This window comes from Ambystoma mexicanum, chromosome 9 (assembly GCF_040938575.1).
Source record: "Ambystoma mexicanum isolate Mex_15411 chromosome 9, UKY_AmexF1_1, whole genome shotgun sequence".
Taxonomy (NCBI): Eukaryota; Metazoa; Chordata; class Amphibia; order Caudata; family Ambystomatidae; genus Ambystoma; species Ambystoma mexicanum.
The window spans coordinates 151,008,914-151,153,092 of record NC_090931.1 but is presented as its reverse complement, the minus strand read 5'-3'; the positions used below and the strand labels follow the sequence as shown (position 1 = coordinate 151,153,092).

The following is a 144,179-nucleotide window of genomic DNA, read 5'->3' as shown; positions in this document are numbered from 1 at the left end:
TGACACAAACAATTTGTTTGCAGCTCAGTGAAACTCATGAGAGGATGAATTTAGACATGACACATGTACCATCTTTGGATTTGCATCCTGGGTGACATGCAAAAGGTGACTTATTTGGTGCCTGTTTCGGGTGTGTGGCAATTCACTAGGTGTTGTCACTTCTCAAGAGAGGGGAGCCTCTTCTCATAAGGCTAGGCGCGGAGTCTGGCACTGAGTCCCAGTCTGCTCCAGTCTTGCTCTGGTTTTTTGTGTGTGAGGAGCTGCAGCGAAGTTTGGCGAATTAAAACACTGTTTCTTTAATAGAACTCTTTTGCTATTTAAAGCATATCTCAGCACGGAGCGCAGCGCGGAGTCCGGCACTGAGTCCCAATCTTCTCCAGTCTTGCCCTGGTTTTTCGTGTGGGAGGAGCTGCTGCGACGTTTGGCAAACTAAAACACTGTTTCTTTAATAGAACTCTTTTGCTATTTAAACCGGCACAGAGTCCGACACTGAGTCCCAGTCTGCTCCAGTCCGCTGTGGTCGGCGCGCGGTCAAGCCGGATGTCAAAGCTGGCCCTGTGACCCGCCATAAGACTTTACTGCCACTAGAAGGGTTAACCCCTGGACGCTCGCACAATCGGCAGCTTCCGTGCAAGGCAAGATAAGCTCACAACTGGTTCCATTGACTGTTCTCGATACCGAAAACACTGAATCAACGGAGTCAAATGAGTCAACAGTCGTACCAGATGTACCAGAGCTGTTATTTTCTGTTCCTGAAAGCACTGAAAGCACCTTGTTGCCCAATGACTCTCTGATCAAGCCGATACATCTGCTCACACGAAACACTCTCGAACCTCCCCCTGATTCATTCCCTACCTTGATTTCCGGAGATTCTGAAATGCCACTTAGCACGGACGCTGTGGATGTTTTCTTTTCTCCTTTTGATGTGACAGACGCCGAGCTAATAGGTGCGGCATGTGCGGATGGGATCCTTGCGAACCCTGAAAGTCAAGTCCACTTAGCCTGCCAGACAAATGGAACCACCTCTTTGCAGTTTGAAGGCAAGTGGCCACAACATTTTCTGGTCATTAGCAGTGTGGATGCTGGCATTTTAATTGGGAGTAATCCTCTAAGAGACTCTCGTACAATCCTCACTGAAACATCAAACATCTCTGGATCACCTGCATAGTCGATTATCTTGCCGACCCTGTCCTGAATGTTAAAAATGAACCTGACCTACAACGAGAATCTCCAATCTCTCCTGAGTACGAGAAACATGGGCTGGAAATAACAAAGAACACCCCAAACTCCAACATCAATCGACAAATTGCTGAAGCCAATTCTGACCCAGAGAGGTGTCATGGGCTTCTCATTAGCGACACACCCATCTATGCTGTAGATGCCAAAAGAAATTACATCAAGTGCGTAGATCTTGCATCAACAAGTCTATGTACAGATGCATCAGTGGCTGCTCACAATGTCTCAAATACCTCTCCATTCACTCGACTTGAAGTATTGAAAGGAAACGCTAGTACTCCGCGTCCTACCAATTTCAGAGCAGCATCTCACAGAACTGCGCCTAAACAAGTGTTTGACCTTACTTCATCGGCTCGTGGCCAAAGTCAACTGTTATCAAACACATCTACTGTTCGGCCTACTGCCCCTAATGAGTCTGGCTCACGGTCCAGTTTATCAGCTGCAGCCTCAGCCCAGATTCATAATAACATTTTGGTGGCATCCTCACTTGCAATGATTCCCTTTGTGAAACTTTACGAAGCTCTAAATGAGACCATACGAAATCAAGGAGCAATGCTCCTAAACTTGACAAAGAAAATCAACCAATTTGAATCACTCAATGTCATTCTCCAAAATCAAATGAAAAATGAAGTTGACTTAACGGCTCATTGGCAGCAGAGGCTGATGAATCTCGCTGCTCGCCACCACTGTCAAAACGATCATTTAACTGAAGGGCTTCTCGAGGCAGTGAAGTGGATGAGACATAATGTTAGTGTCCCAAATAATAGACCTCATTGCAATTGTTTGGACAAACCTCTGATGCAGACCTCTGAGAGGGGTGAGAGGACATCATCGTCAAGACCAAATTCTAAAACCTCTACAGAAGCCGCGCAAAGAAAACTCCCGACAGCCACCAAGATGTCCATGGCATCCAATAATGAATCAAACTATTCTGCTACTCATTCAGCATTGCCTAATCAAATTTCTGTGCCCATCTTAAGCGACACTCAAGGTCCTTTAGGTCATCTGAACTCAGGCGTGTCGACTGTGATGTGCTGTTCTGTCCAACCAATAACGACACATACATCAACATTAAAGATGTAAATTTAGTACCTGTGGAACCTTTTACTTCTTTTGGAATCTTCTCAGGACCCGCGAAGACTGTTGAAACGGTTGTGAAAAAAACCTCAAAGGTTTCTGCTAAGGAAACGGCTGCCAAAGAGAGTAATATTAAAAAATCAACGCACAAAGTAACAAGAGGTCTACCGGCCAGAATGCAAAGTCCTTTATCCAGAAACCTGTCGACCCCTTCTCAGACTAGCCTATTCAATCGGCCTTCTCAACAGAATGCGACAAATGCTCCTCTACTTGAAAAAATAAACTTGTCTGGGATCGTGTGAATTCACACGAAAAACCTTCTAACAAACAAAGAAGGATACTCTCTGATGAGTCCTCAATCCCTTCATCGGCCATGCCTCAGAGATCAACTTGTGTAATTTATCAACTTACTCTCATCATGAAGACTCACAAAACGACTCTTTACCTCCTGGCAATGAACTTTCATCTGCTTCTGCCGCACCCATTTTACCAACACTATCACGTGACGTTCGATCAATGTGCCCTCAAAGAAAACTGAGTACAATTAAGGAACAAAGAAGTAATGGACGTGAGGCGGCTGTTCTAGTTCAGCGCCCAACTGAATCCAAGCTCAATCTGAAATTTACTGCAACTCAACATAACAAGCGGACACATTACACTTCACATGTGCACCTGACGAGGAGCTCTGACCAACGACCTCAGATCTGGAAATTAAGGCTTCAAAACATACACACTGATGATACTGAAGTCAATCTAAATCAAACAAATGTTATGAAGTTATTTAAATGTGTCCCGTCCGTGCGGACTATTCAATCTGACGACATAAAAATCGTTGAGTATGCAACAGAAAAATCTTCTGATCAAGTCCTTTTACATATTCAATCTGCAGTGGTACGTAATACCATTCTGAAGACAACTGACAAATTGCTATCTTTCGGGTTCGACATTCTTTTAGAACCTGATTTTGGAACTCAAGCCGCGAACAAATCTAACTCTAATTGGGTGCCTTATACTATCAATGTAGACAGTGTATCTACCTTGAGGAAAGTGTTGCGGACGGACCCACCGAAACAGCAAAATGGTCTCCACCATGCAAATAAGTCCTATAACTTATATTGCAAGAACGATCTTGTGAAATTCTTTCCTGGAATACCCGTGGATTCATGCACTTATTCAATGATTTCAACATTCCATTGGAGAAAGTGTTTGTTATTTGCCTTCAAGAAACATGGTTGCGTAATGCACCCAGGAGGGATGGTTTTACAATTTTTCTGAATCCAGCAAAAAAAAATGCTACTGGGCGTCCTTTTTCAGGCTTAATAACTATGATAAAACAATCTCAAGTGTGGGCTATCATGGAATCAGTCAACCCAAACCCGTTCTTACAAGGCACAATCATTTACACAAAAGACTTAGCCAAGATACCACGTAAACATCTACTCATCATAAATGGATACTGGAACCCTGTAATTATTAACACAAAGATCTTTATGACAACGGCAACACAATTAATAGATCATGCAATGTTGACCTACAGAAATCTCTCACTTATATGCTGTAGAGATTTGAATACGTCCTGGTTCGAACATGATATCTCCTCCAGTATCTATAAATGTATCCCAGAAGACACCCTCACGTTTAGAGCCAAGACCTGGCTCTCTGCAATGACAACCAGAAATTGCTCAATGTTGAACGGGCATGTGAATGGGGATTTGCCCCCTAAAACAACTTGGCACTGTACTGAAAGCCATTGAATACTCGATTATATCTGGGTCTGGGAACTTCATTGAAAAAGTTGTTGAACTACAAGTTGTCCCCAAGACGTACAGTTATCATAATCTTCTGCGAATGACTTGCCTACTTGACATGGTCCGATTTACACATAAATACCAGGGGATCATTTCAACCAATGCTCGTGGAAATTGTCTACGTCTAAATGGTCCACAAATCCATCAGTTGAATAAGCTGTTCTCAAAGCCTGCCTATACACAAGGTACGGACTATGAACCTTTACTAATTGGCTTTACTATCTCTGCACCTGGAACACGCAGTTCAATACAGCCACATAAGCATCTATATAGTAAAGTTATCCACAATGCAAAAAAAACCTTAAGGAAAGACTTGAGAATGATGAAAAAGAATCTGACTAACAAAGCTGTGACAGAGGCAGTCAAATGCAGAAGAAGACAGTATTGGCACTGGGCAAAATCAAATGCAATCATAATCGACCAAAACAGAGCCGAACTAATGATGGAATTATTGATCACCAAAAATGCAAGAGATATTTGGCAAATTCTGAACGTTGGCCATATTAATGGTTCATCTAACATCTCAAATGAACTTGAAAGTAAAATCTGGGAAAGACATTTTGGCACAATCTACAAGAAACCAGAAAATGAACCTGTAATCTTGGTTCCACCTACCGCCATGACATGGGCGGTGAAAACGGACCTTTGTGACATTGAAGGGGCAATTCGAGGGCTAACCAACTCACGTGCAGCTGGTCCTGATACAATCACGAACCTAATGTTGAAAAAACATTCTGCTCTCTGGGCTATCTTCATTAAAAAAGCTGTTCATTCGAATAGTAGAGACTAGAAGGATCCCTGACCCGATTGCCCTTGTTGATACTATTGGTAAGATCTGTGGCTCGTTTCTCAGACGTGAGTTAGCCATCTGGGCAGAGTCGGCTGAGATTCACGTCAAACAGGTTTTACCAAAGGAGTAGGTGTAGAGGTAAAACTGTTGATTTTGTCCATCTTAAAATTGGAAGCAATGAAAGCTAAAAGAAAACTGTTTCTTGCTTTCATTGATATGAAACAGGCTTTTGATAGTCTTAATAGAGGCAAGCTATGGACAAAATTACTTGCCTGGAAGTGGCTTGGCAACATCCTTAAACCAGGTATTGCGCATCTCTCGAATACCTCTATATGGGTTCGACTAAACAACAATGGCGACCTTTCTGATCAAATAAATACAGATAAAGGGGTCAAACAGGGTTGTCCCCTCGCCGCCGAGTTGTTCAAATTATTCCTGGTGGACTTGCTGCATCATCTCGAACAAGTTCATTGTTTTCCGCCTAATATCAACAAAGTTCCTATTAGGGTTATAACTTACGTCGACAATCTAGTCTTGATGGACTGTTCTCAGATTGGCCTGCAGCGGTTACTTACTAAACTGCCAATGGTCTCGAAATAAATACAACAAAAACAAAAATCGTGACTATTGGAGGCCCAGGTAACAAAAAAGATAAGGCATTCAGCTGGTCGATTGCTAGCCAACCTCTTAGCGTTGCTACATCAAAAAGGTATTTGGGTATCCAATTTAACAACTCAATTTGTGAACAACCGTGGATTTTCGACTTTCAGCAATGGATGACGCAGTTTGCTTTACAAGGGGCTAAGATTCTTAAAGAGCATGGAAAATGTACCATTGCTCCTGTTTTGACATTTTATTCGCAAAAGGTTGTGCCTTCGATCATTTTTGGTGCCGAAGCAGGCTGGAACATCGAAGCTTGTATTTGGCAACAACTTGAAGGGCGCTTCTGGTGCAGAGTACTAAATCTGCCACGATCCATCTCAATGATTGCAATAAGGCATGAACTCGCATTTAATTCCCTGTATTCTAAGGTCTTATGGAAATCACTTGCAGTCTTGCGCAAAATGCTATTGTGTCCACCAAACCGAGCCTACATGATCTTTAGTGGCGGAGGTGACCGGCTGCAACATGGTCTTCTACAAGAATGGAACAGCCGGTTATCTAACATCATGTCCGCTGCAGACATCAAGTTATCAGACTTGTTGAAGAGCCCACAAATTCAAAGAGAAAACTGGAAACATGGTCCTGGATAGTTAATCTAGAACAACGTAAGAACCTTCAGTCTGCGATCTATTGGGGTGTCGTCAGCAACAAATTGAATAGTCCATCAAAATGCCTTTTACACTGCCCGTCACGCCATCATCATAACTAATTTCTAAGATTCAAACTAAACTCCCTGAAAAAGAAAATAAACTCAATGGCAATGACAAGACAAAGACGTGGCGGATAATCTTTGTTGATTTTGCAGACAACAAAAACTCAATCTTCTGAACATCTACTAATTGTCTGTACAGGCACTCGCGACCAATGAACTAAATATCTTGGGAACTTTGTGCCTCTAAATGATGACCTTGATGCCTGGTGGTCTCGAGTAGTTTCAGGAAACAACATAAAACTTATCTGTACAGTGGTCAATTATATGGACTCTATTCTATCGATCGAACTTAAGTGAAATATCTCTGGGCCGCAAGACAATTAAATCAAAGTCTCATATTTGTTATGATCATAATTGACTTGATGGCGAAGTAGAATTTCCATTGTCCCTGTTCATTTACTGGGAGATGGTTTTCAAACTAAAGTGTTGAAATGTGTGAGAAAGTAGAGAATTCGATGTATGAAAAAAAAGTTTAATTCTTATGTCTTAAACTGGTCTTTTTAAAAAAAAAAAATAATAATAATAATAAATAAGGCTAGGGAGGTGAGGCCACTACCCAATATTCCCCATAGGGGTGGTTTAATGCAGGAGGACGTCATGGGCAGGGACTCCTCTGATGGGGATAAGGATGGCCACATGGGTGAATGGCAGCAAAACATCCCAACCAAAACCTGCCCAAAACCTATATTTCCCTTTTACACCTCCCCTCTGACTAATTCCTGCATGTGCTATTGTAACATCATGTTAGTTTCACCACCTGAGACAAAGAAGGTCATCCGACACATAAAGATTAACACCAATACAATGCTGACAAGAGGTGCCCCCAAGGAGCCATGAAGAGTCGCCCATGGAATGGGAGGAAACATTCTAGTGTTCCGAAGGGGAGTGCTCACCTAAGCAACATCAAAATAGATGAGAGACTCAATGAAAGGGAGAACAGTCCTGCAGTCAGGCCAGCCGAGAAGGAGAGCAGCACGGGTGACAGTCCAGACTGGGAAAAGCAAGGAAGCCATCATCCACTGCTGTAGACAGGAAGAAGGCAGTGACAATCCTTTGTCCGGTGGTGTGAAACAGGTTGTGAACATATCTGGAAGTTGCCGGCCTGGAGGATGGGAACGAAATACATGGAGCAAGAGTCGAGGAGACATGGAGCGCCTGCACAACGCTCCCAAATGAAGCTAGGCCCTAGGAAGAACCGGCAGTGCATCCCGAACCCAGTGAAGTTTAGTGGGTGTAACACAGGAACCGGTAGGGGTGTAAAGTTGGAAAAGGAATGCAATTTCATTGAAAATAACGACACACGTAATGTTCCTCATGGCAGTACTTGGCAGGAGAGTGAATCAAGTGGGGCTAGCATAAGAAGGATAAAGGAATGGGTTCGAAACACAAGCAAGATTAGGGTCTGGGACCCGAACCAGATTCAAGCAAGTATTAGAGGGAGTCACACTCCAGACAGTGGCAGAGATAAGCCACCTGGCCACCAGGGAAGGGTCTGGGATGGTGTCTACAACCACAGTGGGGAGAGAAGCCCACTGGCTACAAGGGAATGGTCTGGGATCCTTTCCACAACTTCAGTGGGGGGGAGAGAAGCCCACTGGCCACCGGGGAAGGGTCTGGGACCCTGCCCACAACCGCAGTGGGGAAGAAGAACCCACTGATCGTATTAGAAGGGTCTGGGACCCCAACAGAAAGACACTAAAGCTCAGAGGAAATGTTCCTGACTATGGTGGCGGAGATAAGTACACTAGTCATAAGAGAAAGATCTGGCATCCTAACAAGATTAGGGACAATGTTGAAAGCAAGTCACGAAGGCAAAGTGTACACCAAACTGGAAGCATTTAGGAAAGATGCTATTGAGTAATACCAGGAGAAAGGAGTGATTATCCTTGAAGCCAAGCGGAAGTTGTGATAGAGACATCAGGGGAAGGGAGTCATTCCCCCTGGCTTTGTGAAAGAGCAGGGAAGCATTTTCTTGGTCCTGAAATAGGAGTTGAGTCAGAGACGCCAGGGGTTTGAAGTCATTACCCTTGGCCTGGTGTTGAACTCTGCCAAAATCTACCAAGAGAAGGGAGGCATTCTCTTGACCCTGAACTAAGAGTTAATGTGAAGCAGCCAGGGAGAGGTAGTCATTCCCCCTGGCCATGTTGTGTATTGTATCAACGCCGCAGTCAAGGACAGACTGGACCATCAGCCTAACAAATCCCCAGAACTCAGAAGAACGTGGGGAACGAGGACCATTGATCGAAATCAGATACATCTCCGGGCTACAAAAACTTCTCTAAGAAAAACAGGCTGACATTACAGTCTTTAACAGCCACTGAATCAATTACCATCAAGCCCACTGACAAAGGGGGAGCGACCGTCATCATGGACACCCCGGCATACAACAAAATGGTCATGGACCTTCTTCGTGACCGCTCCAGCTACAGACAACTAGGCACAGACCCGACGGAATCCATCAGACAGTTGATAGTGCCTATTTTAGAAGAAGCTACCGCTGATGAGCTGATCAGTAACAAGGAATATGATTTCCTCAACTCCAAAACTCCGAGGAAACCTGCGTTCTACGCACTACCAAAAGTGCACAAAGGAAAAGACCCCCCTCCCGGTAGACCCATCATGTCCGGAATAGGATCAATCCTGGAACCTCTCTCCCAGTTCGTGGATTTCTTCTTGAAACCAGAAGTCACCAAGATGAGGTCATATCTCAAAGACACGACGGCAGTCCTAGAACTTACCCAGGACCGCCCTTTCGATCCAACTCAGAATCTCCTAGTGAGTTTAGACATCGAATCGCTGGATACCACAATCCCCCAGATGGCTACCCTAAGAGTTGTCGAAAGAGATCCTGCGAGAGAGAGATCCACCTATGCAAACTCCAGTCACTCTGGTGATGCAACTAGCAGAAATTGCCCTGACAAAAAACATCTTCATCTATGAGAACACTTTTTACGACAAAAGTGTCTGGGACAGCTATGGGAGCTACTTTCGCCCCTAACCTTGCCAACCTCTATGTTGCCAATTTTGAAGAAGAGAAGATCTACAATCCACATAACCCCTGGCTACTCAAAATGGAACTTTGGTCGAGGTATATCGACGATGTTCTCTTGATATTCACAGGCGACAAACCAGATCTCGTCCTTTTCATGGAATGGCTTAACAATCAAAACCCATTCTTAAGGTTTTCGAAAACACACAGCAAGAACTCAGTTCACTTTCTAGATCTCACCCTTGAGATAAGAAACAAAACTATTGTCAGTACAGTTTTCAACAAACCCACGGACAAAAACTCACTACTCACCTATGAGAGCTATCACCCGGCAAGCCTAAGAAAATACTTACCCTTTGGCCAGTTTCTCAGGTATCGCAGAAACTGCACTACACTTCCAGACTACAACCGTTAGTCATCCTACCTGGCCACAAAATTGATAAGCAGGGGTTACCCGAAACGCATAGTCAAACAGGCACGCAAAAGAGCGATGAACATCCCACGAGAAGTCACGCTGGAACACCATATCAAGCAGGATGAACCCAACGACAAGATCACAGCGGTCCTGTGCTTCTCACCATTGACGAACAGAATAAAGAAAGAGGTCCTCAAACTATGGCCTATCCTGAATGTTGGCACCCTCTGCCTAGATGCCCCTAGGTTCGCCATAAAAAGAAGGAAGAACCTAAGAGACTCCCTTGTGCACTCATACAAAGACACAGAGCCCAAGCCCAACACACTTTGGGGACAAAACCAAGCAGCAGGCCATACTCCCTGCGGGACATGCAGCGCATGTTCCAGCACAAAGAGATCCACCATCATTGATATAGGCTGGCATTTCCCCTGGACCCAAAAAAACCTTACCAACTGTAACAGCTGTAATGTGATCTACATCATCACATGCCCGTGCAATAAACGCTATGTGGGCATGACAACACGCCCTATCAAAACACGGCTTGTAGAGCACAGATCGTGCATACACACAAAGAAAACCGCAGCATCCATGGTGGAACAATTGTATCACTGAAACATAGCCCTCCAGACTTCATGTGGACAATTATCGAAAGAATGGCAATACCCAAAAGAGGAGGCAACATCCGCAACCTCCTGTTCAGACGAGAACAGCTATGGATCTTTTGCCTCAAGACAGACCAGACGGTGCTCAACGAACCAACCAGCTGGCAAACCCTGGCCACCCTTTGACAACACCAGTATCGGGCTCCTGGAGAACATACCAGCCTATACTTGTGACCTGTGAAAACCCACATGTCTACAACCGGACCTGACCTAGCCCCCAGGGGGCGGGGGCCTGGAACGATGTACAGAGATTTTTAGCTGGCTGCAGGCTATGCCAGTTGCACCCCTGCGCCCTCAGACCTTCAGCACCCATGTCACAATTACATCAGACTGGAGGGTGGTGGCCCATTTGGTTCCCCATCCCATGTTTCACGGCTTCGGGTATCAATATAAACTTTTTCCAGACTTTTCAAGAGCAAACCACTGTGTGGCAACATGTCTTGATGTAACAACTCTCAGCAACTGCTGATTAGACCTTTCTGGGACAGTACAAAATAATCCCTGCAAGATCCCAGACCTTCCGCTGCATCCCCATACAGGACCGCCATCTTTGAGACACGACCACGTGACACGTTGCACCATGGCAACTACATACACAGTGTGGTCTGGCGAGCCGCAGCATAGAGAATCCTAGAGCGCGGACTGCCAGACCACACTGACTATCGCAGAAGGTAAGCCCATGAACTGGACCCGGCGCGCGCCTTGTCACTCCCCCGCTAGCGGGGTTGAGAGACACGCACTCAGGCACAGTAAAGAGAGCGAATGTGCAGACGGGAACGCCTCGATCCCGCCCGGAAGTATACTTGCAATTTTAGCTGACACACATGGCGCGTTCAGCCTACAGTGTTTAATGGCACAATCTGGTTACAAGAAATCTGATATACACGGAATGATTTGTTTTCCTGACTCGTTGTATCTGTGCACACAACACTGCAGTAAAAACAGTTTTTGGCTCCTAGGTCCCAGGCTGCCATACACCCCGTGTTAAGAGCTACCACACCACTCGGAGAGGGTAAACCTTTCCCTCCCTACTGGAATTGTGATTTGACAATGCAGTGTTTTTATAACATGCCTACATAAAAGGTTGCAATTTGGAAAGTGATCCACTATCCCATCTCTCGCCCCCCTCCCTCCAGTCATCCCTATAGGTAGAGGAGCAGAACCAGCGCAGACTACGCTGCCCATTCAATCAAGAAGGTGCACACGTTGGTGCCCTTATTCTAGCGCTGAGGAATGTGGCCTACCAACATAGTACCACAGAAACCGGTCGGCTATAGAAAAATCTGACCTAGTGCCCAATACTATACGCACAGTCTAAGCTTGTTCCTGTAGAGGATCCCCATATTTACACACCAGGGGTCCCATACCATAAGGAAAACCTTATGAGAGGAACCTATTGAAGAACGCTGTCTTCCTTGTTTTTAGAAAAACATGCACCTGCCAATACAGAAAAAACCTATTAAAAAATACTATGTCATTCATCTGCAAGGCAGCAGACGCATGTTGAGACCAAGGTTGTCCAACATGTGCCTTTTAGCACGTCACAGTGCATCCTAGACGAGTTTGCAAACCCATCCAGAGACACTGGCTTCTCTTAACCTGGTCTCACTCGATAAACTGTGCGTTTTTGTGTGACTACGACATTGGGCAACTCACAGTTGGCAATCCCAAAACAGTCCCTTGTTTTTTGTTAAGTTTATTGTATCAATACACACCAGGGGAAGGGAGTCATTCCCCCTGGTTTTATTGGAAGTTTTGCAGGACCACACCAGGAGAAGGGAGCCATTGTCCTGGAAAGAAAATTGTGTAAAGAATGTTTTTAAAGTTGCAAACCAGGGCAATGGAATTATTCCTCCTGGGTATCTTTTGTCTTGGGGAACATTTTGTTAAACAGCATTCAAGGAGCAGGAGAAAGGAGCCACTCCGCATAAAGATGGAACGTTCTGTTAGTTTACTCTTTAGTTGCATAGTGTGAGGGATAGAAGTAAGTTTTGACACAGGACGGTGGAATTTACTTTGGCAGACATTCTGACAGACCCTTTTAGTATTAGTTTTGCGGCCGGGATAGTGAGGATCTCTTTTCCATTTCCAAAATAAAAGTGTATAATCAAAATGCTGCCACCTTTGTGCCAGTCTCCTTCTTCGACACTGTTACAGATGGTGTGTGTTGTATATGGTTTTATTCTCCATGCCCGTATGGTGAATGACAGTGTGGGTGCGTGTGTGATGTCAGAGGGTGTGCAAGGTTAGCTGTAGAATGTAAGTGGGTTTAGAATGTCCATACCCCTGGGGTTCCAGCAGAGGCAGTTGTTGGATGTAGCCTGGATCGTGGACAGCAGTGGGTCTTTTTCTGACCGGGCAGAACAGCACCCGCCTGCAGAGTTTTTACGGAGGCACTGGCACCATTATTAACAGTGTCGGTCCTTCCATGGTCACCACTCCCATAGAGTCCTACTGGACTCTATGGGAATGGGGATTTACAATTTATTGGCGCCTGACTTTCCGGGGGTTGTAATCCCCTGGTGTTACCGGGAAGCCGGTGCCGGTAAATCATTATGTGTCCAGCGGCAACATGCCGGTATCACAGGCACGGTTACCGCTGGACCCGTAATGAGGCCTATTGTGTTTTGAATAGACAATAAGAGATTGTATGATAGCCCAGCAGATGACAGCCGAATGTTAGTGTGAAATGTAGTTCAGGCCATGGATCAAGGTGTGGATGATAACATGTCAAGGGTTATGTGCATATTTATGCTATGAGAATGCTATGTTATGAGAATATGCCCTTCCGCGAGGTCAATTTTTTTATGAGTTTAGTATTGTTAAGACTATGGGGGTCATTACGGGTGTGCCGGTCTGGTAAAAATGCTGGTGATACCGGCTCTGATTTGCTGGTAGGGTAGTGAACGCCAGGCAGGCATGACCCCTACCAGCAAATAATCGCTGCAATCACTGCAGCAAACCCATTCCATGGAGTCCTTTTAGACTCCATGTAATGGGAACTTACTGACGTTGCTGGCAACCGTAATATCCCGGTAGCACCGGGATATCGGGTGCCAGTAACGTTAAGGTGGGTGTGCCAGTAACATTAAGGTGGGTTTGCCAGTAACCTGCCAGTAGTACAGGCGGGTTACCGGAAAACCTGTAATGACCCCATATGTTTTACTATTCAAAGGGGTGCTCTCTCTCATGTAGTGTGTGAGTTGGTGCCCCACCAAAGTGTAATGAATGATTCACTTGTGTAGTGTGGGCATCAGAGGTAGTTTAAGGCAAGTTAGAGTGTATGAGAAATGGGTGGTGAAATATTACCTCTGGTCGTTCCGGAATCACATTGTGGTGTATGGCAATTAAAGGCATGGTCTAGTAAAAATTTTTATTGTCCCTACGGGTCGGCCATGTTTTTTTAAACCTAAGTGGCTCGATTTTAGAAAACGTTCCTATGGACCTTACCCGAGTTTTCGTCCATTGAACGCACGCGAAAACAAGCACCAGGGAGCCGCCATTTTCTGATAATCCTATCTTTTCCCCGATCGCCCTGGCGGACCTGCTTTTGCGGCACTAAATCAATTCCCCCGCCCCTGAGCCTGTCATCAGCAGACTCGTACCGCCCATTTCCCAACGCCAAAGCATGTCTCGTGTCAACATTCGATGCGCTTCAGCTAATGACGTGTCGCCATGGAAATGGCAGGACGCCTCTCTCCTCAATAAGTATAAACAGACCGTTGCACAACACACAGCAGCCGATTTTCGATTCCATTCCTCTCTCTGTGTTACTTTGAGTATTCTGTGACTCGTTTCAGTGCTCTGGTCAGCTACCTTCGCCGCTTGTAGCCCGTGTGAACAGATACCAGTACCACCGCTATAAATTATTTTAGTTTGTTTAACACACAATGGCTACAATAATGCCCTACATGTACGAGCCCGAGTATACCGAGGAGGAACTACTGGAAAGGGAAGCACGCGAAAACGATGGGGATTCGGACGGCAGTTGGCAGGACGAATCAACAGATGAAGAGCCTGGGCCTAGTCGAATGGACGGCGTCTCCACCTGGTGCACATGCAATCGGCGCGAGCTAATGCCAACTGAGGACGAGAACTGCTGCTGCCGAGAAAACTCGGGATGCCTGGCCTACATTTCGGAAGGCGAGCCACGACCGCAATGCATCACCGAGCTGCCAGACTTCAGGGCAGCCTGCCTCACACGGGCCGTGTTGAGAATAATGATGGTGCTTATGCACGAACTTCGAGCAACTGTTCATCCTCGTAATCCGAGTAACGAGTAAGTATACTCTGCTTGTCATCCCACTCCTATTTCATGGTCTTCTACTATATCCAAAATTACATCTACACATCATTCTAACGCATGTAAGTCGTTGAATAGTGTGCATTGTCTAGATAGCATTTGTCCGTGTAAAATGCCATTAGTTACAAGAATTGTCATTGACAACAAACGTTTATTAAACTTATCTTGGTAATTTAAAAACAGTTTGTTTCATTCCTTTTCACAGGTGGTACAGGCTGGTGGCCTATCGTTCCTTTACATGGTGGCTTCACGGGAGGCTTGGACACCGCGTTCGAAGAGTGATACCCGCCTGTGCCGTTCGTGCCATTAGAGAAACGTTCCCGAGTGACAGCAGTCAGTACAGGGGATTTTCTCTCGCTGTGCTGCAACCTGACCTGTATAATCTTTAAAGTCTTGTATTTTTGTGTCATGAAAATAAGATACAAAATAAAACACCACATATATTTTAACAACGGTTGTCTCGATGTTTTAAATGGATCAAGTGTGTCTCCATTCAAGGATGGACGTCAGACATCTGTGCTCCGAATGGGTAAATGTCTGGTTGCTGTGAAGCAGGGTGGTCACTATCTATCTAAGCTAACATAACATTCTCGATAATGCATGCACTAAAACACACTTGTTCAAAGTCTTTCAGTAGGTTATGTCTCTATAAAAGTCACACATATATCTATACTAACATTTACCATTGGATTATACAGTCTTGACCACTATAATACACCGGTTGAAGTGTGGGTCTGTGCTCACAAGAATCTCCGGTATGTGGCATTTGTTAATGATAAGCAACGATATACTGATGCGCGCTGGCATGGGGGGCTGTGACGGGCGCGAACGGCCAAGGTGCCAAACTAAATGTACACTTCAAAAGGTGTCCCACGCCAAGGGGCCATCGGTCACATGGCCTCCTCAGACCCCGTGTCTCCAGGCAGGCCTCCCCTGAGGCAGGCCGCCCCCCCCTGCAATCCACATAAGTGTGTCTCCATTCAGCAGTCTTCCTGTGCCTTATCTGCACGCCCCAGGCCCATCCATCCCACTCCCCCCTATCAAAGGCTGTTTACACCCGGGGATGAGCGCTGGCATGGGGGGCTGTCAGGGGCGCGAACGGCCAAGGTGCCAAACTGCATGTACACTTCAAAAGGTGTCCCACGCCAAGGGGCCATCGGTCACATGGCCTCCTCAGACCCCGTGTCTCCAGGCAGGCCTCCCCTGAGGCAGGCCGCCCCCCTGCAATCCACATCAGTGTGTCTCCATTCAGCAGTCTTCCTGTGCCTTATCTGCACGCCCCAGGCCCATCCATCCCACCCCCCTCTATCAAAGGCTGTTCACACCCGGGGATGAGCGCTGGCATGGGGGGCTGTCAGGGGCGCAAACGGCTAAGGTGCCATACTGCATGTACACTTCAAAAGGTGTCCCACGCCAAGGGGCCATCGGTCACATGGCCTCCTCAGACCCCGTGTCTCCAGGCAGGCCTCCCCTGAGGCAGGCCGCCCCCCTGCAATCCACATAAGTGTATCTCCATTCAGCAGCCTTCCTGTGCCTTATCTGCATGCCCCAGGCCCATCCATCCCACCCCCCTCTATCAAAGGCGGTTCACACCCGGGGATGAGTGCTGGCATGGGGGGCTGTCAGGGGCGCGAACGGCCAAGGTGCCAAACTGCATGTACACTTCAAAAGGTGTCCCACGCCAAGGGGCCATCGGTCACATGGCCTCCTCAGACCCTGTGTCTCCAGGCAGGCCTCCCCTGAGGCAGGCCGCCCCCCTGCAATCCACATAAGTGTGTCTCCATTCAGCAGTCTTCCTGTGCCTTATCTGCACGCCCCAGGCCCATCCATCCCACCCCCCTCTATCAAAGGTGGTTCACACCCGGGGATGAGCGCTGGCATGGGGGGCTGTCAGGGGCGCGAACGGCCAAGGTGCCAAACTGCATGTACACTTCAAAAGGTGTCCCACGCCAAGGGGACATCGGTCACATGGCCTCCTCAGACCCCGTGTCTCCAGGCAGGCCTCCCCTGAGGCAGGCCGCGGCCCTGCGATCCACATAAGTGTGTCTCCATTCAGCAGTCTTCCTGAGCCTTATCTGCACGCCCCAGGCCCATCCATCCCACCCCCCTCTATCAAAGGCGGTTCACACCCGGGGATGAGCGCTGGCATGGGGGGCTTCAAGCAGGCCGCCCCCCTAATACCACGACATACATACGTCAGTCATTCACAAACACACCCCAGTTTCTAATACTTTAAAAACCACTCGATATGTCTCATGAGAACATCTTTGTGCTTTGCAAGTCAACTCTTGAACGTGCTACCTGGGAACCACTGAGATCTATGCTAATCTGCTCATCGTCGTGCTATCTGTGAACTTCTGTGACCGCTTCGAGCATACCCATCAGTGCGCTACCTGTGGCCATCCACCTATTCTCCCGCAACATACTGCTCTGCTTGCTGAATCCAACTGTTTGTTGGTCAAGGTAAGGCCATGTATCCTGGTCATATTTCGCAGATTTTTAAATTTCTATCTATTTTCGAGTAGAGTACACAATAGTTCTATGTTCATTGGTATTGACTTGAGTTTCCATTGCTATGCTATCAATAGATCTATTTATTTTCATCTGTGACTATTGTGATTGAATTGCATCCTTCGGGGGTCCAGTCAATAATGTTAGCATGTTTCCTTCTCGTGCAAGACAGAACATCCAAGGGACGAGTCACATGTTCAGATTTCAGTCACATCAATTATACATTTCTGCAACTTATGCAAATACTAAGCAGCACATAATGAACTGGTATAGTTCCTGCGACCAAAACAAACCTTGCATTGATCATTGTATGATTCATTTACTTTTGTATCAAATCTTTACTCCTGAAGATTGTATAATAATGTCGATATTTACTTTTCAGATTTATCAACAATGCCTGCCTGTTCGATTAGCGGTTGCCTTTCGAAGACCCATGCGAAATCTGAAGGAACTACAATGCATGTACTCCCGAAAACTGTTGATCGAATAAGAGAATGGGTCAGACATTGCGGATATCCACTGGATGAGCTGGAAAGTAGAGTCCAACAAGTCTTAGAGGACAAGAGGGGTGATCGATACCGCATCTGCAGCCGACACTTTTCCTTGGACATGTACCCAATTTCTTGGGTAACAAAGAAGAATAAACGGCGAACGACACGGAAATTGCGCGAAAACGCTATTCCCACTCTATTCGTCCACATTCCACCACCGGTGAGTCAAGTGTCCGGATTTAGCTTTCGGCCTTGCGGTAGTGTGTAGCCGAATGGATTAATAGATATTGTAGGTGTTCTATCCCTTGTAATAATTTCGATATTGATATGAGTGTATAGTTTTTTGAATATTGACATCAATATATTCTTTTTTGATTTCATAACCCACAAATGCAATTTATATATATATGGGGACAGGGAACTGTGCATTTTTCAAGTATTCTGTCGGCTTACATGGCTATTTTTAATATTGGCATTTCATTATCAATCATTAATTGACCTATACAACTTCTTGACTATCCCTTGAATCTGAAGCAAGAACATTCTACATCCTTGACGTGGTCGCAGTTATCAACCACTTTTAGCGCGTATCAGGTAATCTTACTAGGCTAATCCGCTACATACTTGTTTTAAGCATGTCAAGTAATAGTTGTATTCTATCGTGTAATTATTTTAGCGAATGGTTGGTTACTGCTTTCCAATTGATATACACCTTAGTTATCGTCCACTGGTGTTTGTTTTCAGTTATAATTAGTGTTATCCATATTAATGCAAGTACTGTCTTTCAGGGAGATGCTGAAGCGTCCGCCACATCTACAACATTTCTAGATGTTTTTCAACATCAGGAGGTATGGATACTGACAGCTCCATCGAGCGTCATCATCAGAGCTGGAATTCTTGTCGTTTGATTGTTCTACACAATGTTTCATTCGTGGTTAGCCGTTGATATGTACCTGTGCTGTCGACCCCAGGTGTGTGTTATGTTTTCACAATTGTAATCCTCACTAATGCAAGTACTATGTTTCAGGCAGTTGATGGAGCGTCAACCCCTGCACTTGATGCAGAGCCTGACATTCAAGTATACGAATCGGCGCAACAGCTTTCGGAAGTGCGCACTACATTTGCAACATCCATAGATATTCTTCAGCAGCACGAGGTATGGATAATGACAGCTCCATCATGCGTGATCATATAACGTGATTCCATTTGCTATACTTTCTTCCCTATTAACGCAAGTGCTGTGTTTCAGGGAGACGACGAAGCTTCCACCACAATCACAACATCTCATTTACATGATGATACAGATGTAAAGGAATCGTTGAAATAAGTCGATGAAATGTGATCATATTTGGATTTTCCTTGATTCTTTTGGACAATGCATCTTTCGCGGTTATTTCTTTATATGTACCTGTGCGTTCGACCCCAAGTGTGTGTTATGTTTCCAATATTGAAAACCATACTAATCCAAGTACTGTGTTTCAGGGAGACGACAGAGCTTCCACCACAATCAGAACATCTCATTTAGACGATGCAGATGTAAAGGAATCGTTGAAATAAGTCGATGAAATGTGATCATATTTGGATTTTCCTTGATTCTTTTGGACAATGCATCATTTGCGGTTATCTCTTTATATGTACCTGTGCCGTCGACCCCAAGTGTGTGTTGTGTTTCCAATATTGAAAAGCATACTAATGCAAGTACTGTGTTTCAGGGAGAAGCGGATGCCTCCTCTCCAATACAACCATTCATGGCAGTCCATGCAGAGCCAGAGGTATGGATACTGACAGTTCCATCGAAATAGATCATCACTGGTCGAATACTTGTCGTTTGATTGTTGCACACAATGTTTAAATCGTATTTGGCTATTGAGATGTACCTGTGTGTTCGTCCTCATGTGTGTTTTATGCTAACAATATTTTCATACATAGTAATGAAAGTACTTTGTTTCAGGGAGACGATGGAGCCTCATTCCGTGCTGTCTATGCGGATACAGAAAATATAGTCGTTGCAGCGCAAGAGGAAGGGAGGACATGCGGAAACGAATCGGAGCTACAGCGTGCAGATGTTGAAAGTCCAGTCAAAAAAGTTGCAAAGAAAAAAAAACAAAAAAAGGTTAGTTACAAACAGTTCATAACTGTAAAAAAATGTTTGTGCTGGGGACTATTTTATGTTTTTTTCCAGTCAATTCTACTACACTCCATCTTGTGTTTAAACTGAACATCCCTTTTCCAATCTCTCCTCCAGTTACCCGTGGGTGTTAGAACTATACACACACAGACAGTGAAGCGAATGAGAGATGTGGCTTGCCAGACCGTGTACACTATGGAGGAACTATTAATTGAGGCGAGGCGTGTTCATGCTCGAGATGATCATGTCCAATGGCCAGAACATGAATTAATTGTGTTTGGAGACTACAGCAAAGTTGCATTGGACCATAGCTACAGTGCGACCGCACCACCACAAGAAGATGTTATTGAATGTATTGAAGATAGCTCTGAAGTAGTTGCAGATCAATTTACACAATCTACACCCGCCAAAAATTTGCCACCAAAAAACCTGTCGACATTGTTGTGTTCTCCCATCAATGTCGAAGTAATAGATGTTGAAATGACAGAGAATGAACCAGCCGCAGCATCCATAGATGCATCAGAACTTGATATCAGCGATATTACTTACCAATGTGTTGAAATCTCCACAACGTCAAAGGCCGAAACAACGTTGACGCAGGATGACAGTCTAATGAAAGAGAGCAAATACATTGTATTCGACAGTTGTTTGATGGAAATTATAAGTATGCTGAAATGTGTGCATTCCATTAGAGGGAAAGTATGTGGGAAGCCATTGATTAATGTGACTCGTCAAATAAAAGGCAGTAACGTCAAAATAAATGCCGCCTGTAGATTAAATCATAGGTTCTCATGGTCTGCACAACTGATGCTGGGGAAACTGCCAGCAGGCATTCTAATGTGTGCAGCTGCATCACTTTTTAGTGGCTCCAGTTTTAGAAAGTTAGAGGCTTTCTTTCAGTTTGTGGGACTCCATTTCATTTCTAAAGCGCTGTACTACACATACCAACGTGATTATCTGTTTCCGGCCATTAGTGATGCTTGGAAAATTGAACAATTGTCTCTAGCAATTACATTCGAAGGGAAACGTTTCAGGCTAGCCGGCGATGGACAGTGCGACAGCCCTGGATTTTCTGCCAAGTACTGCACCTACCACTTTCAGGACATGGATAGTAAGAAAATTGTGAGTTCGGTGGTCATGCAGGTAACACAATGTACATCCTCAGTGGCCATGGAGAAACTAGGTTTTATAAAATCAGTGGAATATCTACAATCGAGGGGAATGCACATCGACCTCATAGCCACGGATAGACACGTTTCAATTGCCAAGACAATGAGAGAGCAGTTCCCACATATTAAACATCAATTTGACGTATGGCATCTTGCTAAATCAATCAATAAGAAAATCTCGGCTGCAGGGAAAAAAAAAGGTTTTGAAAGTATTTTGCAGTGGTCACATTCTATCACCAACCATCTTTGGTGGAGCTCAAAAACTTGTGAGGGGTCAGTGGAAATACTACTTGAAAAATGGCGGTCACTGATGCACCACTGTACCAACATTCACCGCTGGACAGCAAATGAACATTTCCACCAATGTGAACATGGCCCTTTGTCCCCAGAGGAGGCACAGAAGAAGAAGTGGTTGATTCCATCTTCACCGACACACAAAGCCATTGAGAAGATTGTTTTCGACAAAACTCTATCAAGAGATTTGAGAGGACTGACAGAATTCTGTCACACAGGAGATTTGGAGGTGTTCCACAATATGTGCCTAAAGTACAGGCCAAAGCGCTTGCCTTTTAGCTTTCGGGGCATGAAACATCGCACTCTACTAGCGGTCTTGGCCCATAACAGCAATGTCGGACGTGAACAATCTAGGACTAGGGGTAAAGTAAGGATGCCTCGCTAGACTAAGGTGTTTTCAAAACGAAGTAAGCAATGGGTGATCAAACCAGTCTATGATGAAATGCAGTTCGACTTTGTGAAAGGCCTTATTGTTGCTGTGTTAGAGAAGCACAGATATGGAATTTTGGACGTTTCTGTGCAGAGCAGTGATCCATTGCCACCGAACATTGCGACTGTGCCATGCCCACCCGAAGCACAGCTGATTGTGAAGTACAAATCCCGGTTTAAATAATTGCAATACGATTGTCTTTTTGTAAATAAATGTTATTGTACAGTGTACCTGTAAACCTAACCCCTACCTTCACCATCCTGGGTGGCGAACAAGCTGGGTGTCATCTTTGAATTCTCTCTATTCACCTCACATATGTGTATGTATATATTTTTCTCATGTCTCATCTCATGTAAATGTAAATGCTGCGCACTGTTAACGGAGGGGAGGCTTGCGTATTGCAAATAATAAAACAAACAAACAAACAATAAATCTCACTTTTAACTCAACTCCTGTGGTACTTTATACTTTCCCTGACCTTCTGCCAAAAATTAAATGTCTCAATTTGGGCTGCAAAGCTCGCAGACAAAGGGGACAAAATTGGGGCACTTAGAACGTGCCAGCCAAGCGGGCCGTGGCATTTGGGAGAGAAGCCAGTTTGCATTTGCACATTGAGGCGCACTACATAGACGGATTCTAAACTTCAAGTTCTCACAGATGCCTATACTACGTGATGTTGCAAATAAAGAATGCGAAGGACAGCGCCCAGATGAGGCCCACAAGTCGCACTGGAAGTATAAGGGTCTATTGTTTTTTGACCTTGAGACAGGGACCATGCCGAAAGAACTACATTTGAAGGGAGTGCTCAATAACGTAAGAGACGATAAGGCAGAAAATTCAGAAACTCGACCGAGTTTCAGTTTTAGGTCAGTATACGAAAAATCATTGTCAAGAGCACGGTCAGTTTTACAGACTGCATTACGAAGAGACACAATGGAAATTTCAAATATAATGTAAGTAAATCTTTACACGCTTTTATACCGGAATGAAGATTTAATGAATGGATGCATGAATAAATGAATGAATGAAGAGCTAGGAAAAGCAAGTAAAACTGTTCGTAGTGGGCACATGGGCATGCAGGTCCACTGGTCTCACCGATCTCGGTCCTTGGCCCAGCCACTTTTCCCTGCACTACGGGACTGTCTCTGTATCCTTCAGCCCCTTCTCCCGGCATTTACCTTGCACTTGCCACCAGCTGGCCCTATTATTTAATTTGTATTCAACTAACCATGTACAGCCCTTCCCCATGCGCGATCAGAAAGACACCTGGCCTAGTAGGATCGTTGTCTGTCTGCCCTTGTTCCCCACCTGCCTCGCCACGCCTAGAAACACTTGAGTATAGGCGCGTTACAAATGCCATATCATATATCATATCATTCCTCACGCAGGTAGACTAACTGTCGTTTATCATTGTGTGTTGGCCTCGATTTATCTCGTTACTTTTCGCATTGATTTTAGAGCCGAACATACTCCATTGAACTATCCTTGCAAGCAAATAGTTTCTGATCGGCCGTAATAAATAAAATGAGTAATATTAATGAAGTTCGGCTAGCGAGACTAATTATCATTTTTTTGTTTTCATAAGAGGTATTTGATCCCTTTCTGCCACTGCCACCTGTTTGAGACACCGGCGGATGGATTCTTCAGCAGACACCTGCAGCTTCGTGTCAACAACTGGAGCACGATCACCATATTATGGGACGATCGCCAAGGGCCCACATGCCCTTACACTGTACTAGTGGCTAGAAGCAACATATCAACCTTTAGGCTGGACTAGTGCCTAGTTGATGGAACAGCCTTGCGGTTCACCGGGCTTCCAAAGTGATTCTTTTCACGAAAATTAACACCCTGTGTACCATAAAGGAACAGCGCGTGACTCAAGATGAAACGTAACAGTTATTGCGGATACAGATAAAAGAAAATAAATGGCTTCCGGAGTTCATATGTCAATTGCTGAATATTCTCTAAACAATTAATGTCAAATAAATGTACTTTACCAAAAGTACCGTGTTGCTGTTTCATTTTAAAGTACAGTTTCATATTCCGAATTGTGGCACGCTGTGTTGTGAGTTGATCTGTGTTGGTTTCCGGGTTCTGTGTGGAGTCGCGCAGAAGACGACTGGGCTCGTTTGCCTACGCAGCACAGTAACGTCACGGGGAGAGGCGGGGAATATGAATGTTTTGATAATGTCAGGCTCAGGGGCGGGGGAATTGATTTAGTGTCGCAAAAGCAGGTCAGCCAGGGCGATCGGGGAAAAGATAGGATTATCAGAAAATGGCGGCTCCCTGGTGCTTGTTTTCGCGTGCGTTCAATGGACGAAAACTCGGGTAAGGTCCATAGGAAAGTTTTCTAAAATTGAGCCACTTAGGTTTAAAAAAACGTGGCCGACCCGTAGGGACAATACAATTTTTTACTAGACCATGCCTTTAACTGTGTGTTTCAAGTGTACTATTAAGTGCTATGAGGTAAAGTTTTGGATTGGTAGGTTATGCCAAGTATGAGTGTTATGAGTGTTACAAGTGTAATGGGGTGTTGCACAACACGTATTTTAAATACAGCATCACAAGGTAGTGTATCGAGGTAATATGTTGCATGAGAGGGGTCAGATGTGATATTTGTGGTTAATACAGCATCACGAGGAAGTGTATGCCAATAATATGCACGAGATGGGTACGATGTGATATTGGTGGTTAATATGGCATCACAAGGTAGTGTATGCTAATATGTGTATCACATGAGATGGGTCTCATATGTTAGGTGTGGCTATTACAGCATCAAAGGACTGGTATATGACAATAATGATGGTATTGCAAGTGGTAGGTTAAGTGTTTTAAGGTATGTCTAGTACTTTCGGTATCACCTAGGGGTGTATGCCAAGTGAGAGTGTGTGAGTAGTGATAGAGTTGTTTATGGTTACGTCAGCATCACTTGCTGGTGTTTCCAAGTAAGAGTAATTAAGAAAGCAACGTGTGAAAAGTTCATAGGAGAGAGAAAGAAGGAGGTGTAAATGTATTATCCCTTTTGTTTCATGTGAAGGAGATGGTTGTTCGAGGTCCAGTCGTGTGGTAGGATGCAAAGGATGGGTCTGGAGGTCTTGGGGCACGCTCCATTCCAGTAATTGGCTGGGAGCATTTGACTACTTGCTCTTGGTCACCTAGGCGGGTGGTGTTGCTCGCTATGCTCCGATTCCCAGGCTTTGCCGACCTTCCTGAGGGGACGACTCCGGCATGATCTGGATGCATGGTTGAGTGTATGTGTGTATGATGGTGTTTACTTGGTAAAGGGAGGAGGCATATTTGCCGAACTTTCAAAGTCTGCAAGGAACTGGCCAATCCTGCAGCAGCCTCCTCCTCTGTCACTCCCACCCAGGACCTCTGCTCATCCTCGGCAGCACACTTCACCACAAAAACCCAAGACATCCTCTCCTCCCTTCCCCCCGCACCACAGCACACACCAACACCTGTGGCTCCCCAGGACCCACCTCCACTTCCACTCTCCTCTCTCTGTCCCGTCACACCTCATGAGGTCACCAGACAAGTCTGGTCTATAAAGGCCTCATCCAAGCAAGTTAACACTTGCCCCTCCAAAACCATCAAGGACAAAATTGACTCCCTCGCACCAGCCTTGGCCAACCTTTGCAACCTCTCCTTCTCCACCAGAGTTTTCCCAACTGCTCTCAAGCACAGCCTTGTGCACCCTCTTCTCAAGAAACCCTCTGCTGACCCTTACATTTTGTCAAACTACCGCCCGATCTCTATCACTCCTTTCCTGGGCAAACTCCTGAAGAAGCTGGCTATCTCTCAGCTAAACCTCCAAACAGAATCAATCAGTTGTTTCCACGACCATCAATGTGCCTTTAGAGCATCCAGAGGCATGGAAACTGCTCTTCTGGACACCCGTGAAGACCTGCTCTCAGATCTTGACACCAACACTCCCTCTGTCCTCATTCTCCTTGATCTCTCCTCTGCGTTTGACACAGTGAATCAAAACATCCTGATCTCACGGCTTCGTGACACCTTGGGAATCACAGGTCAGGCTCTGGCTTAGTTAACCTCTTTTCTCTCCGACCACCCATCCCAGGTCGACATTGGTGCCATCCTCAACTATCACCCTCTCAACCTGTGGCGTTCCCCAGGGTTCTAACCTATCCCCCTGGTTCTTCAACGTCTACATGGGTGCCCTGGCACATGTGATTGCCACTTTTACTGCTAATTTCCAGTGTTATGCGGATGACACACAGCTATCCTTCAGGCTACCCTCAGCTGCCTTCTCCTCCTCACTCATACCTGACTGTCTGTCCGCTATTCAGTCATGGTGTGCTTCAAATGACCTTTGTCTCAATGCCAGTAAAACTGAGATTGTTTGCATTGGGACACCTGATCCTGTTTTCCCACTCTCACTCTGGCCGCCCTCTGTTGGCCCTGCACCTATCCCCACCTGTGAGGCCAAAAACCTTGGGATCATCTTTGACTCCACTCTCTCCTTCTCCTCTCACATTTCTGACATTTCAAAAAAGTTTAACTATCAACTACACCTCCTTAGAGGCACTCTAAATGTTCTCACTTTCCCTCAACAGCTCACTGTCTCCAGACCCCTAGTTCTCTCCAGGTTGGACTACTGCAACAGCCTCTTCATCAAGCTCCCTGCTTCCGCCCTGCGCCCTCTGCAACTCATCTAGAACAGAACCGCAAGACTTATCCTTGACCTCAAAACCAGGGACCGCATCTCTCCAGCGCTGAAATCCCTTCACTGGCACCCTGTGGCTGCAAGGATTAAATTCAAGACCCTCTGCAATGTCCACAAGGCTTTCTGGGGCCTGGGACCTTCTTACCTTCAACATTGCCTTCCTAAATACTATCTCTCTCGAGCCCTCCACTCTTCTACCTCCAACTTTCTGCAAGTGAGCCGGTTCTCCAAGCAGAGATTTGGAGGGTGATCCCTTTCCTCATTAGGTGCCTCCCTCTGGAACAGCCTCCCTGCCACCCTCTGTCTTGAGTCTGAAATTCTCAAGTTCCGGAAACTCCTTAAGACCTTCCTCTTCTCCTCTTCCTTCTCTCTCACCCTACCCTGCTAATCTAGCTCTCTGCTATTCCTTCTCTCCCTCCTTCCATACAGCTTATTGACTGGCCGCCTGGTGTACCTCAGAGTCTCACATGTCCCAGGCACCCCAGCCAGTCCTTCTACACTTGCCGCAAGGCCCTACACCCCACTGCAATTGTATAAACCTTGAGCTTCTCTCTCCGCACTTCACCAGTCTCTACTGACTGGGCACATTTGGACCCCCACCACTCCCTTTCCCTCCCGCACTTGCACAATCTGTATATAGCCCTGCCTGATGATCGTTCTGTCTGTTCGCCCTGGTCTTCACCCCTTATTGTGCACTTGAAAAAACGGCAGAATCGCTGTCAGGCCTATTTGCTGTATCTAAACTGTTAAATGTATAATATTCACTTAATCTGCCTGTATTATCGTATCAGAAATTCAAGGGCTCTGAGCGACTGTCATTTTCCCCCATGTTCCTTCCCTCGTTGAGCGCTTTGAAACACCTGTTTATAGGCGCTATATAAATAAACATTACCATACCATACATTACCTATCTGGTTTTCCTTCTCTCTGCCTATATGGTGAATGACAGTGTGTATGTGATTCCAGAGGGCGTGATTTCAGAGGGTGTAGAATATGAAAGTGTTTAGAATGGCCCTACCTCTGGTCTTTCACTAGAGCAGGGTTCGAAATTGAGGGGATCTGGGAGCTATTTAGCGCCTGCTTATAGCATAGGAGAGCTTGGTTAGCTCTAAACCAACAGCTGCCAGGAGCTACTTTTGGCTTTGCAGGCCGGATGGTGCCTTACAAACATGCATATGTGACATTAACCTTTGAGAGTGCTTATAAAGAAGATTTAGGGCACATCTAATACATATTTCAACATAATGAATTCTACAAAATGGTCAAAAAGTTAGTGTGCATCTCATGTGGAAGTTAGAGTTGTGGTGCGCTGGGTACTTACTCATGGTACCTCTGTGGTAGCTCCTGCCTACTGGATGATGCCTGACACCCAGGAGCTGGTTTTAGCTCCTGCTCATTGAATCTTAATTTCAAACCCTGCAGAGACAGTTGGTGAATATAGCCTGGGTGGTGGACACTGGTGGGTCCTTCTCTCTATGTACTTGGCTGCAGTATGAAGTAACGTTTTTGTGCACTTACCTGAGTCTTTCCAACAATGTGCCTTGTTAATTGTTTTATTTGCTGTCAAGTGGTTTCATGGTAATTTCAGCTCTGGTGTGCTCACAGAAGACACAATGTACAAGGCCACCTAGCATGCCATCAGTGATGTGAGGTGAAGTTCTCACTAGTCACCTGTTCTCCTCCAACCTCTCCAGATGTATTAAACTACCCTCTTCCAGATGCCTAAACCAACATGGGACTCTGAAATGAGTAAAGTAGAAAAGGTCAGGTGTGCCTCTGGTGTACGTGTGGCCTCACTATGCAAATGCCGTAAGCACATGTAATGTGCCTTTACTGTCTGACCAGGTGTTCACTACCATTGCCGAGGAAATTGAATTCCTTTGCTACATAGTTTCATTTACTGACAGAATTATTTTTTCTTCGAGCAACAGTGCTTACCAACTCCTTGGGAATGGGGAGAGCACTGAATTACTGATGTGATATTGTTAGAGCGCTTCAAAGTATAGGACCTGTCTCCCTTAAAGGGACAATATCCTTCAATGGCCTCACGTGACTGTCCCCTTTCATGAGACAAGGACTAAGCAAGGGTGACCAGGGGATCATCTACTCCCTTACCATTGGTTCTGATACGTAGTCACAAGGTGAAGATTCCATGATGCAGTACATCTAAATACAGTTCCAAATGCAGCGCTGTGTGGGCATTTACGAATGTTAATGTCACTACAGTGGGCCCAACTACATTAGCTTCTGGCCAAACTTGTAAGACAATCCTGGCTACGTCTCTGCTTCCCCAACCAATGGCAGCAGGGTGGGCCTCTGGGTGAAATGAGAAGGGATTGTTCGCCCTGCCCAGACCAATGCCTTACAAATGCCTTGCCCTGCCGTCAACTGGCAAAGGCCCAAGGAGGCCACAGAGTATAGCACCTGAGCATGTTAGAGTTAGGTATCTCTCAACCCGATGAAAAGCCATATAATTTGTATGTGGCCTGACATGTTTTGGGATGGAGCTACTCTTTGCTTTTCCCTGTCAGTTCTTGTACATATTTTATTTTTTGCATTTGTTTTACGCCCAAACCCTGAGGTATCACGGCGTAGTTACAGACATCTCAAATATACTTTGCAATCAAATACATTCATAACAGGAGAACCACAGTTTACATATTATAGAGACATCAAATACATGTTAAGCTTGGCTACATAGTTGGGAAAACGGTACTCATTTAATTAGCATCAGACTAAGGTGTGAGGTATCTCCTTCATAATAGTCTTTCATCATCTGGTTAGAATTGGTTAAACAGCCATGTTTTTAGTAGTTTTTTGAAACATTGGAAGGAGTATTCATTTTTTAGGTTTATCGGGTGGGTATTCCAATGTTTAGGAGCCATGATTGGGAAGCTGCTACCTCCAGCTCTGGAACTTTTGTAGTGGGGGACCACGAGCAGCAAGTTTTTGTTGGATCTGAGCGTTCTATTAGATTCTTTTTTGTAATTTAATTATTGATGTAAATGGGTGCTTTCTTCGCAAGACATTTATGGGTAAGGCACAGTGATTAAAATCAGATTCTGGCCTTGATCGGTAGCCAATGGTTCTCTCTTATGATGTTGGAGATGTAGTCTGACTTTTTTAGTCCTAGGGCTGCACGTAATGCTTTGTTTTGGATGAGTTGTAATTTGGCTAGATTAGCGTTGGAGTTGTCTAATAGGAGTACATTACAGTAGTCCAGCTTGGATAGTATTAAAGCCCTGGCCAATGTGGTACAATTCGTGGGTGTGAGGAATTGGCAATTTAAGGCTATTAGTTTAGCAGTGTAGGAGGTAGATGATGCTGGTTTTTACCTGTTTCAATACTGGTATGGGAGTGCCGTCAATGTTAATTGAACTGTAGTCAGAGTGGAGGGTGTTGATTTTGGTTGGGGAGCCCACAATGAGCATCTCAGTTTTCTCATCGTTGAGGCATAGCCTGTTAAGAGCCATCCAGTTTTGTATTATTGCATATATTTTGTTGATCAGTAGGGTGTCACGGTCATGATTCCCCGTGATTGGTACGAGAATCTGGGTGTCATCAGCAAAGTTGGTGTATATGACACCCATGGCATCCAGTGCTGCAAATAGGAGCTTGGTATAAGCATTGTAGAGGGTGGGTGATAGACACGATCCTTGGGGTACCCCTATGGAGACTTGTATGGGATCAGCAGCATCTTTGCCAATGGAGACTCTGGAGGTGCGTTCAGCTAGAAAGGGTTTTACCCAGAGGGTTGCTTTTTTTGTGGATGTGTTCAAGGGATCTTTTGGTGCGTCTGGCCAAAACTAGCTCTTCATTGAACCAGAAGCTTGTACGTTTCTCAGCACGTTGTGTTTTAGTTATCATAGGAGCTATGGTGGTAGTGAGACAGTTCTGGTAGATGTCAGCGAGATGACATGACTTGTTGGTTGTTACAGTATTGGTTAAGAGGTTTTCGCTTAGGATGGGGGAGAGAATATCTACTGTAAATTTCCGGATATTTCTTATTTCATAAGTGTCCATTGTTTTCCTTTTGGGATGGTAGTTCTCAGTACAGCTTAAAGTAAAGTTGACACTATAGTGGTCTGTCCAATCTAGGGGTAGAATTGGATCAGTGGATACCTGGGAGTTAAGTGTAAGTATCCAAATGAGGATTCTGCCTTTATTATGAGTGGGGGCTTTCACTATTTGAGTGAAGTTCATATCTTTGAGTGCAGCATGTAAAGTGTCTGCTTTGTGGTCGTGCTTATCATTAAATTCTAGGTTAATGTCCCCAAAGATGATATATCTGGTATTAGGTTTCAGATGGGGAGTAAGTAAAAGCGGGATATCTAAGTGTGGGTGGGTGTTATTAGGTGATCTGTAAATGACCAAAATATTGGTTGTTGTTTTTGGGTTGGATGCTATTTTGGCTAGGAGGAGTTTGTATCCTTCTATGTTTTCAAGAGGGCAGGCCCTAATTTGAATGTTAGCTTTAGCTATTATGGCCACACTGCCTCCCTGTGCATTAGATCTATCAGACCTGAGGACGTTGAAGCCTGTGGGATGGCAAGAGCAAGGAGGGGGCCAGAAGCTTGGTGCAACCATGTTTCTGTAACAACTAAAATGTCAAGTTGTTGGTCAATGATGAAGTCATGGATCTCTATGGCATGAGCTCCAAGTGAGCGAGCCTTAATGAGCGTGCCTTTGAGGTTGAGTGGGTATTCTAGGGGGGTTCAGGGGGTTGTGGTTAGTGCCATGGTATCTTTGGTACTAGGAGGTCGTTTGGTTGTGACCTATGGAGGTGGCTTGTATTGTTGGATATTCGAGCGAGGGTTGTGTTTATGGGGATTTTGTCTGGTCAAGGTCAGGTTAGGATTGGGGGAGAGTGGGTGATCCGTACCTGAGCATAAGTGGCATGAATATAAATATCTGGTATGTGCACTTAGTCCATTTAGCCTGGTCTTTCCCTGAATGGGCTTGGTGACAATGGAGTCAATGTTGGTAGGTACGTGATTTATAGTCATCATGGGGGTAATGGCAGTAGGCTCAGATTTGTTGATAATCCTTATAAAGCTTTGAGTATTAATATACTCTGGGATGGGCTGGAAGGCTGGGGTGGCGGGCAGGCGATTGGATGATGCCGGTAGCATCCAATTCTGGAGAGGCCATTTCCCTGGGTGGTAAAAGCATTTGCTTTGCAGGGTATACAATCATTAATGATACAGAATGGAAACATGGTGGCGAATAGAAATCCTAACATATTTGTATGCTTGCAAGTATTGGCAGAATATCGGCTAAGGTTAGCAGTACAACCGAGGATGCTTAATTACTTGATACAAAACACATTGATAGTAACGTCAGACTGACAGTGTGAGCTTCAATTTGCTACTAAACTAAGCATTGGCACTATACATGTGACATTGGAGGAGTAATACGGCTAGCATCATTACTGTCTAAGTTAGAGAATAGTGCCAAATAGTTTCTGGATGGGTCATGGTTAGCAGTAGGTCATAATGCTGCAGTGGTATGAAAAGTAGTGTGCGGATCAGATTTTACCATCCGGTGTATTTACATCTGGATAAGAATCAATACGGTTCAAATGATGCGGTATTGTAATCACGTGTTATAGCGCAAATAGAGAATCGATATTTGCCTCTAAGCGAGTTGTCCATAATCTGCTACAAACAGGTAGGTGGAGGGCATGAATCAATCTATTCTTAATATCGTCTTGTGCTGGGGGCATACTATTTCAGTCAATGTAGCATTTAGCTAGCTGAGTGCAAAGACATTGCCAAATAAGTGTGCACAGAGTGGTACAACTTACGTGATCAACTCAGCTAGAACAGGCTGGTCACAATGGATACTAGGTGTTGTGTATTCAATTACGCGAGAGTTGTGCATTCAATTATGCGACAGTGAGCAAATTATACATGGCTAGTAATAGACACAGTATGGCTGGAATGCCTGTAAACATATTAAAGCAAAATAGTCTCTATTAACGCTGTTATCGAGAACCAAGATTTGATGCTGTTTTTGACACTATATACAAGCCTCAAAAAGTGCACCCGCCACTAGTCATTGGTGAGTGATAATTGACACTTGGTGAGTAAGAAATTGTGTGCTACATGCATTTGGGGAGCTGAGGGGGATGTGTGCATTTTTTTCTGGATGGTAGCTTTCAACGTGAAAGGTTAATCCCCGTTATATATTTTAGCGCTGCAAAAAATGCACACAACCCTAAACATTTATTGTTAAGTACTATTTGTTACAAATGTCCTCAAGAATACACCAAATCCCAGACGATGTTGAAGAGTTTTATTTAGTTTCCAACAAGTCTAGTGGCCGTCCCTCTCTTTCTTTCCTAGGAATGGACAATGACACCCTAACCTAGGCGTCTCTCGACCCCAAACTAATACTATTGATCTTTTAACAGATGATGGCCTATAATCAAATGCCTTATCTATCTGGACATCCTGAGGGAACTATCCATCCCCGTCTCCTCCTCAGTCAAAACATTAGGGGTTTACCTAGACTCCACTCTATCAATGACAAGGCAAGTTAGCGCCATAGCCTCAGCATCCGTCCACACAACCAAACTCATAATCACAGTCTCACCTTTCCTATCCAAGCAAAACTGCCTATCCATAGCTAGAGCTACAATAGGGGCCAGACTAGATTACTGCAACGTCCTCCTAGAAGGCGCAAACAATGCTCTTAGAGCAGTGCTCAGAATCCCCAAAAGAGACCGCATCTCACAGACCAAAAGAGATGCCCATTTGCTTCCCATTAGGGAAGGGATCACATTCAAGACACTCACCCTTACGCATAAGTGCCTTAACCTCTCAGCCCCAACATATCTCTCAGAAGCCATCATTAGAGATATTTCATCTCGCCCCAAAAGAACCAACCAAACCAACAAACTGCGCATCCCTCACATCCACAGAGCAAAAGCAGGAGGTATTGGCTTCCCACACATTGCCCCAAACTATGAAACTCACTCCCAAACACACTCAGAGCAGAGACCTCACTCACAGCATTCCGCAAATCTCTCAAAACCACCCTATTCATCTAACACTGCCCCCTCAACCCAGAAACCTTATCTGTACCATGTAAAACTGTAACATAACATGTAAATATGTATGTATATTGCAACTAAGCTGAAATGTGTATAACAGCGCCACGATGCCCCCGGGCTGTTGTGAGCTCTATAAATGCTAAATAAATATCTATGTGACACATATGCATGACTCTTGTTTGATAGTGCCTTCCAATCAACTGATCTTCCATGCTCGTCTTCTCCTTTCCCCTACTGTTCTAGTGTCTCTCTCTCACTGCTTCAGGACTCTCCTCCCTTCTGTTCCTTCCTCTCTTCCCTACACTCTCCCAGTCTTACTATTTTCTCTCCCTCTCATCTAACTACTACTACTCTATCACTCTGGTGTTCTTATCACTATGATCTACCTCCACTGGCCGATCTTATTCCCTATTAATCTCTTTTCCTATGCAACTAGCACTCTCCCCTCTTCACCCTGGTCTTATTCCTCCCTCCAAATTACTACTATTCACCTTCACACTACTGCTACTCTCATCTCCACAACACTTCTACTCTGGCTCCCACCACTGCTAGTCTGCTTTCACCCCTCTCACCTTAACTCTACCAGCCACCTACACACCAGCATTACTCCTCCCGACCTTCTTCTCCCTCACCCTGCTTTCACTCCCAGGTCACTATGATATGATATGGCATTTATAACACGCCTATACACGATTGTTTCAAGGCATGGCGAGGCAAGGGAGGTGGAACAGAGGGAAGATAGAGACAATGATCTTACTAGGCCAGGTGACATTGAGATTGTGCAAGTGCAGGGGAGGGGAGGGGGGAAGGGGAAAAGTGCGAGGAGAAAGGGGGAGGGGCAGTGAAGAACATAGGATAAACAGTAAAATAAATTAAAAACAATAAAAAAGAAGTGCGGCCAGCTGGTGGCAAGTGCAAGGGTAAGTGCAGACATCAGGTGTGAAGTGCTGGTAGGGGGCTGTAGGGATACAGAAACAACCCGAGTGCAAGGGTTGCAAGGGGGGCAGTGCAGGTGTGAAACTGGTGGGGAGGGGACCTGGGCCCGAGAACAGAGGGTAGCCAGGTGACCAGTGCAGTTTCAGTTCGGCCAGGAGTTCAGCAGGGGAGAGGAGGAGAGAAAGCAGAAGCAAAGAGGAAGGTCTTGAGGTGCTTCCGGAACCGCAGATGGTTCGCCTCAAGTTTCAGAGAGGCAGCGAGGCTGTTCCAGAGGGAGGCCCCCGACGAAGAAAGAGATCTACCACCAACTCGTTGCTTGGAGAAGCGATTGACCCTGAGGGAGTTGGAGGCAGATGAGAGAAGGGCTCGAGAAGGAAGCTATTTAGGAAGAGAGAGTTGAAGGTATTGAGTCCCCAGGCCCCAGTAGGCCTTGTGGACAATGCAGAGCGTTTTGAACTTAATCCTCACAGCCACTGGAAGCCAGTGCAGAGATTTCAGTTCTGGAGAGATACGATCCCTGGGCTTGAGGCCAAGGACAAGTCTCACAGTCCTGTTTTGGATGAGTTGCAGAGGTCAGAGACTAGAGGCAGGCAGATTTAGAAAGCGGCTGTTGAAGTAGTCCGGCCTAGAGAACACCAGAGCTATGGAGACAGTGAGCTTCTGGGGGAAGGAGAGAAAAGGAAGAATACCTCTGAGGAGGTGCACCTAGTAGTGTGACTTCTTAGAGACATCAGAGATGTGAGGAGTGAAGGACAGTGTGGAGTCAAAGATGACCCATGGTTTTTAGCCTCACAGGTGGGAGCAAGAAGAGGTTCAAGAGAGGCCGGCCAGAGAGTGACAGGAAAGGAGGGAGCAGGTGTGCCGATGAGAGGAATCTCAGTATTACTGGCATTAAGGCAGAGATCATTGGCAGCACACCACTCCTGGATAGCAGACAGACCGTCAGAGATGACAGAAGGAGAAGAGGTGACTGAAGGGAACCTAAAAATGAGCTGAGTGTAATCAGCATAGCACTGACAGTTGGGGCAGAGAGTGGCAATGCGGTGGGCAAAAAGTGGCAGGTATTGGTTGAACAGTCAAGGAGAGAGGTTAAACTCATGGGGAACAACAGAGGTAGAGATAGAGATAGAGGAGAGGAAGGACCCAAGTTGAACCTGGGAGGGTCGATCAGAGAGGAAAGAAGTCAGCCAAGCCAGGGCCTGATTGGTGATACCAGGTTATCACAGAAACGGTTGAGCAGGATGGCATGGTTGACAGTGTCAAAGGCAGAAGAGAGATCAAGTAAGATGACACAGGAGGTGTTGAAATCTAGGTTAGAGAGCAGGTCTTCACGGATGTTCAGGAGAGCAGTTTACATGCTTCTGCCAGCTCTGAAGCCAGACTACTGGTCATGGAGACAACCAACAGGTTCAATGTGAAAGTTAAGCTGGGAGATGGCCAGCTTTTCCTGGAGTTTGCCCAGGAAAGGAGTGATGGAGATTGGGCGATAGTTAGCTGGGCAGGACGGGTCGGCAGAGGGTTTTTTAATAATAGGGTGCACAAGGGAGTGCTTCAGGGGGAAAGGTAAGACTACAGTGGCAAAGGAGTGGTTGCAGAAGTCAGCCAGAGTAGGAGCCAGGGTGTCAATGTCCTTGATGATTTTGGAGGAACAGGGGTGAACCTGTTTTGACGAGACTTTCATAGATCAGACTTGTCTAGAAACCTCGTCTGGGGGGAACAGTAGAAAGGCAGAGAAGGAGGAAGGAGAGGTGGCCCAAGAAGTATTAGAGGAAGAACAGGGAGTATAGGGAGGAGGGTGAGAGGAAGAGAGAGAGGACAGGACGTGCTGAGTTTTAGAGATGAAATGAGAAGCCAGAGCCGCGCAGAGGGCATGGGCGGGGACAGGAGAGGTAGAGACTGCAGCAGGATTGGCCAGCTCCTTGCAGATTTTAAAGAGTTCAGCCGAGTTGTTAGATGCTGCAGCGACACAGGCTTGGGTGTGGGCTCTCTTCTTGGTGCGAACAGAGAGACGGTATTGCTTTTGGAGCAGGCGGCAGGCCAGTTTGTCAGAGGATGTACCAGAAGCACGCCATTTCCTCTCAGCCACTCTGCACTTGCGTTTAAGGGTGACGAGTTCTGAGACGTACCAGGAGTTTCACTTGGCTTTGGGCTTCAAGCGGATCCTCATGACATGGGTAAGAACATCAAGAGTATCAGATATAGCAGAGTTGAGCATGGAAAGAGCTGTGGCAGGGTGTGAGTCAGCCAAAGGGGGAAGGGTGTGAGAAAGTGGCAGCGAAAGCCTCAACTGACACAAGCTTCATGGGTCGGATAACCGAAAAGGTAGGTGGCAGTGCTGGAGGTGGCTTGGCCTTAGGGGTAGAGGGGGTGAGCTGGGATGAAAGGAGAAAGTGATCACTCCAAGAGAGAGGAGTGGTGAGCGGGATAGAAAGGGGAAGGTCTGAAGGGATCAGAACATCCAGAGTGTGCCCTGCAGAGTGAGTCGGGCCAGAGGGGAGAATAAAGAGTGAGAGTCGCAGAGGTTGCGAAAGAGTCCAGAGGAAGGACAGGAAGCATGCAGGTGGATGTTAAAGTATCCAAGAAGGAGGAGTTGAGTGGTTGAGACCAGGAGTGAAGAGGAGAGGTCTGCCCACTCAGAGAGGAAGGAGGAGATCTGACCAGGTGGCCGATAGATGGTAGCCGCAGTAAGTTGTTCCATGTGTAAAAATCACGGCAAAAAGGCTGTGGTTTTGCCGCTGCAATCCATGTAAAGGATGCGTGGGACACCCCGCAACCCCCAGACACATTATACCATTTAAGGGGAGCTGGGACACCCCCGCAACCCCCACTCCCCTTATATGGTATAATGGGGTACACCTTTACCGGGTCAAACCACAACATTCTTGCTGCAATTTTTTGTAAAGGCGATATTTTTGCTGCAATTTTATTACTGCATACCCAGTAAGTGAATTGCCAGGAGAGAGATCCTGCAGACGAGGCATTCAAAAGAGGCATAGGCCTGTGTAGGAATGACAGAGGCAGAAATCCACTCTGGGAAGATAACGGCTACACCCCTACTGGAACGGTTGGATTTGGGCACTGAGAGGATCTTGTAGCCATCAGGGAGGAGAGCTCCAAAGCTTGTGACACAGCTCGCCGTGAACCATGTCTCGGTGAGACCGAGGACATTGAGGTCAAGTTCTTCCAGGAGGCGGGAGGAGTGTTTGACAGCAGAGCGAGTTGATAGTGGCAATATGGAGAAGGTTGCCATCCTTGAAAGACTACCAGGAAGGGGTACAAATCAGAGGTTGGAACAGGGCGCAGAGAGGATCTTGTAGCCATCAGGGAGGAGAGTGTCAAAGCTCATGACAGAGCTGGCAGTGACCCATGTCTCAGTGAGACCGAGGACATCGAGGTCAAGTTCTTCTAGGAGGCGGCAGATGTCAGGGGAGTGTTTGACAGCAGAGCGAGAGTTGATAGTGGTAATATGGAGAAGGTTGCCAACCTTGAAAGACTTCCGGGGAGGGGTACAAATCAGAGGTACGCCCTGCAGAGGTGTAGAAGAAGCCTGAGGGGGGTAGAAGAGGAAGGAGGAGAGGGCAAGGTGGCTCTCTGCTCTCTACTCTCCTTAATACAACTTCCACTCACAGACCTTACACACAAACTCACAACACAGTACTACTTTCTTTCACACGCCAATGCCTTACTTTTGCAATAAAATGCCTCCTTGCTCCTTTCCACTGTCATTTCTCCTTCTGGTCTCTTGGACTGCTGCCTCCTCCCCCCCTGGCTTCCCCTGAACCACCCACACATTCCTGCTGTCCCTTACGTCCTCCCCCTTTTGGCTCTCCCTTTTTGGCTCCCCGGTCAATCTTTTCTTGTGTTCCCCACCCGGGAGGTGTTACGGACAGTTAAGCACATATAAGGAGATCTAGGCCCTGCTGCTTTCTTTCAGGGGGTCCACCGCAGATCGTTAATGGCAGCCGCTACCATCAAATTTCCAGTTTGTGTGAATCTTCAAGTTCCTGGTAAGGTAGTCTTTGTTAACGAGCTCCTCGTGGCTCTCTCACAGATGTGTATTTTCTCTGGTGGAAGTGGCTGAAAGTCTGTTCCGAACATTCGCTCTGTGACTTCGGTGAGGTGAGTGCAGCTGTTGGAAGGCGTGGATGAAAGAATTTCACACAGGTGCCGACACTCGGTTTGGTCACTGTGTCACGCAGTAGTTCTCTGGTGTTAAAATGACAATTGGGGTTCACTGATATTAGGCATTTCTCGATTGGCCCTTGTGGGTTGTTTACTCTTCAGTCCATGGCTGGGACTACCGGTACTGGTATTTCTCCAGGTAAAACAGAGAAAGGCTGCTAGCATTTGGAAACAGAGGTATGGGGTGATCAGAAATGGTACCGTATTCAATTACATGGGCACATAGGTAAAGGTCAGGCACTGGGTGCCACCCAACTACCACCTCCCCAAACTCCAGTAGGACTGGCTATGGCTTTCATCCTGCAAGGCCTCCTGCCACTGGCTGAGATGTTTCCCCATCCCTTCTTGGCAGGGTCAGGCTACTGATCCATCACATATTATAAACATAGCCATGGTCTCTTTTCCCAACCACACATACTTCCAAGAAGCAGGGTTGTTGATACAAATACACGGACATCAATATTTCACAGATTGTGTGTATGCTAACTGCAAAACAACTGGCCAACACCATTTCAGTATGACAATGGAAATGTAACAAACATTATGAAAGCCAATAGGTCTGGAATTACCTAAATTCACTTGCAGTCTCAAATGTCCAGCTACACCATGAAATGCTTAAAGGCATAGTCCAGTAAAAAATGTTATTGTCCCTACGGGTCGGCCATGTTTTTTTAAGCCTAAGTGGCTCGATTTTAGAAAACTTTCCTATGGACCTTACCCGAGTTTTCGTCCATTAAACGCACGCGAAAACAGGCACCAAGGAGCCGCCATTTTGTGATAATCCTATCACTTGCCGCATCGCCCTGGCTGACCTGCTTCTGCGGCACTAAATCAATTCCCCCGCCCCTGAGCCTGTCATCAGCAGACTCGTACTGCCCATTTCTCAACGCCAAAGCACGTCTTGTGTCAACATTCGCTGCGCTTCAGCTAATGACGTGTCGCCATGGAAATGGCAGGACGCCTCTTTCCTCAATAAGTATAAACAGACCGTTTCACAACACACAGCAGCAGATTTTCGATTCCATTCCTCTCTCTGTGTTACTTAGAGTATTTTGTGACTCGTTTCTGTGCTCTGGTCAGCTACCTTCGCCGCTTGTAGCCCGTGTGAACACCTGTACCATCTCGGTAAATTATTTTACTTTGTTTACCACACAATGGCTACAATAATGCCCTACATGTACAAACCCGAGTATACCGAGGAGGAACTACTGGAAAGGGAAGCACGCGAAATCGATGGGGATTCGGACGGCAGTTGGCAGGACGAATCAACAGATGAAGAGCCTGGGCCTAGTCCCATGGACGGCGTCTCCACCTGGTGCACATGCAATCGGTGCGAGCTAATGCCAACCGAGGAGGAGAACTGCTGCTGCCGAGAAAACTCGGGATGCCTGGCCTACATTTCGGAAGGCGAGCCACGACCGCAATGCATCACCGAGCTGCCAGACTTCAGGGCAGCCTGCCTCACACGGGGCGTGTTGAGAATAATGATGGCGCTTATGCACGAACTTCGCGCAACTGTTCGTCCTCGTAATCCGAGTAACGAGTAAGTATACTCTGCTTGTCATGCCACTCCTATTTCAGGTTCTTCTACTATATCCAAAATTACATCTACATATCATTGTAACGCATGTAAGTCGTTCAATAGTGTGCATTGTCTAGATAGCATTTGTCCGTGCAGAATGCCATTAGTTACAAGAATTGTCATTGACAACAAACGTTTATTAAACTTATCTTGGTCATTTAAAAACAGTTTGTTTAATTCCTTTTCACAGGTGGTACAGGCTGGTGGCCTATCGTTCCTTTACATGGTGGCTCCACGGGAGGCTTGGACACCGCGTTCGAAGAGTGATACCCGCCTGTGCCGTTCGTGCCATAAGAGAAACGTTCCCGAGTGACAGCGGTCAGTACAGGGGATTTTCTCTCGCTGTGCTGCAACCTGACCTGTATAATCTTTAAAGTCTTGTATTTTTGTGTCATGAAAATAAGATACAAATTAAAACACCACATATATTTTAACAACGGTTGTTTCGATTTTTTAAATGACTCAAGTGTGTCTCCATTCAAGGATGGACGTCAGACATCTGTGCTCCGAATGGGTGAAGGTCTGGTCGCTGTGAAGCAGGGTGGTCACTATCTATCTAAGCTAACATAACATATTCTCGATAATGCATGCACTAAATAGCACTTGTTCAAAGTATTTCAGTATGTTATGTCTCTATAAAAGTCACACATATATCTATACTAACAATTACCATTGGATTATACAGGCCTTAGGTTAAGGGTCTTGACCACTATAATACACCGGTTGAAGTGTGGGTGTGTGCTCACAAGAATCTCCGGTATGTGGCATTTGTTATTGATAAGCAACGATATACTATCAAAGGCAGTTCGCACCCGTGGATGAGCGCTGGCATGTGGGGCTGTCTGGGGCGCGAACGGCCAAGGTGCCAAACAACATGTACACTTCAAAAGGTATCCCATGCCAAGGGGCCATTGCTCACATGTCCTCCTCAGACCCCGTGTCTCCAGCCAGGCCTCCCCTTGAAGCAGGCCGCCCCCCCTGCAATCCACATAAGTGTGCCTCCATTCAGCAGTCTTCCTGTGCCTTATCTGCACGCCCCAGGCCCATCCATCCCACCCCCTCTATCAAAGGTGGTTCGCACCCGGGGATGAGTGCTGGCATGGGGGCTGTCACGGGCGCAAACGGCCAAGGTGCCAAACAGCATGTACACTTCAAAAGGTATCCCACGCCAAAGGGCCATCGGTCACATGGCCTCCTCAGACCCCGTGTCTCCAGCCAGGCCTCCCCTTGAAGCAGGCCGCCCCCCTGCAATCCACATAAGTGTGTCTCCATTCAGCAGTCTTGCTGTGCCTTATCTGCACGCCCCAGGCCCATCCATCCCACCCCCTCTATCAAAGGCAGTTTGCACCCGGGGATGAGCGCTGGCATGGGGGGCTGTCACGGGCGCAAACAGCCAAGGTGCCAAACAGCATGTACACTTCAAAAGGTATCCCACGCCAAGGGGCCATCGGTCACATGGCCTCCTCAGACCCCGTGTCTCCAGCCAGGCCTCCCCTTGAAGCAGGCCGCCCCCCTGCAATCCACATAAGTGTGTCTCCATTCAGCAGTCTTCCTGTGCCTTATCTGCACGCCTCAGGCCCCTCCATCCCACCCACCCTCTATCAAAGGCGGTTTGCGCCAGTGGAAGCGCGCTGTCAGGGGCACGAAAGGCCAAGGTGCCAAACTACATGTACACTTCAAAAGGTATCCCACACCAAGGGGCCATCGGTCACATGTCCTCCTCAGACCCTGTGTCTCCAGCCAGGCCTCCCCATGAAACAGGCCGCCCCCCTGCAATACGCATAAGTGTGTCTCCATTCAGCAGTCTTCCTGTGCCTTATGTGCACGCCCCAGGCCCATCCATCCCACCCCCTCTATCAAAGGCGGTTCGCACCCGGGGATGAGCGCTGGCCTCTCACAAATATGCCCTCAGTCTGGAGAGACCCATCCGGTGGCCTTCTTCTCTCGTAAATTGACTCCTTATGAAAGGAACTACACCAAAACCGAAAGAAAACTGCTGGCCATCAGAGACGCGTTTGCGGAATGGTGACACCATTTGTTGGGTTCTTGTCACCCGTTACGGTATATTCTGACCACCACAGCCTGTTGGCTTTTCAGTCAATGAAGTGTCTCACTGCCAGGTTAGCGCATTGGCATCTTTTCTTCACTCAGTACCGTTTCTCCATCAGCTACCGCGCTGCCAAGGCCCTGGTTTCCGCTGATGTACTTTCACGACTCCATTTAAGTGATGAGAACGTCCAGTCTGAACCACTCCGTCTATTGCCTTCTAACGTGGTATATGGCTGTTCAGTCCAACCCCACATGAGGACTTGTATAGAAAAAAAGGGTTCTTCCCATCCTGAGGAGGTGGCGGATCTGATCCTCGATGTGGTGGACGGCCTTCCTTTTATTCAAGGCCGAGTCTTTATACCACCGGGACAACCTCGTACCTGGGCTCTGCAGTGGGCTCATGACTCGATAGTGGCGGCCCATCCAGGTCAGCAAAAAACACTGGAAGCATTACGCTGTTGGTCATGGTGGCCCGCTATGACTCGCAACGTCATGGAACACATTGCTACTTGTGCTATCTGTGCACAATGCAAGTCTTCACGGTCCAAACCCATGGGACTATTGCAGCCATTACCTGTTCCATATAAACCATGGCAGATGGTCTCTATGGACTTTATTGTGGAGCTTCCAAACATCAAGGGACTTAACACGATCTGGGTGGTCGTGCATTACTTCATGAAGAACACTTTCTTTGTACCTTGTGCAGGTCTACCGTCTGCTCCCAGGTTGGCTGAACCTTTTCTCACCAACCTCTTTTGACATTTCGGTTTACCAGCTATCATCGTTACAGACCGTGGTTCCCAATTTACTTCCCGTTTCTGGAGAGTACTCACACAATCCCTGGCTATCCACAACCTGTTTTCCTCTTCTTACCATCCACAGACGGATGGTCAAACCGAGAGGATCAATGCCATGCTAGAACAGTATTTGCGCTGTTTATGTCTACAGTTTCAGCAGACCTAGTTGTCTGTGTTGTTCCAGGCAGAGTTTGCATATAACAACTCCTTGCATACCTCTACCGGTGTATCACCATTTTTTGCCATATTTGGCTTTCACCCAAGGACTCTACCGTTGGATCCCGCATTGCCTTTGGACAATCCGGCAGCCACCGCTTGTGTGCGGGATATGGAACAAGTGCACCAGGACGCTCGGTTCCATTTGCTACGGGCACAGGTCAGTGCTAAGAAGAATGCTGACGCTCATAGGTCTCCTGCCCCACAATATCATGTTGGCTCGAAAGTCTGGCTGTCGTTTGGCCATCTGAACATCCCTGGCAGGTGTGCCTTTGTCATGACTATCAGGTCTGGCACTTGGAAAATGGTCCACACAGAAATCAGGATCGTCACTGAGACCTTCTTCCCCCTCCTCACCTGTTACTGTAGTGAAGTCTTGGATTCTCTTCCCACCTTTCTTCTTTTTCTTGTGTCTTCTCTCATAGAGGTAGGGCCTCCCTCATTTCAAAGCCACTCTGCTGTCTTTCAGATGATGGCATGCAAGAGGGGCCCCTTTCCGCTGGAGTCCAAACAGAGGAAAAAGCCTAAAGGCAGAAAAAACCTCTTGGATGCTAGTCAGGGCGGTGGCAGCAGTAAGGTGGATGGCAATAGAAGTACGATCTTCCAGCAGGCAACGGATGCAGAAGTCTTCGGAGACAGCGCGAGCCTCGGTTGAGTATAAGCTTCAATTGCGATGGGGAGAGTACAAAATACCAAGGGAAGCACTAGAAGGGCGCAGCTAGACAAGGGCTGCCCCTTCCCCCTTGGGGTGGGACAAGGCAAGTAACCCAAAGAGCTCTGGTAAGTGGATAGAAGAAAGAGACAGACCGGAACACAGGACACACAAGAAGCAGACGGGTAAGGTTCCCAGAGAAGAGAGATCGGAGCCCAGAACGGGTAGAGAGCCAGAGCGAAGAGGTCCGCTAAAGACAGAGGGAAGCAGAGAGGAAAATACAGAGAGGAAAATACAGAGCGAAAGGCAGAGAGAACGGTAAGCGAACTGCGAAGAGGAAGAGAGCTAGATGGAAGGGAGGCAAGGAGTACGGAAAGGTAGCGAAAATACGTGGAAGGACAGAACAAGTGTTAACCTCACAGAAAGGGGTAAACAGTGAGTTGCAACGCAATGCTATAGCGGAGGGGTTGGAGCTAAAAGGCGGAAGGAAGAGCGTAGCTTGAAAGATTAGACCTGTACACCCGGAAGGGAGCGTGATGGAAAACCATACCGGTGATACAATCGCCTAGTAGGCCAAATGTGTGACAGTATGCTCCCCTCCTAAGGAGAGACCACCCGACTTGCCGGGATGGGATTGATGGAATCTCTGGACCAGAACAGGTGCATGAACGTGGGATGCAGGTTCCCAAGAGTCCTCTGTATGAGGAGAACCCTTCCAATGTATGAGGTATTCTAATCTGCCCCTTCTGTATCTGGAGTCCTGCAAAGAAGCCACCTTGTACACCTCGGTCTGGACTCTAATCGGAGACCTTGCTGTTGGGCAATGTCGGGTATAGGGATCCGCCAAGCATTCCTTAAGTAATGATGAATGAAACACTGGGTGAATGTGTTTCATATGGGTAGGTAAGTCCAATCGATATGCAACAGAAGTGATCCGCTCCGAAATGGGATACGGGCCCAAAAAATGAGGTGACAGCTTGGAACTCTGCAACCATCAAGGCAGGTACTTCGTCGAAAGCCAAACCTTAGTGCCCTTCTGCCACAAGGGGGAAGGGAGGCAATGCGGATTGGCCTGAGTGCAGTAACAACGGCGGGCATCTTCAAGACTCTTGTAGGCTGTCTTGTGTGCTTCAGTGATGTCAGTAAGTAGGGCGTCCACTGAAGGGATGGAGGTGGCTTGTAGATCACCTGGTAAAAGGGCCTGAGGATGGATTCCATAGGAGCAAAAAAAAGGGCTAAGAGAAGTGGAACTGTGTTTGCTATTGTAATAGGAAAATTCAGCCAAGGGCAACAACGCCACCCAGTTGTCTTGCTGATGATTACAAAACATCAGAGGTATTGTTCTAAGGAGGCGTTCAGTCTCTCGGTTTGGCCATTCATCTGAGAGCGAAACCCCGACGACAAAGCCCTCTGAATACCCAGTTTGGTGCAGAGTGTCTTCCAGAAGTGTGAGGTGTACTGACTCCCTCTGTCTGATATAATCTTAGTAGGGAGACCATAAAGATGAAAGACATCTCGGATAAATATTGTGGCCATTTCGGCCGCGGTGGGTATTCCAGGCAGGGGGGAAAAGTGAGCCATGTTAGTGAAAGTGTCTATGCTTACCATGATGCATGTGCACCCCTCCGAAGGTGGCAGTTCCACAATAAAATCTGTCGAGATGGTCTCCTATGGTCTGGTTGGAAGAGGGTCATGTTGTAACAGAACTATGGGTTTCAGGGTGTTGTACTTGGGTCTACAACAAACCGGGCAAGAACAAACATAACTCTTGACTTCTTTCAGCATACCAGGCCACCAAACCTGGCTTTTGAGTAAATCCATGGTGTTGGAGACCCCACGGTGACCTGCCACTGGGCTGTCATGGCACCATTGAAGAGCTTTCAGTCTGGTAGAGGAGTTCGGAAGAAACAGTCGTTGGTTAACAAAAAGCAATCCATCTTTCATGGTGATGGCGTCCTGAGCAGTAAGGGAGTGCAAGAAAGGATTGGGGATCGTGGCCTCTTTGACTTTTTGAAGAAACGACGTGACCAGACTGATTACCTGGTTGGGGGCAAACATGTGTTTGGGTGAGTGGTCCATAATGGCACCCAGGACCGGAACTCGAGAGAGCGCATCCGCCAGAATGTTCTTGGTTCCAGGTAAGTAGGTTATGGCAAAGTCGTATTGGGCAAAAAAATGTGCCCACCTGGCCTGCCGGGAATTGACACATTCTATCTGCTGTAACACCCTTAAGTTCTTGTGGTCGGTTCTTATGATGAAAGGATGAATGGCCCCTTGGAGTAGATGACGCCACTCTTCACATGCCATCTTTATGGCCAGCAGTTCTTTTTCAAGAACAGAATAGTTCTTCTGACTGGGCGCCAGAGTCTTTGACAGATAGGCCACTGGATGTTCAAATCCATTGTGTTCTTGCAAAAGCACAGCTCCCAAAGCTGCTGCCAAGCATCGGTCTCTACCACGAAGGGTAGGTTCTGATCTGGCTGTCGCAAAACGGGTGCAGAGCAAAAGGAGTGTTTAAGCCTTTCAAAGGCTTGATTGGCTTTCTCTGTCCAACCGAAAGGAACTGCAGCCTTAATGGGCAACACAATCTTGGAGAACCTGGCAATGAACTTCCGGTAGAAATTGCTTAACCCCAAGAACCTCTGAATGTCTTTTACAAATGTAGGAACAGTCCACTCAAGGATTGCAGTGACCTTGCAAGGATGCATCTGTATGCCAGCGCTGGACAGTATGAAACCCAAGTATGGGACTGTGCGTGCCTGAAAAACGCTCTTGTTGGGATTGACTAGAAGATGGTGTTCTTTAAGGCGTTGAACTACCTGACGAAGATGTTCTCGGTGCTCCACCTCGGAGGCTGAATAGACCAGAATATCGTCAAGGTAGATGATTGTGTTGTGATATAGGAGATCAGAAAATATACGATTCATGAATCTCTGAGAAACAGCCGGGGTGTTAACAAAGCCGAATGACTTGACTTGGTATTCAAAATGCCCGTACGGGGTTCGGAAAACTGTCTTCCATTCATCCCCCGCACGGACACGTAAGAGATGGTAAGCTCTCCGGAGATCCAACTTGGAAAATATCACCGCTCCTTGCACTGCTTCCAGAATATCCTTTATGAGGGGCATGGGGTATCTGTCTCACACCGTGACATGGTTAAGGCCACGGTAGTCAATACAAGGGCGAAGCTCATGGGTGTCCTTCTTGGGAACAAAAAAACAATGAAGCCCCTGCTGGGGAACGAGAAGGTTGGATGAGGCCATTATGAAGATTTTCATCTAAATATTTCCTCAGGACCTCCTTCTCTTTGAGGGAAAGAGAAAACATCAGACCAAACGGAACTAACGCCTCTGGTACTAGATCGATGGCGCAATTCTCTGGCCGGTGTGGTGGTAGAGCTTGTGGTCCTTCATCACAGAATACCTCGTTGAATTTGTGCAGGAAGGTGGGAATAGTATGTATTCCCAGAGTTGTCCGGGCTTTGGGTGAGGCCAATGAAGCGTCAACTGTAGTGTAGTTCATAGTCTGAAGGCATGTCTGATTACAGTAGTCTGAGGTGAAGGCCATCTGATTCTTCATCCAATCTATAGAGGGGTTATGTCTTCTGAGCCAAGAACTACCCAAGATGACTGAGAAGTGGGCAGCCTTTATGAGGTCGAACTGGATGGTTTCTGTATGATGCATCACCGTCATTACCAAAGGCGCAGTGGAATGAGTAATTAGGCCTGAACACAAAGACTTGCCATCACTCCCTCTACCTTTTGGTTTTCTTCTTTTTCCAGGGTTTCTATTCCCATCTTTTTAGCCCAGGAGATGTCCATAAAACAACCGGCTGCACCACAGACGACAAGGGCTAATACCTCAATCTTCCCTTCCATGGACTGAAGTTGGATTCCCACCACCATGAGGTGATTGTCATCCGAAGGCACCGCAGTGGTAACTGACAGAGAAACATAGGGGCTTGAAGGTCTTCCTCTGAGACTTGCCCCTTCTAGCTCCGAGGAAGGTTGTTTCCCGATCGGCGAGGAGGCACTTGAGAACAGTCCCGAAGCAGATGTTTATCCGATCCGCAGTACATGCAGAGGCTGCTGTCCTTTCTCCTCTTCCTCTATTCGGCAGTCAAGGGTCTTCTCATGGTCCCTATTTGCATTGGTTCATCCTTGATAGAAGAAGGTTAGGAGGGGCTTGGACCAGGGGTTTCTATTCAGAAGGAGATGCCCCGATTCTTTCTTCGTTCGGACCATCTGTCACTGAGACGAAAGTCAATCTGTAGAACCGTGGACAATAAGTCAGCAAAGGTGGCAGGTCTTGGGGATCGAGCCAGCTCATCTTTTAATTCTTCTCTAAGTCCTCTTCAAAAGATGGCATATTGAGCAGAGTCCGGCCAACCGGTCTCTGCAGCGACTCGTTTGAAATAGGCAGTGTAGGTAAGCAGATCAGAGGTGCCCTGTCGTATGTCCAGTAGTTCTTCACTGGCTACTTGAGCTGATTCCTGTCTTTCAAAAGCAGACTTAAATTGTGCTGTGAAGGCGCCATAGTCCTGTAGTAAAGGGCTAGTGCTGGTGACCAAAGGAGTGGCCCAAGGCAGCAAATATTATCAAATTATGAGAGGGTATTGCTATTAAATGAGGATTGTGAAGATCTACATCTTTCATTATGGAATCCTTTCAATAATTTATTTGAGTGATTTTCTTTTTGTCCTGTCAGTATTGTGTGTGTCAATTGGTTCCTTTTTTTCTTTTATGAATATAATATGCAACTGCCACTGTTATGCTAACAATAGACTGCTTAAGATTGTTATGATAGTTTATGGTAGTCCATTCTTAATTTATTTATGAGTTATAATAGTATGTTTTAAGTCTTACATCTATATAAAATTACTGATATACATATGTATTGGAAGTATGTGTTTGTTATGAGAAATAAAACATTTGTCTCCAAATGTGCTGGCAAAAGAAATACATTTTTTACATAATAAACATTGTAATTGGTCAAGGACACATAGATTTGAGAGGATGAATCTGGATGGATATGTTAAAAGCTGTTATTAATACGAACTCTTGTAATTTTTGGAGTTTAATAAATGCTCCAACAAATTCAATTCCACAATCTAATTGTATTAGTGACTCTACATGGACAAATTGTTTTCTGGGTATCTTTGAGGAACTGAATCTATGTAGTTGTGGAATTGATCAAAAAACTAAATGGGTGTAGGCAGATGGTAAAAACATTCAAGATCTAATTCACTCCTCTACTTCGAAAGCAGCTGGACCAAAGGGCCTTACCAAAGAAACTTTACGTAATTCTATGACCATGTTGATCGCTATTCTTCTGAGTTTGTTCAATAACATCATAAAAACTCAAAGATGTCTTTTAAGAAAGGAGATTGATCCAATCCTTCAAACTAACGCCCCATAGCCTTAATGGATGTTGAAAGTAAAATCTTCACAAAGCTAGTCTTGAAGGATCTCGAAGACTGGGCAGAGCGATCAACTATTATATCTAAGTTCCAAACAGGCTTTCGAAAGGGTCTATCGACATCCATAAACGGTATGGTGCTCAATATCTTCAATATCAAACAAACAAAACAGCAAGGTTTCTACAGGGTTTAGATAGATCTATCTCAGGCATTTGATATGATAAATAGGGGTACGTTATGGTGTAAACTGAGAGATTGGGGGATACTTCATGGTTTGTTGGCAATTCTTATCCATATGCATGAGTCAACATCCATACAAGTTCGTCTGGATCTGGAGAGAAATTTAACATCGAAAATTGCGACATACAAAGCTTTAAGGCAGGGTTGCATAGTAGCACTGTAGCTCTTTAACCTTTTCCTGGCAGATCTTTGGATCAATTTGCTTATTCCCTAGTTGCCCCGTTAATTGGTTAGATGATGTAGTCCTGATAGACCGAACCCCGATAGGTTTGCAGCGATTGATCACAGCCTTTGCAAATTATGTGAAGGATAATGATCTTGTGATCAACCCCGATAAAACAGCTGTCATGGATTATAAGCGGGTACCAAAGCCTGGATCTGGAAAATTCAAGTGGACAATAGAAGGCTCCATACTACCAGTTGTAAGGGAAATAAAATATCTCAGGTTCATGATCTAATCCATCCATGCACGGGACGGGAGGATAGTTCTGTGGCAACACGCAGGTCTTGGAAGCAAGACCACGCTGAGCAAACACAGGTTTGAATCCAGTACCCACGCTTGGAAAAACAAAGAAAAAACAAGCACGTTATAAATAACCTACCTTTCCAAAATGAAACTAGTGCCTACATACCTACAGGTTATGGGCACTGTAAATAAATACATTTTTAAAAAAATGCACGCCTTAATTAAGTGGCAAAGTAAGTCAATTGACTAGCCAAATGAAAAAGTTTTACCCAAGTACTGTAAATTTTGTCTTAGCACTCTAATAAAATTCTATAGAGGCAAAGTAATACTAGTTGTAATGTACGGTATCGAAATTGAAACTTTGGCTTTGAAGATCAACTAGACACGTTAAGAGGGTGGATTGTGAAGAAAAGTTCCTAACCTGCCGCCTTCTTTGCCAATGTCCAGAGATTGAGATACGAATTGGGCCTCCAGTCACTGTGCTCTCACGCAGCATGCAAAAGGATTTCATGGTTTAGATCGATTCTGGACCCGCAAAAAATGTCTCATTATGGAGGTTATTAAAACTTTCACGGGCAATAACACCAATGCCTTTCTGAATGAATTAAGCCATGCAGTAGCAATACAGTTTTATCTAACAGCTGTATGTCTGAGAAGGACTTGATCGAAAATCCAATGAAGGTAAAGAAATATGTAGCTGTGAATGATTGGATTGCAATCAGGGCCTCGTTCGTAAATATGACAAGCTTGCAGACTCTCAGGCCTTCGGATAAACCGATGGGTTATCTGCCTCTTTACCTGAGAAGGTTTCCAAATCAATTTTGGTATTCAAATTTTCTGAGATTTCGTATGAACCTCATAGTTACTAGGGAGCTACTCAGAAATAAAGGGTCAAAAACTGAAGGTGTCTGTAACCTGTGTGATCTAAAGAAGGAGCAAAATGTGAAACATGTGTTGATGGCATGCTCGGGCACAAGTAAATATAGGAGGGAGCGTTTTTCACGATTTGTGCACAACACAGATTTGTTATCAACAGAGGAATTTTGGGATTGCCTCTGGGAAGGGGAAAAAGTCATTTTTTACATTGGAAGTTTTGAGGTTCCTAAAGGACATTGAACCTCTTATAACACCAAGAGAGGGTATGGTCTTTCTAGTTGAAAATTCTTGTGACTGTGGTATGGGTTCTATATGTCAATTGAATTGAGATGCATCCTATGAACTGTTATGCTTTAGTTGGATCAATTAGTGATTTGTTATATTAATTGGAGAATATGTTTCCTGATGATAAGTATGTTATATGCTTAATTGTTTTAAAAGTTTTGTCTTGCATGTGGATTTTAGTGAGATGTATGAAATTGTTCTTTTTCTTGTTTGTGAAAAGTCAAATTTTGACTGATAAAGAATCAAATTATATATATATACATATATATATATATATATATGTATATATATATATAAAAATATATAAAAATCCCCAAATACCTACTCTGTGCATGACAAAAAAAACATTCTCACAATCTCTGCACAGAACAAATACCCAAATCTGCTATTCTGCAAAGAAAAACGTCTCTCCCTTTGCTGCACATGACAAATGCCCAAATACCTCCGCACGTGACATGGGTGGAATAAAGTTTTCGCCCGGAAGCTATTCATTCCAGCGCTAGCCACGGACGAAGCGAGTCAAGCGTATCCTTTCCTCCATGTGTGAGTGAGGACGAGCAAGACTGATGAATGACACCCGACCTCCTAGAACACACTGGAGGTCGGGAAAATAATGATCACACTGGCGACGAGGATTCCAACACCATGCGCATGTCAGATAAGAAAAAAAGCACAAACAACGATGACTACGTGCCGCTCTGCTGCCTGCCCAACATTCTACACCAGGGATACCAGAGGGTCCCAGTGAGGCTCAAAGACTGCCTACACTCCAACTCCCAAGCAACCATAAGGGAGACATAGTGGTGCGCCCAGGCACAGAGGACATACCCCTATCCTAACCACGGCAACCACGTGGGGACACGTGCTGCCACTGACATCGCAGAAGGGAAAAGATGCACACAATGAAAGGGCACGCATCAGGGACCAGCAGGCCCATGCCAACACAGCAAAGTGAGCCAACATGACCAGCCCCCGCACCAGCCCGTCCAGAGCAAGCAGCAGCAGCGCTGTGAGAAGAGACAGCAGCCCTCAGGTGGGGGATTTGGCTCCAACAATGTGAACCACTTCCAAGCCAGAGAGATCACCGAAGGGAGGAGAAAACGCACGCTCCTGCTACTGAACAACAGTGCAGCGGCACTACGTCTGTTCAACCCACTTCCTAACAGAGGGACGGCAGACAACTACAACTCAGCAAAGGCGGCGTTGACCAACAAATTCAAGCTGCAACTGAACCCAGACTATGAAAGATTCCATTTTTGCATGACCCGCCAGAGAGAGACGGAAACCATGGACGACTTCCATGCACCTAAGAGAACTAGCAATTGGTTGCGAGTTCCCAGGCAAGGACTTTGCGGTCCGTCTGCAGATCATCAATGGGCTGTCATCCGAGAAACTACGATTGGCAGTACTGTTGGAGAAGAACATCCCGCTGGACCGCATAATGGCAATGGGGAGACTCTGAGAGTGCACATATGACCAGGTAGCAGTCATGGAGGCAGCAATGCAGCGCATGCCACTGGACAATATGCAAAAGGAGGAAGAGGCAGCAGCAGTCTGTGGTCAACAAGAAGAATGGCGGCACAACAGCACGAGGCTAGGATGCCCGCCAGGACGAAACGACACCTGCAAGTGATGTGGTGGCCCCTGGCACAGAGGCAAACCATGCCCGGTGTTAGGAGTAACATGTCGGTAGTGCAAACGGATGAATCACTTTGCTGTCGTATGCTTGATCCCCAATACTCCGAACGACACAGACCGACGACATACCTCCAACCGGCAACTGAAGGGGAGAGGTAAAGCCAGAGCAGTCGACACTTGTTAGGACAGTTTTTCTAAAGTTCAACTAACGGCTTACTAAAACCATTCAACTGAGGCAGTACAAGGCTACACTCTTAGTATAAGGTTGTACCACCTGAGTTCATGGTAGCGTATACAGAGCAGCCAGGCTTATCTTAGGAGGGAGAGATTGCTGTAGAAGCAGTACAAGTGAAATTGTAATGCAAATGGTCCAAAGAAACACTGAAACATTTTGTTTGATAAAAATAAAAGGATTTATTTAAATACAGGTTGGCGGTCAGGGTCGCTGTCAGGCTTTGGGCTCAAACAAAGATCCTCACCTGAGCTCTTGGACTCTTCGGCAACCAGCTTCTTTCTTCCTTTGATCTTCAAGACAGATTTCTTTTTGTGGAGGTACGGTCTTCCGCGCGACGATGCCACAGTGTCCTGGTTGAGAACCAGAAGACCAGCGGCCCCGGTCCCGCGGTAACCAATAAGGGGAAAAAGTCTTTGGAGCAGCAAAAAACCCCTATTAATGTTCTTGTGGAGTGGTGACACAGTCTGCTGCTTGGGTGAGCCACGGGAAGGCAGAGCCCACGAGGAGAATCCGGTCCCACATTGGGGGAGCAGGTAAGGATGAAAAGAGAGAGTCTGAGGGACCAAAAAGGCTCTGCAGTAGGATGAGAAGCAGCAGAAAGCTCCAGGCGGCAGCTTGGTAGAAGGCAGCAGGGCAGAGCACATCCGAGCAGGAGCGGGAAGAATGAACAGCGACGGACGGGAGAAATCCAGGAAGAGAGGGAAAGGTGGGAGCGCGGGATAGCAGAGAAGCACGTTCGCACAGGGTAAAAGAGAATAACAAGGAGGGCTAATGCAGCCCCGTAGAGGGCCGATGCAAAGGAAAGAGGGCTTACCAAAGCTAAGAGGAGGCACTAGCGTCTGCAACTAAGGATGGATCCAAAGCAGTTGCAACGTCGCGAGCGCCGGAAGCAAAGTAGCTAAAGGCTCTCGGCGGCGGCCATAGTGGCAGACCACTAGAGCACTGCAAATACAGAGGAGAACATAGTGGGGAATTCAAAAGGCGTAATAGTTTCCATCAATCTCACAGTCGCCGAAACAGTGGGCGCATGACAGTATGCCCCCTCCTATCTCAGGGGAGGCCCGGGATGGGATCTATAAAATCTGCGTATCAAAACCGGAGCATGAACATAGGAGCTGGCTTGCCATGAATCTTCGGATGAAGGATACCCCTTCCAGGAAACCAAGTATTCCACCAGACCTCTTCTGAAACGGGAGTCCAGGATCTTTGATACCTTGTATTCCTTCTCCTGCTAATCCGCCAGGGGCTGTTTAGATCCTTTTATGGGCATGGTGGTGGCGGAAGTGTCTGCAGGCCTCAGGAGTGAGGAATGAAAAACGGGGTGAACTCTGCTGAGACTCTTGGGGAGTTTCAGGCGAAAGGCCGCTGGATTGATTTGCAATATGATTTCATAAGGCCAAAGGTAACATGGAGACAGTTTAGATGGCCGCACCCAGCGTGGAAGGTATCGAGTTGACAACCACACCTTCGATCCTACCACCAATGAAGGATCAGCAGAACGCCTGCCATCGGCCTGTCTCTTGTAGGTCTTTTGTGCCTCAGTGAGAGCCGTCTTGGCTATCCTCTGTGTCTCTGAGATCTCCCGTAGCTTGCCTTCTACAGAAGGGATGTTGGAAATGGGAGCCACCACGGGAAGGATGCCTCTGGGGTGTGCACTGTAAGCACAATAAAACAGGCTGAGTCCCAAGGCTGAGTGTTCTATGTTATTGTACGCAAATTCCGCCATAAGTAGCAGCGATACCCAATTGTCTTGATGGTGGTTTACATAGCATCTCAGGTACTGCTCCAGAGTGCCATTCAGTCATTCCATTTGGCCGTTCGTCTGTGGGTGGAATCCGGAGAGCCCTTTCTATGCCAAGCTTGCAACACAAGGCAGTCGAGAATTTGGACGTATATTGGCTGCTGCGGTCGGAGATGACCTTGTAGGGTAATCCGTGCAAACGGAAGATGTCCCGGAGAAACACCTCTGCCATTTCGGAAGCCATGGGGAGACCCGGGAACGGAGAGAAGTGGGCGAGCTTGATGAAGGTATCCACTGTCACTATGATGCAGGTGCACACTTGAGAGCGGGGTAGATCTACAATAAAATCTGTGGATATCTGACACCACAGGGCATCTGGAAGAGGCATCTGTTCGAGTAGACCGATGGGCTTCTGTGTGCAATGTTTTCTTCTAACGCATTTGGTGCAGGTCTTGATGTATTCTGCAAAGTTGGTTTTCATGCCCGGCCAAAAGAATGACCGCATGATGAGTTCCTCTGTCCCCTTTCTCCCTCTATGACCGGCCGTCAGATGGTCTTGACACCAACCCAACACCCATTGGCGAAGCCCCTCGTGGGGGAGGTACAGTTTATTATTGACAAACAAAAGACCATCCTTTAGTACTACCTCATCCTGGGGTTTAAACGGTCAGGATGCGGGTTCCTGGTTAGTGGCTGCCTTAACTTGTTGAATAAAGCAGGTCACTGTTAGAACAAACTTCTTCCATTGTAGTAGTCTTTCTACCACCCCTATCACTGAGTGCTCAGCGGAACACCTGTGGGAAAGGGCGCCCACAATGATGTTCTGACTTCCCGGAATGTAGGTGAGAACAAAATCGTATTGCGCGAAGAAACACACCCAAGGGGCTTGTCGTGCGTTGGCGCATTCCATGTTTTGTATGGCCTTGAAGTACTTATGATCAGTCTGGATGATGAAAGGATGAGTCCCACCCTGAAGGAGATGCCTCCACACTTCACAGGCCACCTTCATATTGCTAGCAGTTCCCGCTCTATGACAGAATAGGTGCTCTGGCTAGTGGTGAGGATCTTAGAGAGGTAGGCTACAGGATGCTCGACTCCTCCATGGTCCTGTAACAGTACTGCATTGGCTGAAGCGTCCACTTCCACAATAAAGCCCTTGGTCTGGTCTGACTGGCATAGGATGGGTGCCGAACTGAACTTTTCCTTGAGCTGCCGCAAGGCGGATCCAGCCTCCTCTGTCCACTGGAAAGGTCTGTTCGTCTTTTTTAGCAAACGAGTGATGGGGAGAACTATGCGAGAGAAGTTGGGAATAAACTTTGATAGAAGTTGGAGAGACCTAAGAATCTCTGCACGTCTTTAATGGAAGTAGGGACTGGCCAGCTGAGAATAGCAGAAACCTTTCTCTGGTCCATTCTGATTCCTTCTTCAGATAGAATGAAACCCAGGTAAGGAACAGATGACACTTGAAACTGCCACTTTCCAGGCTTGACAAGAAGGTGATTATCCCATAACCTCTGGAGGACCATGCATAGATGTTGGGTGTGTTTTTGAAGGGTCGATGAATATACCAAGATGTCGTCCAAATATACAATCACTGAATGGAACAAGAGGTCAGAGAATATGCGCTCCTTGAACCGTTGGAACACCGCCAGGGCATTAACCAAGCCGAAGGCCATGACTCAGTACTCATAGTGCCCATACAGTGTTCAAAAGGCAGTTTTCCATTTGTCTCCCCTCGGAATGCATAGCAGGTAGTATGTGTTTCGGAGATCCAATTTGGAATAAACCATAGCCCCTTGCGCTGCCTCGATGATATCAGCAATAATGGTCATTGGGTATCTCTCCCTGATCGTGACCTGGTTGAGACCTGTGTAGCCTATACAGGACCTGAGTTCGGTAGAGTCACGCATGGCGACAAAAAACAGAAGCACCGGCTGGGGACTTGGAGGGTCGGATGAGTCTGTCCTTGAGATTCGCATTAGGATACTGGCGTAACACCTCCTTCTCCTGAAGAGAAAGGGAGAACATGTGTCTAAAAGGCACTAAGACCTCCGGCATGAGGTCAATTGAACAGTCTTCGGGCCGGTGAGGTGGAAGTTCGTGGATCTCCCGATCGACAAACACATCGCCAAACTCTTGAAGCATCACCGGAATACTATGGATGGTGCATAAGTCAGAAACCACAGGAGAAAGAACAGTGGTGTCATAATGTTGAGATAGAAGGCAATTCTTCTTGCAGTAGGAGGAATGAAAACTCAAATGGTTCCTAGCCCAGTCAATGGTAGGGTTGTGTTTCCTTAACCAAGCAATCCCCAGTATGACAGGGAAATGGGCAGCTCTGATTATGGCGAATGTCATGTCTTCCGTATGATGTTGAATCTTGACCTGGATTCTTTCTGTAGAATGTGTGTTGGGACCCGAGCTGAGTGGGGTGCCATCTACCCCCTCTACCTTTTGATCCTCCTTGTTGGGTAACCGGAGGATTCCCGTCTTGGTGGCCCACAAGGTATCCACGAAGTTACCTGCTGCTCCACAGTCTATAAGGGCAAGAGTATCTGTGGTCTTGTCTCTCCAGGCCAGGCAAAGGGAAACCACTATGAGTCTAGAATCCTTGGTGCTTTGAGAGAGGGCGATGGTCATGGAAACATAAGGACTACCGGCAACATCTCGTAGCCTGGTCCCACTTAAGTCCGAGGTCGCCCGTTTCCCGGACGTCTGGGAGGCACTTCTGGGCAGTCCCGTAATAAGTGAGTGTTGGACACGCAATACATACTAATCCTAAGTCCCTCTGGCGTAAGTGGGGCTCGGGTGGTCCCTATCTGCATTGGTTCTTCCTTAGGCAAAGATGAGGAAACGGACAGGGCTGGGGAAGGATCTGCTGCTGGCCAATTGGTACCTCAGCGCTTATTCACGTTCCGTCGTTTTCCTATGCAGTATTCAATTTGCAGGACTGTAGATAATAATTCCAAAAAGGAAGAAGGGCAAGGGATTCTGGACAGCTCGTCTTTGAGTGCCTCTTTAAGCCCCCTTCGGAAGATTTTAAATTGTGCTTTCTCTGGCCACCCTGCTTCAGTGGCCAACCTTTTGAACAGGGTGATGTATGAGATTAGATCAATCTGTACTTGCTGAGCGGTGTACGAGACTTCGGGTCGCTCGAAAGCACGTTTTAGCGCCGCCAGGAAGGCACCAAAGTCCCTCAGGACTGGGTCGTTGGGGGTGAAAAGAGGGGTGGCCCAGGGCAGCGCGTTCCCCACAACAATTTAGACCATAAAGCCGACTCAGCTAAGATCAGAGGCATAAGTATTGGGGCGGCAGGCGTAATGCACCATGCAAGCATCTATGAATTCCTTCAGGCATTTTGCAGAGCCATCAAACTTCCCAGATGAAAGCGTCATGGGGTGGTCCCTGGTAGACACCAGTTATCGGAGTACTGTGTTCTCGGTCTTCAGATTCTGGACCTCGAGGGTTAATGACTGGACAGCCGCTACTAATTCTTGCACTTGCTCAGCCGTTGCCGTGGTGGATGTATCATGGCGTTGCAAACTGTCAGGCTCTGAGCTCAAAGATCCTCACCTGAGCTCTTGGACTCTTCGGCAACTGACTTCTTTCTTCCCTTGATCTTCAAGCCCGATCTCTTTTTATGGAGGTACGGTCTTCCGCGGGACGACGCCACGGTGTCCTGGTTGAGAACCAGAAGACCAGCTTTCCGGTCATGCAGTAACCAATAAGGGGAAAAAGCGTTTGGATCGGCAAAACACCGCTATGAATGTTCTTATGGAGTGGTGACACAGTCTGCTGCTTGGGTGAGCCACGGGAAGGTGGAGCCCAGGAGGAGAATCCGGTCCCACAGCAGAGGTGCAGGTAAGGATGAAAAGAGAGAGTGTGAGGGACCAAAAAGCCTCTGCAGGAGGATGAGAAGCAGCAGAAAGCTCCAGGCAGCAGCTCGGCAGAAGGCAGCATGGCAGAGCACAGCCGAGTAGGAGCGGGGGAGAATGAAGGGTGCGAGACAAGAGAAATCCAGGAAAAGAGGGAAAGGGGGGGCGCCGGAAGCAGAGTGGCTAAATGCTCCCGGTGGTGGCCATAGCGGCAGACAAATGAAGCGCTGCAAATAAAACGGAAGGGAACGTAGCGGGGAATTCAATGGCGTAATAGTTTCCATCGATCCCACAGTCATCGGAACAGTGGGCGCATGACATAGGCCCAGATAAATCTAGGGGTAAGTAAGTACTAACACATTATATGAAATCACAGTATAAAAACACAACACTATACTTGAAAGTTCACAGACCCAAGTATAAACCTTATTTGAAGTACCAAACAGTAGTTCTAGGAAGCCAAAACCTTGTCATACACATTCAGTATAGGTCAAGCCTATTCTTGGGGAGTAAAAACCAGAGGTTACTTTTTACAATTACATTCAGTAATGCAAGGGCAGTAGACCCTTCAAGTTATATAATGATTCTCAGTACAAATCACCTAATCAGTCAACTGGACAATATATTTTGGTGAATAGGGGCACTTATTCTAGGTGCAGTAAAAACCTATAGCTAATTTTGTCACAACACACAGTTATACTAGGTGAGTAAAACCTAAGGATGTAATATACAATTACAGGTGCTTTTAAAATCAGGGAACCCCAGATTGGGGTAAGCAGTAACTCTTGTAACTTATTTTGGATGGCACACAGCAAACACAAGGTAAGTAAAACCCACATACTTTTTTAACCTCACAATGAAGAGGAAAGTTAAACCCAATGTCACACTTTACTGAATGACTAAGTTATTCTAGGTAGGCAACAACTTAATACAGACTTATTAAAGACAGGCTAGCAGCAAGTTAGGGGAAGCAATACCCAGTTGGGGGACACTCCTACAATTATCCTCAAAGGACTAATCTGGTGATACCAACAGTCGGAGGACACTCATACAATTACTCTGCAGGAATAATCGGGTGAAACACTTTACTTTTGGGAAAAGGCAGGGTAAAATACCTTCACGTCTACTTTCTATTAGACTGGCAAAACAGTTGCTAAGGAAGAAAATATGTTAACCATCCTTAGAATAGGTTCTTTAGTAGCAAAAGATGTACCAGTTCCTTAGGAAAACTGGGCAAACAGGTGAGTACTTCACTTTAGAGTTAGAAGAGGGTCCAGGGGCTTTGCAGAAGACACCATGCAGAATTCTATCAGTAGGACTGGGTGCACTGGATGAGAGGCCTCCCCGTCACAGAAAACAACCCACAGCTACACAGAAATCCTAACAGGTTTAAGGTAAGTACAAACCCCAGCCAACACAGTACATCAGCATTGAAGAATATTTAGCAGCAGGAGTCTGCAGCCAAATACCCGGTCAGTAGATTCCTTGTTGTGGAGTCTGAAAACAAGACCTCAGAAGGGACCTTGCAGCAGGGATCAATGAAGAAGGATCTAGGCAAGGTTTCCCTCATGGCTGAATGCGGTTCTGAGGATTTGGCGCACAGAAGAAAACAGAAAATCGCGGTTGAATTCTCATTGTTACAAAGCTCCAGCACTCTGTTGAGGGGACTTTTCGGACTTGATCCATGTCTCTGGAGATCCACCAGGATGCCCACAAAGTTTCAGCGAGATTCAGAATTCGTAAGACCATGCACCGCACAGTGGCTCCTCAAGGTCCCAGGTTATTGACACAACGCAAGGTCGCAGCAATGCGTGGGATGGCTCAAAATGCAGGTCTTCTTGAGTCTTGTGGGTCTCACCAGGCTCTGGGTTGTCGTTTTCAGATTCCCCAGGTCAATTGGAAGGAAGGGCTACAGAAGGCTCTAGTTACACAGCAGGCTCTCCGGTCGCTGGAAACCATTTCAGGCCTGTTTCCTTCATTTTCCTCTTTGGTTGCAGTGGTCGACTTTTCTATAGCTTCCAGGCTTGCAGTATTTATCAGGACTAAAACACAACCTCTGCATTCTCTCCCCGCATTTTACAAGAAGGGGCGGTCTGGTTGTCCAATCAGGACAGCCAGCTCCCCACTGGGATTTGTCCCCATTCAAGCAAGGCGTAAGACAAAGGGCTGGGGAGTTTTGGACTCCTTTCTCACTTCCTGCTCTCACAGACAGGCTGGAGCCTGGGCGGGGAGTCCAGGGGACTCCTGCCAAAGACATAATTCACACTAGGAATTTCCCGCCCTGGATGTCAGGGGAAGGTACAAGAAACAACAAGAAACACTAAAATGGCGAAAAAAGAAGACAGGGGCCATTTTGGTAAAAATGGACACCCGTAGGTCCCTTTACTGCAGCTGTGAACACAGCCCACGGTAAAGGTACACCAAATTAACACAAGGTATCACTGCCACCAGCCATTGAATGCAAGCTTGTGACTATAACAGAATTGTTACAGTTTTAGTGTGAAAGGGCATGTATCTCCCCAGCACTCCACCTAAGGAGGGGTGTGCTACTTTCACTTAAAATGTAAAAGGGATCCAAAGATCCTTTCTACCCTTGGGAACTGTAGTTCACTCAAGGTTAGCACAAGAAAGTTAAAAGGGTAGGCCCTAGGGCAACCCTGCAATAACAGGCACTTATTGGGAATAAGTTGTTAAAGAGGATAACTTTAAAAAGACACCATGGAGAGTCTTAAAAATGACACCCATAAAAGGTATTATGGAAAACTATCCCACTAATAAAGCAACAAAGTAATTGCGTTGACCCAGGTCAGGAAGATTTACCTTTTCTGTGCAAATCTTACCTAACAACACTACCCAGAGATCACCCTGCTGTAGCAGAACATAAGAGTCCTCTGACGAAAGTGCGTACCCCGAGAGACGCGGGAAGGAAAGACGGAAGAAAACAAGAGGAAAGAACACTGGGTGCACATGATCTCTGACATAAAGCCAAACAGAACGAAACCCAGTCGGAAGAGAAGGCAACACAAACGGCCATCGTGCACCATCCTGACAGACGGGAACCCCACCAGAGTGGTCATCGACATAGGTGCAACGGTGAACGCCATGCCCATTCACACCTACAACAATTTGGACCTGAAACCTACGCTACAGAACAGGCGAGTGAGACTGTATGCATACGGGTGCAAAAGGCCCCTACCAGTGAGCAGGTCATTCCGATCACACCTAGCATACAACGGAGCCAAGTGCAGAGCCTGGATATGCGTAGTGGACGCGAATGTGGAAACACTAGTAAGCTGTCGCACCGCATAGAAGTTGCAACTAGAACACTTTGCATTCAGCATCAACCAACCCGAAATAGACAATCTTCTGGCAAAACACTATAAATTATTTCAAGGGATAGGGTGCCTTCACGGGAGAACAATCAAGCTACACATCGACCCGACAATAGAACCCAAGGTCGTACGACACCGCCAAGTCCCCTTCAATATGAGAGAAGCAGTCGAAAAGAAGCTGGAGAAGTGAGAAAAACAGGGGATAATTGAATAAACATCTGGCCCTACCCCATGGGTGTCATCGATGGTCGTTGCACAGAAACCACGGCAACCCAATGCGGTCAAATATGCATTGATATGAGGCTGCCCAATGTAGCCATCGGCCAGTAACGCCACGTCATCCCCACCATTGATGAACTGATTGTGAACCTAATGAGAGCCAAACTAGTCTTCAGCTAGCTCGACCTAAGATCAGGCTATCACCAACTGCCTCACCAGAGAGTCCAGACATAACTTTTTCATCTCACCTGGGCCTCCGAAGAGACAAACGGCTGAACTTTGGTGTCTCATCGGCGGTGGAAGTTTTTCAGAATGAAATCAGGAGAGTACTCAATGGCCTTCCCAGAACCACCAACATTAGTGATGACATCTTAGTATATGGCACCACAACAAGCGAACACTACGAGCGGCTAGCTGCAGTCCTCCAGTGATTAGAAGAATCAGGCCTCACCCTACACGCAGAAAAATGTGAATTCAACAAAAGCAAACTGAACTTCTTCGGCTACGTGTTGAATGCTGACGGAGTTTCACCAGATCCGGCCAAGGTCAGTGACATCAAGGGAACGAAAAGCCCCCACGTCAGTGTCTGAGGTGAGGGGTTTCATGGGTATGGCCACATACTATGCAAGGTTCATACCTGATCTGGCCACCCTTGCAGCACCACTGAGGGACCTCACGAAAAAGGAAAAGCAATGGAAATTAACAGAACAGCATCAGCAAGCGTTCCAACGCATAAAAGACTCGCTATCCAGGACCACTAAAATGGCATTCTTCAACACCGACCGGGCCACAGCACTCCCGATAGATGCCAGCCCAGTAGGACTAGGGGCAGTACTCAAGCAAGTGGACAAAGATGGCAGCATGTACCCAATTGCTTTTGCCAGTCGAGCACTAAGGAAGACAGAACAAAACTATGCCCAAATTGAGAAGGAGGCACTGGCGATTCTATGGAGCTGCGTCACTTCAGAGTGTATCTACTAGGGCAACCGGCCAAAGTGTTCACAGATCACAAACCACTGATACCGATCTTCAGGGGATCTGCACCGCACTGCACCCCCCAGTACAGTTAGAAAAATGGATTATCCAACTGCAGTGGTTTAACATGGACATTGCGTACAGGGCCAAAGCAGACAATCCGACTGATTACCTGTGTCGCCACCCACGACCCGCCACTAGACATGAAGAACATGTGGCCGAGACGGAGGAGCATGTGTGCCACGTGATCGCCTGTGCACACCCACGAGCTCTAACACTGCAGGAGACAGTGGATGAAATAAAAGCAGGCACCTGTTTGAAACAAACCATACAATCAGGCGACTCGAGGAACTACCTGGCAGCAGTAGTACAACCAACGCACCACAGCAGCCCAGGAAAAGCAACAGGCGCTATTTGGCATTCGTCATGAGCTCACGATATCGGAAGAAGGTATTGTGCTGAAGGGACACAGAATCATTTTACCTGAGACGCTGGAAAAGAGGGCCCTAAAACTAGCGCATGGAGTCCATCAAGGCATAGTGAAAACCCAAGCGCATTTGAAATCAAGGATGTAGATGCCGCGGATGCAGCATCGCGTGACGGAACTGGTGGAAACCTGTGCGTCATGCCAGTCCTCGAGGAGACTTACAACGCCCAAACCCACTGAAAGTGCACCCAGGTGCCACACGAGGTGGGAGTCGGTAAGCATGGACTTTTGTACCATCGCAGGAGAGGGGTACCTCCTCATCCTAGTTGACAAGTTCAGCAGATACCCAGAGGTGGAGCATGTCAAATCCATGAATGCAGAGTCAAGTCATCACTGCCCTCGAGAAGGTATTCGCCGTACACGGGCTACCCAGGAAACTAAAGAGTGACAATGGGCCACCATTCAAAAGTCAAGAACTCAAACAATTTCTCACCAACCCGAGTGTAAAATATAGGGATAGCACTGCATGCTGGTCGCAAGCAAACAATGATGCTGAACGTTTTATGGGTTCCCTAAACAAAACTATAAGAATCGCAAAAGACCACAACCAACCATGGCTGCCGGCAGTATACAGGTTCCTGCGAGCACACCGACAAATCCTTCACACATCCACTGGAGTAAGCCCAGCAGCGTTGATCTTCGGAAGGCCAATACAAGCCGAACTACCACTACACCCAAGCTGGGTGAACCCCGACCCGGCCATACCGCTCATGGAAGAGAGGCGAGCCAGGCAGAATGAGAAAGAGTCAAACTCGTCATGCGCAACACAGGGAACTGCAACAGGGGATACCGTGTTTCTGAAGACCAGAGCGCCCCAAAAGACACGACATGCAAATCACGATCCTGGACGGTACAAGATGCCAACCACAGCATGGTGACAGCCGACAGAGGGGAAGAAGTGGTGAAGCGAAACATGTCCCACATCTGAAAAGTTCCAGCAACACTGTAGAAGGAACAACCAGATACAGGGACAGCGAGTGGAGAATGCCTCAGTAGATCCTGAGACAACAGCGAGAGCTAATGGGAGTGCATCCCCGCAAGATGACTCAAAACTAGTCCCTACCCAAGGACGAGACCCCCCAGCTGAAAACCCCCAAAAGGCAGATCCACCTGAGAGAACACACTCAAGGTACCAACGTCGAGGGAGGCCAAGGCCATCGTCCCGAGTACACAGATATGTGCTTAAAGGGATCTACCATTGAAAGGCCGGGGTAGATGAGAACCAGTAAGAAACATTATTACAAAATGTTATGTTGATCTAGCATTCTACGTTTGGGAGGAATGTGGTATGGCCAAGCTGGGCCCGGTCACGTGGGCGAGGGGAAACCGTGACACGGGCAAAATAAAGTTTTCACCCTGAACCTATTCATTCCGGCGAGAGCCACGGACGAAGCGAGTCAAGCGTATCCTTTCCTCCTTGTGCGAGTGAGAACGAGCAAGACAGATGTATGACACCCGACCTCTAGAACACACCGGAAGTCGGGAAAGCAAATATCACAATCTCTGCACATGCTAAATCGCTACTCTGAATACTACCATAAGTATTTTGTCCCGTGCACAGGTCCAGAAGGCCAAAATCATGAAAGCTGCTCCACTGCACAGGAATAACCCCAAAATCTGTCCATCTGGACAAGATGGAGCGCCCTCCCCCAATCCACTGCAAATCTCCAGATATCCTCCTCAGCAAGACACATCTTCCCTAGCCACAAGAAAACATGTTTCCCACCCTTCTGCACAGGACAAAATCCTAAAATGTAAATTATTTTACTGTGATTGTGCCTGGGAACTGTCTGCATCGCCCAACGTTACCAGCCTTGTTCTCAATCTCGGGAGATACCCGTCTATATCAGCCCTCAGCCAGGAGGCTGTCTCCAGTTCCTGCATTACCGCACCCACCATCACCACGTGGTACTAAAGCGCGTAGTAGGTTGAGGCTCACGAGCGGGCGTATACCAAAGACGTATGTGTCCTGAACATAATGCTAATTTACGTGATGAGAAAGTGGAGGAGCATTGCTATGGTCTGTTTCTCTGATAGGAAGAGAACACTAGCCTTCGGGACAGGCAAGTATTGCACAGCCGGTGTTCGTTTAATCTGTCCGCTAACTGCTGTTTACGGTAATAAAACATAAATCTAGGTGCTTTACTTTCATCGAAATTGACGTGTCCAATTGTTTGTGCAAGTCTGTTTTCTACGGACAGCAAAAGCGAGCGGTAGCGTGGTCACTGTCTATGAAGATGTACCGGATTTAATCACAATTCCTCTGTTACACAACCATGCCATCGGACGGCCGCGGGGCATAACATTCCGAGAGACTGAAACAATGTTTGTTTTTCATCGCAGAATTATGCATAGTTGTGAAAAGACAATTTGAGGATGACCCTTGTTCTACCTTCCCGGCTCTTGAGTTTGCCATTCAAAACCTTGATAGGTACCAGTGCATTTTGATTACAAATATAAGTTTGATCTCCTTTAAATATAAAACTACCCTCCATACTACAGCTTTGGCAAGCATGCACCCAAGTCAAAAAGGAATATCTTCCTGGAATCATTCTGGAGTCATCCGGGCACTACATCCTAGAACCATCCATGGCTATTTTAGGGAGATCATCCTTACCTTACAAGTATGTGTATAGGCTAAAATATTTAAATTAGATGACTCTAGAGCATGGGTGCACAACATACGGCCGTGGGCCAGTTGCGGCCCGCCATGCTCTTTTGTCCGGCCCGCGAGGCACAAAGACTTTCCTAATGGAGGGCGGCCCACGGCCGCCCTCCATTAGGAAAGTCTTTGTTGTCTTCCGGGCCGGACAAAACACTGGCCTTCATTGGCTCAGCACACACACGCACCACGTTGCTCCTATGAGCCACGTAATGCGTGTGTGCTGCACCAATGGAGGGCCAGCACTACGGCTGGCGTGGTCCATAAGGCTTGATGCCGGAAGGCATTTCAGCCTTGGACCACGCCAGCCGTAGTACGATTCCAGCGTTCCAGCTTACCTGCCTTCCAGCACGTCTCCGGTAAGTGCTCTGTTTGTGTGTCGGGTTTGTTTTGCTTTATGTTTGTGTGTGTATGTTGAGATGCGGGGGTGGGGGGTGTGTCGGATGTGTTTGAATGTTTGTATTTGAATGTATTTTGTTTGTGTATGTTGAGATGCGGGGATGGGGGGGTGTGTCGGATGTGTATGAATGTTTGTATTTGAATGTATTTTGTGTGTATGTTGAGATGCAGTGTTGTGGGGGGGTGTCGGATGTGTATGAATGTTTGTATTTGAATGTATTTTGTGTGTATGTTGAGATGCGGGGGTGGCAGGGTGTGTCGGATGTGTATGAATGTTTGTATTTGAATGTATTTTGTGTGTATGTTGAGATGCGGGGGTGGGGGGTTGTGTCGGATGTGTATGAATGTTTGTATTTGAATGTATTTTGTGTGTATGTTGAGATGCGGGGGTGGGGGGGTGTCGGATGTGTATGAATGTTTGTATTTGAATGTATTTTGTGTCTATGTTGAGATGCGGGGGTGGGGGGTTGTCGGATGTTTATGAATGTTTTGATTTGAATGTTTTTGTGTGCTGAGTTGGGGGTGAGGGGTTCGGGTCTGTATGGGTGCATGCTTGAGAGTGTGTGCTGAGTTGGGGTGTGGGGGCTTTGGAGTTGGGGGGGTTCGGGTCTTTATGCTTTATGGGTGCATGTTTGTGTGTGTGCTGAGTTGGGGGGTGGGGGTTTGGGTCTGTATGGGTGCTTGTTTGAGAGTGTGCTGATTTGGGGGGGTGGGGGGTTCGGGTCTGTATGGGTGCATGTTTGTGTGTGTGCTGAGTTGGGGGGTGGGGTTTGGGTCTTTATGGGTGCATGTTTGTGTGTGTGCTGAGTTGGGGGGTGGGGGTTCAGGTCTGTATTGGTGCTGGTTTGTGTGTGCTGATTTGGGGGTGGGGGTTTGGTTGGGGGTGAGGGGTTTGGTTGGGGGTGAGGGGGCCATGGGGCATAGTGTTTGGTTGGGGGTGAGGGGGCCATGGGGCATTGTGTTTGGTTGGGTGTAAGGGGGGCATGGGGCATAGTGTTTGGTTGGGGGTGAGGGACATGGGGCATAGTGTTTGGTTGGGGGTTAGGGGGACATGGGGCATAGTGTTTGGTTGGGGGTGAGGGGGGACATGGGGCATAGTGTTTGGTTGGGGGTGAGTGACATGGGGCATAGTGTTTGGTTGGGGGTGAGGGGGCCATGGGGCATAGTGTTGCACTCCAAGAGTGAACCCAATAATAAAGCTAAAACAGGCACAGTTAGGAGATGTTCATCTTTGGCTTTTTGAGGAAACCTGACTCAACGAAGGCCATACTCCTCTTGGGCAACCCAAATAGCAAACTGTAGCAGTCCAAAATAACGGCATGTCCAATCTAGGGTCAATAAAATATATATAAGTTAATTAAACAGGCGAGATACAATAACTAAATAGAAATAAATTATAACAATGGAAAATGTGTAGTACAAAAAGTAAGTTTGAAATGCAAATAAAAATCGTTACCCCTCAAAAAAATTCTTTTTCCATGTGTTTAGTACAACTTGGGGGTTTAAAAAGCCTCCTGCCACGTCCCGCCTACCGCTCCGCCCACATTTACTTTTCGGCCCACCATAGCCCTCATGTAAGGTACTTTCGCCCCTCTGTCAAAATCAGTTGTGCACCCCTGCTCTAGAGTTATCACAGAAACTACTCCAAGATGAGTTCTGATTACTTCCAGTGATGATTTTGCATTACGAGGATGACAACTTCAGAATTGATATTGATATTGTATTTATATCACGCTTGTACACAGGTGTTTCAGAGCGTGACAAGGCAAAGGAGGGGAACATGGGAGAACAAAACAACGATCTTACTAGGCCCAGTGACATTGAGAACGCGTAAGTGCATGGGAGAGGGGGATGGGAAAAGTGCATGGAAGGGGGGAGAAACAGATGAATAATAATAAATAAATAATAAAGGCAACAAACAGTGGTAGTGCAGCCAGCAATTGGCAAGTGCTAGGATAAGGCAGCAGACAGGGTAGGTCTGATAAGTGCAGGAAGAAAAAGGAGGGGGCTCTATGGGTACAGATACAGACCCCAGTGCAAGGGGTGGCCCGGAGGTAGTGTGGGAGGGTGGCAGGGTGAGCAGGTACATGGGCCCGGAGGATTGGGTAGGGATTACTCCAGGATGACTCCATGACAACTTCAGGGTGGGGAGTAGTGGTGGTGAGAATGACTCCAGGATGACCCCATGACAACTCCAGGATGGGGAGGTTACTCCAGGATGACCCCATGACTTCAGAGTGGGGGGATTACTCCAGGATGACCCCATGAAAACTTCAGGATGGGTTTGAACAATTATTGCAGACAATTTCAGGAGGAGTTATTTCATGTTGCTTCCAAACCATTTAGGAAAAGGGTTCTGATTCCTTGTGTGTAAGAGAGGTGGTATTACTATAGGGTGAGTCTAGTTGGACTTATGGATAGTGTGCTGGAAAACCTCAAGGGAATTTGCAGCCGTTACTTTCCATCTTTGCTAGAGCACTGGTATTTAACTAAGGTTAGCTAATTTACTATACAAAACTACAATTCCAGCCCACAATTTCACGAACCAACCTGTTACCTCCCTCATTTCAGTTCTCACATCTAGCTAACATGGCATCACACCCAATAAACCCCCACAATTACAAATCAGTGCACTAAAATACACATTTTCAGTGGCTTAAACCGAATCCATTAAAGGTCTACCTGCATGACAGACTGCCAATATCGCTATTAGCAGCTAGCAATTAGTTCAACCATTTACAACACCCAAGAACACACTAGCTGACCCCCAACAGAAATCAATAGCACAAAACATGTACCATTTACAAGTTTGGCACCAACCTACAAATTCACCAGATCAACTATACAGATCTACACACAAGAGCACTTGCATCTTCAGTTACACAGAGCTAAAATGACATTGTCGATTAGCAGCAGGGGCTGGCGTAGCAACCAAACTCGGTTTTGGGGATGTTCCAATGCCATTGTAAGACTGTAATCTGAATGATTGTGCAAGTGTGTGGGAACTTGTAGGTGGCACTTCACTGTCTAAACAGGTATGATTGTCATACTGTAAGGACACACTGTTGAGAAGACATGGTGATAGTTGAGCTTGTCAAATTAGATCTGTCCGACAAAACATTTGTAGCAGACAATTGACTGTTATTCTACAGTCCAATATTTTGTAGTTGTTGCGCAGCTACATCTTTTGGAACTGCAACATTACACCGAGACATCTGCCGATTTATTCTTTCAGTTGTCCAAGCGAAGAGACAGGTTCTGAGGAAGGAATTAAGAACATTAGCCCTCTCTGCCAAAAGACTTAGGTTTTCCAGCTTTTGTGAACAGCCATTAATAAGTTTTGGAATAGTCAGTTTCCACCTATCAGCTTTTACAATACAATTCTCTTTCAATACATCTTCTTGTAGTTCACTCCGGATTACGCCAGTAGCTGCTTTTTCTCCTTTACCTTTCTTTTTAAAGCCTCAATTAGTCCCTCTGCATCACAATAGGTTTTCAATATTTCGTCAAATGTTTTCTGTCTCTTAATACGGTTTCTTGGCTGCGGGTATGAAAAAGGCAAGTTGAAACATCATAATGTGACTGCCAATACAACAAACATTTTGCTTGAGCTGTACACTGGGGTAAGGGACTCCCCTTATGCGTGATCCTATCCGTCCCCTTGGATTTTTGCTCATTCTTGCTCTCTGTGGCACTTTCCCCTCCCTCTCCATGCAGCTACCCACAACACGGTCTAGTTGCACACATACTGTGACCTGGACTACAGTCCCTGAGGGTCTTCAATCCATAGCGCTTTGCCAATAACATAAGAGAAATCAGTAGGCCATCTATACTTTAGAAAGTTACTCTAGAGGAAAGAGATGCTGTAAAAGAGTGGTGGGCATTGTGTATCATTCATCTGTATGTATGAAAAAAGGGAATGCCTGCGCGTAGGGACGTCAGTTGTACCTTCCTCCCCCCAAACATCAAATAGATAAACAAAAAAATACATTGCGCACCTGACTAGAAAAGCACAACTGCCTTGAAATACTTTTCTTCACGTATTTCTCTTCTACTTTCATCAAGACCCTCTATCAGCCATTTACAATTATAGGCTCAAATTCCCCATCCTTTCAAATGCATAGAAAATTGTCGGAATCAAAGAAAAGCACATTAAAGAGTGCCAAGATTTGTGTTGATGGCTAAAAGAAGAAATAAAAAAAAGTAAATTTAGGATGCTCCCTGTATTTGTGAACCAGGTCTGTACCCAAAACCATCAATTTATAGTGGGCTTGCTATTGATGTTCCTGCTTGATGTGTCCTGATTTGTGAGTGAAGCGTCTCTTGGTGCTTGGTAACTTCCTCCAAATCTTCACCCATTGTGGCTTTAACTAGTTGCATCTGCTCGCTAATAAAATTAGAGGTGGGTGTTCTGGAGAGGCAATACGTTCCTAACTGCAGAGCTTGTGTACCCAAACTGCTGCAGTTATTGTGTGTGTGTCCTTTAAAAGACAAGCACCTGTTTCAGTTTCTTAAATGTAACTATCAACCATAGAGTCCAGCAACATGTACAGGAAATGACAGGGATCAGAAATAGAAGGGTATTCCAGCAACTGCGAATCATGTGTACCCAAAGTCTAAATAAGAGACATATTTCCATGTTTTTGCATTTCTTTTGTCTGTTTCCACCTCTCCTTCTGCTTTTCATTTGAGATTCCTACCATCTTTGGGTCCTAGGAAATGAGCCAGTTGTAGGTGATATTTCTGGTTGGATTAAGAAAAAAAAAAAAACACATTGATACAAGTCTCAGAAGACACCCTGTTCAGATCGTGAAGTTCTAGTCCTGGAGTAGGCCAAAGATGGTGGCGAAAACCACACCTGGATTCACATTGCACAGGACCGATATAAACCTTCAACACTTCTACTCAAACAATGAAACATAGGGAAAAGAAATCCTTACCTGCCTGTGTGAATGGGTCAAGTGCTTCACTGGATTTTTCTTGCTGGGACAGAGGTGGTTAGGTTGACACACCGACGCTTGGAGCGATGCTGCTGCAATGAAAACAAACAGTTAGCCAAGGATACATGGGTCTACCTGAGACTTCAAAATTAAGATTAGATGAGCAGGAGTTAAAACCAGCTCTTGGGTGTTAGGCATCAGCAGAACACTGGGAAACCAGGAGAGAGTACACAGTGCACTGTAAATGCAACTCCCACATGAGACGTGAACTTTCAGTACCGCCCCAAACTGGACATGACAAAGGAACAGCCTCAAAAATTGTTGTGAAATCCCTGACTGTGACTCCTAACTATACCTTTAGAATTGCCCCACCATCCCCCACAGCAAAATGCAGTAGCTTTTTAAAAAAAGGCATTCTTACCATCGGCAAATCCTACTACAGATGTTAGGTTTTTTGATGGTGCCATTGCTGCTGGGGACTTTGCTGTCGAAGATGGGATGATAGAGCCAATTTGTGTTCCTGCAATTGAAACAGTACAATAAATAAATATTATAGACGTACCAGATTGACCGTACCAATATTTGCGCACTACACTCTGCCAGTCGGCACACATCCTTCCCCGCACATAAAAGAGACCTAGGGTGCAGGGTCCTACTGAGAAATTTTCAAACTTCCCTATAGGCCAGTCCACCCCAGCTGGCAAATAGATCAGAGCAGTAAGAGCACATACCTGAAAACGTGACTCTTACTCAGTCACAGAAACAAAAAATAATAGAGCGAGAGAAACAGCATCAGCTCGTTATATTTTTCCCTTTCAATTCCCTGCCTAGAATAGTTGAGAAGTCCAGCCTGCTGACATTCCAATCATTCATCCACATATCTTACAGAGAATCTGACACGGTAGTTCTTAACTCACGGAGCTAACTTTCGGAAACATCTAGTAATAGCCATGTAGCTTTTGCTGCAGTTCAGTGACAGAGCTGATGTAGCAGCAGACTGCTGCGACTGCCATGCCAGCCACGAGGACCCCTGGCTTCTCTGCAGCATATGGTGCCCCATGCAGGCGAAGGCCTGGCACCCACAGCAGGACGATATACATGAATTCCACTTTAAATCACTTCTATGGCAGCGGTGCACACAGATTACTGTTGGTAATGCAGTGATTTTAGTACATCAAGGGATGCATAGACTCGCTGTATAGTAGTAGATGGCTCCCGGGGAAGCTCAGCAGGTTGACAGACCATTGCAGAGAAGTTATATATGGAAAATATATATTTTCTTTTAATGTGTTTAAGGTTGAATTTAATCAAAACAATAAAAACAAGAAATATGTGCAAAACTTGTTAATCAATGACTTTTTGCAATTACTCATAAAAAAGGAAGCGCTATAATATGCGTTTGGCCAAGGGATGTGTTTGGGCAATGGGTTGGGGTATTCCTGCCTCTGTAGTGAAAACAAAAAGTTGGTACCCACAAACCCAGTTTAATTTCCCAATAACTGGCGTCAGAACAACAGAAGCATTGATTTGTGATTAACTTGTTTGATAAACATAACATCTTTATAAATATAATCTGTGATAAAACACAAAGCAATGGGCACACAAAATACAGAGTATTGGTGTGGTGCTCAGACCAACAAGAAAAATAATTATCTCAAAGAAAACTAGCAGCGTTTCTGAGTTTAGAAATTACTTTTTTCCTAAGAACGTTTAAAATGCACATTTGAACAACAATTGCCATCATGTACAATGCCTGCTTTCGACCCCCCACTCCCTGCCACAGTGATGTTCATGGCCCATTGATTTCCATGGTGTCCCTTTCAGGACAGAAGAAAACAAACGGGATGAGCAAATAGAGCCGGGAAATGCACGAGCGACGGCTGGGGAAAGAAGCACGACATAGATTAGGTCACTGAGCCTCCAGGTTCCCTCTGCGAAGCTGGGGGGCTTGGTAAAGCCTGGTCATGGCTGAGGCAGGCCGGGTCCCGAGATCCAGCCAGACATCTAGCCAGAGCCGTCCCATGGACCAGAGGGGTGACAAGGCAGAGGGGCAGCAAAGGCAGGGGGCCTGTGTTGCATGACATCCGGTTCCCCCACAGCAGATTGCTGGCAATGCATTCTCCCGTCCCCGCTGGCCTCCTCTCCCCCGTGACCCCCAAGGTGGGGACACCAGCATTGCAGTGATCCGCCCCCCTGCTCACCTCCTCTCCCCACGCGTTCACCTTTGTGGGTCCAAAGGGGGAAGAGGGAAGCAGAGGGACTGGCAAAGGCCTGAAACGTTTGCTCCCCGGCACCCCCTCCAAATGTGGTGTGCTGAGCCGAGAAGCAGCATCCCTTACCAGGCAAGAAGACACTGGCGGCACCAGCACGAAGCAACAACGCAGCACGGACGCGCCATCCAAATGCAGGAAATCGCACGTCCAGGCTGTGTTTATTTCCTGTTTCGTGGCCATGTTGCACTGACTGGGCATTGGGGGGGGTGGGGGCAGTGGCTCGCCAAATCACAGTTCAGTGAGGCAAACTGAAAGTATTTTCTCTTTGGTCACCATCCTGGATCACACGCCCCACAGATTGTAGACCTCTACCAACAGTATGGCTATTTTTAAGGCGAAATACTCATTGTTATCTTGTTGGAAAGAATACATAGGAGTCTGCATTTTCACTGTATACTAATAAAATATAAATGAACATGCATGCAGGCACCTAGTCAGTAAGACAATGCAGGGAAATGAAGGAACTCTGTCCTATACAGACAGCGGAGGAAATGCCCTGGGGGGAGGGGGAGCGGGTGAAAAATCGAGAAAGACATCTTGTGGTACAAACAGACTCTGGCCAGTACAGCTCAAAGCACTGCGTGGCAGCATTGGTAAAGTTAAGCACATACCCTGCAATGTTCAAATCCGAACCCCTCACCTCGTAAAGGCAGTAAAGTCACAGAATCATAACATGTCAAGGGAACTTCAGCCCCACCCAATGCTCTTCATCCAGAGCCCCGGGCTGCCGCTGCACTCGTCCCCCGCTGCCGTGGCGGCACATATATCATCCCCAGCGCAGGAGGGCTCTGCAGCCCCAGAGGCATCCACGCTCGCGTGAGCCTGTGCAGCAGTGCAGAAAAAGAAGCAAGCAGGAGGCTGTGGTAAAAATGGGATGACATGGGGCTTAATTTCCAACTAGCTGAGCGCATTGCTATTTTAACAGTGAAAGCCGTGTTGCGCAGATAAGGGTGAATAAAGATGGCGTATAACTGGACTTGCTGTTGGCAGCCGAATTTGGAAAAAACATCTGTACTGAAATTCCCTCAGCGTGCACGGCACGGCACAATCCCTGGATAGGGATAATACCAGCCAAGAAGACACACAAAGACCAGCTGTTGCTACAACCAAAATCAAAATAAGAAAAACAAACCCACCAGCACCTAAATATACCTGCTACTTTGAAACACTTCTGAGATGTATAAGCATCTTATAAATACACAATAAAAAATAAATACCTGCCCTTACATCGCATGGAGTGGTCCTTTCTCCGGGATTCTCTTCCTAAGCACGTACAGACGTCCAACGTGAAAACGCCCCGACGACTTAGAAATACGTGAAAGACTTCATTACGCCATAAAGGCATTTTACAAAGTATCAGCAATTTTTAAACAAACGCACCATGCAATTGGGTCTCATAGGGATTTTAAATGTGTGATTGACAATGAAAGCAACATAAGGCCTCTCTTTAACCTTATCTGCCACACATTACAAAGGGACATATGAACAACCCCTTCCGCGGGGAATGCCAAATCACCCCCATGCAGGAGAAAGAATAACTGAACTGTTATGCTGGAAATTCGTACCCAAATGTGTCTGTCTGCATAAAACACATATCCCCATCTGCTGCACATAACAAATCCTCCAACCCCCCCCCCTACCCTCTCCAGTGGGGTGGATAATTAACTATTCACTGGTACAGTGGAAATCCCATTGGGAAAGGAGGAACTTCCCCCGGGCAAATCACCCGTCTGCATGAGAAAACCCCAAAAAGAACAATCCTCCTGTACTTTAAGTAAATCTCATCCCTGATGGACATTACAAACCCCCAAAATACTCAGAAATACACCCTCCCCAATATTGCCGCACCCCTGTGATGCGCATTACATATCCCCAAAATAACGAAAAAAACAAAACAACTGAATCCGCCTGTACTTTAAGTAAATCTCACCCCTGATGCACAGTCCAAACCCGCAAAATACACAGAAATAACCCCTTCCCGCGCTCTGCATTAAAGTAACATTCAACATGAGATCACTTTAAGACTTACCATAAACCAAACTCATGCACCAAACAAAATCAACTATAGGGACATGTGCTTTGTAAAGGAGTAATCTCTGCCGCTGAGAACTGCAACGCCACGCCTTGCCTTGCCTTGCCTTGCCTCTCGTCCCGCGTGCGCGACGCCTAGATGCCTTGCCTTCCCGCTCGTGCTAAAAAAAGATGACGAAGTGAACGTTGAAGAGCACGTGATGTAGGCACGTGACGACGTAAGGGCGGAGCGTCGCTAAGGTCCCTTTCTCGAATGGGAACTAGACAGCACCCTTCACGAGCCGTCAGATTCCAGGCAGCATCAGGTGAGTGCATGCCATCCAGCTCTTGTATTGCATTTTACATCCATTTCATTTAGCAGCCATTAACTCAGGCGTTCTCACCCCTTTGTTATATTGTTTGGAGGAGCCCTTTTGCAACCTCTGGAAATGCACGCTGGAGCTGTAATTCGTTGCATTGCACTTATTGTAGTAATTTCAAGTGGTTCATAACACAAGCAGGATACATGTTGAAATGAAACATTGTAAGTATGTGACTTTCTAAACATCTGGTTTTGAAGTTACACAGGGCAGCCTGTTGTTGTTGGTATTGTAGACACAGTAGCTGCCCTGAAGCGAAGCGCATTTATGGTACGGTTCAGGCTCTATAATGTTCGCAGATGCAGTAACTGCTATGCAGCTTCTACACAGACCCTGTTCTGGTGTTAGTGACTACATATATACTAATCAGGCTAGTTTCTTGACCCGGGCGAAGCAGGCGGCAGCCCGTGTTGCAATTGCCCAAGGAGGCGCCTTTGCCCCTGTCCCTTGAGGGCAAAATTGCCCTAGGTTTGGGGCACGATTGCCGTGGGGAGAGTAGCCTCAGCACAGTAGTGGCAGGTGCTGACTGGTAGTCACATAGTACTTGCTTAACGTTACGGAAGTCAGAGACTCTCTGAACTTTCGCGCCACTTGGGGTGGGGGCATGAAAGGGCATCTTTCCTGGTGGCCGCCCGCCTTTGTAATTAAGCAGGAACAACACACCATGGAGGAAACAAGACAGCTGCCTTTGATCGTTCGCGGCTTCCCGCCCCGACACTCCAATTTCTTTCTACCCGTACACAAAGAAAGAAGACTGCATTGCCTCCCCGACACGCTTGTGTGCAGAGCTACTCAGAAAGAAGGTAGGTACAGCCCGATGTGTCTGTTGACATTTTAGAAAATGTTTCTTTAAACATAGCATTCGGCTGGTGCTCAAATAGTAGTTTGTATAGTTCAGAATGCGTTCTGGACAAGAACGGGTAAATGGGAATATTTTGTTTTACACTTTTCTAGCTCAGATTGTTTTCCAATGTGTAGACGCCTGCCTCGGTTGGATTGAGTGCAATTTCTTTGCTGTGTTCCTGCTTCCCCTTTAGAATATGTCCCGTCCCTGAAAGGGTAAATGGCAGAACGTAGCTTCACTCTGTTCTGTCCCAAAAAAAGTCTAAACGACAGAAACATTTCTCAGTTAGAGTTGAAAGCTTATATTGGAAGTTGCTGCTGTGCTGAACACTTTCAGCTGCAACCTTTCTTCTTTTTTGGTTTTAATTGAATTGGACAGGTTTGAAACTTCATTTGTTTAGAGTTAGGATTCAGGCAAGAACATATGGAACTAATTACACTACTTTTCATGGTTCCATTGAAGTTTTATCCCCATGCAAATTGTCCTTCGTCCTCGCGGGAGTCCTTTCTCGTACTGAGTTGGCTGCCGGTGTGCAGGATTTCTCAAGAGGGTGAACCTGGCTGTGTACATGTGGGCCTATGGTAAAGTTTCCCATAAACCAAGGGGAATATATTTGATGAGACAGTTTGTTTGCTTTTGCTCAGTCCCGTGGACAAGATCCGAGTTTGAGCTTTGATGGTATATCTTTATTTCATTGTTTAGAACAGCAAAATGGTAATCCTTTCACCGGCAGGGCAAGGATGATGGACAGAAAGGTTCTGGCCAGAATTTGAAAATGCAGTCAGTGCAAAGATCTCTGGAGGTTTACATGCATGTGTAACTGACACTATGGGGTGAGCCCCTTGCATGCAAATGCATGCAGATGTAAATGTTTTCTGCTGCACAACAGTAATCTGCATACAAAATAACTCTGAAGTGTGAATATTTGGCCACTAGTAATGCAGTGAGACCAATTCCCACTTTTTGTCACATGTTTTTTCCCCACACTCTTGTTTCTTTAAAATAGGCAGAATAAGCACTCTCTAATTCACTTTTACAGGGAGCTGCCATCTTTGTGTTTCATTTTGCATTCCTGTAAAGGTTATATAAAAACAGGCCTACAAGTACCAGAATGCAATCTGATATGAGGTTTATTAGTGCAGGTACAGGGCTAGCACATTATGTCTGAACCAATTTATAGTTTAACACAACACAGACATAATCTATTTATTAAGTTACCACTTGTAAATCTACAGTCACCTATATCTGTCTAAATGTCCCTAAAAGGAATCTCACTATCCCTAAAATAGATGTTCTATCCCTGGTAAGCGCTGGTGTAAGGCCTGTCTAGATTAAGGGATAGAAAAGAGACTCGCCCTACCCTCTCGCAATACCTTTCTATCATCTAAAAGTAGGTTCACACTTTTGGAAGTCTTTTCTTTTTATTTATATTGCTTCCATTCCGTATGACTTATCGCTCCCCCAAAAAAATGTAATACACAATTCAGTTTGTGTATTGCTAGATTTGTGTATATCAATTTTTCACTTTTAAAAAAAATACTATTTCACCAAGCTTGCTATTTCTTAAGCATGTCTCGGGGCTCAGGTCATCACCCTGAACCTATTGTTTGTCAACCGGTTTCAGCGGAATCGGTATCCTTCTCCGCTTTCCTCAGGACTCTAACTATGATTTTAATTATCAAGTTACGACTGATTCTTTTATATAAAAAAAGACAATCTTTTTCTTCATTTCTTGTTCTCCATTATCCTGGTCAGGGGAGAGCGTCTCATGTTTCCTTATGTGGACGTCCTTTATTTTCCAAGTTCCCCAAAAGAGAATACATAGAAAGGGAAAACCATCACTTTTTGTCTCTGTGTGTAACTAGTCTGGGCATCTATAATAACTGTGTATAATTTACAGGTATTCCTACCTGTCCTCACTTGTTTGGAGATTATTCCTGTTTCCCACCCCCCACTACCCCCAACAATTCTTCAAATCCTTTACACTCCTGTGCACTGTGACCCTGTGAGTAAGTAATTTGGTTGTTAACAGTATGGTACATTGTTTACAGTATACCAGATTGTGTCCGCTTACCCATTTTTTCACTATGTTTTCTCAGTAGGTCATGGGTTGTTATCTAATTGATGAATATGGGCAAAGGCTGTTTTCTCCCTCCGCTTTCCACGGTGTGCTTTCGTGGGTAGTTGAACAACCTGTTCGAGAAACATATTGCGGGTTACTCACAGTTTTAAAATATTTACTGGTTGCTTTACTCAGTTGTCTAAATGACTGTCCCTGTCGTGGAAGACATTGTTCTCTTATAAGCCAATTCTCCAATTATCATTGCTTATATTTAAAGGGCTATCAATCGTAAAATATATGTTATCAGAGGAAGGATTGATTAGTCCAGAAATTGGACTACTTGAGATCCTGTGCTGTGGGTTGAATTGCTTTGAAAAGTTCTACACAGGCCGCTGAAGGCCATCTGCTATGGACGGATGATATAGTGAATGGGTTCCACTTCTATTTAAAAGCGTTTCTGCCATTTAATAAAAAAGCGTTTCTGCCATTTAATAAGTGACCAAATGTAAGGTGTCTTTCACTGTAAGAGATTATGCCCAGCGGGTGTAAGGCTCAAATAAGGACAGCCATGCAGGCAGAGTGAAAGAGATTAAATGGGGACAGAAAACGAGGTAGGCCCTATACGGGAAGCAAAATGGGGGCAGAGATTGCACGTGAGAAATAGAGGCAATGGGCGGTTATAGGGCAAGAATGAGATGGAAGAAAGCTGAGTTTAGGGGTAGATGTGACTCGGAGGAGGAGTTGAAATGTAACTGGGAGAGAGCACTGTGACCAGACTGGGTAGAGACTGCTGTATCACACTTGCTGTGAAATGCACACTGGAATGTGCAAATTGGTAAACTACAGGGCTGCAGGAGGACTCTGTGAAGTGGAGTCCAGCCCTGCGTGCTCACATCAGCTGAATGCCTCTGTTTGCTGCTTCGTCAGAAGAGTTGTTTGCCAACTAGTACTTTCCTTTGGCACAGAGCACCCTCCGGGTACTGAAAAGTGAACGCTCATAGATGTGCCAGTAATCAGGATGTAGTGACCTGCAGCCTATGTGGGGAGTTGGTCGTAGGTGAAGCGAGGGATGCTCTTACCCTCAGGCCACACCCTGCTTTTTATTTACCTTAGTGCCCCTTGTTTCACTCTGGCCTCTTAACGAAGCTCGCCAGTGCTCCTGTGGTGTTCTGGTTCCTCTCCTCTGTATTGTTACATTTCAGTTTTGCTTCCTTAATGGTTAAAACAAAGACCATTCAGTTGAGAAATATTGTATTAGATCGATTGAGTTTCTGGTCAGATGCTGCCTGCCTATTTGACCTGGAGGCTGGCATCTGTACTGTAGATAAGTAGGATGTTTCCACTGTATTGCTATGTGAAATGAGTCCGAGGCTGTGATGGAGACCTTCTGCCCTTTCCTTCCGCACAAATGGAACTATCTGAAAGCACAATCACTTTAAAAGTGACTTTCAAATGACAAACAGCACTCCAAAAACTGCAGCACTCCAAAAACTGCTGAACAATCGGACCTGATTTGACCTGTTCGAGGTCATTGGTGAGATGTAATTGAAACCCTGTAAACAATGTGCCATATGGTCCTAATTCAAGCAGCCCTTTCTGTGAAACAAAAGCTATGGCCTCTCATAAAACGTAAAGTGCAGTTCATGGTAATGAGTGGACTTTCCAGAATACCCTTTTACTGCATCTGCCAATTCAGAGCCTTGTTTTGTTGTAGTTCGGTAACAACGTATTTGGTTGAGAGAGGGATTGACACTTGCAAGATGGTGAACTGGAACCTGTCCGCCAGTGATAGGAATTGGCATACATCGTATTTGTCCAAATATTAGAAAAGTTTTGTTCAAATAGGTATGGCCATGATATAGCCTCTCCAAATTTGGCCCACTTTCAACTCTCCACCTTTTAGAATGGAGCCTCCTTACCGCTACTTTGCTTAGAAGTACTGTATTCATTCTTCAAAAGAAGTAAGCACCCTCCCCAAGGCAAGGCAGCAGGCATTCCTGAGGAAACTGTACTGCCTGTGGTTATGCCACAAGTTTCAAGAGATGAGGCCTCAAAAACCCAAGCACTAGAGGGCAATGATGAACAAGGCAATAAAACATGTTGATTTGAAGACGTTTCTTTATGGCCTAAATCAATGCCTGGACATGTGCGTGATCAAATTGTAATATGAGTGCCACATGCTATGCCACCTCCTAGTTATTCGCACCCAAAGTATGACAAAAATAGGCACTTTTCTTCTTCATATGGGCTCATGGTATTACCTAACAAAGAAACAGTCTCCAGGCCATGGCTGCAATATTCTATTTTGACCGATAGTCTACTGTTTCTGCTGTGGGCTTTTTGACCCTATGCCAAAATCAAAACTTGGTAGTGATTGCTTTAATAACTGGAAGCATATTGGTAACTATTTGAAAATGCACAAAGGGTCTCCTGAACATGCAAAATCCAGTGGCAAGTGGGTGGATGCTGAAAGATGCCTCACAGGACATGTTGGTATTGATTCTCTCATGCAAGATCAAATGCAGGCAGAGACCAAGAGTTGGCGGGCTGTGCTTGAAAGAATTATGTCCATTGTCTTTCTGGCCAAAAATAATTTGGCATTTCGTTGCTCTTCAAAAATGTACTTGGTCCAAACAATGGATATTTCTTAGGCCTTGTTGAACTACTAGGGAAATTTGTTCCGATCATGATGGATCATTTGCATCGAGTGACCTCAGGAGATAGTCACTATTGCGGAAATGTCATTCAGAATGAACTAAGTAGTTTAATGGGGTCTCATGTAAAGAATGCAATTTTACAAAGGGTGAAAGCTGCAAAATATTTCTTTTATTTTGGATTGTACCCGGATATCAGCCACACCAAGCAACTGTTTACTCTGTAGGAATTGTGGATATTACAGGCAAAGGCATTTCTGTGAAAGAATATTTTATAGGGTATCGCCCCGTAGGCGACACATCTGGTGAAGAACTTGCAAACCTTCTGTATTCTGAAATGTCAGAATGTGGTCTAGAGATGGACAACTGCCGTGGTCAGGGGAATGATAATGGTGCAAACATGATTGGGGTAAACAAAGGAGTCCAAGCGCAAGTTCTCGAGCAATACCCCTCTGCATTTATTAACCCGTGTGGCTGCCATAGTGATACATTTGGTGGTTGGCGATGCTTCCAAATCCTCTGTGAAATCTGTTTCTATTTTTGGTGTACTTAGAGATTCTATAATTTGTTTGCAGCTTCAACCAAACTGTACCGGCACCGTTTTCCGGACCGGCTAACTATGACTTCTGTGGCTGTGTGGTGTTACACCCGCCAGGTCTGAGCTGGCGGGCGTAATGCCAGCGGCCGCAGACGGACGTGGAAACACCGGCACCATTACCACATGGTGCCAGTGTTTCCACGGCCCCCATTCCTGTGGAGTCCTATCGGACTCCACAGCAATGGGGAGTAACAGAATGCCGGCTCCGGAATTACCAGACCACCAGGACTGTAATGCCCCGGTAATTTCGGCAAGTCCAGAGCTGGTAAATCCCCATGGACCGGTGGCAGCCTGCCGGTTTTACCGGCACGGCTACCGCCGGACTCGTAATGAGTCCCAATGACCCAACATTGTCCTCAGGGGCTAAGGCCCTTGCTTTACACTTGGAAGATTTCAGTTTTATTTGTACTTAAGTTGTGAGGTATGGCCTTCTATTTCAGGTGCATATGGAAAGCAAATCTATGCAGTCCAAACAAATTGATTTGCCGGCCTACAATGACCTGCTTAAGAACTGCATTGCCTTTGTCAAAAGTTATAGGAGTGTTGGTTTTGAGTCTGCTGTACCAACAGCAAAAGGGAGAGCCTTACTTTTAATGCACCCTACTTTTAAGGCAACAAAACGGCATAGGAAAAAAAAGAAAATGTTTGCGTATGAGACTCAGGACAAGACCCCTGAGAATGAAGAATAACTTTTTAATGTAATCATATTTTATACCATGATTGATGCCATAACTACCTCGCTTGAAAGGCACATTTGATTTTTTTCTCAAGTTTTCTGCTGCGCACAATACAAGCTGGGGTTTCATGTACATCATAATGCTCTTGCTTGGGAAAGAAGAACTGATCTACAACTGTGCAAGCACCTGGAGCAATTGTTAACAAAGGGTGGGGATGGTGCACCAGAATCTGATATAGATGGTTCCCAGTTGGCCAAGGAACTGAGACCTATCCAGCCATCGCGTCAGAAGACTTCTATTATGCCCCTTCAAGTTTTGCAGCACATTCATCGTACAAAAACCCATTGGTTGTTTCCAAATGTGTGGGTTGACATGAGGCTCTTACTAACAATTCCAATTACAGTGGCAAGTTGTAAGAGGAGCTTTAGTAAATTGAAACTGATAAAGAGATACTTGCGCTCCACAATGGCCGGAGAAAGGCCATCAGCCCTTGCAATACTTTCAATTGAGAGTGAACTTGTTGAAAAAAATTGATTATGCAGCAGCAATAAATGCTTTCTCAGCAGCAAAGTCAAGGAGAGTGCCCTTAACATAGACTAAAAATGTACACAAAACTATAAAAGTAGTATATACTGTTTGTGTACTCTGCTTTGTCGGAGAAATTAATGCAAAGTTCTTGCATCATGATGTAATAAAACTGATTTCATTTATTTAGCAGTGATTTATTGACCTTGGGTAGGAGTTACTTTACAGCGTAGTTTGGGAGTGGCTCGCGGGCAGGGGTGGGGGCGCTTTCTAGTGTTTCGCCCTGGGCACAAATGGACTAGAAACTGCCCTGATAATAATACCTGCGCAGGCTAATGATTGCAGACGTGTACTGTCTACAGCCCCTCTAGTTTCATTATGTCCCCCTTCACCTCTTGCAAAGATTGTGACAGTACCGCTCGTATCATGCTCAACTGCGAATGAATGGTATTCGCTGTCTTGTCCCCAAAATCCTGAAAGCATTGGCGAAGGACCTCCTGGGTGAGCACTTAATCTTTTGCAGTGCCTGCCAGCACCCCCAGATCCTCTCCTGCCCCGGGCCCCCGATCTCCCCCAGCCAGTACCTCGTTGTCTGTGCGCCAGAGTCTCTGCAGATTGCCCTCCTGTGATATCTTCACAGACTTGGGGGCAGCTTGCATGTCCTTCCCCTTGTTTTTGGACATAGCACGTAGGCAGGTCTGATGGTGGGGTAGCCCTGCCCCTGCCTCTTCTCCCTGATATTGTTTCACATCATTTGGACCTCTTCTGGACATTTTTGTCAGGGCGTAGGAACCTCCTCCCTCTGCCGCTTGGTGGCTCCACCCTTGACTCAGCGTGGGGGCGGTTGGAACTCCCCTCTAACTGTGCGCAGTTGTGCCACTGTTTGTCCTCCTCCTTGGGTTTCAAATTACCCTCCTCTTGGCTTTGTTGCCAGGATCACTCTGCCCTGGGCCCGACCAAATGGCCTCTCCCTTATTCTTCCTTGCCCACCAAGGATGTAGATGGGCTCTTTAGCCCTCTATTCGGCCTCAGGAATGGCTCGGGGAGGCCGGGGCCCCACTGGTCACTGTCTTCTATGCATGGTGCGCCTCTTGCTCCCTTGTCTCCCCTGTGCTTCTGGGTGGGGCTGGGCTGGCTGAGGCATTATATGCAGTTCCAAAATCCAAAATTTACCTCAAATGGGCCTCCAGCCGCCCCAGCTATAGCACCACAGGGCCTCCCCTGGTCTTCTCTGTAAAGTGCTGGCTTCAAAGCTTGGTCAGGGGCCCTCCCGCCACGCTCTCCCACTCCTCAATGTCACTCTGCTCAAAGCTGGTGATCAATGCCTGCTGATCACTGCCTCCACTGGCTAGCCTCTGCCTGCTTGCACCCTTTCCTTGGACCAGGGCACACGCTTACATGTGATGGTTCTCCCCCAAGGAGGGGAAAGGGGGGAGTCGAGCCCCTGAGGGTCGCCGCTTTCCTGCCTCTTCGCTGTGCTGCCCCTCCCGGGCCTCCTGGCTGCTCTGGGGGCTCTTCTCCCCTCTGCATCTCTCAGCAGTGGGCTGTGGGTATGGCCCCTCCGGGTCCTCCTGATCTCTGCGAGGAGACACCGCTTTGCCAGCGCAGTGGCAGCTCGGTTCCACCTCGATCTTCCCGCTGGAGCTCACCCGCAGGGAAGCCCCTGCTCCACCAATCCAGCCCCTGTGGGCCTCCAATATCACAGGTAGCTCCTTCCTGACAGGGTCCTTCGCCTTCCGACAGTGGCTGCTTTCCGCCACCCCACCTCGCAGCAGCACTGGATCATTGGCAGCCCTGAGTCTCCTTGAGTGGTTCTTCTTGCTCGCGGTCTGCGAGCGTATCTCTCAACTTGGCCTGCACTGGCCGCGGGCGCAGTGCCCACACACCTCAGACACTGCAGAGATGAAGGCCGCACACCTGCCTCTGCCGAAGTCTCCCAGCGATCCAGGCTGTTTCACTCCACCATTGCAGCCTACATTGATAAATCCTTGCCTGGGGAAGGCTCTTTTAATCTATCTTTATTGTCTTTGGCCTGGGTGAGGGTGGCCATCTAAGAATCCCAATCACAATGCACTTTTTAATGGGTATCCATCATAGATGCCAGTACAAAATATTGTTTTTTGCTTTTAGAAAGGATATGTGCTTTTATGTGGCTGCACTGGCATTTTGGGGCACCCAGTCTAGCCATTGTTTTTGCTGTGGCATGACATATTTTTTTTACTGGGCTTCTATGACAAAGCAAGCATGATGAGTGTTATGTGTCTAGACTGGCATTTAGGGCAGCCAGTCAAGCCATTCCTTACTGTGGTGTGGCTTGTCTCACTGGGTATCCAGGGTAAAGCAAACATGATAAGCGTTATTACGCATCTCGACTCGCCTGCATTGTGCAGCCAGTTTGGACATGTTTTCTTTGTTTGTGACGAGACATTTTTAAAGGAAAAAACAACAGGAGTTTGAGGCAGAGCCATGATGGGCATGTTTTCTTATAGTATCATTACTGCCATATGTGATGTGCAGTTCATTTGTATCGCACCGCTGCCACCCAAGGGCAGTCTCCAGGCGCTCGCGTGGATCTACAAAAAAGTGGGGTGGGGTGGTTAGTAGGGAAAAGGGTGAGAGGATAGGTTCAGAACAGGTTGAACTGGCGTCTGTGAGTGTTTTGCATGTGGTCACTTGTGAGCGGCCTCGCGCATTGTAACCGTATGGGTAAGATTCCATGCCTCGGGTGTGTGGTAGTGTTTTGCGTTGGTGTTCGTGTTGTGTAGTTATGATGGGTTGGATGTATGCAATGGTTAGATAGTGTCCATAAGGGATTCAAAGTCAGAGGTGGTTGTAGCCGTAAGGTAGTCCGGCATCTTGGTGTGTTGTTGCATTTTAGATGTATTGGGCTATGTGAGTGGTTCACTCAGGATGTCGGCATAGTAATGGCTCTCTGTAGGTTTATGCGTGTGACTAGTCCAAGATCTGGTGTAGAGGCGTCAGTTATGTAGGAGGAGCAGGAAGGGAAGTGAGTTAGTAAAGTCGGTCAGTTCGTTAAGGTCTCTCTGGGGCGGCCCTTTGGATGCATCTTGACGGTATCTAGCCAGGTTCTTGTTTGCAGTTCTTTGACTCCTCTCGTCTCCTCTCTAGTTGTTTGTCTGCAGTGTTGTTGTTGCTGGTGTCCCTTCTAGTTTGTCATTGTCTGCTAAATAGCCAGGCTTTGAGCAGTTTCCTGAAGGTGATGTGGTCTTCTGTGGTTCTAATTACTTTGGGCATGTTGTTCCAGGTGTCAGCAATTAGACGTGAGAATGCTGTTCTGACGAATTTCCTTTTTTCGTGTTGTTTTGCCTCAATTTGTAGGTCGTTGTTGGATCTTAGTTCCTTTCCTGGCGATACTGGAGGAATTCCGCTCCTTGTCTGTGCAATGCTTTGTGGGTGATGCAGAGTGCTTTGAATTTGATGCACTTTATTTTACTTGAAACCAGAGTAGGGTTTTCAGTGCTGCAGTGATATGGTCTCTTCTGTTTAGTCTTAGTAGTATCCTGGCTGCTGTATTTTACACCCTTTGGGATTTCTTGGTGAATCTTTCTGGCATTCCTAGGTAGAGGCTGTTTGCGTAGGTAAATCTTGTGAATATCAGGGATCTGAGTAGTTGAAGAAGGAAGAAGCATTTTTTGGCGATTGCGTTGACTTGCGATTCCTGTGATGGTACATTGTCCATGAGTGTTCTTAGGTTGTTTACTACATTGGTAGTCTCTGGTTGCATTCCCATGCCGATCGCCCAGTCCAATTGTGGGTTCCCTCAGTCGAACCGTGTGGGTGAGAGCATTATTTCTGTTTTTTCCGGGTTCAGTTTGAGGTATATGTCTGTGAGGCAGTTGTTGAGGGTAACCGTTCCTGTGTTCTGTTTGTTTTCAAAATCAGTTGTGTAGTTGTAGACGGTAAGTCCGTAGGATAGAATGATTTTCATCAGTGGGCACATGTAAAGGGGAGAGGCAGGAACCATGTGGGACTCTGCAGGATATATTTTTGGTGTTTGAGGTGAACGGTGGTAGATCGGTTCGTTCGGTTTGTTATGAATAAGGTAATCCACTTTAGTGCAGATTCCTGCATGCCACATTCCATCATTCTTTTCATTAGTGTTGATTGTGTCAAAAGCTGCTGAAATGTCCAATAGAACGAGGGCTGATTGGGGGTCGTCTGTGTTTATTTTCAGGTCCCATATCGATAGAAGTACTGATTCTGTTCCTCTCATCGGTCTGAAGACAACTTGTGATTGGTTGAGTATTCCGTTTGTTTCGATGTGTTTAAGATGGATTTTTGTGGACATGGTTCTCCAGGATCTTCGCTGCGTTGGGTAGGTTGGCTATCAGTCTGTAGTTGCTTGAGTCTTCTGCGCTTTCTGACCTTTTTTATCAGTGGTTTGATGTATGCTGATTTGAAGGAGGACACTACTATTCCTCTTTTGAGTGATAGGTTCTGGAAGCGTGTCGCTGGGGTTCTGTGGTTGCGGATTGTCACACCGCTTCCTAGACCACGGACACACCTTTCCGCTCGCCCCTCCTTTTCTATTCATTCCCGCACTCCCCGACACTCGTGCATTATGTCCCCCACTCACGTCGCACACATCAGGGCACGGCATGGCATGTTTGGGGGAGCGGGTGTTTATCGCCCTTCACGGCGGTGGCAGATCAACTGGAGGCTCCGTCATTTCAGGAACTCACATTCCTTGCGGAGACCGGCGCCTCCCGGCGCTACACGGATCACGTGACTTTGGTTGCCTAGCAGCATTGCAACGCTTTCGGTTCGCTTCACACGTGACTCTACGTGCGTCCCTTCCGGGGATAAAAGGAGTCTGTGAACCGAAGGCGTTGCTTCACAGCTGTTTCGTTTTGGATCACGTGACGTTCTCTCTTCGTTCAAGGACCTGCTCTGTTACCGACCCTCGCTTGCTTCACGGATTGCTCTTGCTCAACCCTTCAAGTACTCTCGGATTTGCCTGTTACCGACCCTCGCTTGCTTAACGGATTGCTCTTGCTCAACCCTTCAAGTACTCTCGGATTTGCCTGTTACCGACCCTCGCTTGCTTCACGGATTGCTCTTGCTTAACCCTTCAAGTACTCTTGGATTTGTCTGTCTACGACCCTCGCCTGCTCCACGGATTGTTCTTGCTTAACCCTTCACTGGCTAGGACCTCGATCCTGCAAATAGGTGTTTACCTGTTCTACCCTACAGCTCGTTCCAGCTACAGCTAGGAGACCCACGCCTTGACCCAAGATCTCACAGGTATTCTGGTATTTTGGGTTTATGCACATGGAGGTATTCGGGCCCTGTTTCTTTACTTAACCACTGTACCTTGCCTTACAGCGCTCAAGGGGTTCTTCCGGCTGTTCCCGCGTCCTGGTTTTCCGGACTTCCACCTGTGGCCTTAATATTCACACTGACAATATATCTATTATCGTGAGGGTGTTTCTTGGGGACAGAGGGGTTGTTCATACTCTACACGACCAACGAACTTCGTAACACGGATTCCTTTGAAGACATCTGAGGGGCAGGGCTCCCTTGGAGATCCTGCAAGGTTGGTGTCCTTGATCAGTGTGGCGAAAGTTTCTTTTGTGATTGGTTCTAGGCAGGTGAGCTTTGCTTTAATCTGTGTTTCGTCTGGTGTCTGTGGTCCAGTGGTTGTATTTGCAACGGCTAGGTTGATGGTCTGCTGTATTGTCTGTTTTTGCTCTCAGGTGGTTGGTGATTTTGTTCCAAGTGTTTGTGTAGGGGTGATGGAATTTTTGCAGGCAGAGTTTTTTTTAATCTCTGATTATTTTGAAGAGTTCTTTCTGTGAATTGTTTGACGATTCTATTCTTGTGGGGTAGTAGAGGTTTTTTTGTTGCTTTGAGGACAGTTGCTTTGTACAGTTTGAGTTATCATTTTGGTATTTTATTTGGTCTTATCTGGTGTATTGGTCTCTTCATTTTGTTTCCATTTTGCAGTATTTTTTTGGGGGAGTTTTTTCAGTTCTTCTGTGAACCATTTTTCTGCCAGTTCTTTTGGTGTTGCTTTAAATGTTTTAGCTGTTGCTAATTGGTCAAGGGCCTTGGTTATCCAATTGTTGAGTATGTCTTCTGTTGTACCTATGTTTGTATCAGTGGGATCTCTTTCGCCTAGATTGTCGTGGTGGGTTGATAGCATGGTGGCCTCATCTGCTGGTTTTATTGCAAAGGTGGGGTTGTAAGAAGATGGTCTGTAGATCCGGAGGAATACTATGTTGGATTGGTCGTTGAGTTCTTTCTTGATTAGGAGGGATTCAAAATCTTCTGCGTTGTTTGTGATGCTTCGAGATGCTCACCAGTGTTTTTTTTTTTTTTTTTTTTTGTGTGACGTTGCGATTCCTCTGGTTTTCTCTGTTGGCGTGTATTCATTTATAATTGTTGGGTATTGCTTTATTCGTGATGGTTTTAAAGTTGTCTGATAGCCAGGTTTCTGTAAGGAAGAGCATGTCTGTGCCTCCTTCGCTTAGGTCATTGATTTCTGTGGAGTATTTTGCCATGGATCTTACGTTGAGGAGGCTGCACTGTAGTATGCTTGATTTTCCCTTTCGTGTTGTTAGTATTGTTTGTTCTGACCAGTGTGTTGTTGTTTGGGTTTCAGTTCCAGGTGGGTTTTTCCCGGTCGAGTCTTTTAGGTGGGGTGGTTCTTTGTTGGTCAGTCTCTTTGTCAAGTAAGGTTTATGGCTGGGTTGGTTTATTTCAGGTTGTAAAGAGGGTAGCTACCCCTCTGTTCCAGTCTTGTGATGGATTCCAATTTGTCCATTGTCCATGGTGGAGACCAGGTTGGGTTGTCCATGGTGGAGACCGGGTTGGGATGGTTTATTAGTTGTCGTGTTCCGTTTGGTGTCCTGATTGGGTCTGTATTAGTGACGCTTGTTGGCTGTCGGTTCGTTGTTGCTCTGTTGTTTTTGTTTACCACGTTGTCTTATTTGGGCAGGTAGAGAGCATTGTAGTCTGTCTTTGCTCTGTTATTTGTATGTCACCTTAAGCCATCATTGTCTTCTTATTTTTTCTGTTGTCTTTTCAGGCTTCTTTGTCTTTCTTGTGGCAAGGCATGATGTGTGGGTTGTGTTCCTTAGTGGGCGTCCTGTTTCAATTGGTGTTTTTCCTGGTCTTTTGGGTTTCGGTTGTGGGTAGTTGAGACCTCGGTTGATGGGACTTTGTGTTTCCATTTGTTTATTGCTTCTTTTTTTTTAATCCTATTTTATTTTTTATTTTTTTTATCCTGGAGGTATTTTTGGTTGTGGTTGTTGATTATTGGATTTTGTGCAAAGCAAACATGAATACTGTGTGAAGGAGTATTATTATATTAGTAATAATATTATTATTATTATTATTATTATTATTATTATTATTATTTATTATTATTTATTATTATGTGAATAATGGCATATATTGGTGCAGTCATGTTAGGGAGAATTCTCATTTCTGTGCTAATTCCCTTCAACCTTCGAGATCCCCAGCTCTTTTGCTGGACTGTAGGACTTTTTAATTTTAACCCTGTAGTGAGTGAGACCTTTTTCCCCAACTCCCTCATGTCTTTTGACCTGAATTGGATGATGTGTTTTCACAGTTTTGGGAGTCTGACAAAGTCCATAGACATCTACTTTTTGTATGGCGACACAATGCACCTTCAGTACAGCGTCACTGAGAAATCCTTTAGATTTCTCATAAGGTTTAAAATACCTTTTTCTTGTGTGAACTACAGTTCCCAAGAATAGTAAAGTGAAATTGACTTTACTTACCTTTTCTCTTTGTGGGTGGATCCAGCACACACCATCTTATGTGGAGTGCTGGGGGAGGGGCGGTTACCTAGTAGCCACGTATATTACATTCTCATCTAACATTTTTATGTTACACTCCTACTTTAAATGGCTTGTGGCAGTGGTTTACTTTTTCCTCCCATTGTGCTTTTCTACCGCAAGCTGAACCCTCAGCTACAGTATAGCACCCAGGGGTGACCATTTTATCGAAATGGCCCCTGTCGTCTTTTTTCAACATTTTCTGTTTGTGAGGTATTTCTTGGGTTTTACTCTGTGCGTCGAAACGGATTGGAGCCCTTTGTTTTTCTTGTCTTTGGCGGGCTTCAGCCCTGAAGCCTGCCTCCGTCTACACTGTCTGGAAGGACAGGATGTGAGGGAGGGTCCCCAAACTCCTGTCCTTTGTCTCTAGGAATGCCTAAATGCAACCAGTCCTGATTGGCTGGCTGGCTTTCCTTTCAGGACAGCCAGCCTGCTGTGTGGTAGACAGCCTAGGCTGTTCATGAATGCGAGAAACCTGCGTAAAAGGCGAGGGTTTTGGGACTAGAGGCAGAGTCGACCACTGGGAAAAACACCCGATGATGAAACCATCAACACAGCTAGCTGCATCCTCCTGGACCTTTGAATTTCCTGGTGAATCCCTGCTGCTGTGCTGAAACTCCTTTTTCAATTCGACAGAGAATCTCCAGAAAGGACGACTTCTCCTCTTGGGTTAGTGGGACCAACTAACCCAGAGATGAACTCCACTGGACCATCTTCCCTGCTGCAAAAAACGAGTGCCAGGGGTTGAGTAAAATGTCTGAAATCCGGCAGAAATTCCAGGAGTCTCCTAAGGACTCTCCAGAAGAAGGATGACCAGAGCTCGAGTCCCCACACCAGAGTGCAGGACCCAAGGAGTGAAGAAAGCCCAACTGGTATCCGAGATCCGCGACGGTGCTATTTACTAAGCGGTGAAACCACAAAGTGCTGCTGAACTGAAAAGAGCCCATAGCTGCCGACGACCTTCCAAGTATCGCAACAGCAGCCCTACAGATGTCCTCCCTCTTGTCCCCACGACTGAGGCTGAGGAACATTGGGTCTGCATCGCTGTAGCAGACAGAAGCGAGCTGGAACACTCTTCTTCAAACCAGAGGTACTGTTTAGACTTGGGGTTTTTACCTCGCTGTCTTGTAGCTGTGATTTTCTCTGTGGGGAATTGCAGTGGCCTACTTTTAGAGTTGATTCCATCAAGGTATGATAAGGTTTCGTTTTTTTTTTTTTTGTGATGTTTGGTTTTGTCTTTGTGGTATTTTATGAGTATTAGGTATAATATTTAGCGGGGTTCATTTAGATACGTTTTGCATGGTTGATTTTGCTCATGACTTTTCTTTGAAAATGAATACTGCAATGTTAGTTTGATCCTATGTAAAACTGCTGTATTGTAAACCTAATAAACAGAAGTTAAAAAAAAAAGAGTTGATTCCAACTCGTTTTTTTTCACTGGCTTAATGGCTTGTGACCCTACAAGTTTTTTTTCTAGCAAACTCTCTAACTTTGTGCAAGACTTTTGATTCTAAGAAGTGCCTCAGCTCCATAGACTGTTTCAAATTGACTTTGGCTGTCCTGGCTCCCTGCAGACTCTTCTAGTCCATTGACTTTGTCCCTGATATGTGGTAACTTGTTTTAGACTGGTACTGCTGGGGAAGGCTTGTTTAGATTTCATTGGAAGATTTAGTTGTCCTCACATCTACTGAGAACCTATTTAACCTTTTTCCTTCTTTAAACCTTTCCTTTCTGCAACCTCAGAACCTGCAAAGTGCCATTACTGTCCAGTGATTGATGTCACCGCAGGGTGTAGGAATTGTGTAGATTATCCAAAGATTATCCACTAACTTGCTCTAATTCTGAAAAGTAATTTTAAAGTATATTTACATTGTTACATGAATTGTCTTTTCTAAAGAACGCTTATTTAAAAATTGATGTGAATTCAATAAATAACTATTTATAACTGAAACCTTGAGTGTAAGTGTTACTTGGCTACTTGTATTTACGGATTTCATTTGTACAGCTCACATTTGTCCCTCTTGAGATAGGCCTGGCTGCTCAGTCACACTACCAACCTGTTAATAAAGACCTATACCAAAAGGTGGGTTACCTAATAGCAAGCAGATAAGTGTTGTGTAGTCTCACACAGTGGGACTACACCAATTCTTACCTAACAAGTCAGCATGATGATGTATTGATTGCGAGGGTGCTGGGTTCCTGCTTTTGAGTGGGATGGCAAATAATTCTTACCCAGGGGGTGCATGCTATGTTTAGGCCTCTTTCTTCATCTTTGGCCCAACATATTCTCAAGCTTTACCCATGCCACATTGGGGATTGTGAGGGTGCTTGCTTTTGACTGGGATGGCAAAGGATTCTCAACCAGGGGGTGCATGCTATGTTTAGGGCTCTGGCTTCCACTTTGGCCCAACAATGTCTCAAGCTTTACCCTAGCCACAGTGGGGTGTCATTCAGCATAAGTGCAACTAAGCAAAAGCAGAATGACAATCTGTTTTGTCCGCATATCATCCTACACACTCTGATGTTCTGTGGTAATCAGTAAGTCATCCCCAAATCATCAAGAACAAACATGTTTCATGGCAATGCTCGTGAAGTAATCAGCAGATCATCGCAGAATCATCCCCAAATCTCTGGGACAAATGTGCATCTCTTGAAGTGATCAGCAAGTCATCCTAAAAACATCAGGAACAAAGAGTTTTCTAAAATAGGGATGATGTTAGCATATTCATTAAGTCATCCTAAGGTCATCCCCAAATCATCACCCACCATTCTAAGATATTTGCTGATGACTTTAAAAGCGTGTTGACATCTGATGATGTGGGAATGACTTCTAGTGTAGTTCGATGATCATCAGATGACTCCAGAAAGGTCTCTAAAGTCATCCTTTTAGACCAGGCATGTCCAGTTACAACTGCTTATGGAACCTTTCCAATGCCTGATTATTGATTGTTTCTGGGTAGGGAAGGCATTTCTGGCTGTATCTTAATTGCATATGCAGGATTCGTAGATGACTATCTTTCGCTGTCCCATCAAGTAATCCTTATTTTTGTAAAGGAAACTCATATTTTATTCTTATTTGGAAGCCATCCGCTCCGCACGATCCTAGATTTACGCGACATGCAACATGGACATTTGTTATCAGTGCTAACTTGGTAGGTGTGAGTCTTTTATCTGTTTGTGTTCTGGTTTTCTCTATTATTTGACCTTTTGGCGTTCTTCTATCTCCACAGCACAATGTAGTCTTAAAACATTGCCAAAACTAATAGTTTAGTTAGAGGAATCGTTTAATGGGTGGATGAATAGGGTTAGATGGTGATTACATGGGTATATGAGTAGATAGAATGCGTGGGTGGATGTTGAATTAGTGGAAGAACGGGTGGTTGGGTGAATTATTGCAAGAGTGAATGAATATAGGTGGGTGGGAAGATGAATAAATGTTTAGCTGAATAAAGGTGGATGGATGAGTGAGTGAATAAGGTTGTATGGCTGAGGTGGATAAATATGATTGCATAAGTGCAAGTCAGTATGTTTGTTTGGGTGAATAGATGGGTGAGGGGGTAAGTAGATTAATATTTATGTATGGATGCATAAGTGGGTGGATACCCCACCTGTTTTCTACAGTTCCAATGTGGGACAGTGGTTTGGGTCTATTTGACCTAATCACATTTGATCAAATTTATTTGACCTTTTTTCTGGTCTAAAATGCTGGGGGAGACCCCTCACCCGCAATCCCCCCCCCACTTCCCCTCAAACTAATCTATACCCTTACCCACGACCAACATATATATTTAATACAATTTGACCGAAAAAGGGTAAAAAAATGTAGATGAAATGTTTTTAGGTCAATTATGCTAATACCGGGACAGTCTGCCAACAACACACTTTTGGCAGTTGGCACTAGGATAACATGGCATTTTTCCTATGGGAGGCATGTTGGATCATACTGCATACGCTATCCTGGAATTGCCCTTAAGCCCGGAAATCCTGCTAAGTTTGCAGTCAGTTGACAGAGAAAGTCCAGCAAAGGAAGAAATCTGGAGGATGCTCAAAAATGCTAAAACAACATATTTACTGGACCACAAACCATTCTGCACAGAGTACCCAAACACCTGCTTACTAAAAATCTGTTCTGCTGTACCACAATTTACTTTACCACACACTACCTTGCACCATAATAAAGATGCCTCTGACTGGGATAGCGTAGTGTCTTCATTCTATTAAAGTCACAGGGATAAGTAGAATGCTTACTTTCTTTTCTCCATTGCTGAGCAGCCATGAATAAAACCAAAATGAAAACAGTATTAATCTCACACCTACCAACCCCATGAACACTAGGGTTTTGAGCCATCCAATGAAACCTTTCAACTCTCTACTCCAAGTCTGAGCTCAAGCTCCAACCCATTTGATGTCCCAAGTCCTTCCTGTTCCTTTGTCATCCTGAACAGATGTATAACTTGAACTCAAGGTTTGTCTGCAGTTTGCACCCGAAAACTTTTATCCTCGTTGCTTTTTAACTGGGAGTGGACAAACTGGAAATCAAACGGTCCTAGCTCTTTTCTCGCTCATCTTGCAGTCTTCTGTCCAGCTCCTGCAAACACATCTTCACATATATCCCACGTTACACTTATGCTTGTGTACCGCGGGTTGCCAAGGAACTTGCCAATGGAAATTACAAAAGTAATCCAAAAAGCAGTGTACACCAAGCAAGAAGTAACGCAATTTATTCTGGGCCCAGCCGCAGCTGGGAAAGCAAAATTCATGCAATGCGGAGCAAGACTGCATGAAGACGCTGTCAAGGATATGCCCCAAAAACAAAAGCTTTTATAATTCTACAAACTAATGAGCATCAAAACATATTGCAACATGAGGATAGTCCCCTCCTTGCGGAGCTGAATGGGGAAATCGTTTAATTCCCCTATAGAAGGACATACATTATCTTGAAATGATTGGGTCCTGCCAACCTTACCACACTACCCTTGTCCCCCTCTGTGACGTCTCAGTTCAGCCCACAATTCCCACATCACAGTGCCTAAACATTGAGACATTTGAGATGACCAGCAGATCTTTATTCATCTGCCGCTCCTCATCTCCATCCGTTTCTCATGGGAATACAACCTGTCATGGCACTACAAAATCCTTGAGCTATTGACAAGCTACTGGTTTAATATTGCATTTTAGGAACTCTTCAAACCACTTCCCAAGCTGAGATGTGCTAAGGGGCAATGTGCAACTGCCATCGGGCACTTTGAAACTATTGGTAGACCAGTTTCAGTAAACTAATATGCCCAATTATAAAATGTTTGTGCATTCACTGCCTTTCTCTCAGCACCCATGAGCTTCGCTTCCTGATCTCGAAAGTTTCAAAGGCTGTTTGTGTTAGTTTTTGTACCATATAATCCTGGAAACGTGTAATTTGCAATGTGCTTCCATTCTCTATGTCTACTCGTTCTTAGTGAAAAGCATGCTCCAAAGCCTGTCCACAGTGCCTTGGTCTAATGTTAAACTTATATACTTACTTGTAACCCACTTTTATCTCCTATGTTATTTGCTTGTAACGCAATTATTCAAGGCCCATTCGCCAGCCTAGCGTATAGAACTGGGTGGCTATCAACAATGCCCCTTCCCTTTTTTAGTGTGCTAATCCCGCAGCTGGTAAATTTGTGCCTTTTTGCTGCGCTGGCCTTGCATTTTAACACCTTATTCCCCCCTTTTATTGATCCATCAATAACCAATTCTTCTCCTCCCCCTGACTCCCCATTATGCTTTTTTTTTTTTTTTTTTTTTTTTTTTTTAGTTATCCGCACTCTTTTTAGTCTACTCATGTCACCTCCATAGTTGTCACAGTTTTCCAATGGTGCATCTATCAACACACGCTCTGGCACATCCTTATTACATGTGACCCAATCAACTTCATCAGTTTTGCTACCCTTTGTTAGTGGGCTTATTTTGAGCACTTTCCCCGTCAACATTCAAGGGCAACATAAGCTTTCCTCCTCCTTTTTGTTAGTATATAGTCTCAAAATAGTTTTGCCACTGCAGAAGGTGAGGAGCATGAGGACTAACGCAGCAACAGTCACTTTAAATACTCATGTACGCCAAGCAGGTACCCAGGCGAAAAGGGTGTCCAACCAGTTATTCAATTACACTCCATTAGCTTAATTTACCATCTTCTCATGGAGTGTCTGTATTTCAATGATAGCTATTCTTAATGTGCCATTTAGTGCTTCTCCATCGGGCACTATGGTGCAGCAACTGCTCCCGATCTTGGCGCACAATCCTCCCTCTATGGCAGTGAGAAGGTCGAGCACATTTCTGGAGCCCTACCAAACGTAGTGCCCTCAGCTCCTCCTTTACCGCGTTTAGGCCTTTTGCTGTTGAACTGGCCAGTCACATTAACTCATATCTTAACAGCTGCAGCCACGTAGCATTGGCCGCAGTTTGCATTCCTAGCAGCAGTAAAGAAACATAAAAAGTTAATTCCTTGGAAAACAGTTGAAACTCAGTAGGAATTTCTGACGATTGTTCTGCACTTTTCACAGACCAGTAATTAGTTGCTGTTTTTTCTGTTAAGTATTCCTCACACTTTTTGGGCCTTGCTTTGCTGCAACAGTTTTTCCTTCAGCCCGATTAACTGTTCCGCTGGCGAAAGACCCCTGTTGTTGTTGCTTCAGGGAACCACCAGGGCAGGACTGTGCAATCTAACAATCGCACAAACCCCACTGCAATCAGGAGGAAGCGTGCATAGGCCTTTGATCAACATGCCCACCACAGATCCATAATCACTGCTGTCCCCTGAGACAGCACTCATCACCTTGGCACAGCCAATGTTAGTTCCCAAATGGATGGACCCATTGGACCTGAAACGTAGAGGGAATCGTGTCCAAGTCCATGCATATACATATTTCCCCCAAACTGCCTTGCAGCTGTTTACTTTGGATACCACATTTTGTTTGAATCCCACCAATCCTTCAGCATGAAATTGCATTATTCCTCCATTGGCCACCATAGCACACTGTTCCTTTAATTCTCATGAGTGGTCTTTTATGACACCATGCAATGCTACGTGCCTCTTTGTTGACACACTGTAGTCGTTTGTGTTCACTAATCATTTTCTCCCCCTTTAAGAGCCTTCTTTTATATATTCCACTATCATCTTTTTTGTTTTGCGTCTTTTGGTCATTCTGTCAAGTTGCACATAATTATCCTCATATACCTCCTCCCTTTCATCCACCCACTGGACAGAAACACTTTTTCCTTGGAATAGACACCTGGTTTTGCAGAGGGTTCGGTGCATTAAGCATCTTGCTTTTTCATACGATACAGCCTGAGGCAGGAAAAGCATGGGTGCCTCTATTATGTGTGGGACGAGTAAGCAGACGTAACTTGTGCTGTTCACCCTTTCTCTTCACAAATATAACATTTCATCATACCAGACGTTTCCCTATAATATAATCTGTGCTTGTTCTGTGTCATGATGGAGCTCTTCATCTATTATACTTCTCTGTATCCTCTTAACACTAATATATGAATATGCAACACTTTTTTTTCTTTAAAAAGAAAATATAATAACAATATTAATCCTATACTAATGCATGTTAATATCATCACACCCCATAAAATACATTTTCCACCATCTATTTCTAATGACATTGTCCTGAAAAACACCTTCTCCTCCTTCTCTTGTTGGTCTTCTATAGAACCTTTATTGCGGAGAAAAAAGTGAATGAAAGCTGAGTTGTACTCCCCATCACGTTGCACTCTGCCCCTCTTTTCCAGGGGAACTGGTGCTCTTGTCAAAGCGCTTGTCGGGGATGTGAACCCATCCTCAGCCCTTCAACCTTACCAGCAATGGGTGTTGAGTAAATCACAGTGTGTGGACCAGTAAAGCGTTCCTCCTTCCACTTTCTGACATGGTTCTCACACCTCATCCCCAGGGTAGAGAAGTGCTGCTTGCGGAAATTCCCTTGCCTGCTTGTCACTGTTTGTCATTTGCTGGCTCTGTCCATATCCTTGGTCTTGTCTGTTGGGATATATAATGATAATGATGTGTTATTTATATAGCGCCTTTATCCAAAGTGCTTTACAGAGCACTTATTTACATACAATATCACCCAACCGAAATTGGTACTCATTTATCGACCTTGGAAGGATGAAAGGCTGAGTTGGACTTGCCGGGATTCGAACCTGCGACCTGCTGATCGCGCTCACATCGCAGCAGCGAGCGCTGAACCCACTGAGCTATCTTACCGGCAAGCGATCATGTAAGTTCTGTGAGGTACATGTGAAATTCCTCCCCCAAGATGTTAGAAGAAGAGTTGGCATCCGAAATTGTACGTGCCCGAGAAATAGGTGAATGCATTCTCCGACCAGTCACAATTTTGTGAGGAGTAAGATGATGGTCTCCTTCAGGCTGATTTCGCAAAGCAAAGCGAGCAAGAGGTAAGCAGTGCAACCATTTCTTACCAATCGTCAGTGTTACTTTAGCCAAACGTTCTTTTAGTAAGCCATTAATTCTCTGCCACACCGTTGGCGGTAAATGGTACATAGCTTGTGCTGTATTCCTAGTAGGGTAGTTGTTTCTCCAATCAAACCATTTGCAAAATGCTGCCCATATACCAGCAAATTTCGTATGGGATCCCCATGTCGGAACAACCTCCCTCACCAAAAATGTTTGCCGCTGAAAGGGCATCATTACGGGCACAGGGACCAGAATCAAGCCAACTTGAAAACGTACACAAAGCAGTACGCATGTTTCTGTAAAATGTACATCTGTCTTGCAAATCAACACATAGTCTATATGCAAGTGCCCTTCCGGTTGCAGTAATGTTCCCTTTATCACTCTCAAAGTGTGACCACATAAAAACTATTGTCAAATCATACAATTGTTCACAAATTCAGACACATAGTCATACAAATTTGGCACAAACTAATCCTCAGTTATCCCTGCAGCCACATGCTCTTAAGTGGGCAGGGTAGTGAAGCTGTTCCAGGGCCCCATTAAACAACTTCCTTAGCATTGCCACCTTGCCAGAGCTGCCTTGTCACCAAATCAAATCTATCTGGGACAGAGAGCACCCTCTTTTCGTCCAAAGCTTTTTTTCAACAGTTGGTGCTTCTCCTTGTAGTTCTATTATCTGCACTGTAGTTCTATTATCTGCACTATTGGTCTAGCATTGAAGCCCTCTGGGCTAAATATGCTGCTTCTTTTGCTTCTCTGCTCTTTCTTTACCAAATAAAATAAAATCCTGCCCTCCTGTATGGGCTTTGCACTATATTATATATACTATATTTACTTTCTGTCCCTCTGACATGTTCAGTGCCTCAATTAATGCCACCAATTTGGCTGCTTGTGCAGGATAGTGTGCTGGCAGTCTTTTTGGGATTAAACTGTCAATTCCGGCTCCTTGTGATTTCCATGTTTGTGTCCTACCACTGGTGAACCTGAATGCCTCTTTCCCGAATATGGGTCGTTACTTGAAGAACCATCAATAAAGATCATGCCCCCTCCAATTACTTCTTCTTTTACCAGGGGGGATCCATTCGCTTCTGTCCATATATGCCATGCAATCATGTCTATAGCCCCCCATGGATTCACAGTCCTGTATCTTACAATCTCTATAGCAAGATTTGTTAGTATAATTTAATAACTTGATGCTCTCTGAGTTGTCAACATTGATTTGGACCTTTCAAGTACTGCACTATGCATGTTTCACTTACAAAATTAATGGGCATCCCATCATGTTTGATGCCTTTTCCACTGTGAATGCAGCAGCAGCACATTCCTGCTTGCAAGGAAAGTGTCCCTGCAACACTGGATCTAGTGACCCACTGTAGTATGCCAGTGGCTTGTGTCCCTGTCCCTTATTTTGTGTCAGTTCTGCTGTCATTACTTTACCGTCTGAGTGAGAAAAAAAATGAAATTTCTCGTTTGAATTGTGTGTGACCAATACTGTTGCCTGTGCCAGCTCATTTCTGAGCTTGTCAAAATTCTCATTCAGCTCAGCTGTCCATTTTATGTTGCTTTTGTTTTTTCTGAGCTTCTGTAAGTGCCTGGAGGTGTGGCCTGGTGTATGTGGAGTAATCAAAGACCCATGATCTGCAGTAATTGCATAAACCCAGGAACTGTTACATTTCGTTCACTGTCTTAGGTTGGGATGTTTTATTTATTGCTTCAACCCTTTCTGGTGTTATCCTTCTCCCATCTGCTCATACAATCTGTCGCAAGTAAACCACTTCCGTTTGACAATACTGCAACTTTTCTCTCTCCACTGTGTACCTCTTGTCAGCTAGCAATGTTAGTAGTATCTCTGAGTCTTTCTGCACTCTTCTCAGTTGTGCTGCACACTAAAAGGTCATCCACATATTGTATCACTGGACTGGCTACTTCATTTTTATTACTCTGTTAAACATTCTGGGTCCCTCACAGTACCCTTGAGGCATTCTCATTTGTTCGACTCTCGTCCTGCGATACATAAACTCTGTGAGATACCTGAAGTCTGGATGCCGGGCAATGGAGAAGAAAGCATTCTTCAAATCCACTACTGTGAACTAGCAAGCTTCTGCTGGGATTCTGCCGAGACTGGTAGCTGGATCTGGGACTAGCGGAAACTCTGCTTCAACGACGTCGTTAAGAGGGCGGGGATCCTGTATGAATCTCCATGCCCCACCCTTTGATATTTTTTTTTTAATCCGATAGATCGCTGTGTTGCATGGGGATGTAGATTCCTGTATGATACCGTGCTGCCATAAGGCATGCAGTGCTTATATAGGCCCTTGTCTGCATCTCGTGAAAGTGTGTATTGCTCCAATTGTGGTAAAAGTGCTACTTCCTTCCTTTATCTTAACGTTCACTTCTCCTGCCCCCTTCAATATTCCCACATCATGTGGGCCCTTGGTCCACAGATTCTATGGAACTTTTTCCAAATCCTCCTGCATGTATTTTGTCTTTTGTTCACCAAGTGTGTCATCTGGGGCACCGCTCTTTCTTTTATTTGTACCGGACAGGGTATGCTCAACTGGAACACTACCTCCCCCTCCTTTTTGTCTCCCATGGAGAACAATTCTTTGTCTGATATTCCTGTCAGTGTGGGATCTATACAAAGTATTGGCTGCAACTCCATGTTCTCCTCGTGTGTGTGTGTGTGTGTGTGTGTGTGTGTCTGTCTGTCTGTCTGTCTGTCTGTCTGTCTGTCTGTCTGTCTCCGTGCCGTGATTGTGGAGGGGCACTCTGGTCTGAATACAAATTCATCTGACTGTTGAAAGAGCTTTCCTTGGGACCCATCCTAGCAGTATCAATACGCCATATAGGAACACCTCTGTGAGTGCGGGTATTTCTCTCGCTGTGCTATGTCCATAGTATACTTGTCTCAACACTGCCACCCTGGCTGAGTACATCCAGGTGTGGTGCACACACCATCCCTTTCTCTGACAATGTAATTGTGGCATTCAATTTGCTTAACAAATCTCTTCCTAATATGTTGATAGGTGTGTCCTTTGAATACAATAATGGTGCTACAATGTGTTGCATACCTATTGTCCGTGGTAAATCTTTTGTTAGAGGAACGGTTTGAATGGTCCCTGAAAAGCCTTGTCCCTTGCTATGACCTGTGTCTGCATAGGTTTCAATTGCATCTGTTGCTACAGTATTATTTGCACCTGTTGAGGTTGTGTGGAGTATTGCTGCTGTGGCTGAACTCCTCCTTCCTGTCCTGTTTGCTGAATGAGTTGGCATGTTCGGGCATAGTAACCATAATTTCCACAAACAAAACACTGTCCTCCAAACTGGGGCCCCATGCCCCTATATCCAAATCCCCTTCCCCTTGGATAATATATGCTTCCTATTGGGTACTGTCCCATGTATGGGTTTATTCCCCCTGCATGTGCAAATCCAGGCTGCTGCGCATTTATAAATCTGTGCTGCTTCTGCATTTGTTGTGCTCCACATTGTGGGTTATATGGTGCTTGTATATATCCCCCCAGTTGCACTACCATTGTTACTGGAAGCCCCCCTTGTTGGACGGCGGGAACGCTAACTGGTCTGTGAGCACTGCCCCTTCCATGTTTATTTTGGTCAATTGTTTCAGCACACGTTCATTTTCCGCTTTTACTGCATTGTCTACTGCCTCCTTGTCTTGTTCCTGTTTTCTTTTACAATAGTGTACGGTAGTTGCCTGTATCCCGGGCCATCCTTTAGTTTCTAGCCTTACTACTTTTTCTAGGAAAGACTGCACATCCGTGAGGAGCCCCCTCACTAGAATGTGATAGAATAAAAGTATTTTATCGTCCCGTGATTGTTTATTCTCTTGTATCCACATCTCTTGTATTGATCGTATGTATTCTGCAGAGTCCTCATCTTGCTTCATTTTACGTGCTAATATCCCATATCTGACCTATCTGGCTACAGCTCTCTCAGAGCTTTCCACACATGTGCTCGATAATTGATAAAGGGTGCTGCGTTGTGTATGTTAGTGCTCAATGTTACCCCTGCATACTGTAAGGACGCCATGGTATCAAACAGTGAAGACAGACACAAGTGATCACAGTTCAAGGGTGTTGATTGAACTTCAATGGGTTGGTTGAACACCTATCTAACCCTAAATCTAAAGATGGGAGCAAGCTACGACCATCAAATAATAACGCAGTCCTAGTGGAGTCTCTGGCAAAAGTGAAAGGGCCTAACTAAAAAAAACATTGCCAATCCTTATTTCTAAATACAAATGGTGTAGGACAACAATGTATGCAAAAAGAAAACTGTTATGTTAGGATAGTTGAGCAGTTGGATTCCCTTTCCAATGTTTTCAGCACAGGACAAGGTGGCACGCTCATGCTTCGCATACACTCTGGCTTCTCTGCCACGAGGATATAGTTCAAAGCATAGGTTTGGGGCCTTCTGCCAAAGTCTCTTTCTCAATAACCATCTATTATTGCATCGTGCCTGCCATAAAACAAACAAGCATCATATTATTATTATCAGGATTTTCCCATTCACAAGTTTTCGAGTCCACTGTTCACCATGGGTCTTCCTTCTTCAGGCTCGGACCCCCTTTTAACACAATATTCACAATTGGTCTCCCTCGATCGGGCTCAGACCCCTTAAGCTCAATGTTCAAAAGTGGTCTCCCTCGTTTAGACTCGGACCATGTAATCTCACTTTCTAGGATTTCCTCTTTGTATCAAAAATTGAAGACGTGTGCAATGGATTTTGCTTAAACCGTTGCAGGACCACTTCAATTCACTCCATGTCTCATTCTCATCTTTTACTTTCACTTCTGCCACTTCTTGGCTGCATGCCTCAGAGTCCTCTGATTGAGCACACTTGCGGCGGCGGACCACTATGTCACTGGTATTGTATTTTTCTCTGTTTAAAGTTCAAACATCCATTAGCAATTAAGCTTTCCTCGTGTCTTTCATCACACGGGTTACCAATCTTCATTCTTGCGCTCTTTATACAATGTTGCTGCTTGCAACCTTCACTTCAACACAGACCGGTCTTGCATCGGTCTCTCCAACTCACTGGCTGTTTTGATCGCTCTGGCGCTGCTTTGATCCTGGAGCCAAGGACGGTACCACAGCAGTTGTCGCTCCTCCCCAACTCGCTCAGCCATGCAGGAGGGCCGCAGGTACCTCTGACACACAATGCAGGATTCTTCTGTCTGATTTCCTGGCCTTATGCTTTTTAATCTGAAGGATATTGGAAAGTAACGGTTTCTTGCTGAAAAGGTCAAGGGTATCTCCCTGCACACTCTTCTTGGTATGCCGTCTTTCTTCCCTCGGTCACCTGCCGTCTGGAAAATGCTGTTCCTTCGTGTGCTTGGCCTTGCTCGAGTGTGCTCTCATGCTCTGCCTTTTATCCGTGTGGGGAAGCTTAATGGCAGTCAGGTGTGAGTGCTTACCAATAATTGCCTGAAAATAGTAGTGGGATATGTCCAGTACAATGCTCGGGTGTGAGTCTGTTTTCTCCCAGAGCGGGCTGTCCGTGTGAAGTGTTTGTGAAGAGAGGTAAGGTTCCCAAATATCCTACCGAGTAGGATGGGGGATAACGCATCTCGCCATCGGGTGTCCCACTTCCATTCCCCGAAGACCCCTCACCCAGGTGATCCTCCCACATTGGTCCACCCCCAGGAACTGGATCCAAAAGCGATGGCTGTGTCCTGGCCACCTGGGTGACAGATCCCCGAGGACTAGCGGGTGAGACACCTTCTGGTTTCTCACAATACTCTGCTTGCTTCCAAATGTTGTCACTTTGTTCCCCCACCAAAACTTCCAATAAACTCTTGGTGTCTCCTATGGCCACTGGGATCTCTGCTGTCTCCTTCTCGAACACATACATGCATGTGTTGGCCCCTGCCATTAATGAAGGTAAACTGTAAACCAAATTATCCGTATCCATCCTCTGCCAGGGTACATTAATGTACTTCACCTTTTGCCTTCTGTAGGAGAGGCAACCGAGTTTGTACTCTGGGCTTAACCCCCTCATCACTGTCTCTTTGCTACTACCAATCTTGCTTTGCTAAGTCTTATTTCCCCAGTCCGCTGTTCCTCTCTTCCCTCTTCTTCCCCTTCTTTTCTCCTCCTCCCTTTGCCCACATTTGTTATATTACATCGGTCAAAGTCATCATCCCTACTATCATTGTCTCTACTGTCCTCCCAGTCTGATACAGTGTTGTCTCTTTCGTGTCCTATTCCCCAGTTATCAATTTTAAATTGTATACGTCCTGTCGTCCTTCCCTGCTGATCCTCTGCCTTCTCTTGTTCCTTCCCTTTCCTCTCAATCTCCCTCTCCATTACCCTTTCTGCTTCTCTACACATTGAGTCCAGTTGCTGTTGTGTGCTTCTCTTAAGTCTGCAGAATATTTCTTCTTCTCTTTCTTATCCTCTGCACAAGGGACCGGCTCTGCCTTATTCTTTTTTGTCTTCTCCCTGTCTGGAGATGCCCACCTAGGATTTGTATATCCTGCAGCAGGCTTTAATAATGGATACAATGCATATGGAGGGGGTGGAGCACTACCCTTCTCCTCTTTCTCCTTCTTTTTCTCTACTTTGGTTTCTTCGTAAAGTTTCCAGAGATCTAAAATGTCCTGTCTACTTTTGAGCTTTTCGTCTTTATATGTCGCTGACAGATATGAGTGCATACTGTCAATTATATCCTTTTGAAAAGTTCCCCCTCTGGTCCATTCCTGATAGCACTTCCCCACTGTGTCATTCACCTATTGAAAATTTTATTTTATTGCGATATTGGGACAACTTTCTACACATATGATTGAGGGGTACATCCATATAAAAGATGAATGTTGAACTTTTGTATTATGATACTGAACTACCCCTCCCAAGAGACACTGGGGAAAATAACACGAGAGGCTATGCAGAAGTGAAGGTCGAAGTGGTCCTACGGAGGTCAGTAGTAAAAATCTTGCACATTCGAAGTTTTCGACATCAGTGAAAGATCCAAGCCTGACTGAGGGAATGTGATTTAAGTTAGGGGAAGGGAAACCTTAACGAATGTGAATAAAGCTTGGGGAAGGGAACCCCTGCAAGTGCTGTGATTCCGAGGTCCAACCCCGACAGATGGAGACCTACGTGAACCTTAACTGTGAAAGAACATTTGAAAGCGGGAATAAGTGACTTTAACGTGGAAGCCCACGCGGGCCTTGATCCACATTTTGAACTCCCTTGTTTTGAGAACCTGAGCCAGTGTGTCATCCTTTTTATGGGGACCACTGTACTCTTTGCTGTCCACGTGGGAAGTAGAGCTGACTCAGCCACATTGACTCTTTGTTATGACACTGATTTTCCTTTGCATACATATTCCCCTTTACGCACGTTTTATATAAAAGATAGGGCAGGCTTTAGGTTTTGTTATTATAGGCTATCTTTGATTTGAGAGATACTTACTAGTACTGTGTTTCTTTATTATTTGATGGTAGAGACTACACCTATCACAGGGATAGGGCAAAGTAGGAGTTTTCCCAAACCCTACGAATCTAGTAAAGGTTTTGAAATTGTATCTCTTGTGTCAGTGTCCTATGCCTTCCTTACATCTGCCAATGCTGTCCCTCACTCCTCCGGGAGCACGGCTAGAATTTCCAGGTTCTGATTGGGAAAGCTGATCTCACCGTATTGTCCACCAAGGAGGTACTGCCGGTTGCCTCAGAACTCAACAATGGAAGCTAAAAAAGTAAACCAGCAAAGGAGTGTACGCCAACCAAGAAGTAACGCAATTTATCCTGGGCCAAAGCGTAGCTGGCAAAGCAAAATTCACACCGAATGTTGAGCAGAACTGCATGAAAGCACTGTCGAAGATAGGCCCCAAAAACAAAAGCTTTTATAATCCTACAAACTAATTCAAATCAAAACTTATTGCAACATTAGGATCGTCCTCCATGCAAAGCTTATCTTATCTTAACAATTTTTGTAGAGCGCAACATAAGCCTGAAGGCATCTTGGCGCTGACAAGAGATAAGGATCAAGTTCGGAGATTTAAAACAGAAACCTCTTAAGGGCACGGCGGAAGGCAATGTGGGAAGCTGAATCGCGCAATTCCCCTAAAGAAGGACATGCATTATCTTGAAATGATTGGGTCCTGTAAACCTTGGCCCCCTCTGTGACGTCACATTTCAGCCCACCATTCCCACATCACAATGCCTAAACATTGAAAAATTTGAGATGACCAGCAGACCTTTATTCATCTGCCGCTCGTCGTCTCTATCCGTTTCTCATGGGGAATACAACCGATCATGACGCTACAAGAGCGAACAATTGACCATCTACTGTTTTAATGTTGCATTTTAGGAACTCTTCGAACCACTTCCCAAGCTGAGTTGTGCTAAGTGGCAATTTGAAACGGGCATGGGGCACTTTGAAACTGTTGGTAGACCAGTTTCAGTAAACTAATATACCGAATTATAAAATGTTTGGGGCATTCAGTGCCTTTCCCCAGCACCCATGAGCTTTGCTTCCTGGCCTCGAAATTATCAAAGGCTGTTTGTGTTAGTTTCGTACCTTATAATTTTGGGAACCTGTAATTTGCAATGTGCTGCCAACCTATGCGGCTTCTAAGCTAGCTAATAAAACGTGAATTCGTTCTTGGTGTAAAGCATGCTATGAGGCCTGTCCACAGTGCTTCGGGCTGATGTTAAACTCGTACACTTAACTGTAACCCCCTTTTATCGCCTGTATTTTATTTGCTTGTAACACAATTATTTAAGGCATTTTCCAGCCTAGTGCATACAACTGTGTGGCTATCAACAAAGCACCCTCAATTTTTAGTGGGCCAGTCCTGCAGCTGAAAGTTTGTGCCTTTTCATCACACTGCACTTGCGTTTTAAGCACACATGCCTCTGTCTTTAAAGACTCCCTGCACTATTCGAGTCTGGGTATTTTTTTTGTAAAAACAAATGGCAAGCATTGTGCTAGTTAAAGTTAACATTAATGTAACCACCTCTGTAATGGGTTTAAAATAACCATTCTAAAGGTGCAATCTGTTGGAACAGTCTACTAGGGTGTCCTCTAGACAACGACACCCCTCTCCCAGCTTCCACCCATCTAACCAACCTGGATATTGTGGGTGAGGAGACTGAACCTAAAGTCTGTCTTTGATGTAATTAGCAGCTGGGACACGCCAATGGTCTATGACCCTCTATGATGCTGATTTAGGCATTACCCTACAACCAGCTGGGGATTGTCTGTGAAATATAGATCCAGAACTGACCTGGAATTCATTTTGGTACACTTTAATATCATGAAAGCAACACCCTACAGCAGAAAAAATCTCCTTAAAACTTTGAGCCCACATGTCTGACTCTCTTCATGTGAGACATAACAAGAAAGCCATCTTAGCCAACAAAGCTTTCAGGTCTAAGCAGTTGTTACTGGGCCGCTCTTTGAGAAGCGTTCAATCCAAATTGAAGTTCCAAAGCACTGAATTCCATTCCTCGAGCAGTATCAAATATCAAACTAATTTAATCTCCCAGCCCTCCTCCAATGGAGCACCTTCCAAATGATCAACTGAAATGTTGGAGCTGTACTCTCCAATAATCCTGAAGGCTTTTCCTTCCTGGGGACGAGAATCTAAGAAATAAGGTATCCCTACCAGAGGTGCTGATACAGGATGTACTCCTCATTTCAAAGAACTGCTACAGCAATGCCAGCCTACCGTGTAGCTTCTAGCCATGGCAGGCACCGAGATTCCACAATGAGCCTTGCAATCCCTGCTATCTGTACCGTTCCCTGTTTTGCAAGCTATCAGCGGCAGAGACCTGTCTAGAACCATCAGGTGTCTCGGACCTTCTGGCTCTGTTAACATCGACAGACCTCTGGAAAAAAATCCACAGGATATTTGCAGGATTTTCTGGAAACCACCCTTGCAACATCCACCATGGCACCGCTTGCTCCCTTGCTGCTTGCACTATGGATGCTTGCTGCCTCCTCGCTCTGTTCACTTATTTCGCTATTGTAGCGAACAGAGGGGATGCATTTGTCCCTTGCATGTCTCAGTCTTCTAGAAATGCGCCTATGCTCTCTGCTCCTCCATCAGACCTCCAGCTGAAATGGTGAGACAGTTCGGCAGTAAGCCTGAAAGCAGACTGATTCAGCTGTAGAATGCCCCATAGCCAAGCTAACACTAGGAACATGTATGATCCAGCCTCCATTTGCTGACATCCCCTAGATATCTGGAGTTTTAATCCGCCACCAAATTGAACACTCTCGCCAGATACTCTGTAGTGACTAAAAGTTTTATTGCTGGGCTATACTGCCAGAATTCCTTTGGGAATTTGTCCAGCATCATTGATCTGGGTCCTTCAAGATTGTTTGCATATGTTACTGTTTAAACATTGTCAATTCTGAGAAGGATACAGCAGTTTACTTTGTCCTTCAAGAGTAACCCAACGGCTAAAGACCCAGCTAGTAGACCACCTGCCTCCTGTTGTGATCAAACCCTACTGATTCGTCATCCTACTCTGTTGGCATCTGACTCCACAATCACGCCCTGGCCACCAATGAAAACGACTCTTCGAATCCAAGCTTCGATGTGGGCCAACCACCAGTTCATCTCTGTGTTCCTTTCCTGATCGAGGTTCACCATTTGGTGATATGGTAGCCCATTCCTGAAGTAATCCCATTTAAGGCCCTGTAATGCAGTCACCAGACATAAATGTTACTTGAATTGAAGAGGCCATCAGACCTACAGTTGCTCCATGACTGAGAGTTTAACCTTCCCTATGCCTTCCTTCAATTCTATATTGACTTTAATTTTTGGGCTGGAAGCTCCAATGCCCCATTCCTGGTTTCTCTTAAAAATCCTAGTAAGTCCAAACGCTTGGCTGGTGTCAATTCTGATTTCCCCCACTTCATAAGGAAATCTAGTCATTGCAAGAATCTGTGGCACACCCTGCTTGCTCTTCTAGGGGAGAATCGCCCTGTGACAGGTGAATTATGTCATCCAGATAAATTATATGCCCTTTTCTCTGAGCCGTGGTCTAACTGGCTTCATACATTTGGTGAATCTCTGTGGACCTGATGAATTCCTATGGCAGACACGCATGCGCCCAAATCCTGCCTTCCCTGGCGAACCTTGGGTATTTCATGTGTTCTTGGGTGATGGGTATCATGCGGTAAGCCGCCTTGAGATCTAGCCTTACCGTTGTTTGTCTCGCAAGAGGTCTCTCAGAAGGTAAATTCACTCTGTCTTGAAATTTCGAGTTCTATGAGTTCCCTGATATTAAATACAGGGCATAGTTTGCCTTTCTTGTGCCGAAAGGCCATGTTGCTCAGAAAACCACTTTAACCAGCACCTAATGGTTCTATGGCCCCTTTTCTTGCTAGATTCTCTACAGCCTTGCTTAGGAGACATACGTCCTCCTGTGACATCAAAATGAGATGTGGCAGACGTACTTGCAGAGTGGGACCCCAGAACTCGAGTTTAAAAACCCGTTACTGTTTTCAATACTGAAGCATTCCTTGATAGCCGCTTCCAAGTTTTCCAAAATGGCCATGTCCTTCCTCCTAAAAGAGGCGAATCCCCCTGCTCTCTTTCACATAAAGTGATGCTTTGTTTCCTAGACTCTGATCTCCACATTCAGACATGCTCCCCTCATGGAGAAGGAAAGATCTTGTGTATTTATTCACTAATAGGTGGCTCCTCTGCCTCCTTAAGGCCTTCTCTGTCACTGAGAGCGACTGGACAAGCACTCTCTCCCTTTGCCGGTCTCTCCAAAAGCTCTAGTTGGAAAACATTTCAGAATCGAGGTTTGAGCATTGTCCAGTGCTGCAAAGATCACCAAAGAGACCTCTGGCAGCTGGCCCAAACTCCTACAAGGTGACATTGTCACGGCTCGCTCCCTTCGCTCCCGTTCCCGCCACTTGGGGACATGTTTTGGGGTTTCTTCCCTACTGGACATTTCCTCCGAACCTTATGCTACAGTGTCCTGATGAATTGGGAGCGCTAAAACCTTATTTCCCAAATTACTTCCCTTCCGGATCCATTCCAGGTTTTTGGCAGCCAGCATGCTACTGCTGCTTTAATCAAATGACTATGCTTCCCAGAATGCCTGGCTCACTGCCTCACCTCCTCCCTTGCAGGACAAGGCTGGGTGGAGGATAGGCAACACCTGTGGCTGCAGGTGCAGCAGGCGACACGCCTGAGGTGTGCTCGTTAAGCAGCTTTAAAAGCCTCAGTCTGCTTCAGTCCAGCGCTGGTCATTGTTGCAGCGTTCCTGTCTTGACTGGTCCCTTGTTCCTGGTTCCTAGTTTTTGTGCCCAGTTTCTAGTTAGTGTTTCTTGTTCCTTGTCCTGGAATTCGTATTTGTATGCCTAATTGATTTCTGCCTTTTGGAAATCCCTTTCTCCCTTTCTCTGTCTGCAGGCAGCCTTTCTCTGAGCTTTCCTTTTGCTGTAGCCCAATTGCCTGTGTTCACTGTTTCCTAGAAATTGTCCTTTGCTACTGAAAGACTTGTTGCATTAATCTTTCCTTTACAGGTTTAGTTTCCTGCCTTTTCACCTTGGATGGGTGGGAAAGTTTCCCTTTTGATATCGTTTTCACTGCTCCTGATCCTTGCCTTCTATTGGGATCCATGCCATGTTTTCCTTTACACTTTTACATTTATTTCCTATTTTATTATTAGGTGTGGGAAGCTGTTGTAACTAGCTCCTGTGTGATTATCTTTTGTTTTCCACACTGTACTATTCCTTCTTGCCTCTTGACTTGGGTTTAGGTATTTAGTCATCCTCACTCTTTGCCTTTACTGCCTTCTGGGTTCTTGTTTGATTTACAGGGTTGTGGGTTAGTACTGACTTTTGAGTGGTCTTTCCGGTCCTCGTGAATACGGACATCCAAGTGGTCTTTCCGGTCTTCGTGAGTACTGGCATTCATGTGGTCATTCCGGTCCTTGTGAGTACTGTTTCCAAATTCTTTATTCAGTACCATCTAGAGTGTCAGTTTACAGATTCTGTCCCTGCTTGCCCTTTACGTGGGCTTAGCGCTGTCAGTATCTGTAATAGCATAGTGGGTAAGGAGTTTGCCGACTTTCCTTTCAGTCATAAGGAGGTTCTAAGTGCTTACCCTACATTCCTTTTCATATAGTGGTATACACGAGTCTTGGGTATTGAATGCACGTTGTTATATTCAAGGTTGTTTACTGTGTATTTTGTGCACATTTCCCCTGCCATATCCATCGCTTGCTTCCTTTCCTGACAGACATACCCTGTTTCAAATTGATCTTGAGCAAGAGGCTACTCCTTTCAGTCGAAATAGTGCCATTGGCGTTACCTAGAAGGCATTGCACCCTTTGAACCCAGTTTGCAAGTGCTGCTTCATCCACTGCTTCCCCCGATCTCTGGTTCTATCCTAGATCCATTATCTTATTTTTTTTATTTATTGCATATTTTTAAAGTGCCTATACAACAAATGGTGTGGGTGGCGGGGACAAGAGAGAAAGATAACAATGTGGGTCCCACTAGGCCTTGTGACATTCGGATTGTGCAAGTGCAGTAACAAGAAGTGTGAGGGAGAGGGGAGTTGGGGGTGGGGGGGAGTGTAGGTCTGCACAAAATTTGAATGTCTAGGGTGGGAAGGGAAGTGCAGGGCACAGTGTAGAGGGTGCAGGTGAAAGAGGGAGTCGAGATACTGGTGGTTTGAGGGAGGGCTACGGGCCAGACGAGTGCTGGGGGGGGCAGGTGGGCAAGTGCCAGGGATTGCATAGAGTGAGGGAACATATGATAAGTGTGTGGAAAGGGGTGGACAGGGCGAGGGGGCCTGGTTCCCTGTAGAACTCGGGAGGGAACCAGGCAGCCAGTCACTGGGGCAGATGGGGGTGTTAGCAGGTGAGTGGGATAGGGAAGGAAGAAGAGAAAAGGAGGGTCTTGAGGAGCTTCCGGAACTTAAGGAAATCCGGCTCAAGCCTGAGGGGGCAGGGAGACCATTCCAGGGGGAGGCTCCTGCGGAAGCGAGGGATCTACCCCCACACTCTGCTTCATTAGTTGAACGGCTTAGTTCCAATAGTTTATCCTGGCTTTTTCATCAGGGTCCATCCATCCCTTTCGTGGTTTTTTTTTGTGACTTGTTTGAGAAACCAGAAGGTGTATCACCCACTAGTCCCTGGGGATCTGTCATCCAGGTGGCCAGGACACAGCCATCGCTTTTGGATCCAGTTCCTGGAAAACCAGTGCGATAGGATCACCTGGGTGAGTGGTCTTGTGGGATTGGAGGACTGGATGGTGAGACGCGGTATCCCCTTCCCTGTAACACATTTACCCCATCATAGCGTGTAGGATACTTAGCAACTCAACCCCCACCCCCTCTACTTTTCACAACACAAACACTTTCTTCCAGACAGCCCTCTATGAGAGAAAACGGACAAACACCCGAGCCGTATACCTGACATGTCCCAATACAATGGTCAGGCAATTACTGACCATCACGCACACCTGACTTCCATTACACTTCCCCAAAAGAATAAAAGGCGGAGCATGAAAGCACACTCTGAGCGAGGCAAAGCACATGAGGAATCAGCAGTTCCAAGATGGCATTATAACACGAGGAGGAAGACCGCAAACTGAAGGGGATCACAAGGAGTGAAGTTCCCTTGACCTTTTCGACAAGGAACCGTTACTTTCACTCGAGAATAGAAAGCTTAAGAACAGGAAACCAGGCTGAGGAATCACGCATTGTGTGTCAAAGGTACCCGGGACCTCCTGCGTCGATAATCAAGGCGGGGGGAAAATCACCAGGTTCCGTGGTACTGTCCTTGGCTCCAACAAAAAAGGAGCGTTGGTGAAATCAACACAGCTGGTGAGTTGGGGAGACTGATACAAGACCGGTCTGTGTTGAAGCTAAGGTTGCAAGCGGCAACTTTGTATGACGAGTTCTGGAAGGAACATTGTATGAAAAGCGTGTGGTGAGCAACATGAGTAAAGTTGAGCTGCAGATGAGTGATTGGAATTTGAAACCAAGATATACAATACCTTTGACAGAGTGGTCCTGCACCTTGTGCATGCTCAGTCGAAGATCTCTGTAAGGTGTCCAGCTGAGAGTTGACAAAAGTGAAAGAGTGACAAAGGATTGTGAATTGAATGAGTCAAGCAAAATCCTGTGCACAATCGTAAGTCTTCGATGTTGATACAGTAAAGAAAGTCGATGGCAAAGTACATAAGGTTTGTATGAGACGGGCAGATGGAAAGATTTGTGTTAAAGCAAGTTTGTGTTACAATAGATAAATTGGTTTGGGTCTGGCAGAGGGAGACTGATTGAAGATTTTGTGTTAGAACGGATCTGAGCCCAGCAGCGGGGGGGGGGGAGGTGGGACCCGCAGTGTACCGTGAGTCAGGCGAGAAATTGGATATGTGGAAATCCTAAGAAGATTGTGTATATGTGAAATACGAGTTTTGTGTTAAAGTGGATCTGAGCCAGGTGGAGGGGGATCCACTGTGAGCAGTAAATCACCGAAGAAAAGTGTGCGTACTTTATTATTTCTATGTTGCATCAGGCCCTCTGAAAGAAGAGAATTTGAACAGCAAAAAGACTTTGGCGCAGAAGGCCATGATGTTGGAGTTTTTAAATCCAGCCTCATGTTAGAGAAACCAGAGACTGTGCTAAGCTCGAGTGTGTCGCCTTATCCTGTGCTGAAAACGTGGGGAAGGGAAGCCAACAGCTTGAATAGCCTGACATCATTTCTTGTACTCTTTTCTTTTGCATAACATTGTTTCCCACACTCTTTGTATTTAAAGGTAGGGATTGCCAATAGTTTTATTAATATAGGCCTTTTATTTTGACAAGACACCACTAGGACTGCATTATTATTATTTGATTGTCGTAACTTCCTCCCATCTTTAGATTTAGGATTAGATATGTATTGTCCAAACCCAACTGAGGTGCAATAAACACCTTTTAAACTGTTGTCACTTGTGTCTGTCTTACTGTTGATACCATGCCTTCCTTACACTTGGCCTCAAATGTGAGCATGCGCAGCTCAAGGTCGGGTGTTTCCTCCACCATACCCTTCAGAACCGGTCTGGGGCACTCTGCCTTCAGGTGTTGAAGTGCCTCTTTCTCCAAGGTTTTGCGTAACCTCATCTTCATATACTCTGCTACTCTAGGAGACAGTGCACTCTATCGACCTCGGATGTCTGATGCTGTCAGGGGGCAAACATCTCCTCTCCACCCACCCTAACAGGGTCTCTTTGTCAGCTGTTGTTAGTTTTGGCTATTTTCCAGTGTGCTTTAAACTCCTTTTTCTCATCTGATGTGGTATCCTCCCTTCCAATGCTAAACGATGCTGGTGAAGCGAACCTATGGCCCCAGGTTTGTCCTTCCCAGGGGAGGGGATTATAAAACTAAACCTTTGTCCTAAGAAAGTCGTCCTGACCTTATTAAAAGGACATCCCGCCTTGAGAGGGGAGCGCCACCTTTGTTTGTTATGGCCTGGGTCGGTATGAGAAGATAGCTATCCGGGGTGGGAGGAAACCCCTCAAGTCCACCCCCGTAGCTTTTTTTTTAATTTTTTTAAGAGGTTGGTGGTTTTATCGCCAGGGGGACACCACTCTTACCTTCTCTCGGGTGTTGGCGCCCTTTACTATACAACAGGTGCTCTAGACCTTTTACATTCTGTTGCATAGGTTTGATCCTTTCTGATAATGCATCCTTTAGGGAAGCCCCCAGCATCTTTTTGAAAATCAGGGTGAGATTTTTACCTGATTAATCGTAGTTTTCTCCTCCATATTCCTCTGCTCCTCCTTAGTCTAGGGTGACATTTCACCGATGGCTGAGCAGGGTTAGCATCAATGAAAGGATCAATTGATCCTCCCTGCCCCCCCAGCAGTGCTCCATTCAGAATCTGTTAAGGAGATTTTTTCACAGGTATTTGGTGAGGGCTGTACAATCGTATAATCCTGCTTGTTTTCATAGTTATGTCCCCAGAAGACAGACCAAACTCTCAATTGGTAACTGGCAGAGCGGTCAAGCTTCACTCCAGAGAGGTAAGCAAGTGAATAGGTACAGTTAGGCTTCCAATGGCCACACCAAGAGAGTACACCACACAGATAACTGAAACAAATATACTCTTTAATAACGGCATACTGTGGTGAAGGCAGGAGGACTCGGACAATTAGAAGTCATGTCGAGGTGATTTTGTTAAAAATTAAACATATAAATAACTAACTAGCCCCATATCTATGAGGGAAGTTCCCTCCCTAACAAAACGAAAGCTAAGGGTGTGCTTTAAGTCCAAAAATAAAGTTATCCGGTCTGAATCCTATTCAACTAACTGGCCCTACTACAATAGAAAAGCATCCAACTAAAAGGAAAATGGGAGACTTTGTACCATAGCCTCAGCAGGGCATCTGCCTGGCCCAATTCTATATTTGATTTGTTCTTGGGTTTCAAAGTTCCTTTTCAGAAAGCAGTATATTCATCCAAGTCGGGTTTTGCAGTTTCTCCTGTTAACAAAGAAAACTGTCTCTTGTTGGGAATATTTCCATTCCTCCAGGATCTCTTGTAACAAACAAAAAAAGACACTTCCCCCTTCCACTTGTTGTTTTTTCCCCAAAGTCTTCACACAGGTTATTTGCTTTCACCCAACTTGTTTACACAGGGTGGCTCTCCACCATGTCCTGCCAGAGTTCTGTACATTCTGTTGTTTCCCAGCCTTAATTCCAGTGTTCACATCTCGTCCCTAATCCTTCTTTCATAAGTTATTTGCACACTCTTGTTTCTCAGTCTCGTAATCGTGATGGCTTTCACAGCTGTGAATCACAATGTTCCTACCTTGTACCGGTAGGTTCTTCGTCGGGTCTCTCAGGCTCCCGTAACCTCTTTGGCTACTTGTCTCCGCATCACCTGGACATCACCCCCGCCCATCTTGGAGCGCTGGCTGGGCTGCGTTACAGAATTTCCCCCTGGGGAGGGATGGGGACCCTGCTGCTGTGCTTTGGGGATGGTAGACCCACATGGGAAACGGATGCCCACGGCCAGGGGACATCACCTCCAACCGTCCTGGAGTTCTTCCTGGCCTGTGTTACATAGAGTCTCCCCTTTCCAACAACGCCTCCCTCGATCTGAACGGCACAATAATGCTGCAGATCAAGGGAGAGAAAGGTGGAGACTGACCTTCTCATTTCTCTGCGGCAGCCTAAAATGGCTGCTGCAGTGAAATTTACTTTGTTTCACGTCCCCACACATTACCCGTGCTGACATGAAACTGAAAGAAATCCAATCCCCGGCCCGTGAGGAGGAACCTCCTCCTCACATAGCCCAGGGGTTGGATCTCACTTTTGTGCAGGGATCGCACAAAGTGACGTGCCAAAAAAGACAAGCTATCTCGTCCTTGGCAACACAAACGTAATGCTAAGGACGAGATAACTTGTCCTTGGGTTAATATATACAATAAAGCACACTGTTAAGTATTTGCAAGGTAAGTAAGTACTAAACACATTAACACATGTAGAACACAATTGAAAGTGTCTTAAGTAATAGACCATAGGTGTAACTTTCAGAATAACTTATACAGTAACAAATCTCTTGGTAAATCCGTCTGAAACATATATGCAAACTTTTCCAATTTGTGATAACTTTTTATAACTTTGTTCCAACCTACCTTCGAGTACAACCCTAGTTTATGAGAGTCTCACAATGTTCAGAGGGGCCCTAGGCCACCAGAGGTTAGGAGTTGAGCATGATACAGTGTTCAAGGTTCAAAAGGGACAGAGTTCAACAGGATCTCTTCTGGGTTTACAGGTAGGTAGTTAGGTTTTTCAAGTCAAGGAAGCCTCAGGTGTTTCCTTGTGTAGTTGCTTCAAGGACCAGTGTCCTAAGGCAGGAGAGAGTACAATGGGTTGCCCACCCCATTGTATCTCTATGGGACCCCTGGAGGGGTGTGAGATACATCTATCTACAGCCCCGAGGAATACAGCATCAGCAAGCAAATCCCCAGGTAAGTTTTGCAGGGAGCAAGACAGTACCTTTAAAATGAAGAACTTTTTACTGCAGGACGGTTCTAGTGGAGAGGCAGCATCATAATCGGTCACAGGTTTCTCGGTCTTGGCAACAGAAGAAGATAACCTTGGTGAATCTGGCGACAGCTGTCATGCAGACGGATGCCTGGTAACACTCTTGTTGGTAACTTTTTCAGGCTCTTATGAAGGACGGATGTCGTGACAGTAAACTCTTCTCTTCTCAGACCTTGTCTCATGTGAGGGGACTTTGGGGAGCTGGAATGAGTTCCTGCAGGTCAAGGAAGGTGCCCACAAAGTTTCAGGCGGATTCGTTCTTCAGACAATGATGCACAGCACAGTGGCACAGGACCCTGGGTATTGGTGAAGTGCATGTTGTGAAGGTCGCAGCTCTTCCAGGGATGGCACAAAATACAGTTAATCTTGGTATTGGTTAGGCCCACCAGTCCAAGGGAGGATGTTGTCTTGTTTGGGACAGCAGCGGTTACTCAGCAGGCTCTGGCGGTTGATGGAATTGGCTGGTTTCTTCTTCGTTCGGGCTTCTTCGGATTCGTCTGTTCCAGTGGTCAGCTCTGAGTTTCTGGTCCAGGACCTTGGCATTTATGCAGGTAGACTGGCTTGGCCCACCAATCCTATCCCATGCAACATTCAAACTTTGGTGGTGACTGTCCAATGGAGACAGCCAGCCTCCCAGTCAGGACTGGATTCTCTCAGGCACTCTGCAGGACAAAGGACTGCAGGGTTTTGGTTGACCCTCCCCAGGCTTTGCAAGGGAAGCAGGCGAAGACAAAGGAACTAGAGGAACGTCCCCCGCCCGGTTAGGTAGAAGAAGACCTAGGAAAAGACAAGCCATCTTGTTCAGCACTTAAAAAATTACAGCCATCCTTTTGGGTGAATGGTGACCCTTGTGTCCCCTACCACAGCCGCGATGAAAGCCTTTGATAAAAGTTCACAGAAAGTTGTGTAAAAGGTACACTGCCATGAGGTTGAAAAGAGGGACTTGTCACAGTAACAAAGTTACTGGAGAAGGGGGGACAATGTTTCCCATCAGCACTCCACATAAGGTGGGGTGTTCTGATCTCACAAAGAAAATACAGGTAGGATAAAAGATATCCCCCTTTACATTACAGTGGCGGCTCTGGGAGCTTCCAGTAATGCTGCACAGAAAGTGCTGGTGCTACTTTAGTAAAATGTAGATGCTAGAAAATATGGGTGGAAGCAGGACTCCAAACCAGTATACCAAAAAGAGGTAAAAAGGGTTCCCAAGATCACAGTAAAGGGATGTGAGAGTGTGAAAAAAGGAGAATGGAACAAAAAAAAAGTGCTCTTGGACTCGCAGGTGGAGAGAATTTCAGTCAAGAAGGAAAATCTACTCTGACAAGCACGTCCTAAAACTGGAAGGCAAGGGATGGATGGATGGATGGATGGATGGATGGATGGATGGAGGGATGGAGGGATGGAGGGAGGGATGGATGGGGGGAGGGAGACTGCAAATTTCAAATCAGTTGATGCTACCCAGATGGTAGAGTCCTGGAATGCCCAACATCTGTCACGGAGAAGAGAACCGGGAGGAGAAAATACCAAAGCAATGCTTTTAAAATGGGAAGCCACGCCCCAACCTGAAGCGGCGAGAGAGCATACAGGAAGACAGAGAATCAAAGCAAATTACCAACGTGCTGCGTTGGGTAGGGAGAGCGGAGAATGCTAAGGGAGTGCGTACCGCAAGACATCCTGATTCCAAAAGGAAAGGTGATGGCATGACTTGCAGGAGAGACGCAGTGGACCGTTTGGTCCTTAAACCATGCCGAGACCATAGGAGAGAAACAGATGAACAAAGCGAAGGAGGGTGCAGCCGATAGGAACACACTATTTTGTTACCAGCAAGAGTAGCCATCCTGACATGAAGAGAGGGAATGCCCAGTCCTTGCAGCACCCCAGTGACGTTACCCCTATGAACCACATGTGAGCGAGACAACTGAAGACACAGGAGGGGGAAGAGAGAGAGAGAGTAATACTCATTACCGGGACACAAATACTCGTCTTGGTCCAATGGAAGATTTAAGGATACAGAGAGAGAATAATAAGCATTACTGGGAAACACATACTTGTCTCAGTCAAAAGGGGACTTAAAGATAACGAAACAGGATTACAAAAGCTACTGTTGCACACCTACCCAGTCAACAATAAGTTATAAAAATAATGAGCAACAATCATTACTGGAATGTTCCTACTCGTCCCAGTTTAGAAGAAGTGAAAAAGAGTGTTGGAAATGTACTGTTTGTATTCAACAGGAGGAAAAGGAAAATACAAAAGACAGGAAAGACTGTTGTGAGAGTAAAGAGAAATGTGTTGAAAGATTCTATGAGAGAAAAAGAATACATGAAGGAACAGAAGAGCAGAGTGAAAAAAGAGCAACCAAGTAGAGCAACATTTTGAGTACTGGGAGAGTCCAGTAAACAAACTGTATAGATTTTTGAGAGTGGTGGCAGAACGATATCTACAAGTTCTGCATTGAACTGAACTTGGAGAAGACGCATACAACCGGAGAAGACTCATTCTCCTGTCCGTTAGTTATTATCTTAGTGGTAGGGCCAGAATAGAGTAGCTCTGGCCAGCAGAATGAATCTGAGTTGGGACTTGCACCGACAACTGACTAGCACCTTAGTTTGTCAGGTAGAGAACACCCATAGTTTAGGGAAAGATAGGAGTATGCATCATTTTGTTAAATTAAAGTAGCTTAAAATGGAAAGGAATCTGTGTCCTTCTGACCTGCCAAAATTCGGACACACGGTAACCATAGGCAGAGTTAGTATCCTTGTACATTTCTGTAGACAGGAGTGCAATGCATTGATTTTAAAGTTACTAGAAAATCCAGAATACCAATTAAAAATCTAGCTTTAGTTAGTAAACTCCAGTGACCCAAGAGGGGGTGACGGATGCAGATGAGTACCAAGAATAATTTTTGAAGAGTTTATCCAATAGGCAGAACTGTGCTTATGGTATGAAGTCTGGTGCATAGAAAAGAAAGTGCAACTAACCCCACAGGACTTCAGTGGAGACCATGAAGAGTTCAGGTTTGAAGGCCAGGAGACCAACGGAACAAAGTGCCAAGGCAGTAAGAAGCCCTACTGAAAGCCAATGGAGAAATGCAGTTAAAGGGGATCTGCAGACTCCAGATGGTGAGTTTCTAGAATACCCTACCCCCAAGGGCACAGAGGCTGGAACTCAGTTTGGTTCCTGAAATGACCAGAAAGCGAAACAACCCAGTTGAGTTGCAGGGCCCAGACAACCAGTGAATTGATACCTGGACTAGCGACTGACCCAGAGATGCGACTGACCCAGAGATCAAAACAAAGGAGTGCGCCCCACCTGCAGGAGCAGAACTAACAGAGTTGGCACCTATGTGGTGTAAGATCTCGACCAAGGGAGTCGGGGTGTTTCAGAGGGCATGGCTGGGCAGCAAGCCAGAAGAGAATGGTCCTAATTAATACACCTCCCACCAGCCTACTGTACAACATTATTGTAGGGTTATGTAATTCACTTTAGAGCCAAATAGGAACCATATAGGCAACCTTAATACAGCCCATAAAAAAAGGTTGGATTGGCAGGGAGCCCTCAGTAGAAGTCCCTCTGAACACAAAAATTATGACAGAGTCAGGAAAACCAACATGGAAAAGCAGTACAATCTAAAACCCCCAAAGGGAATTTTTCCTGAGCTGCACCAGGCTGTACATCCGATGGTAATGCTCAGGACTATTCGATGCAATATTCTGATTGGCTGAGCTTGCTTATATGGAATACAGTTTTTTGAACACCTCAATGATTTAGACCACTAGGTCTTAATGACAACGTACCTCTTTGGACAAAATAAATAGATTTGAAACATAGTTATAGCTGTGGTTTGAGGGGGTAAAGCGTGGATAACTTGAGAATTTTAAGCAGATACAAATGTTGAAAAATTCAACAAACGTGATTTTGTAAGTGGTCGATAAATATTTGATCATGATTCAGAAAATGTACTCCTCATGGAGAAGAAACTGAATTTTTGTATTGGTTTGGCGGTCCTGTTGCCGCAACTTCGGAAACCTTGCGAAAGCTATTTTCACTTATGAAATGAGAAAAATTGGCCGACCCCAGGAGCAACCCAAGTTGACAAGTGAACTTTAACTTGAGGTAAAAGAAGAATATCCACTCAATGCTTCTGATATTTTGTAGTTGGGGGTATTTTACTCTCTATTTTTCAAAGTTGGCATTGAAAGTATTTTTTACGGAGTACATTTTGTTCTCTATGGGAGTATATATCATAAGCGAATGTTTTAATTCTAAAACATGTTTTTGTAAATAACATTTTTATGCACCTAGTTATTCATGCACATTACAAGATACATTTCTACCTCTTCACATCAGGCAGTAATAATAGTTAATACTTCCTGTGACTGGGTACTACTGATCTGAACATATCTGAGCTGTGTGGGTGAAAGTGGGGGACAACCTCATGTGGGTGTTTCCTGTTTTTCTTTGTGAATATTATTCCCTATTTTCTTTGTTGGGAGTATTTTCCAATTTTTAGAGAGGAAAAAGTGGGTGATACACCCCTTGCATCTAGGGCTGTATCCACTCATTTCTGACAAAGCTACTTCCATGTTGCTACCATTTCCTACAGCATGTTTATGTGACATTAGCATTGTGACTTAAACTTGAGTTAAATATAGCAAGAGGGCATATTTGATCAGTTTGTAGCAGTAGCAATTTGCTGACATACATACATCGCTGCTCCACAAAACTGTACTGTAGTAATCTAATGTCCTGCTGCATCAATCTTTCTGAGCAAATATAAATACTTGTTTAACAACTAATATGTATGTAGACAGGGTGCCACATTTGCACCCGCTATTAGCCATTGGCTAGTGATATTTGCCTCTTGGCGATTAAGAAATGGCGTGCTGTGTGTACAGTATAATGAATACTCAAGTTTGCCGCAGTGTGAACATTTTTTTGCTGAGCACTGCTCCAACTGACTACTTTCAGACATCGCTGGCTCAGGGTGGTGAAACCTGTCCACAGAGCAAGTTCTGCTGCCTATGCAGTCAGTAGCCAAAACAAGCATGGGTCAAATGGAGGCACTAATTGGTTACTCGCCAGCTTCTAAAAATGGCACATTTCAGTAATTTCGAAGAATATGTCGAGATGCAGCAAAATGCAAAGCTAAATTGTGTAGACTTGAAAAATCCAGTGTGACCATGCAGATCTGTGATGCTTGGTCACTTTAGACCTGAGGAAACCAGTGAGAAGGGGACCTGCTTGTTGATTCTTGGTACATTACTGTGAGATTGCCTTGTTACTGGAAGAGGTTGGGTAATGCAGCGCAAGATTGAGCCAGGAGAGTTCAGAGTGGGATGGGGACTAAGACTGGAGCTGTGGGTTGTGGAATTCTGATTCTAGGCAGGCAGAAGAGGAGACGTGCGTTTGTGTGATATCTGGAATACTCTGGGACACTAAGGTAGGCATAGATGCCTGTGGGGTCTTGTCTGATATCTTTTGGATAAATGAGGCAGCCCTAATGTGATTTCTTAGTGGCCCACAATATTGTGGCGGCAGGAGACCCAAGGGGTAGGCTTCTGAGTAGAAGAGTACAACTGAAACAATGTGTGTTAAAAGAAAGTTTCTGGATTTGTTGATGAATTGAACAGGGATATTTGAGGATTAGGATAGTAATTTCGAAAGGGAGGCAGGGCAAAGAAGGCGCAGTGATACTCAGAGTTTGCAATCCAGGTTTTTCTCTGTGGGAAGGGGTAGTTGACGGGAAGCAAGATACAGTAGAGCTATATGATTGATTTAAAAGCTATATACTTCAGTCTGCTCAGAGGTTTGTGGAGAGTGTGACTGTAATACTTGGGGTATAGAGGTGCAGTAAAAGAGTGAGATTTGGGGATCACAGTTGGTGTGAGCAAAGATGTAGATCTGGGTTGGGAAGATTTGTGATGTTGTAGGTAGAAGAGTGGAGCAGGGTTGGCAAGCCATTAATATAAGTGAAATTGGAATGTTAATTGGGCTTTTAATACCGCCCCATGCTGCTATTTGCCAACATGCTATGTTCTTGCCAACTAGATTTTGAGTGAGGAGAGTCTGAATTTACATGCTCTTGTAATTTATTTTTGATTAGGGCATTTTAGCATCCTTTAAAATGCATAATTGTTTTTGATTCTGACATTTTTCTCTAGTACGTTATGTAGTTGTGTGTCTAATAGTGCTAATGGCACTAGCCCGCCTTCACCCCTAGTCTTTTCTGTATTTTGGGATGGATAGTTTATCATTATTTGCACATAATTGGGTAGGAGCTGCGGAGAACCCTGCTACATGAAGCTCAGATAGTACAGTGCTTGATACCGAATACACGGTCACAAAACGCTGTGTTCATGACTTTCCGTGGTGGGTGTGTTTTTTATGATGGACAACATAATGTTTTATGTAGAACCAAATAGCGTCATGTGCAGTGCTGAATTACTAGTACTGAACATCCTTGGGGTGGGAAAGCACCCACCAGCCCTGAAGGCCATTAGGATTTTATTTTGATTGTCACATTCCTAACTTATTCCCTTTTTTCTTTCCTCTTCCCATCAGGCACCTTTCAGCAAGATGACATCACCTCTGCTCCAGGTAGCCTGCAGTCTCATTGGTTGGTTCTCTTTATACGGCTCCTTTTGCCATCTTAACAAGAATCGGAGTTATGAATGGAACTGCCGAATAGTGACAGTAATCCACGGGTTTCTTATCATCTCTCTTTCTGCTTATGTTGGTTTTATTGATGGCCCCTGGCCATTTACCCATCCAGGTGAGTTCTAGCCAAGCCTCATTTGGAATCCAAATCTACTTGCTTACTTTTCCCTCTGATTTTTGTTCAACTTTGTTAATGTTTGTTCTCACTTTCATGTAATTTCATCACTAGTCTTTTTTTTGTCTTTCCATTTTTTTGTATTACTTTTTTAAAGGGAAGAGCTTCACCATCACCCTTTATTTGCCCTTTTTACCCCTCCTCCACCGTTTTTCCTATTGTTTTTTTGTTTCTGTGTTTTTGCTTGAAAGTGACCTGATGAAAAAAGACCCAGCTGAAAAGTCGTACCTTCAGAGTGTGATAGATGAAGTAATGCCACCCAAGTTATTGGCATAGTTTATTCCAGAAATTGGAGTAAGGAAGGCTATTTCTGTTTGGTTACTCATAATCTTGGAAAAGGGGATTTCATGAAGCTCTGGGGCTTACTCTGAATTACATTTTCCACAAGGCATATACCTAGAAGGCTCAGTACAATGTACTGCATTTTATAGAGCAAACCATTCACCCTAGACTAACTTCTTGCAGGCAAGAACCTAAATATGTGGCGATCAGAAAGCTGAAGATATGACTAGATAAAGGTTTGGTTCAGCTGTGTTTGTAGTGCCTTCCTAAACGCTAAGGGTCTTCCAAGTTAGGGGTCAAAATTTGCACTAGCAATTGACTAGTGATAATTGACTGTTGGCACATAAGAAATGGTGTGCTATGTGGAATTACGGTGGCAAGTGTCTTTTTCTGGCTGGCTCGTATCTAGCAACTGACATTTCTGCCCCTATTCTAAGTCACAGATGTACAACAGAAGGCAGTGCAAGAGAATCCTGGTTTGCGAAGGCATGGCCAACTATCCTCACTAGGCAAGTTTAGGATGGGATCAAAGAGATCTCTTAGGAAGGTGTTTCTGGCATTCTTTCAGGATGCGCTTGTGGCCACTACTTAGTAGGCATGCTGTACTATGCATAGGGCCTTACATTTGGTTCTTTGTTGAATGGAAAGCCAATGGATTGTTATGATTGCTAGTATGACGTGCAGATGAGATGGGCAGCCCCATTCCGGACTAGTTGGAGTGTGTGGATTTGGGGAGGGGATATGGGGTAGGCCCAGGTAAACTCCGTTTCAGTAATCAATCCAAGATGAAATGTGGTTATGTGGCAAGAGGTAATGGATGTGACAAAGTGATCTAAGGGCAACAAATCAGTTTTTAACTTCTTAACTGAATTGAGCGTCAAATATAACTGCTCAATTATAATTAATACGTTACTTAAGACTTTGTTCACATGGGGGTGGAAAGGTTACAGTTATTGAGAAACCATATGTTTGGAAGCCAAAAGAGTGGGTACGAATTGTAGGTGATTATATCCGTTTTGGTGGGTTTCAAATTGAGCCATTTTTAAAATCCCTCGATTTTTAAACTTTTATCACACAGCAGGGATCAAAATTGAGATTGGTTGACCAGGAGCAAAAAGCAGCTCCTGGATATTGGGCATGACCATTTAGTCAGGAGCTATCTGTGGAGAACCAGGAGCTGGTGCGTATCGTGCAGTAAATCTAACTGTGCCAGATGCAAACTTTTATATGATCTAATATGCTCTGAATGTCCCTTAGGTGTAATTCTTTATTCTCCTTTTATATGCATTACCAAGCATTCACAATTAATATTGCATAGCTAGGTCTGATGGCACCACTTGCCACAGGAGTCAAAAGTAGCTCCTGGTAGCTGCTGGTTTCAAGCTAACTAGGCTACAACCATAATAGTTCCCAGCAATTTCGAACCCTGCATATTTAATGTAATTGGTGGCCAAACTCTTTGCTTCGTCCGTTAGCTTCATAGGCGAATAAGCTAAAGTTGTAGGCGCTGATGACATCTGCCAGGGTCTGAGATGAATATTTTGAGTGCGGGCTAGAAGGGAGCCTTGCAGTACTCCACAGGGGATGGCTGTTGATTTGAAAGGTGGCAAAGCAATTGATTATGTGTTGTTTGAAAGGTAGGATTTGAGTTACAAAATCCTGCACAGCGTAAATGACACACACATATTACATGGTTCCCCTTGTCGAAAGCTGCCAAAACGACGAGAAATATTACGTTTCAGGCACAATTTGTGTCTGTCACTAAGATGATGGATTCTCTTCATGTGCCTGGATGATGGTAAAATAGATTGTTGCTCTAAATTAATGTTTAGAGTTGGGCGATGGCAGTTCCTTAGGGTAGTTTACTTGGCAATGGGACTTGAAAGTGGGTGAAAGTTTCCTGGATCGTAGTTTTTTTCTTTTCTTTTTTAACATTGCGAACGGCTGCATGTTTGAGTTGTTTTAGAACAATACCTCGGAGGAGGGAGCCGTTGACCAACGAGCGGAGGTCTTGGATGAGTGGGCAGAGAAATTAAATGAGTTGGGATAGGCAAAGGTTATTTGAAGAACTTCTAGTTTTGCATGAATCAAATAGTTTCTTTATTGAGGGGGTAATGGATAATGGGATTTCCGAGGGGGAGAGGCTTCTTGAGAGGGGCCGGATGATGTCATCTGATTCCATATCTATAGTGTTGGCATTGACGATTTGTGGAATAGTGCTGATTTTTGTGGAGAAAATGAGACTAAAATGTTGTACCATTCTGATGGTTCGATGCATTTGGAAGAGGTATTGGCTCAACAGAGGTTGTGCAGGGTCTTGAAAAGTTCTTTTGAGGTGTTTGGTGCTCATATGTAGTGTGCCACGGGATTTCTGTGGGGTATGGAGAATTTGAACAGCAGATCATGAGTTCTGTTTTGATTTGGTTCAAATTATGTCTGTTGGAGGTCATCCAAGAGTCCACATGGTCAAGACATGTATTGAGGTCCAGCACAGCCATTGTAGGACTGTTTGTAAACGTCTTTAGGATTTGCATGTCTGTGTCATTGAAGCATGTGAGGCCTGTGTTGCTAATGAGATCTGGGGAATGGGTGGTCACGTTGATGTTGAAGAGACGAGACACTGACGACTTGGGATACTCTGTAAATCGGGTTATGAGATCAGGATCTGAAAGAGGTAATTAATGTTTCTATTGTTTTGGTAAGGAACGAGGGGGATCCAGGGTAGAGTGTTTCATGTTGTTACCTCTATGTCCTCTAGTCTCTTTGGTAAGATCTCATGACTGGTGGTGTCCAATGTGGTTGAACCATCCAGTGGGATCAGTTCAGTGGGTCGTCTCCCTTGTTCTTCATTGTGTTTCATGTTCACCAGAGTGTTGATTCTGTTACATAACACGGTTTCAGGCAAATGAGAGTATCAAGGAGGAAGTTTTTGATCTCAGTGTTTTTCAGGATTTTGTCAATGAAAAGTGTATTGGAGTTTGGGCAGGTTATTGTCTGCATTGTTTGGGTCAGCTATTGTTTTTTAAGAGGTTTAATGTTGGATCTTTCAAGGGAGGCATTGAGAAGGGATAGTAAGACAGGTGGTGGTCCTTGTTGCTTAATTATCATTTCGTAGATGTTGCATGGCCAAGGGTCTTTCTGAAGAGCATGCAGGAATTGCTGGATTTGACCATGGAGAGAGTATCCTGGTGGATCAATGGATGGAAAGCAGATGGTTACAGCAAGACTCTGTCGTTTGCATCCTCTTAGCTGGGCAAGGCACAAATGCTTCCTTGCAGTCTGTGTCTGAGTCAGAGTTCCTGAGTAGGTGTTGCAGTAGCAGGTCACTTGAATTCTCAGAAGATTATTAAGACTTCTTCTCGCAATTTTACTCTGATTCAATATGAAGCGAGTGGTGGGCTTTCTTTTTGCCTTGTTAGTTTCTGTCGTCTAATACCGTAGTTGCCGATGGTAGGCCAATTTGTCTGTCGGCAGGTTGCTTCTTTCCCGGATGTTTTTGAATTACTGATTCTTTTTGTAGTGTAGTTCAACTTTGGGTGAAACCATTTAGTGACTTGTTAATTTTGTGTGGATTGTAATTGCTTTAGTGCTTTGCTGTTCAGGGTGGTGTTTGATTGGGGCCGAATGCTTTCAAGTTAGTCCTCCAGTGTTTTGATCTTCATTTAGATTGTTATATAGTGGTTGTAAGCTTTCAGATTTTCCAGGAGGGTGCCCAGTTGGATCTCTATGGTGTTTTTTCTGACTACAGGCACTTTCGTGAAGATTGTGAAAAGAATGGCAACAGACTCTGGAGGAAATGGTAGTGAAGTTCTCATGGCAGACCCCATCCAGGATTTGTCCAGCCTTAAGTTTAAGTCTGGAAGCACACAGAGTTGGGTCTCGGCTGAACCGGACTGAATTGTTCAGACGATTTGCAAAGAGTTAGGGAGGGGCCAATTGGATATCCTTGATTGAAGACCAGCTGAATGGTAGTTAGGTGGTATATGTAAGCTTCAGGAGATATTCCTGCATCTTTACATTGTGACATAGTGCACTTTGATGTTGCTTTTGCTGCATCTCTCTCGATGGACTACATCTTGCTCCTGGTAACAAGTCCTCTTGAGTATTCTTTTTCAGTTAAATAATTTGTATTGAAGTTTTCAGTAAAAAAAAAACACTAAGCAAAAATATGAAGAACATAATGATTCTTTGTAGTGTGCATATAAATAATGAACATAAGTTGATAATATATGATCAATATGAAGATTCTAATTCTCTTTTAAACAAATGTGTTTTAAAGTGAAAAGGTTTTGAGCTAGTAATTTGTCTTAAACTGAGGAAACATGACTAGACACACAAATGACAGGAAGGAGAGAGGGTAATAAAATCATTAAGATATCAAATATTATGTTCTTTTATTCTCTACTAAGATATTTAGTAAATGCATCCCATTTATTATTGAATTAGTGTGAAAGCCAGTGTACACGGGACATGACTGCATCGGGCAAAGATGCAGCTGGCCTACTATTTCCTAAGGAAACAGTTCCCTCTAGTGTGACAACAGATGATGCAGGCAGTCTCTGCGCATGACTTTTTCCGGCCTTTTATTATATTGTATGATTTAGTGGAGCTATTAGTATAAAACGGATGACCTTTCTCTATTCTGTGAATGGAGCAAACCAAATTTCACCACCTTGGATAAGCTAATATGTTAAACTCTTTCCAGTTAGAGGAAACCATATGAAAACCAATCAAAATAAGATTAAATAAACTAGGAGAAGTAATCACATGCATATAAGTATTAACGTGAATGGCAATCATTAAATTGCATAAGGTGAGTGGGTCCCTGAAATCAAAAATAATTTGTAAACAATTCAAAATTATTTTGCAGAAAGCAAATTCGACTTAGTTATAATGTACAAAATCTACATAAGGGACACAGCAGGACCAGCAAAAGTTGGGAGTGTTATTTGACTGTTGGGCACAGCCTTCAGAATATCATTCGTTACCCTGGTGTGAAGTTTCAATTCAGCCATTATGTCATCTCTCATCATGGCGTTTATGGATTTCAATTCAGCTGTATCTTGCAGCAGCGGTATATTATTATCGTTTACACTGAGGGATTGATTTTTCCAACAACCTTTAATTGGGGTCCAGATGTTCTGAGAACCCCAGTAGGGAAATTTCCCCATAGGGAAAAATTGTGGGGGGTGGGGGTGTGTGTCCAGAAAGTACCGATCCAGGGCCTGTTCCTACGTGATTTATCACGTTGTAAACCATACTTCCCTTTCTGACTCCCAAAAGATGATTGTCGCGTTCCTCACCAAACAAAGATTGCGAGGAGTCTAGCCGTCAGCTGTGTGTATTTCAGGGGACAGGTCTGGGGGATTATTCAATTGATTTGAGCATATTTGGGCGGGGCACACTCTAAGAGATCAAAGTCATTATCAGTTGACTGGGGAAGTGGCATCGCCGCTGCCCTCAAGTAATGTTCCTGCGCAAATTTAGTGGAACTACAGCAGGTAAGGAATCATTTTTAGCGATAGTGGTTTTTTTCCCTAATTTTGAAATTGTGAGATAACAAATAACACAATTTTAAGACAGTAATGGTTCCATTACACTAGATGCTTCTTGTAGAGTAGATAGAGGAAGCAGAGAAGACTTGCGATCTCGCACAACTCTTAGAACTTTCTTACTGAGACCAAAAATAAAAGAACATGCCTTGTGCCTCGGCCCCAGGCCAACAGGCACTCTGGTGGCACTCCGGGTGCGTGCTGCCCCGTGCCTTAATAGAAGGAGGTGCCTGTAGAGGGGGTGGCTTTGTGCTACTTCTGCTAAACAGTAAATTAAAGGTCCAATGTAGGTTAGTTCAAGAAGCAAGTCTTCCAACGTTGCAACAGCAGTAAAGGGGAGTAGCCTGGTGTCGGCGGCCAGTTCTCCCATGCGGTACAGGCACTCTGGTGGCACTCCGGGTGACCCTGATATAGGAGTGCTGGAAGCAGATCTGCTATGCTGGATTAGCAATTCGTTATTCAGTAATTCAGCGGGTTCAGTAGCAGATGTCATCGCTTGACTCATTACTCTATTTTCAAGGCCTTTCGCTTTTGCTGCACTGCCCCTCTCATCCCCCCCCCCCCTGTGTGCAGTTGGGATATTCAAGAAGCCTGCGTGTTCAGTTAGAGCCAGGCAGGTAACTTGTTCATCACCATGTATTGCATCTCCCACCCCCTTCTGTGTTCCATGTCGGATTGTTGAAGTATTCCCAATGGGCACGGAGTGTAAATCTGAAAATGACGTATTGGCTGCCATTACAATGTCATTGCCCATAAAGAGGGCTCCTCTCAAGGGAGAGTGGGGGGAGGGTTTAGGGTAGGGCGTAGGCCAGGAGGAAGATGGTTCAGTGTTCGTTCTTGTCACATGGGGAGCAGTGTTCAGTTGTTTTAGTTACTGACAAGTCTGTGGTCCTGTGCTTGGCATGATGGGCTTGTAGCAGCCAGCGAGCCGGCTCCTCAGTCTCTTGTCTCACAGGAACACAAGAACACTCTACAACACACCCTACAACCGCTCCGCTCTCGTTGGTGTAGTTGTGGGAAAACTCCTCCTTGCTGCAGTAAACACGGAAAATGGACTCGCTGCAGTCTCGGGAGACTCCATAGCCACTGTGTGTGCGCACAAGAACACTCTGCAACACACTCATTGACCTTTGAGTAAAGGTAGGATATTTTAAAAGAAATTAGTTAAATATCCATATGGATGAAAAGTTGGGGGAGGATTCCCACTCAAGGGAAGTAGTAGCAGGGGCATGATCATAGATAGTTAAGGGTCCCATCCCAGAATTGTGTTGAGTCAATAACGATATGGTCTAATCTAGAGAAGGATTGATGAGGACGGGAAAATAAAGTCTACTCTTTCGCGTGAGGGTGACAAAAGCGCCAAGAGTAAAAAATATTCAGGTCATCTTGAAAATTGAAAACACATTTAGCATTTGATTTAGGATCAAGAGCAAAATCACAAATCTGATTAGTCACCACAAACAATTAAGTGATCAGGATCTTTTTGGGCAAGCATTTGTTTTAGATCCGTTCAAAAAGGGGGGTTAGGAGCCGCAGGGCATTAATGTTTTCAATAGTAACTGATATGTTGTTTAACTTTGCCTCAATAATAATCCAGCGACTTTCAGAATCTTTTTCCACATTAATAAGGTGAAAAGAAGCTCGCTTGTTGATCATAATAGTAACGCTGCCTTTTTTCCTGGGGGTATTTGAGAAAAATGTGTCCAATTCAAGAACCTCTGAATTTTATTTTCTCATTTAGAGTCTAAGAGTTTCTTGAAGGCATGCAATATCCATCTTGAATTTAGCAAGTTGGGATCAAAAATGTTGGTTGATGCCTTTAACATTCCAGGTGCCAATTTTAATACTCTTTGGAAAGTACTTTAAACATAGTGCAAAAGATTGAATAAAACACATTGATAAAACCACAGAACAGTTATTAATAAATTGTACATGAGTAACTATAATAACGGATTCAATAAATTAACTTTATCAACAAATGAGGGGAAAAACAAAAAGGAGGACATCTGGGTAGAAGAAAGTAAAAAAAGGTTTGAGAATGATAAAATAAAAGGAGAAATGATAGGACAAAGTAAGTATTGAGATGATAAAAAGTGAAGTGTTGAAATATGATTAGGTAAAAAACAAAAAGAAAAGTTAAATAGTAGAAGAGGTAAGTATTAAAATATCCAGTAACGATAGAAGCGCAAGAAAGAGTGATCACAAAATCCAGCATTTTCAGACTGTAGCGGAGAAATGAAGCCTATGTTATGAAGAAGTTAAGAACAAATGAAAGGATATTATTGAGAGCAGCAAGATTAGAGACCGAGTTATATAGGACGTAGAGAGTGATTATGAAGTTGACTGAAAGGAACACAAATTAATCCTGCAGTGAGGTGAGCGTAGGTTCTCTTGCTTTAATCAAAGATCTAGATTTGTCTGTTGATCTATCAGAAGAGTAAGAAAAAAACTGCAGTTGCAAGTCTGTTAAGAGGAATATTGAATTTTCCTTGTTTATTATTATTATTACGTTTTGTAGGTGGATTGCAATGGGGGCAAGTCATCCTGGTTAGAGCAGGATGACGATGATGGATTAGCCAAGGTTGAGGTTTCCATAGAAGTAGGTTGAAGGAAGTGTATTAGGATGAAATGGTTATCGGGGGGTCTGTAAATTCTTCAGTAGGGCCATCAGAAATGCTGAGGATCGTACTAGCAGTCTCCAATAAACCATATCTGATACATATTTTTAAGAGATGGTCCCATTTCCCGGAACCTCTTCCTCTTAAATTGTGTAGCTTAAGAAAAATCAGGGGAAATTAAGATTTTTTTTTTTTAACCAGCAAATATTTTTGGAGATTGCCTCTTAGCCGTAGCTAATACAAGGTGAGCCTATTGGCGTCTCAAAAAACAAGCAATAAGTGGTCTCGGAAAGGAATTGTTAGAAAAACAAGGTTTTATTCTATATGCTCTTTGTAGTTCGATAGGTGGTGCAAAAGAAATGCCAAGGGCTTTAGGAATCCAGTTTTCTAGAAATGTTTTGGGTCATTCAATTCAGATTGCTCAGGAATTCCATAAAAGCAAATTTGATCCATTCTTTTTCTATCTTTGAGCTCTCTAACGTCAGATTCTAGCTGGAAAATTCTTTGTTGCATGCTCTCCAAACCATTCTATCTTCAACAAAGGAGATGGGTTCTTCTCCTAACTTTTTTAAGCCAGTGGATATCTTCCTGTATACTTAGTGAGCGAGAATCTAGCCTGTATATAGATGAGCGAATATTGCTTAATTCACTTAAGATGTTTTCCATGCCTACATTTAAAGATGTAATTTCAATAGGTGAAGTAGCCTTGTAAAATTCTTCTTTAGAGTCCACCATTATGAACAAATAAAGTATAATCAGTCAATTAAATGATTCAGATAAAGTAAATATTTAAGGGCTTGAGTGCAGTTAATTAGAAATGTTAATTCATATTTTGTAGTAAACTTAATGAACATTGGGTGTTGGTGTCGAGCAGACGTCAGCTGAAAAAGCAAAGGCGTAGCATGGTTTGTCACACTGCTACGTACTTCAGCACTATGGGAGGACTAACCAGTAGCAGCAACAGACAAGAGTGGAGTGCTATGGAAGAAGATCTGTCACTTTACTGGCTATGAGTGGATCCAGGAGGACTGATACATCTCAAGCCCAAGAGCCCCACACCGTCAGAGGATTACTCCATTACGGCAATGACACAGGTGCAGTAGCACCTCCGAACAGTGGCGGGGTTTCGCACCGAGTCGCGCACAAGAGTAACGTTCTACAGGAAATGATCCTCTGCCTTACCGTCTGTGAGTGGATCTGGGAGGGCTGCTCAACGTCAAGCCCCAACACTGTGACAAGACTACTCCGTCACGACACAAGCACAGTATCACCTCTGGACAGAGATGAGCGTCCATGGTGAGTTGCTGGAGAGCTATGCAGGGAACCTCCAGAGGTCCGTGTCAGTGTCAGGGCCAAATCACCCCAGACGAGCAAAGAGATCCGCTGGAAGAGTTGTTTCGACACATAGAGAAACGTACCATTATGTAGCTCTTCTTTTCATTTGTATCATACTTGTTTCTCAACTAAAGATTTGACAAGATTTTGGGTCTGTGTTTAGAAAATGGTCTCCCAAGTCAGAGAGAGCTGCAAATGATATGGCCATCTTGCAGCCAGCTGTCTACGCCTTGCCTCCTCTTGAGTATTCTAATGGTGGATGCAAGTGTCTTCTGTGTGCAATTAGCATCCTAGGGTGTTGGCGTATAGCTTTGTCTGTGTTATCCCGTCTTGCAATGCAAAGATGTGATGGAGAGTTAAAAGAGAGGACAGTATGGACAGAACTATTTTACAACTCTCCAACCCACACCAGATACTACATTAAAGTAACAGAGGAGTATGTGGTTGCCACTGGTTTCATAGGGTGGAGCGATGGAAAGTTATGGAGTGTTTTCTGCCAGATATCTCAGGCAAGCATAATTACACTGTTTTTCATGACAGTACAATTTGACTGTCAAGAAAGTGATACATGGTTTTGCTAAATCTGCCATCGTCTGAGCAGAACTATTTTCCATTCGATCAAGAAGCCAAAATCTAGCATCAAAAAAGTACTCTGTCCATTGGCTAAGGGATAGTGACGGTGTCTACTGTCTAATGGAAATCTCGTAATACCATCTTGTAGCATTTGCCCGAGCAGGGCAGATAGTTCTCGGGCATGCTTAGCTCTGTGAAAGATTCTACCATCAGAGTAAAGTTATGCTTCATTATTTGTTTGTGATGCCCCTAATGTTAGCATAGCCTCCATGGTGGACACTGAAAAGTGAAGACTCTGTTAGTGAAAAACCGTTAGAGATAGTGACTGAAGGCTGTTAGAGAAGTTGGGGAAGGAGTACCTGGGGCTGACGCACTATTCCCTTAACCTCACTATAGCATCAAAGTAGGATAGGAACAACATAAACCCATATAGGTATGTGCTGGGCTAGGACATTTTAGCTTGTGGGGAGAAACTTAGCTGCTACAAGTGTGTGGGATCCACTTGAATGCACCAACTGAGATATGTTGAGCTTATTTTAATTGTGACTGTAGGCGTTAATTCATGAAAAACTATTTCCCGAGTTATCGACTACTATTGGACATTAAATGGTGTGATTATACATGGTTTTCCTACTAGATAGAAGCATTGCTGAATATTTTTTAAATGTACACCTAACTCATTTGGCTGCATTCAAATTGGAATTGTGTCTTTATTCTAGATTGTTTGCATGTTTTAATAGTGTGACAGGGTTTTTCATTAACGTGCTGCGGGGGGGGATTGGACGTAAACCTTTAATGCTTTAGCAACAGATGCTTTAACCCTTTAGCTTCTCATGCTCTATCATATCAGTCAGCCAGAATGAAGCCGGCCTCATGACTGATGTTAGCACTGATTTTTGTGGTGCCTTTGGTCATTGACTTAATCGTTGTTCCATTCCTTTTCTTGCAGGGTCCCTGAACACTGCTCTACAGGTGCAGGTTCTGTGTCTCACCTTGGGCTATTTCATCTTTGACTTGTGTTGGTGCGTGTATTTTCAGACTGAGCGCCTCCTGATGCTGGTGCACCACCTTCTGAGCATCCTAGGGATTCACATGGCATTGATTCTTGGTGAATCTGCCACTGAAGTCAATGCTGTTCTGTTTGGCAGTGAGATCACAAACCCCTTCCTACAGGCGCGCTGGTTCCTGCGTGAAATGGGGCATTATCACAGCTTCCTCGGCGACCTGGTGGACTTCCTGTTTGTGGCTCTTTTCACCAGCGTTCGGATTGGTGTGGGAGCCAACCTCCTCTACTGTGAGCTGGTCTCGCCCACGCCTCGTTGGTTTGTGAAAGTTGGAGGGGTGGCCATGTACATTGTCTCCTGGGTATTTATGATCAGCATTTGGCGTTTTGCTTGGAGAAAGAGTGTTTTGAAGTATCAAGCCTGGCAGGGCCGAGGGAAGAGGATCAGTAACCGGCAAGGGAACAACCACATCAAAACAAAGTAAAGTTGGCTTTGATCAAAACTTGCAATAGTATTACAACTATAGAAATGTTGGATTTCTATTGACAATTTATGCAGAAAATAGCCTAGAGATGACAAAAAGGGAACACCTCCAGGAAGTAGCATAGCCCTATGACTGAGATACTTGTACCATGGGTGCTTTGTTTTAAACTAGGAAATGGCGTGGTGCAAATCACGCAATACTTGGAAATGTCAGATCTTCCACTAAACAAAGTAATAGTTTATGGCGAATTAGTCTAACGGAGCGAACTTGGTGGTTGCAGATTCTTGTGGGGGCCCTGATCCCAGAGCCACCAATTGTTAGAGGCTACCACAGACATTTCCACTGGCCTAATCTGTTGTGTGAGTCAGAACTACTTCTAAATGATTATGACGCGAGGCACAGACCATCTTTGTGAACTTTTGGCTAATGGTTGTAGGGCTCTTTTGTGGAGCAGATATGAAGATTCAATGGAAATGGCAGCTGTGGAGAAGATACTTTGTAAATGGTTGCAAAAATCTTTTTAGAACATTGTTTTTTAAATAATTGGCTCTGAAAAGACATTGGAATGTTTTTCCTGAAATGTAACAGTTCTACAGTTATACAGGAGCATCTTTAGCCCCAGAAAACAAAGTATACCTCCAAAGTGTCATGTGGCAACACATTTTCTTAATCTTGGTGAGGTACGCCTGGCTTTGACCCAAATACTTTTTGCATAACAGCAAGACTTTCTATGATTGATTGAACTGAAAGTGTATGGGCATTCCTGATTTTTCGCGAAACCATGAAGAATATATCCAATCAATTACTGGAAAAGGTGTTATCTTCATCTCAGTTCACAAATGAATCATCCTTTTAAATCAGGGGATAACACTAAGGTTCAAATGTAGAAGTATGCAAAATAAGCGCCATGCAGCCTCTTGTAAAGGAAGATGGCAGTTCAATGGGAGGAATAAGCACTGAAGAAGAAATCATGTTGCCTGATACTGGGACACACTGCACCTCTTCTAGGACAGTGTTCAATGCTGCAGACCACAATATAGTCTTCCGTTGCTGCGCAAATGATAAGTGTTATTAATGCTTCACATATAGGTCAGATCGTCTTGAAGGCGGAGTGGATAGTTGAGCAACCATACTATTTAAGTGTTATTTATTTTATGACCTGCAGGGCTAAAACTTGAAGTGTGTGTTTGTAGATTATTTGTGAATTCTGTGTGTCAATAAATAGATTATTTTCATAAACTCATGTTTAGTTTGAGTGTTTTTCACCTAGCTCTCAATGTTGCAACACCATAAATAATATTTGAAGGTATGTATTTGAAAGGCCATCTTGGGCGTAAGGAAACACGGGCCATTTGAATTCTTAAATCAGAAAAAATAACAATTAATTGAACTAAGTGGAGAACCATTGAAACACTAATTTTTTAACCATTCATTGAGTTGAGGGTGAAAATCCCCTTATTTTAGAGTATGTCAAGTGGTCTTGCATAAATAACAACCTTCTGACAATTTTGGTGGCCTCGCTGCGCTTGGCTCTGTAAGAAATGGGGGTATCATTAGTGGCATCGGGAGTGAGGCAGATGCAGAATCTGTGCTGTTGGTGGGTGCAGTTCTGAGTGCCCGGGTCCTGTGTGCCCATCTGCTATCTCCGGGTTCGGCAGAAACATTTGGGAATCTTTTATCCATGGGGTAGAACCCAAGATTTGATAGGACTACAGCTCCTTGGGGTGTACAGAGCTGCTGATGTGGGAGACTGTGATGGGGCTAAAGAGAGCTTATTCATGGCTCCATTTAACGTTGATGTGCTAACGGCCAGGCCTGAGGCGACGTCTATGGGCACGTGTGTAAATTGGGGTGGGGGTGTTGGAGTATCTTGGAGGGGAGGCAGTCGGGGAAAGAGAGGTGTACGCCTTACAAGTAAAAATAACCTACAACGTTTGACTTTCTCAAATTGCCCTGTCAATTCTCCCTCTCCCAAATAAATACATGATATCCAATGTGCAAAAAGAACAGATCTGCATATTGGAAGATGAGGGAAAGGCGGCAGTCTGGAATCTCCACTCAATACTATAAGCTAAATGGTAATTGTTATGAGAGACCTTTTGGTTCGGAGAAATGGCTGCTTGAAATTTGAGGACCACCAGCACCCATTTCATCTTCCATAGTACGTTGGTTGGCAGGATGTGAAATGCCTAGAACCTCATTTTACCATGCTCCGGTGCTGAGCTCCGTGGTCTGCTGGGACCTTTTGGCCATCAGGGCAGCGGCAGCGTCTGATAAGTGAACGGGACAGGGGCCAGAGTCCCTGCTAATTTCCCCCAGAGTCTACACCGCTATCTCCCACAAGTCTCAAACTCCTTATCTCTTCTTGATCCTATTTGTTAAAACCCTTCTTGTAACTTGTAGATATCATGGACCTGAAAACCTTTCTTTGAAGCACCTGCCTGTACTGTTTCATGGGGTTTTTGCAGACCGTTGGCTCTTTCCAATTGGCCATGCAAATTTAAAGTGCAAAAGGTTCACGTTTAGCAGTCATTTTATTCAGTGCATGTAATTATTGCGAACCTGTATGCCTTAACGCAATAAAATCATTACTGAATAATGGCTACTTTTACATCCTAAATAGTGATTACGTTGAGCCTTACCTCTACTGTTAAAATGACTAAACAATTAGGCCTTGAAAATGTCTTCCAGGTTTTAGTAATCTTACTAGCTTCATGGATTTCTGTTTTCATTCCCATTCAGTCTTATGGTTACTTTATTCCAATACATCCTTATAAAGAATACACTTGGGTCAATGGTATCCCAATAACCTTGCATGTAGATCTGCTTTGCTACAAGGGTAGAAATGTAAAGGTACACACATTAAGAAAACCTAGCATTAGGAAGTGCTTGCCAGAATATAAATGGGTTGGCTAGTGGCCTAACGCACTGCGATTGCACAGAATGCCATATTCTAGCCATATTAAGCAAAAGAGGTAGGATCAATTCCTCCTTAAGTCAACTTGGATCACCTGTAGGTAGCACATGCCAAAGCCAATCTCTAGACTAATCCTGCCAAGGACACTGGCAGACGTTTGGAAATAAATATCTCTGGAGCAAAATACATCGTTTTGCTAGGTTCTTAACGTTTGTACTTGCCACTAGCCATTGGCGAGTGATAATTGACTATTTCCGAGTAAGAAATTGTGTACTATGTGCTTGTGCGCAACTGATAGGGTAAGTTACGTTTCTTGCCTGGCCAGTAGCTTACAACTTGAAATGTTTACACCAGATCTATTTCCTGAACTGGGCATGAGGGCTAATGTACACGATGCGCACCAATGTTACACTGAATGCCAGACACGGTATGTGTCAGTTGAAGGGGAAGAAATTAGCAAAGAGTGCGACAGTTTTAAGATTATAGGCCAAACTAATGCAGACTGTTACCAATGCATGCATTCTAGCTTACTCCTGAACTAACTCTGCTATTCTCTGAGCAGGACTTCTACATACCTTATGTTTACAAGCAAAGCTTTCATCTGCTCAAACCACCAATCCTTTCTCATGTCTTATGGCAAAGTTATGGTGAGTTTAAAAAGACTATAGTGGACTGGTCTCAGGCGAATAGACATGTTCGACAGGCAATGGAGCAAGGAGCTGTTGCCACCCTTCAGCCCCCCTCGCTTTTTAGATTTCTCATTTCCACCACATTGTATGCATTTCCTTGCACATCATTTCTATTTCTAAGGAGTTTGAAAATCTATTGTTTTTTGAAGAGAGATGGATGTTCTTCCTCCCATTTCTGGAATGTATGATTATGAAAAGAGTTGGGGAATGCACCTACAATTATTTGGTCTTAACATAGATTTAACTGCACTCAATGATATTGAGGCTTAATGTACTTTTTTTGGTTCCTTCTGAATTCTTTCTTTTTTGATGATCTGTGAATAGTGGGATTTGACATGTTCTCTACAGATGTGTAGTTCCTGAAGAAGCCCTTTTCAGTCCGAAATGCATTGGACATTGCTCAGCTCGCCTGTCTGTTAATATGGACATTTTTTACATTAAGAGAACGTTTTAGAAATGTGTCTTATGTGGTGTCAAAAATTGAGCTAGTTGTATTGAATGGTCTATACGTCACAGCAATGTTGGCAAGGGAGCAGAGTACATCAAAGAGTTTAGACCCTTCGGTCTGCATTACATGTATTTACTTTTTGCTGTCTGTGGCAGCGTTCAGTTTTCTAGTCCAAATACTGTACATACTATAATTTTAAGGTGGTGCCTGCTTCCACAGGTTTTGTCATTAAAAGATATACTGCCATTGTTTGCAGCATTACCTAATTATAACTTCTGGTAGATTTACCCCGGTGAAATTACTGTGCAGTAAATCAGCCGATTTTTGGAAGGAAAGTGGCTGGTTCCCCACCAGCTTTCTGCTGTAGGTAACTCTTCCACTTAACCTCTGAAAATCTGTAATTCTGCTGGCGGTAAATCTGCCAAAAATCCCCATTGAGTCCTTTGGACTCCAACAATGGGGAATGACATCGTCCTACCACCACTTGCAATCCTGTGGTAAACCCACGGGACCAGGTGGTGGTAGTGTTAACTCGATTTTGGTGGTAATTTGGCAGATTTCCCGCAGAATTACTGCCAAACTCGGAATGAGGCCCTGTGCACCTTATTCTCGCTTGAAGAGTGCTTGGCATATAAGGGGCTGGCACTACAGACTTCAGAAGGACACAGCCTACAAACATATTGCTGGAAATGAATGGTGCAGATTAATCAACGTAGGGCCAGGACTCCCGCCTTGTCACCATTCTCAAGGCTGACCAGCGCAGTGAATTTGTTAAGATACCGCTAGAGCTGTAGAAAATGTTCAGATAAATGAAACATTTTAGTGCCATTCACTCCATCTTTAGGCCCAATGATGACTAAACAGGGCCAGTTTCTTCCCCAGCAAATTCATGCACCTGTACACCCTCCTCCTCAACACCACGAGCCTTCCTTATAAAGGGAGGTCTGCTGGCAATTCTGAGTTTGTCAGCTTCATGCTCACCCTGCTGTCCCCTTTTAACACAAGGACATAATTGCAGCACAGATGGGGAGTTTTGAAACCAGTAGTAAATGCAGATGAATTCACTGACCAATCACACTCTGGGTTTATGCAAGGGTGCTGAGGGAGCAGGTCCACGCTTTCAAGGGCGCCGGAGAAGGCTAAATGCCCAGAACCCTGTTCGGGAATCTGCACGGGGTAGATCATAATCCACTCACCCCGATTTCAATCCGCGGCTTGAGATCCTGCACATTACCAGCTTTGCCCTTCAAAAAAACCCCATCAAATTTTAGCACCAGAGCCCCCCATTTCCAGGCGCTTCAAGCACGCATTTGTGATGGAGCTGAAAACCATGCAGCTTTTTTTATTCCCAGGCCCCACAAATCACTGCGAGGTAAAGATTTTCCAATCGAAAGGCTGTTCAGTGAACACAGAAAATCTGGATCCTTAGCACGCGCTGAAGGGTGTATTCATGCACAAGAAAAAATGATAGATTCGTTGTTTAACTCGCGTTAAGCACAAGCCACGCGGCAATCCATCTCGGAGCTTAATTAAAATTGATAATACAAGTACAACTGCATTCATTATTTATGAGATATAATCAAATGCGGGAAGTACACCACAGACCTGCGTAATTGTATATCTAATGAGGGTGATGCATGGCCGTGGCCTGTGCTTCGCACAGGAAAAAGCCCGGAGAAAATCAGAAAAATACAACCCAGGAGGGCAAAGACGTACATCGATTGCACACTGGTTAAGCTGTGACTGCGTTTTGGAGCCTCAGAAGCAGGCCCGGCTTCAGGAATATTAATCTGGATGGGCTGGGTTTGTGATAAGGGGGGCCCAAATTCCATTGGGTTTGGGGGTAGGTGCACCCTAAAGAAAGTGTTGGCGTCAATCCAGATTTCCCAGATCCAGCAAAAATCTCTTCCCAGATCTGGAAAAATACATTTGCACACATCTATAAAAAAGCAGTACAGTGCAAAAGAAGAAGCAAAGAAAATAGTGTTGCAAAATCAATCTACCCATCTTCCCTACCCATCTGCTCTTCCCTTGTAATTATGCCCTATTCTCCTCCGCCCCAGTCACCTTACTTCAGCTCCCCTAATCACCATTCCCACTTACCTCCACTCCCACCTACTCTGACCAGCCCCCAGCATGTCTTTCTTAGCCTGGCTGGGGAACATCGAGGGTGATGCATCCTCCACCTCATCTGAGAGGGCTGAGCAATGCTGCAAGTACCTGGGCAGACGATGGCATTGCCTGGCAAATGTCTAATACCTATAGACAAGCAACAACTGTTGGCTTTGCGATTGCTTGTTTAAAACAGTACTTCAAGCAGAGGCATTGACAAAGATATTGCTTATAAAATCAACTGGCTGGAGACACATATTAAGAAGTTTTTTTTTTTTATCATACCAGAAGCACATTTACAGTGACAATTAAGTAATTAAACACTAAAAGAATGCTTAGATATAACATTGTAGGACCTATA

At 45.2% G+C, this 144,179-nt stretch overlaps 1 protein-coding gene across 4 annotated transcripts; it reads left to right on the top strand.

The window, feature by feature from the left end:
* The first annotated feature begins 76,152 nt into the window (after positions 1-76,152).
* Positions 76,153-138,891, top strand: TLCD5 (TLC domain containing 5). Of its 4 annotated transcripts, none has more exons than XM_069614329.1 (3): positions 76,153-76,234; positions 125,534-125,744; positions 137,114-138,891. In XM_069614329.1, exons 2-3 carry the CDS (start codon positions 125,549-125,551, stop codon positions 137,650-137,652), a joined length of 735 nt encoding a protein of 244 aa, XP_069470430.1. In that variant the 5' UTR covers positions 76,153-76,234; positions 125,534-125,548; the 3' UTR covers positions 137,653-138,891. The 4 variants fall into 4 exon arrangements, with proteins under 4 accessions (XP_069470430.1, XP_069470432.1, XP_069470431.1 ...); XM_069614331.1 differs by having other exon boundaries at positions 76,168-76,234; positions 125,534-125,569; XM_069614330.1 differs by lacking the exon at positions 76,153-76,234 and adding an exon at positions 76,894-77,091.
* Positions 138,892-144,179: the final 5,288 nt, after the last annotated feature.

Coding starts and splice junctions, on each gene's coding strand:
- TLCD5 (XM_069614329.1), top strand. CDS start 125,549: ATGACATCACCTCTGCTCCAGGTAGCCTGCAGTCTCATTGGTTGGTTC. Junction 125,745..137,113: donor CTGGCCATTTACCCATCCAG/GTGAGTTCTAGC, acceptor CTTTTCTTGCAG/GGTCCCTGAACACTGCTCTA.